Source organism: Cyprinodon tularosa, unplaced genomic scaffold (assembly GCF_016077235.1).
Source record: "Cyprinodon tularosa strain WSP-4 unplaced genomic scaffold, ASM1607723v1 ctg24, whole genome shotgun sequence".
Lineage (NCBI taxonomy): Eukaryota > Metazoa > Chordata > Actinopteri > Cyprinodontiformes > Cyprinodontidae > Cyprinodon > Cyprinodon tularosa.
In genome coordinates this window covers 1,520,901-1,626,181 of record NW_024038896.1, presented here as the reverse complement: position 1 = coordinate 1,626,181, position 105,281 = coordinate 1,520,901, and the positions used below count along the sequence as shown (strand labels likewise).

The following is a 105,281-nucleotide window of genomic DNA, read 5'->3' as shown; positions in this document are numbered from 1 at the left end:
CCTTCCAAACATTTAAGTTTCAGAAACATGGTCCCTACTTAGAAACTCCCTACATTAGGGCTGCAACTAACGATTTGCTAATCGATTAATCTGTTGATTTTTTTTTCTATTAATCAATTTCTAATCAAAAAGTCCCTTAAAAAGATTTTTTTTTTTTTTTAAGAATCTATAAGCGGTTAAACTAAATCGTTTCCACTTATGGAGTTTCATATGGAGCATATTGAAGGATGAAAATGTTTTTTTTATAATTGAACATTTTTTATATATCCAATTCTAAAATTGGGTATAATTACTGCTCTAAATGGGTTGCTCTGTCAACTAAAGGCTATTTTACAGTCTCTACACTCCTGTTAACGATTAATCGATTACTAAATTAGTTGGCTATTTTTCAATAATTGATTAATCATGATTAATCCAAATAATTGTTTCAGTCCTAAAATACATGAAGGTTTATTATTTGCATTTAAAAGGAGGAACATGAGCATAAAATGTTTATGTGCAATAATTGGAATTGCAGACTTTTAAGCATTTCTAACATCTCAGGTAAAAAGCTGTGTGGTGATTCTGCTTTTTGACGTACCTTCTGCCCAATGTGTGTATGTGGTGTGAGGCCAGTGGAGGAGCAAGATTATTTGCAAGGGCTGGTCGGTTGAGGGTGAATATGCACTAAGCACACAGCACCAATAAGAAAATGAATGAGCACAAAATCTGCATTAACCTAAATTACTGCAGAAAAACTTTAATGGTAATGTAAATTTTAATAGTTGTAGTAATGTAAGTCCCTTTATTGTCTCATAATAGGACACTCATTGCATGTAAGCCATCGCCTTGGGAAGCAGGTGGCTGCCATTTTGCAGCGCCTGGGGAGTAGTGTGAGGTTAAGGGTCTTGCTCAGGGTCCCTGAGTGCAGACTGTTGGGATTGAACCAGGTACTTGCAACCTTTTCAGAACACTTGTGCTCTGAAAAGGCCAACACTCCCCACTATGTATAGACCAGGCATCCCCAAAGTTGGTCCTCGATGGCCGCAGTCCTGCAGGTTTTAGAGGTTTCTCTGCTTCAGCACAGCTGATTCTGATGATTGCAGTTCAGTAAAAGCCTGTTAATCAGCTATCAATGTAAATCAGCTGTGCTGGAGCAGAGAAACCTCTAAAACCTGCAGGACTGCGGCCCTAGAGGACCGACATTGGGGATGCCTGGTATAGACATATTGATAAATATTTGCTGTCTAAATAATTAAATCATTGATAATACATATTTTTCACATTAAATGGACTGAATAGTTGTATCTCTGTGTATGTGGTATCTTTTTTTTTACAGCACAAAAAGGAGCCTGATGTAACTGAGACTGACGGCCAACATTGCCCTCTAGTGGACACTTGTAGGACATTCACAAAAGAAAGTTGATCCTGTACAAACTGTTGTTTACGAAAGAGCTGTTTTTTTTTTTTTTTCTTTTACCCATTTTTTTTTTCTTTTGACTATTTCATAAAGAGATGATCTTCTCTGCACATTTTAACATCCGTTTGGCAAAGGGTTTTCTAGAAACTGGGAGAAGAGAGACACAGCTGTGTGATCAGTCAGGAACGGAAAAAGATCCAGAACAAATCCAATCTGAAAGGAAAAGATCTTTGACACAATTATATAGTTTAAAACTAGTGGAGAGTTTAAAGTGTCTCAATAATAGATTTTAAAACAGTTGTTATCAGGGCACGAGGGTCTTAGGAGCCCCCAGATGTCCTGATAAAAGCAGCATTATATTATTTTGTGGTATTTTGAGTCATTGCCTGAATATATCAATGATTTTTGTGTCACTACATGTTCCCTAGGTTTTCTTGTCTTTAATATTATCCAATCATCCATCCTTAGGCGTCTTCTTGGTTGAGACTGGATCACTAGTTTGACCTAAAAGAAAGGTGTAAAGACACTAATCCACTGATATAGAGGAGCAGTGAATCCATTCCTAGCTACTTCTGTATGATTCACACTAAGCACCCCATCCCACTGTAATATCTCCTTACACATCAATGGCTTTTTTTTGGCTTAGCTCTTTCTTTACCATAAAAAATTTGCAGCAGCATCCACATTACCAAAAGAGGCCCCTGATCTATCCATCTACCGCTTCATCTTTACCATCCTAGGCTTTATCAAGAAAGCATCCTTTAAAGATTTTTGAGCTCTTCCTCATTAATGATCATTTTCTCACCGTCTAATTCTTCTGTTTGTTCAGTAAATAGTTTAGCAGTTTGGTCTTGTTCTGATCACCTGTGAGCCAAACCTCTGCATTTAATCCTTTCAACCTATTTACGAAAGCTCCCATGGAGCTTCTTCCAGGAGTGCCCTAAAACCTCCTTAAATAGTTTTCACTTTGTTCTTTTGAAAACAACAGTGGCAATTCAACATCTGTTTTATTACAGCTCTAAAGGTCAGATAACATGCAGAGATCTGAGTGTGTGTATTTTTTTTCCCAGATTCTCCATTAAATTTGTTTGGACTTTGACTAGACCATTGCAAGACGCTAGCTTCCAGGATTGCTCTTTTTTTTTTTTTTTTTTTTTACCTCCATCTATCTTCCTCTCATGTATTACAGCTTCAATGTTCTTGATGAAGAAAAGCATGATTCTACCACTATGGGTTACCATACAGACATACTATTGATGGTGAGTGTTCCTTTTCTGCTGCATTTTTTTTTTAAAGAGGACCAAGAGGTGTAACTTACATCTCTACACTGCACCTCCCACAACATGATTGCTATATCCCCTAACTAGCTTGCAGAAAACGGCAAACAGTATCTCTCATGACTTTGTATCAGTGACGGCCCTCGTCTGACTTTGACAAACTGTAAGGTTTGTGAGCTGATGCATAACTCCAAAAGTGTTGTGCACAACTGCATGTGACTAAACCTCCAAATATCTGACACCAGCCCGCAGCATTGGGCCTCATCAGGTGGGTGCGCCGAATCCAAAACAGTCTTCAGGTATGAGAATGGGAAGAAAAAGCGGAGCTGGGCTCCACATCAAAAGGAGCGTGTGCGAGATGAAGAATAGAGCCAGATGCTGTTAAATGGGAGCTCTGAATGAAGCAGCTTGTAAAGGAAAGAGCTGGCTCATGAATAGGGATACGAAGCATTACTTATGCAGGTGCTGCAGAGCTGGATTAGAAGGACGAGCTGGTTAATTGTCTCAAGGTGTGATATCCAATCGGTTTCTGTCAGGTGGCTCCAGTGGCAACAAGGAGACAATGACATAAGTGTATCTGTTCTTTGTGGCATGTGTAAATAGATTTATTTCCAACAAATGTGAGTACACATTTGTTGGAAAACATTTAACAGATTAACAGTTGAGATTTTCACACTCAAATCTAAAATTCATTTTGGGGCTACTAATAATTTCATTATTTTTTATTTATTAATTCCTATAAAATCAACCAATTCATTGACTCACTCAGGGTACAAAAATACACATATTCAGCTAAATATATACGTGTTCGCAAGAATCCTTTATTGTACCTTATTTAAGAGCTTGGTGATATTTTGTTAGTAATAAAGTCCTGAAAACTACTGTGAAAATAAGTTTTATATTAGCTTACTTTGACATTTGGGCCATTTGGTCAAGATGACAACATATATAATTGGAAGCATCAAGGTTAGGATTCTACACTAAAGAGCACAATGTCAGTTATTAAGAATGGTGGTGGTAGTATTATGCTGTGGGACTGTCTTTTATTTTTAGTCTGGAATCTTGCTGCACATTTTTCTCATATTAACCATAAAGATTTTGATCATCTTCAGTTATTTTTTTATTTTTATTTTTTTTAAATCAATACTCTTCACTAGAACATAGGAGCTCACTTCACTCTTGTTTCCATTGGTTAACACTGCATCGTTTAAAAATTAATTTTCAAAACTTGCTGTTAAACTTTCAGGTCAAATATCTTCCAATATACTTCAAAGGTCCTCTAAATAGAATTGAAAGGGATCGCTCTTTTCAGACTGTTGCATCTCGACTGTGGAGCGAGAGCCTCCTATTTTTATAATGTCTTCAGATATTTGACATTTAAACATCACATAAAGAAATTCGGATCCATGCTTTTCTTTAATATTTGTTTTTATGTTTATTCCCCACCTTTGTGAAGCACTTATTTCTTTTTATCTATTATTCAGTCAGTGACATACAAAGTAGTTCAGAACCTTTAGAAAAGGTAATTAAATAAAAAATTATGAAAACACAGAAGCTCTTTTCACCCTCTTAGAAATTGTTGTCCTGTTTTAGCATGCAAATGTAAATATATTCTGATTAAAGGTATATGAATTGTATTCCTGCCTGTTTCATTAGCGTATCAAACTCTGACACCAGACTAGCCCCACATCATTATACTACCACTAATATCCTTGACATGTACATGGTGGTGGTAGTATCATGCTGTGGGGCTGGTCTACTGGTACCGTCAGAATTCAAATCCAACACTACTTTACCACTCAAACATGTGGTAGCAGAAAACTAGCCCCATAGTATGATACTACCACCACTATGCTTAACAGGTGGTGATGGTAACTGTGTTTATACAACCAGGACAATCTGTCAGGCATGATGGTGGAAGTATTATGCTATGGGTCAAGTCTTCTGCTACCACCATGTTTGTGAGATAAAGTAGTGCTGGATTTAAATGATGAGGGTGTAAATAGACAAGCCCCCACAGCATGAAACTACCATCACAATGGTCAGGTCCAGAATTTTAGTGGTAGTATAATGATGTGGGGATAGTGTGTTTACAAAGGGCTGCAAAAAGACCTTCTTATGTGAATCAGCAGTTTATGAGCGTCGTTTAGTTTTATGTAAGCAGCTAAGCAAGTCAATTTTTATTCAGCAAAAAAAAAGTAGGAACAGAAGTAAATAATGATCAAAATCAAAATACTTATTTTTTTTTTATAACTTGTGAAAACATTTAGCTGAATGCCTTTATTAGCACCTGTATAGATAAATCCACAATAGTTTAAAACGTTCCCACCTAGTTTGCGCTTTTTTGCACCTATGTTGCAGTTTTCAGTATATTTGCACAGAGGTGAGCAGGTAGTTTGCTACTTATTGTTGTTAGCATCATAAATGACATAGTTTCTTGTTTCCCGTTTTATTATAAGGATTGCTTGGTAATAGTGACTACATCCATGAAGATGACCTTATCAGAAATATCCTGATGTCTAATGTTAAATGAGAGGCTTTTTAAAACACAAATAACGAATACTTTTCCTTAAACATTTTGAAATGGTTCTTCAAACAGCAAAATAAGACATAAAAAAACTTTAAATTACAGAAATCACAAACAGTTCTTATAAAACAGAATTGCTATAATTAGTCTATTTAAAAGAGAAGCAAAACAGAATAATTTAGGTAAATTATCTCTCTGATGTGGCCTAATGAAAACAAACACCTTGCTGCCAATTTCTGATGGGCCATCTTTCATCTGAATGGACACAAAGACTTGAAACCCACGTCTTATTGAACTGTCTGATTGTAAATTCACAGATTTGGCCAAATTTCCAAGACAAACACAAAAAACCTGCCAGCAAACCCTTCAGATATCTATGCACCCCCTGGCGCAGGCTGCCAATTAGCATGATCTCTAAAGCGCTAATGGAATCTTGAGCTGTCATAAAAGTAAATAATTAAATTAGAGGGGCTCTCCTGTCATTGTTTGCTGTATTCGGACCCATTAGAACCTCCAGTATTCTCATGGTAATTAAATGTTGCTGAGGTTTATTTGTCTTGTAATGAATTCTGTGTTTTCTCTCCAAACAGAGTTGTTCAGACATTTGTGTAGGTTCTGGCAGAGAAACAAAGACGTACATTAGGAGCTATTGTCACCCCCCCTTCCTGCGATTATAAAAGTAAACATGAAACCCTGAAGAGGCATCATCCACAGCTGCACACACTTGAGCTTGTGTTTGTGAAGTGGGAGAATAGGCCTCAAGACTTCGTCAGAGATGATCCCATTATTCGAAGCATCTCAAGAGTCGAGGGGAGCCTCGCAGGTCGATGGGGCTTTGAAGACCCAATGTTTGGTTCACAGGAGTGGGACAGGTTTGGCACAAGATAAAATGGCTCAGCAAAGATTGACAAGGAGACCTGTGCTTTCATTTTTGCTGACATATTACTTCCAAGTCCTTAAAAAAAACATAAATGTCCAACTATGATTCTTTCTGTTAATAGTAATCATGAGGAATCTAAACTGAAAAGGGAATCTAATCTAATCTAACCTTAAAGTCGTAGGGAAGTCATATTTAAATATTAAATCATTCTGGCTTAAACATGTATATAAATGCACTCTTTATTAGACCATATTGTCCCAAAAGTTATAAAATTTCTATAAAAAAAACCCCTGTCTTAAAATCTGTGGGTTTTTTTTCGTTATTTTATGCAGGCCAGTTAATTGTACATCAGCTTGTACACCTAAATTCGGCCAATCATATATCAACGGTCATCTGTCAATCTAATTTTTTCGGTCATAGCATCTTATGTCGCGGCTAATATACGCAACGGTTGAAAGAAGAAATAGGAATAATTTATTTTACCATTGAGTTCCTTCCCACTGTTCACGGGGATGGATGTCTGTGTCTTCGGCAGCTGTAGAGCTAACAGAACTGGCAGCGTTGCAAGGCAAGGGCTCAAACATGTACGGCTGTAAGCCTTCTACACCAAACCAAGATTCTGCCGCCCTGGCGTCCTCTTCCATAGCAACTTCGTCCCTACTTTCCTCCTCTAAAAAAAAATGTATGACAGAGTAGACTCATCCACGACCTCCGACACAAAACTCTCCTCCTCTTGCATGTTTCCGCTGTCCATAGCTTTCCTTGACAGTGTTGTTTCTAAGTCACTAATTTAGTGCTAATTGGTCCCAATGGAATTTCCCATTGGGAACTGACTAGTGCTAAGTTACTGGTTAGCAAGATGCTTCTGACAAACCGGCCACAACTAAACTTGCTTGCGAACCTTCTGCCATAACAATCCAACCCCCTTGATAAACGACCATTATAATTCACTTGTGTAAAGTCGGGCACCACTCGGGAGAGTTCGGAACTACAACCGTTGGAACAGCCGCTTCCCTACGACTTTAAAACTCTGCACCAATCAGAGCATCAACCATCAGATGCATTGATATGATTAATAATCAAATGTTACAAGATAAATATATAAATTGGATTTGTTTAATAGGAACTCTTGCTAATGACTGAGACACCAAGGATTTGTTTACATCACTTTTTATTATTAATGGTAGTTTTGATCATTTTGCTGTTTTAATTAGGACATTTCGTAAAAAATGTTTCCAGTTAGACTCCAAGTTGCTTCAATAAAAATTCCGTTTAATTAAAAGCCTTTAACATAAGCTCTGGTAGTGGCAGCATCAGATTGGAAGGGTCACTTTATTAGACGTTTTATACAACATTTTAATTGATTTGGGACTTTAAAAAATGAAACATCAAGTATTATAAAGATTACCAAACACTGGAAGGTAATTTATTTGGATCTGTAACAATTAAAGCTTTGGGTTCTTCTAAAAAAAATAAAAAGTATGGTGTTCTCGATTCAGATCTAGATCCATTTGGGGGTTGGGAATGTTTCACCTTCACCTGACTTTACTCATGCAACTTTGGAGGATAATTTGTCTTTCTGCGGCATTCATTTAGTGTAGTCAAACTATTTTGAAGGATTAATGAGATGTGTGGAGCATCACATGTCCAGGAACAGCAGCCGGGGATCTTCTACCACTTCTTTGATCTTACGCAAGAACTTGACCGCTTCCCTGCCGTCGATGAGCCGGTGGTCGTAGGTCAGCGCCACATACATCATGGGTCGGACTTCAACCTGCAAAAACAGACCGTTTTGTTCATTATATCCTCATATAATACAATGTTCTTCTAACAGGTAGATCCTTTTGTTAAGATACAAAGCCAACCTTTCCATCGACGGCCACTGGTCGGTCGAAGATGCCATGCATGCCAAGAATGGCCGACTGCGGGGGGTTAATGATTGGGGTGCCAAACAGGGAGCCGAACACGCCACCATTGCTAATAGTAAATGTTCCTCCATCCATATCTTCAACAGATAGCTCATTTTTACGAGCCTGATGAAAAACAAGAAAAATACTTCTCAGAATTCTGCAGTAAGAAAATAAAAATGTCTGCAGGTGGCGTTTACCTTTTCTCCCAACAAATTTATGGCTTTCTCAATCCCAGCAAAATTCATAGCTTCAACGTTACGTAGCACTGGTACCACAAGACCCTACCAGGTGAAAGGCATGAAGAAGTAAAACTACATCAGATTTGTAGGAAGTCAAAGTCATCAAGACTTTAGCAGCAGTAGTAACAATCATTATACACTTTTAATTAGTGAAAGCCATACCTTTGGAGTTGCCACGGCAATGCTAATGTCAACATAATCTCTATAGATGATCTCTTTGCTTGTATCGTCAATGACTGGAGGAAAAAATATAATAGAGTTTGACTCAAAGATAGATGCTCGATCCAACATAGGTCAGCTTCTATGGAGAATCTGGGCCTGTGATGAAACTAGAATGTTAAAAACAAACCCCATGTTCCACCGTATGCAGAGATACTTGCTGCAATGTGTTGCAAAAGTATTCAGACCCTTTCAACTATTTTATGTTTCATTAGTTAATCCTAAAATGTCAGTTTGGGATTCTTTGTGGTAACTGAAGTGAAAAGAAAACGTTTTTTAGAAAACAAAAAAGGGGGAGAAAAGGAAAAGTCAGCCTCCTTTACTCTGATATCCTTAAATAAAATCCAGGATCCAAAAACAGGATTCTTGAACAAACCACATAAATAGTCTTGTCATAAAAATTTGGAAGTTTATAACAGTTGCTTGGGGAATAAAACAATAATCCAAAGGTCTGGAGTACCATTCAAGCTTTGATTGTAAAAATGGAAAACAGCATTGAACAACAAGACATGTAACCGTGCACAGAAATGTAAAAATCCCATGGAAAAAGGTACTCTGGTTCTATGAGATTAAAATCATACTTTTTTGGCCTATAAGCAATATTTTGCTAAAAAAAATAACCGCAACTGGAGTGAAACATTGTGTTTGTACTGGATTATTTTCTCCACCACAGACAGGAACGCTGGTCAGAGATAACAGGAAAGTGAGGGCCAGCTACACTATATTGCCAAAAGTATTTGCTCACCTGCCTTGACTCACATATGAGCTTAAGTGACATCCCGTTCCTAATCCATAGGGTTCAATATGACGTCGGTCCACCCTTTACAGCTAGAACACCTTCAACTCTTCTGGGAAGGCTGTCCACAAGGTTTAGGAGTGTGTTTATGGGAATTTTTGACCATTCTTCCAGAAGCGCATTTGTGAGGTCGCACACTGATGTTGGACGAGAAGGCCTGGCTCTCAGTCTCCGCTCTAATTCATCCCAAAGGTGTTCTATCGGGTTGAGGTCAGGACTCTGTGCAGGCCAGTCAAGTTCATCCACACCAGACTCTGTCATCCATGTCTTTATGGACCTTGCTTTGTGCACTGGTGCACAGTCATGTTGGAAGAGGAAGGGGCCAGCTCCAAACTGTTCCCACAAAGTTGGGAGCATGGAATTGTCCAAAATGTCTTGGTATGCTGAAGCATTCAGAGTTCCTTTCACTGGAACTAAGGGGCCAAGCCCAGCTCCTGAAAAACAACCCCACACCATAATCCCCCCTCCACCAAACTTTACACTTGGCACAATGCAGTCAGACAAGTACCGTTCTCCTGGCAACCGCCAAACCCAGACCCGTCCATCAGATTGCCAGATGGAGAAGCGCGATTCGTCACTCCAGAGAATGCGTCTCCACTGCTCTAGAGTCCAGTGGCGGCGTGCTTTACACCACCGCATCCGACGCTTTGCATTGCACTTGGTGATGTATGGCTTGGATGCAGCTGCTCGACCATGGAAACCCATTCCATGAAGCTCTCTGCGCACTGTTCTTGAGCTAATCTGAAGGCCACATGAAGTTTGGAGGTCTGTAGTGATTGACTCTGCAGAAAGTTGGCGACCTCTTCGCACTATGCGCGTCAGCATCCGCTGACCCCGCTCCGTCAGTTTACGTGGCCTACCACTTCGTGGCTGAGTTGCTGTCGTTCCCAAACACTTCCATTTTCTTATAATACAGCTGACAGTTGACTGTGGAATATTTAGGAGCGAGGAAATTTCACGACTGGATTTGTTGCACAGGTGGCATCCTATCACAGTTCCACGCTGGAATTCACTGAGCTCCTGAGAGCGACCCATTCTTTCACAAATGTTTGTAAAAACAGTCTGCATGCCTAGGTGCTTGAATTTATACACCTGTGGCCATGGAAGTGATTGGAACACCTGATTCCAATAATTTGGATGGGTGAGCAAATACTTTTGGCAATATAGTGTATATGACACAGTTTGGAGCTCTGCTTGTGTTCACTTACCAGCGTTGACAGCAGGTTGATCCATCAGAGCATGCGAAGCCGCCTTAGCAAAAGCCGACATGAAACCCAGTTTGACGTTGTGCTTCTGTAAGAAAGCCTCCTTATAGAGCTTCCTCATTTCCTTGATATTACTAGAAAACATGGCAGACATGACAGCAGATCAGGGAAGATGGAATCAGAAGTGAAGCTTGCAGTCCAAGATGTTTCCAGTGGTTTTCCTTAACTCACCTCATGTCTACTTCGTTGAAGGTGGTCAGCATGGCGCAGGTGTTCTGAGCTTCCTTGAGCCTTTGAGCAATTCTTAGCCTCATACGGCTCATTCTTTCCTGAACACATGAAACAAACCTGCAGTCTGTATTCCTTTAAATTTGGTGTAAATGCCTAGAAAGAAACAAATGTTCCCTCAGCTTTTCTTTACCCTGCTTTCCCCTCGGATTCCCGCTGCTGGAGGTGCTGGAGCTACATGAACGGGTTCGACAACAGCAGCTACACCAAGAAGTGAGGGGAAATAGTAGAAAACAACAAATTAGACCATAGAAAAAAAAAAAACTTTTCTATTTTATTAATAACTGATGGTGTTGAGATACATACCAGGTGGGGCTGAATCAGGCTGTGGTGGAGGTTGGAAGGAGGCAGCAGAGGTAGAGGGCTGAGATGGAGGTGGGGATGAGGCAGCAGAGGTAGAGGGCTGAGGTGGAGGTGGTGGATGAGCAACATCCTCTGTAGATGGGGAAGGAGCAGCATCGGCAGCTGGAGCAGCTAAGAAGTGAGATGTTAGCTGTATGAATGGTTTAATATTAATACAAACACACCATGCTTTACAATTATTGGCATTCCTGATAAAGATGTGCATAAATGCCTTAAAGCAAACAGTTGATATAAAGATTCCTTTACATTAGTATTTGTTCTCTCACAATAATATTTCCTTCCTCCTTCTTCACTATCCTCCTGACTATTCATAGTGGCAAGATATAAAATAGTTTATAGACAATGCCAAATATAAAGGCATCAGTTGAATTTATTCTGTAAAAATTGATGCAATGTTTTTTTTTAACCAGTAAAAACAAAATAAAATGATTTTTCTCAGTGGAACATTCTGCTGCATCAGTAAAACAGGAAGATTTTTGAAAACATATTATGAATATTTAACACGTTGTGTTAAAGATACTATAAAGACTTACTACATGTATGTCCTGCTATACTTCTTTATTGCCTTTATATTTTAGGCCACATTTTATTCAACTTTCCTACGTAAAAAAATAGTGAATTTAAATCTTTGAAATTGAAAAACAAAACATCAAATCATCTACTTTCAATTTCCTTCAAGATTAAAAAACCCATTAACAAAAAGTCCACCGCATTATGCTGCATAGTGAGTCTTGTATACCTATGGATCAAGTTTGTACCATTTATTGTCTTTTTAAGACAATTAAAGTAAAAATTTTTATAGCAACATTCATACTCTAAGTTAATCATGGGGATTTAGAGGGAAATAAAGGAACAAACGTAAATAGTGCTACTTAGACTAAGCATATAAAAGAGAACAAATACAAATTGATTATTTATTCATAATTCATTTAGGCCCAAGGACATTAAGTGCATTATATACCAGAAATAAGACACTCTTTATAAGAGTGTGCCACTTTCTATTCAGTCAGGGTGCTTTTAGTGATATTTTGCTTGAGCTAAAGCTGCAAGATTAATGTTATTCAGTTTTTGCAACAATCATGGTCATATAGGCAACAAACAAACCTGCTGATAAAAAAAAAAAAAAGGAGACATCAATTTCAACCTGTTCGCACAAAATGTATTTCATTTTGACGGTATTTATAGTAGCAGTATAAAGTCTGTAAAGGGACTTAGGTTTCTGATAAGGTCTGTATCTTATTTAGTCTGGTTGATTCCTAATCACTAACACTGTGGTTTGGGGACCCCAAAAAAAATATCTCTGTATTATCTGCATTTAGACTGAAAAACATGCATAATTTACTTATTTATTTTATAGTCTTTCAGTTGATATTAATGGCTGTTTTTATGTGTTAAAATAAACATTTAAAGTTGAATATAATATGTGTGTAAAGTATATTTAAATGATTATATTCTAAACTAGGAAAAACATATAGGCACTGATAAAAATGGGCAGAAAATTAAGCACTAAGGAACTCCAAATGTTGTATATGTATAGGAAAATCTAAATTTCTAAATATAAAGATTTTATATAAAAAAAAAAAACTAATTAGCATGGTTAATGTTGTAAAACCTTAGACAATACTTTTGTCAAAATGATCAAACCTGTTTTCCGTAGTTTGAACAGCGGAGTTCCGGTTTCCACCCTTCCTCCATCGGGGACCAGCAGCTCCTCGATCACACCGGCTACAGGCGTAGGGACTTGAATTGATGTCTGGAAGAGGAAGGATGTGTTTTCACAGGAAAACCAACAACAAAAACTGAGTTGAATTTTCCATATCAAACCTTGTCAGTCTCGACTTCACACACCACTTCATCCTGTGCTACCAAGTCACCCACAGCTTAAAATAAAAGAAATTAAAAACTGCTTAGTATGCAAAACAGAAAGCTTAACAATATCTCCTTAGAGTTGATAAATACTAACCTTTCTCCCACCTTACATCACCCTCTGTGATTGACTCAGCAAATGGAGGAGTGTTGATTGTCACCAATTCGTCTCCTATAAGAAAAAGTCCAAAAATATATACGAGTTACCATTAGAGACACGAGGAGAGTTCCTTTAAAATGATTATAGAGAATTCTACATACTGTAAGCAGCAGATGTCCTGAAATATCTGCAATGGTATGAACTGGATGGGACCAACAAGAAGGCTCTATGGAAAAAAAAGCATATACAATTGAATAAATTAAAATACTTTTAAACAAGGGCAACTATTTGATCTATCAACTTTCTATTAAATGTCATTAAAGTGATAACATATGTTTAATGTCTGATGTTTTCTTTTATTTTTTGGTAACTCATTAAATGATTAATGTTAAGAAAAATGCTGAAACAAAAAAAAACAAACAAACAAAACAAGTGATCAGAGAACTTACGGCTGGGATTTCCTGTAAACAGTCTGGCTGCAGAGCGATCGACCTTTGAGCAAATAAAGGTTAGATGAGTTAATTTAAAAGCTTGAATCCATGCGAAGAAAAATAATTATTTTTTATCAATAATTTTTGGTCCAGAATGAGACAAATGGTTATGCAGCAGAGGAAGCAACATAAATTGAATACATTAAATCACATAATATAAAAATAAAGTTTATATACACTGCAAAAACAATCTAGAAATAAGTAAAAATGTCTTAAATTAAGTATATTTACCCATAATTTGAGTAGGTAAATGAGATAGTTTGCCAATGGAACGAGTATTTTCACTCTTAAAATAAGATAATTAGATAATATACACTTGCAATAAGACAATCCAATTGTGTTTTCTTATTTTAAGTGTAAATTGTCTTGTTTCATTGGCAAAATGTCTCTTTCACCTCCTCAATTCAAGAACAAATGCACTTATTTTAAGAAAAAATGACTTATCTAGATTTAGATTTTTTTGCAGTGTAGTTGCGGTTTTCAAATCCAGTCAAAGAAAACCTTACCTGATAAATTCGGCAGAATTCTCAAATTATAAACCTTTAAAGCAAAACAAGGGGATTAGATTGATTTACCTCCATAGCTAAAATGTTTCTCTGAATAAAAGGCAGCTTTAAATAAATTTCCTTGCAGGAATGAATTTAGAATAGAATAAAATAGAATAGAAAATCCCTTTAAATTAATTATTTAAAAAAAATGGTAACACAAATATGGACCTTAGGACAGTGTATAAGAATAACATACTAGTGAAGAGTTAAAAGATAAATAATAAAAACTGTACTGTAAAGTCTTTCAATGATATAAATAATGTGCACCTGGAGAATAAATAAACAATATACAGCTATGGACATTTTTACAATAACTGATATTTGAAAATAGCAGCAAAATTTATTGTGTCTCATTAAAATAAAATCCAGAGATTCTCATCCTGTTTAGCAGCCTAAAAAAATAAAAAACTTAGCTATGAATTAAGGGCAGATATTTCTCTAATGATTAGGCCTTTTAAATGAAACTGAAAAAAGTATCTTTTGCAAGCAGATGGATGATAGAAAACAGATGGATGAAAATTTTATCAATAAAGCTAAGACTTTCTAACAGTTATGCTAATCAATACTTGGAAAATGAATTGAATAAAAATGATTTTCCAAACCCTGTTTAATAAATGATTTTTATTGGAGCTTAATTAGAGGGAGCCACATTTTGCTGCTGTTGTTTCAAAAGAAGTTGTAAGATTTTTGTTTACCTTCCATCATTAACATACTGTGAATTACACTACCACTGCTTTAAACTATTTAAATATTAGTTTTAAATGTAGAAAAAGGCAGATTGCTAATGACCTGACTTACATGGCATGTTCTTTTCTTTCCATTTTGAAGTTTGGTTTATCATATTTACACCCCAAGAAAACCAGTGACTGAAATATTATTATAAATTTTGGATTTTAAAGATAAAGGTTTCATTTTTTTAAAACACAGGCCTGTGGATTAATAACTTTTCTTAAACATGCTTTTAAAACTCTTTTTTTCTTTTGAATGAAAATAATACAAATACAAAAAGTCAATTCATTTTGAACCACAGAAATAGTAAGATGGATTTCTATAGAACCTATTTCTAGTTTTTTCTTACATCTTTATGGTTGGGTGCTGATATTTTTGAAAGATATCATGAAAGGTCATTTTCTCAAATTTTTTTAAGCCACTGAAATGTGTTAATTAAAAATGTATGTATTTAACATTTATATAATGTGCAGATAATTTTTGGATTCCCACCTGCCTACTTTTTAAATTGATCTTAAATCCATTATGTGTATATTACAGTGTATTTAACAAGGGGACGTTCCATTAAAATGCCAGTTAAATAACTATTTAACTATGAGTTCCCAGATGGTTCTTGGTATGTTTCAGGAAGCAGCCAATGAATCTATTACCTCGATCTTTGTGAATCAAAACACACATTATTTTTTATGAACGCGATAAAGAATCCTTTTCCTTTCTAGACAGTAAAACACTTAGAGCTTCCACAGCTGGTTAAACCGCTTCATTTTCCGGTGTGGAGGAAACAGACTGCTGTTGGCTTTGAACCATGTATGACTCATATATGTGTGTGTTTTCTGGGCAGGGCCCTCCTCCAAAGCGTTGTTATGTTGTTGTTTTTTTTCCCCTACTAACCTGATGTTTGTCTAGTAAAGCCGCTCATGCTAAAACCTATTGATGTGGGATGTCTGGGGAAGGTGGAGATGGTAAAAGTGCAACCAAACATAGTTCTTTGGTTCATGTGTAGACATGCAGCTATCAGGTTACACCACTTTTAGTGAGTTTTAAAAAGAGCTACGAAGCTATGGAGTTCTTGTTTTAGGGATTTTAGAGCAGGTTTTAATCTTGAATTATTAATGCTTTCCAAATCCAATCATCTGGTTATATTATAAGTATGAGAATACATGACTTTAGGCTGATTTATACTTCGAAACCAGGAACACAACTTATGAAGTTTGACCAGCTAAAAGAGTCAAGTGCGATAGAAGGATGGGACCCTTTTTCCACTTGGATCCACGCTCTTTTTCGCTGTCATGTCCCTCTGTTGTTGGAATAATCAAGAGACCCACAGCGTATAGCGCAGACCAAGCTTCAATATTGAGCATAAATCAAAAATGTCTGCATCAAGCTCACTGCGACACATTGCTGCAGGAGTATAACCAGCCCTTTAGTGTGCAACCATAGTTTGAAGATGTTTTACACCCAAATGAAAACACTAAAATGCCTTTTGGCATGTTGTTCTGTGACCATACAGACTGCAGCCATGAACAACCTTTGAGTATATATTTTTTTATAGATATCAGAGCACTCTTTCCCATTTGCTCCATTTCAAATGGTTGGTTTTCAGACACATGGTCTCTGTAGTTTCAGATATAAGATTCAGGTTCAGGAAATGAAGGTTGTCCCTCCTTCTTTTCCATCCAAGAAGTGCTACTTTTGCCAGTAGTAGTCCCACCATTACTACTGCTGGCAGCAAAGAGCCCCACAGAATGATGGTCCCACCACTATGTCTAGGGCTAAAAGTTGCACCTTGACTTATTTCTGCTTATTTTGGGATGAGTGGGAGATGGACTAAATTATGGTCCATTACTCGTTCTGCTAAAAAGCTTATATTAGATATCAAGCTGCTTTCACTGGCATTTCAAAGTAATTACTGTCTTAAGTCTGATCCATCGGGACGTCCCAGTACAACTTTTTCTAATACTCATACAACGCAGCTTTGAGTATGGCTGATACCAATATCGACCAGAGACAAATATCAGCATGAAACACACATCCTTTTGTTACTTATTTTGAAGTGTGGAATGATAGAAAAGGCCTGATCAGGTTATATTTCTCCAACAGAGAACAACAACCAGCAACATCACGGTATGAAAAAAAGCTGACCTATTATCTATTCACCAAAGAGTTGCATAAACTTTAAACAAAAGCGGATAGAAGCCAAGTGTGTCTGTGAGCTTTCTAATATCAGAGATTTTAAAGGAAATCTGATCAGAGACGTAGTAAGAATTTTTTTTTACAAGGGTGGCCAGGCAATAACCAATGTACACTGAGGGGCAGCTGAAAATTAATCGGCACAACATCCATATTTTCTAAATAAAGAAAAACTATACTTTCCTTCAACCTTTGCTGACAAATAGTGGCATAAATATTGAAAAATCTGTGATTTCTAGATGAAAAGCATAGTGGATACAATTCTTTGAGGTTTGATTTATGGGGCGAACATCTTTTCGATCATTCCATCATTACTTACCTACTTTTATCAATTATAATTCTGCATAAAATTGATATTTACAAGTACTAACATCTACATAAATTATTTAATAAGAGACACATCATTTTCTCTTTACCTCATATAACACAACATCTAGTTCTGAAAAGAGCGTGAATTCTGTACTTATCATTAATGTTAGTATATTAATGTGCATAATTAACCACAGTGTTTTGTTGTCAAGTAATTGTAAATATATGACCAATTAAAAAATATATATATATATATATAAATATTCCACCATCTGTATTAGAGGGAAAAGTGTTTTCATGGGGGCCCAGAAAAGCATGAAAGAGATTCAAATATATTAAGAGAGCTGCATGAAGTGAAATTTCTTTTCAATTCGGTTCAATAAAAATTCTATTTCTTATGAGGTCAATATACATTTATAATTTAGGGATTTTACATATTTTTGACTTAATTTAAGTTAAAACTACAGTTTTCTATAAAATTTTAATTAGAACTCAAGAAAAACTGTTAAATTCATCTGTAAGAATTAGAGCATTTATTAAAAAACAATTAGCAGATGAAAACTGGGATCCTATCTCAGTACCACTGAAGCTATCACCTTATTTGTTTTTGAATGAAAAATGAAAAGGACTTATCAGTAACCATGTCTGTTCCAGCCCAGATCATTATTAGAATTTCTTTTAAGTATTATGTCTTCAGTACAGGGGCCATAACGGGGGCCAGGACATGATCAACAGGGGCACTGGCCCCCGTTGGCCCCTGTCAAGAACCGCCCATGTATCAGATCATATATCAATATCTGATTAGGACAAATCTAATATAATAATATGTATGCATTTTTAATGTTGTTTATTTCTTTATTTTCTATCAGCAATATAACTGCTTTTTTTCCCATTATATATTTTTAGAACATATTATTCCATTAACCTCTTGCTTAAACCTGGTACTGACTGCTTGCATGATTTTATGTTTTCCATCCCAGTTCATTGCTTCGTGCTAATTCTGACTGTATGTGCAGCGCTCCACAATAAAATAAATAAATTTCTTAGTTTTTCTATGATCCAGATTGCTCGGTATGATTTACTGTTAAAGTGAAGAACACTGTTAAGTAAATAACCTTTCTTTCTGTCAAGTTTAAAGTAACTTTAAGCTCTGATTATCTTGTTTCTGCTGATGGCCACTCAGCAGTTTGTTCGGTTCGCTGTCCGTCTCCTCCCTACTTACCTGGTTCGCCGCAGACAGGGACCGACCCAGCGTGCGGTAAACACACGGAGACCGTGACAGCATCTCGATAGCAGGGGAAGATCTTTTTATTATTACCCTGTTTATGGAAGCCGGGTTAAACAGCGATAAGGAAGTGAGCTGGTTCTCCAGAACGGTGGCACTCCCACTGGGAGGAACCAGCGCAACTGGCCGAGGGGCGGGTCTGCTGCACCGAGCGGGCGAAGCAGGAGTTGATATTAATCACACCCCACCACAGCTGGAACCAACTTTTTATTCAGAGATCTTTAGGTGTAGTTGTAGAACTCTTGTGTAGTTGGTAGCAATTATTACTGCATGTAACCATTACAGAAAAATCCTCCAATCCTTGATCTGTCAGAACGTGAATAAAACATCTTGTTGGAATGATACCAAATGGTTTTATTTGTATGTCAGGGGTCTTCAATGCTTATTAGTCCAGGTTTCCCAGACTGAAGGAAATATGAAGCAAAGGCCCCCTTGTCATGTCTGATCTGGGGGGTCAAAGTTTAAATTTCATCTTTGTTCTTAGGAAGATGATAAAACCTGTTAAAGGACTAAACAACTAAATAATTCAAGGATAACTGCAGTTAACAGGTCTTAATGCAAATACTTGGAACATTTGAAAAGATAACTATAACATTTTTTCCTAGTTTAAGCAACATTGTAGATGTTACTTTACATGAATGTATTAACGATCAAACAAGGTAAATCTTAAATTTAGAACCCCCAGTTCACAGACATCTGATGTAGGTCATAAAATTAAATGGGGGTGGAGAATTGACCTCCGCATAATTAGCCCATGCTCTAACTTTTTTTGCAGCTTTTTAATAAAAAACATAATCACATGACATAAAAGATTTTTCCTCTGTGGATCACAACAGCTCCTCAGGGAATCTTCTTCTGCTTGCATGCATGAATATAAATGATTAATTACAGGAAAACCGCATTAATACAGAGATTACTTTTTTTTAATATAAATTATCTCACCTCTGGAGGTTGTTTTTGATAAATCTTTAGGAGTTTCCTTGTGTTTCAAAATTAGTAATTGCTTTGTGCTCAATTACAGACTCCTAAAAAAATGATATATACCGAAGATGCTACTAATCATTTAAACCAAGATGTTTTTCCTTTTTTTTAATATTGGTTTAATGTATGACAGGAAAGGGTGGGAGGGGTTGAGGCATTAAACCACACCTCCTAACCCTGAAGGGCTCTCAGCAGGTTCACTGCAAATAAATAAGCACTCCTTCCTCCTGAAAGCTAGACAACCTTCTGTGGTCTCTAACCGCACTTCTCAGGTAAGATATTATTAATTTGCGCAGATCAAACACTTAAGAATCATCTAATTGTATTTCTCACTTTTTAAGCTTTCAAGCATGAGTCTTTGGAGCAAAGGTATGTATTCCTCCAGAGACATTTGCTTAGATGACTGTGCTGTCGAGCATCTCCACCTCAATTATTCTGAGCCACCATCAACAAATCTAGGTCTTTTTTACAAGGACAGCAAGAGCATTAAAGGGCCGATTCACAGGACTGAAAATGCTCCAGGTTTGCCCTGTTCCAGCCCGCTGGAGTTTGATCTTTCCGGAGGGAGAACAAGATCTCCATCTTCTTACGGTCATCAAGCGAAGCGTGCCAGAGTTGAAAACATCATCAAAGGTATAACCTGCATAGACATGACGCAGAATCTGAATGAGGAGACTGATTGTACGCAGGAGGAGGAAGGGGTTGATGTGTTGGCTTTCCATCAGAAACGCATGGAAACAAGAGGAGGTGAAAGCCTGAGAGAAAGCCATCAGCCCCTCGGAGAGTTCAGGAGGAGTTTCATTCCCATCTGCAGGAATGAGAAGATTCCCAGATGGAGTGTTTCCTCGGAAGCATCCACAGATGAGGGATTTTCTAAATCCTTCAGCGAATCTAAAAGCAGTCAAGATATAAGAGATGAAGAATGGAAGAAGGGGAAGTCTGATGTCAACTCCAAACCGGGTCGGGTGAAGCTGATGGCAGATGTTTTAAAGTACGAGCTGACCCGAGCTGTGAGCAACAGCGTAGACTCCATTTTCAAAAGCATGGCGCTTATACAAAGCCCAACTGAGATGGAGAGTTTAGGCTCTGCTTCCCAGACAGCAGTGTGCATGGAGAGTAAATTACGATGTGGGACTGAAGAGGTTAAGCTCCATGACATGCAAACGGAAGCTCTGTCACTGGTGGTCCAAAAGCCGGAACCAGAACAGCCCAAAAACTTTACACTTCAATCGACATCAGCAGCTCCTCTTATCCCCAAACCTCCCTTCTGTGTCAGCCGGCAGCCTGAGCCATCAGTGCCACACAACAGCACAGATCATCAACGCCATGCTTTTAGATGTTTGCAGGAGGGATGTGCTGAAGGGGAACCAAGATTGGAGACGTACTGGAATTCAGTTAAAGTAAAATCTAAGGTTAACTCCAGATCTGTGAGAAGCCCTCTCGCCATGCCGGTGGATCAAGTGGTTCTGGAAACCCTGCATCTTCCTAATGTGAAGTTAGAACCAGACAGCTTGGAGAAAAATAATCTGTACATGTCTAACGTATCCTTCAGAAGCAATGGAGTCATTCAGATCTTTCACGGTTATCTTGATAGCTTCCATTTATAAATGCTCCGTATGATTTTATAGTCAGCCATAACTTTTTGCTTAATTTGTGGATTTCTTCCTTAACACTGCTGTATTTCAGGAGTGTCTAACAACAAACCACCTGAAAAAAGCAAAGCTGATGTTCTTCTACACTCGCTATCCAAGCTCAGTGGTGCTGAGAATGTGCTTCCATGATGTGCAGGTAAGAAAGGCTTGAGAATCTACCTCAACGATATTTAAAATACTAAAAAAATAGACTGAAAAAAAATCTTCTGTATTTACTAGGTTTGTCTTCAGGGAACCTTTCAAGTCTAACACTGTAATCTTTACTAATATCATTTGCATAAAACTCTGGATAAGAAAACAGACACAACCCATCACAGTTTATACATTTAATCCTTTATTTAACAACTGATATGTACAACAAACATGTTCCAATTTTGTTTTACCAGCTTCCTTACCTAGACTGTGTGTCATCCACAGTTCACGCGCTGCATCACCTCCCAGCTCATTAAGTGGTTCAGCAACTTCCGAGAGTATTACTACATCCAGATGGAGAAGTTTGCCCGGAGCGCTCTCCTCCAGGGGGCGACGGACGTGAGGGATCTGACTGTAGGCAGAGAATCAGAACTTTTCAGAGCTCTCAACATGCATTACAACAAAGCCAACGACTTCCAGGTGAGAAAGATCTATGACCTTCTAAGCTTAGAGGAACTGATAGCTCTCAAAATAAAGACAATTCTAATAGTGTTAATAAAAGGTGAGCTTCTGTTTATACTGACTCAATAATTTTTACTAAATTCATTTTAACTTTCCCCTTAATTTCCTATTAGTTGTATCATGTTATCAGTTACTGCATCTGGACTTTTGTAGTGTTTGGCCTCAATGCTTAAAGATTTAATATTAAGCCTTAAATATCATGCTTGATATCATGTCTTAGGAAACTTGTGAATCCATAGTTTTTAGATTTTTTTCTTCTTTTGGTCTTTTAAAATGTTTTTCTTATATATTTTGCCTTTTATTTTTACATGTTAAAAATAAAAATAATTCAATTAATAAAAAAAAAAAAAAACTGAGGAAAGTAACCTGTTAAACATTTTTAAATGCTGAGTTTATTTTTTGGAGTAAAATATAAAACGTAGAAGCACTGTAACAAAAAAAAAAAAAAAAAAAAAAGCAGAAATCTGTGTATGTATAAACTATATAAGTATATATATAAGTATTTTTATTTTTACAGTTATTGAAAGGATGAACCTATATTATATTGAAACATTCCATTTGATCCGTTAAAATATAACTTGACCAGGATAGCTTGTATTATTAGTATGGGTATTCATTCTTTCTACAGGATCATCACACAGTTCCAACACCTAAGAAAAAAAGTTGATACTATTGAAAATGTCTAGTTATGTTAGTTAATACATTACCATCTCAGAACTAAGATCAGTTAGCAGGATTAGTTTGTTAGACGGAGCTCATAATCTGCATATATTTTTAAGATACTTCCACAATAATAGATTTTTAACAATCATTGCAAATCAGCCTACAATAAAACGTGTAACAGCTGATTATAACCATAAAACATGTGCAGTTTTAATTAAGTTGCCTAAATACCTCCACATTGTTACTTATTTTCAATATCAGCCTAAACTATTAAACTGCTAGATGCCACCTTAAGGTTAATTTTTATTTTTCGTTGATCTGGGTCTAAGTAGAGTAAATCCTTTTCATATTATCCTGTATTTTTTAAGTCATCTATTTTCTTTTAGCCACAGTCGCATTTAAATTTCCCCACTATGGGACAAAAAAAAGCTAAATATAGAAAGCCTTACAAGGCGGGTGCTATATAGGTATAATAAAAAAAGTTTGACATTTTTTTTCCTTTCTGCATTATTTGTATCCCTTTAATAGTAGATTTAACAGGGCAAGTCTGTAAAAATGTGCAGGCAGGGTAGAGAGGGTAACGGGTCGGACGAGCTTCCATTTAAAACAGGAAATACAGAACATTTTTAAATAAGTAAAATGTTTAACTTTATCAAGTCAGATAATTAAATTGTTACTGAAGACCAATATCTGAGCTTATCTCTCCATACAGTCTCTAAAGAAATGTTCTAAAGATTGTAGTTTGTGTACAGTAGGAGTTCTTGTCACTTTATACATGGCATAGCAATAAGCTGGGTGAGCCCCTTCTTCTGCAAACCGCTTTACAGCCTAAGAAAACAAACTAAAAATAGTCAACTGAAATTATTGCTTTATATAAACGAAATGTACACATTTCCATTTGAATTTCTTAAACAAATTATTATAAAATCTGTTTTAAAGACTGTACAGTGAAGAATAGTTTATGCCCGATTAAACATTTTAGATATTTAACTACCGGTATAAGTGATCAAATGCAGTCATTAGAGACAAATCTGGTAATCAGGCTAGAATCTATAGAGGTACGGCCATATTTCCTTATATTGCAAAGCATGAGGGCAATGCCCAGTCTCTACTGGAAGGAAATAAAGGTAAAAATGTGTTTGGGATTACTATTTGGAAAATGTATGGTCTTGTTTTCAGAAGAACAGCAATCAAGTTTTTCCTGATAGGTCAGCTTCTCAGTCTGTATGAAAACCAACCGTGTCAGTCGATATTGTAAATTGTGTTGAACCATGGCTGATCACAGTGGTTTGATTCTGCCTTATTGGCTACAACATTATTCCGGGCCATGATTATTTTATTAACCCACAACTATTCTTTTAAGAGCACTTGTTTTTCCAGTAGTCTCAATAGTATTATTATTTCGATATCCGGTCTTAGAATTTTTCATCAAAGAAGAAATTTAGCCTCTGCTATTTCCACCAAGCAGCTTGGTGAAAATAGTTTCACAGTTGAAGCAATCATTAGAAAATGGAAGACATGACTGTCAATCTCCCTGGGACTGGGGCTCCAATCAAAATCTCATCTCGTGGGGTCTCAATGATCCAAAGAAAGGTGAGAAATCAACACAGAACTACACTGGAGGAGCTGGTCAATGACCTGGAAAGAGCTGGAACCACGGTTTCAAAGGTTATTGTTGCTAATAAACTAAGACATCAAGGTTTCAAATCATGCACGGCACTGAAGGTTCCCCTGCTTAAAGTCGTAGGGAAACAGCTGTTCCAATCGTTGCAGTTCCAAATTCTCACGAGTGGTGCATTACTTTACATAAGAAACAAAGTGAATGTAATTGGTCGTTTATCAAGAGGGCGGAGTTGTTGTGGCGAAAGGTTCACAAGCAAGTTTGATTGTGGCCAGTGGCTCTGAAGCATCTTGCTAACCAGTTAGCAACTTAGTGCTAACAGGTTCCCAATGGGAAATTCCATTTGGACCAAGTAGCACTAAACTGCTGACTTAGAAACGACACTGTCAAGGAACGCTATGAACAGCGGAAACATGCAAGAGCACAACAGTTTTGTGTCAGAAGTCATGGATGAGTCTCCTCCGTCATGCATTCTTTATTTAGAAGAGGAAAGTGGGGACGAAGACGTTTTAGAAGAGGACGCCAGAAGCTTCTTTGGTGTACAAGGCTGACAGCCGTACATGCTTGAGCCCTTGCCTCGCAACGCTGCCAGTTCTGTTAGCTCTACGCCTGCTGAAGACACAGATGTCCATCCCTGTGAACACTGGGACGTAAACTCAATGATAAAGTAAATGATTCTTATTTCTTATTTCACAAGTTGCGTATATTAGCTGCAACATATGAATTAAGATGCTATGAACATTGATATATGATTGGGTGACAAGCTGACATATAACTAACTGGCCTGTATAAGATAACAAAACCCCCCACACACAGATTTTAAGAAAGGATTTTTCTTTTTTTTTTAAATAGAAATTTTCTACATTTTGGGACAATATCGTCAGATAAAGAGTACATTTATATACATGTTTAAGCCAGAATGATTTGACATTTAAATATGATTTCCCTTCGACTTTAAACCAGTACATGTCAAGGCCCGTCTTAAGTTTGCCAGTGACCATTTGGATGATCCAGAGGAGTCACGGGACAAAGTCATGTGGTCAGATCAGACCAAAATTGAATGCTTTGGTCATAATTCCAATAACCTTGTTTTGCAGAATAATGGAGTACCATCCCAACAACACCGTCCCTAACTGTGAAGCATGGGGGTGGTAGCATCATGCTTTGGGGGTGTTTTTTCTGCACTAGGGGTCATGTATTGTGAGATTTTGGGGAACAACCTCCTTCCCTCAGTTAGAGCATTATTGATGGGGCGAGGCTGGGTCATCCAACATGACAATGACCGAAGCACCGCCAGTGTAAGCAAGGAGTGGCTCTGGAAGAAGCGTATCAAGGTTCTCAGACGGCCTAGCCAGTCTCCAGAACTAAAACCAATAGAGAATCTTTGGAGGGAGCTCAAACTCAGTGTTTTTGTCGGCAGCAGCCCTGAAACCTAACTGATCTAGAGAAGATATGTGTGGGGGAGGTGGCCAAAATCCCTTCTGCAGTGTGTGCAAACCAGGTGAAAAACTAAAGAAAAAGGTTGACTTCTGTAATTGCAAACAAAGGCTACTGTACCAATTAAAATTAATTTTCTCAGGTGTTCAAATACTTATTTGCAGCTGTATCATACAATAAAAATAGGTAAAATATCATACATTGTGTTTTCTGGATTTTTTTTTTTTTAAGATTACGTCTCTCACAGTGGACATATACCTACGATAACAATTTTAGACCCCTCCATGATTTCCAAGTACGAGAACTTGCTAAATAGCAGGGTTACTTAAAAAAAAAAAATCTTATTTACTTAATAATAAATTATTACTTATTTTCATCAAAATATATATATTTATATATATAAAAATTACAGATACCCTTACCCAACCCCTATGTCTTTGACAATTTTGCATGAAGCAAATTAGTAGACGCACGTCTCAAATGTTAACAGACACTGAACAAATCCAAAATGAAATTTGTTTATAATCTTTAGAGGGAAAACAGCAATAATTAGGAGTATGGTGGGAATAAACAATTACTTGATACACCACAGATTTGGCAATTTTTCAAGTCTGAAAGAATAGTGAGGTTTTTAAATTTCAGCATGTGCTGAAATGCCCTGGGTTGGCACAGTTCAACTGTGAAAGACATAGAAAATCCAGAAAAAAATTAATAAAATTATTTTTATTGCATTCAATATGTGATCAGCCACCAATCAACAACAATTCTTGGACACAGACATGTTGGGTCTTTAAATGGCTTACTGTTCTCTAATCATGTATGAACTGCACCTTTAGAAGACACTCTCACTCGACTATAACTCCGCCACCCAAACCAAGACGCAAGATCAAAGATATGTCTAAGGTTATGAGGGACAACACTGCAGAACAGTACAAGGCTAAATGGATACCAGAAAAACAACTTAGAGCACATATTAAAAAATGGAAGAAACTCAAGATAAATATCAGTCTCTGTAAGTCTGGGTCTCCATACAAGATCTCACCTATCGGACCATGAATGATTATGAGAAAGGTGACAGATAAGCCATTATTAAATGGGAGGACCTGGTCCATTAAGTCAAAAGCAATTGGAAAAATAGTCTGAAAAGCTACCATTGGTAACAGACCAGCTCAAACCAGCATGTGCAGGCTCCTAAAATGTCCCTATTAGTGTGTTCCATTTATACTCTTCTAGACTTCTTGGTAGGCTGGGGTAAAATATTCAGAATGATTTCAGCATTCAGCATCAATGCAACCCTAATTAACAATAGTTAAACTTAACTGCTCTTAATTATCAGCTTTTGTTTTTTGCAGCATTTAGTTAGTCTCGCATGAACAACCTTTTAGTGTTTATAAGAGGATATTTTAAAGATTGTTTATAGGTCCAAATGGTCATGTTGAGCAATGTTCTTCCCATGGTTATAGCTGTAAAAGTGGCTGTAGGGGCCTTTTATGAAGATTAGTGAATGTAATATAGATATCAGCAATTATGCCAGGACAGGATGAATGCATCTTAACGCGGGATGGATGGAGCAATGAATGACTAGATCTTAGGCAACAATCTCCTTCCCTCAGTAAAAGCACTGACCATAGGCCATGGTTAGGTATTCCAGGATGGCAATGACTTAAAATAGTCAGGTCCAGGAGTGCTCTAGTCAATCTTCAGGTCTGACCCAAATAGTACATTTTTAAGATGACACCTTCAGGAAATCCAACAAAAACATATGAACATACAAGTGAAATATTTTTTTGGAGTCTGTGCAAAACTTGTTTAGAAAAATAAGAGGAAAACAAATTGGTACAGAAAGAAAGGTTTCTGTACCAATTATTAGGTTCTTTTTTTAAGCTTTGTGAATAATTAATTCCATTAAATAAAATTGACAACTTAAATACTGTACAATGTGACTGTCGGTTTATTTTTATTCAATAATTTTTTTATTGAATCTGTCATGACATGGGAAAACGCCAAAAACATAGCAATTGTGCATCAGTATTTACTTTCCTCACTGTACATTGATGTAAAAGGGCTGCATTGCTAAGAAGCCATTTATGATAAAAATAAGAATTAAATTTATAAAAAAGCCACACAAAAAATCTCACAACTGAATGCTCAGCTGTGGGGAATATGCTGAGTTTTTCATGTCTGCATGATCAAAGGACTGCAACGGTTACAAATTTACATGCACGTAATTTGAAACAAACTATCAAACGAAAACTTCACAAAAAAAAAATAAAAAATGCTACCAAAGATTTTAACAACACGACCAGCTCAGCTGTGCCCATTATAACAATAACACTTATTCTTTATAATTTGAGATGTAGTCTATAGGTTTTTCATATAAATGTGCCCTCCATTAAACAGATCAAATCTTCACATGTACAGAAAATGACAACTATTGTTAGGCCTGATGTTTACTGAAATTAACAGGGAATTTACGAGGAGTCAAGAAATTCTACATTTTTTCAATTCAGTGTGGCAATTTTTTAAATCTATAGGCGCATTTTGAAAACAGCATAGCGTAAGCCATTGTGTTCAGATCTTAGATTTTTTTCTATGCATCATTGCTTCACTGTGTCTTGTTACTTACCTTGATGTATACTAGTATAGTGGAATTAAGAGCACTATGGTGATTTTGTCTTTTAAAGTCACCAACTGAGCACGCAAATTGTAACAATTCTCAAATGCATTCTCAGGTTCCCGACAGATTCCTTAAAGTGGCTGAGATTACACTAAGAGAGTTTTATATTGCCATTTCAATGGGCAGAGACCGTGATCCGTCCTGGAAGAAGACTATCTACAAAGTGATCTGCAAACTGGACAGTGAAGTTCCACCTGAATTTAAAAGTCAAAATTTTGGATGAAACCGTGAGAAGACATTTTTTGTTACGACATGGACTGACTGTGATTTATGTCATGATGACCATACAATGTGTGTTAGGCAATTGAAATGTAAGAACACTTATAGTCAGTGGAGTAGTAATGTTTAAGTATGTATCTTTTACTTTTTAATACTCAACAAAAGTAAATTGTTTTAAATATTTAGAGTATTAAAAGGAAATATGTAATCTACTTGAAAGTGTGTGTGAACTTCTAAGTCCTGTTACATGAAAACATACACGCCTGTAAAGCCTATTTTCTAAATGAATACAAAACTGAGTCCACACCAAAGAGCAAAAATATTTAATATTTTACAGAACATTGTAATTACATTTTATTCAGTTGAATAAAAAGGTGTAAAAAAAAAAAAAAGAATCTACTGAACCAGTAGATAAGATGTTAAACAATGTGAGATCCATTAAATTTTCATTCGATACTTACAAATCTGTTCATCGCTTTTGATTTCTTCTGGTAGTCCCAAGGAAAAATGTGTCTTCAAGATGAGGTGTTTTTGCCCATTGGTCATCTTTTGGTCATCTTTGATTTGAATTCAGAGAATCCAGGAAGAACAATAATATTCCAGATAAAAAAATCCAGATTGCAAAAATTAAACCCTGGTTTTCCTTAATTCTTCAAAGAGCTTAAATGCTTAAAAAAAAAAAAAAAAAATCAGCGATTTTAAAGGTTTTTTGCTTGTTCCATCTGGATGTTTGTCATAATTGATCATTTCATATCATAAAAGTCATTTGAATTTTTGTCAAAAATGATGAAAGCAAACACAAAATCCAGTTTTTAAAATTAAGCTTTTAAGCATTTGGGATAACTTAAGTCTTTTACATGGTTGTAGACGGATTTTGTCCAAGTCATATTTGCAGAATTGTATTAGCCACATTAAAGGCTATTCATGCATTCACGCCCTTCTGTGCAGCGTGCATGCAGACAGAATTCCCGCACCGCATATTTAGGAAACCGGCAAAGGTTCGCAAATGTAAACATGAAGTGACGTCCTGTAAATAAGCCAATAAGAACAACCAATATCAACAGATTGTTGAAAAACAGTTGAACTCAAACTTTTTTCTGTCGCTAATGGATGGTATTAAGTTTTAAACAACCGTGTTTTCTGGTTCTTCAAGTAGCGCTGTGTTTCCAGTAGGAGTTGTTGCCCGCTTGCCATGTTTTTCTGAACAGATCTTTTCTTAGGTGCACAAGTATGGAAATTCTGCCTGCACAGAGGTCAAGCTGAAAACGACGCAAGTTGGCTGCACAGATCTTCTTGACTTGTCAAGCACAAACCCAGCTTTAAAGCATTTATTCTCTTATAAGCTTTGGATCTGATGTTCGCACGTTTCATTCCTTGTCACATTAAGGGTGGTAACCTCTGGAAAGTATGAACTGCCTGTGATTGGCTACTTTTCAGGAAATTAGACCTTTTAAGACTGTACTATTTTCTTTATGGTTGTGGCTAGTAATGTTAGCATAGCATCTTCAGGCTAATAGCTTTTCTCCTCAAGAAAAAAAAATGCGTAAGTGGTAAATAAATGACATTCAACACAGTCGAGAATATGTTCTGACAGCAGTACCCCTTAAAATATAGAATCATATATAGGGATGCCGATGCCATTTTTTGGCCCTGATACTGATACCTGGCTGTGCAGCATTGGCCGATACCGATACCATCTGTTTGAAATTGTTGTTGTGTGTATAAAGAACTGCATACTACTAGGATGTAAAATAATTGCCATCATGGCTTTGTCAAGCTGCTGCCTACATTTGTGAAGCAGAAAAAGACTAATGCAAGTGTTAACTTTTATTGAGGAAAGTATGGCTTAAATGATCACAAGTCTATAATTATACATAGACATTTACAATCAGTTTGCATCTAATGTTTAACATTTTTTTCTTTTGAGTCTTTCACAGTGTTTACAAAGTTGACAGTTAATGAAAGAGATGGCTGTTGGATATAAAGTCAGAATTCAACTCTTGAAGAGGTAAGCAGTTAGCCTGAAGATGCTTCTACTATTATGTGACACAACCAGGAAGACAACAGTATTTTTTAAAGAGAGTCTTACTTGAAAAGTAGCACCTGAAAAACTTGTGTTTTACTTTTTTCAGTGGTTACTACCATTTAAGTGATAAAAGGTGACACAATTGTGTAGAAACAGAGCTTCGAGCGAGTGGGAGAGAGGAAAATGCATTTGTGTGATATAATGGGCTCTTTTGGTACTCAATCTAAAAGCATAGAAAATGTGGGTGGGGAGTACTCAACGTCATATGTTAAGAACATATGTGTATACTGGGAAAACAAACCGCTCATATGAGTATTTATTGGCCTTATACACTTTAGTTAGAATTCTGGCTTCATACAGCAGAAGACCTCCAGTGCGCTTCAGCTTGAGGTCCGAATATATGGCTGGTCATTCTTTAGAATTTTTTCTTTACTTTGGATTTATCTTGACCACAATCAAAGTGATTATAGTTTTGCAATAAAGTTGTCTTCACCAGAAAAAAAATATGGGGAAAAAGATTAAACTCTATGGAGGAGGCCAACAACCCTGAGCCATATCGGTTCAGTGATATGGCCACTGGTACTAGAGTTGCCTGAGGCCACCGGTGGAGCCAAGCTTCCCAAGACATGAGGACAGTTTGAGTGTGTGTTAGCACTTTAAATATGTTTCTACAGTTAAATTTACATATAATTTAAGTTTGTATCTTGCTCCCGCTGTGTACTGAGGCACATAGAAGACAAGATGCTTTTACAACCCACAACAGCAGAGCTACTCATGTCCGTTTTTTTGTGGTGACATCAGTAATGTTTCAATCATCACCAACAATAATACAAAAATCAAATGCCATATAGTCAAACTGAAACACAAAAGAAGTGTTACAATGTCCAATAAAGTGTCAAAATAATTACTGGCTAATGTAGACAGCACAAAGATATCCATGTTAACTGGCAAAAAAGATTCTGGTGTGAGCTTTTGGTGAATTCTTCTTGTAAACAGGTGTGGCAGTAATCAGGACGGTGTGGCCAGAGAAAGAGAGGGAAATCTTGGTGTGATCAACTATTTTAATTTGGGCTAGGCTATCACGGGTTTGATTCCACCTCTTTTAATAATAAAACCAATTCAAAACTGCATTTTGTGTTTACTTGTGTCACTTTTGACTAATATTTAGCTCAACGTTCTGATTCTTTGCAAACATGAGAGAAAAAATAAATTCAGCAATTTAGCAAACCCCCTGTACAGGAGTTGTAACCAAATATGGTGAAAGCAAGAGGGGCCTCCTTACACCCCAACAAAGAGGCACCAGGTAACAAAACAAAATTTTACATTTTGTTTGGAAAAGTCAAAAGGTATAACAATTCAATAACCGTTTTTTTTCCCTACACAGTTTATACTATTTCAATAACACAGAGAAAAGTATTCTAACTTACATAATCATGGAGAATGTTTATCAGACAGTTGTCCAACATATAGTCTGACATAAACTGGATTCACACCGACTATGTTCTGTGTCTTCATCATTTGTCACAAATTGTGCCATGCGTCATTCCACACTGGATGAGTGTAAGGTCCATCGATGCATCTGGACAGCCCCCTCTTATTTTGAAATGTACCCTTCCCATATTTGATTTCCTCTCAGGCTCATTTGCTGTTTAGAATTCTATTGATTTTACCCAGTCATTCATCAAAAATGGACTGTATTCTTATTTCTGAATGGGACAGAGAAGGACTCCATCATACACGGCATCCACGGGGCCACTGAGAGTTATTGCATTGCCTAGAACATTTTTAGTTTTATTTAACGCTCTGAACCCTCATATAAACGGGTTTTTGCACCATGTTTTTTTTTCTCCCACACTGTTTACATTTGATCACTTCTTCACTATAAGGAATAGAAATGTTCTGAAAGCTGTACAAAAACGAAATTTAATTTTGTATACACTCTGTGTATACTGTGTACACTCTGTGTATACAAAATGACAATAAAAGTTGTTCAAGTCTTCCATTTGCGAGGACAAAAACACATTTAAACCTAGGACAACTGGTAACGGTTTGTTTCAAGTATTTATCAAAGCATATTAATGAAAAGCAAAGCAGAAGGAAAAACAAACAAAAAAGTAAACTGGCAACAGGGGTAACCACAGTCTTAAGATGATTGTGAAGCAAAATCTCAGGGGAGATTCATAAGTGCTCACTGCGGAGAAGTCGTGAGTCTACATTACATGACCCATTCAAAGAAAGATTTGACCCCTTAAAATTACAAAGGAGAGTCTTGAGAAGTGTAGCTCCCACAGAGAATTGATGTGTGCTGTACATTGACCTAAAAAAGTTTAATATGTCAAAGTAAGCCAGTACTTAGCTCAAAACTTGTGCAGTGTTGCTCCATTTTAACCCAGGTTTATAAGGCAGACAATAAATAAAAGACTGCAATCCCAATCTGTTTAGATCATAGTTTACCACATTATGGCAACAAACGTGAAAAAAATGCTTCATATCAGGTTTCAAACAATACATCTGACATACTGACATTTGAGTTGTGGTGCTTTCACTGATAAAAGTTAACAGAGTTCAGTGCTTAGTTTAAAAGAACTACCCTAGAGCATAACAGCCGGGTATGAACATCATTCTTAAGAGGTAGTGAAAAAATAAAGCCTCTTACAAAACTTTAAAGACCATTATTTTTATGGCAATGTTCTAAATTAAATTAGTTTTATAAGGATTGCAAACTATAAATTCAAATTGAGGCTTTTGTTTTAGCCAGAACATAACAGCCCTGGGCCTTCAATATGCTTCTGAATGTACAGAAGTGACAAACAAATAAATTTAGAACATTATAAAAGCATTAAACCATATCTTTTACTTGCCCTTTTAAAACTTCCCTTAAATAACACAAGAGATGCTAAAGAACACTTTGATTATGGTATAGGGGAAAAATAGAAACTGCCAGCCTAAATAAATAACTTTAAACAAAATTTAAAAATGGCCTTTTCATAGTGTTAAAACCGATTAGAGACCCTTTGGCTTAGGTTCAGGCAGCTCAAGAACACTTCCTGTTTTCACTAAGCTTTTTGTTACCCATTTAACATTTGTCTGATCATCTGAATATATCAAAAATATTAATCTGGGTATTTTTTAACACTTAAAAATAAGTCAGCAACAGGTTATTGAAAGGAACTGGCTCCTCTTTAATGTTTCAAAAACCACCTGGTGACATGCACAGCAATAAGAGGCTCAAAATCTAGAAAAGGGAATTACAGAAAATGGGACTTAAACCATCATCTTTGTTCCTACATCTACTTCACATTGGATTGAATTATATAAAAAATATTTGGTTAGTTTACAAAAATAAGCATTAGCTTAACAGTGAGCTTAGTAGTTTAACAGATGGATACAGCGGATAAGTGTCTGAAAAAAAAAAGTGGTTTCAAAGCTGAAACATGCAAGACATTTAATATGGAATAGCAAACTGAACAGCAGATCATCCGTACATAGAGCAACACACAACCGTCACAATGAAACACCACTGACAAATCATATCAGAAGTTTATAATGTTGTGAACCATTTATTTTACTCTACAACACATAGACTAAAACAGTTCTTTGAGTATACAGAACATGAAGTCAAGAAGTATAAAACAGAAGACTAAAAGATGTCTGAAGCACAGATTATCTACCACAAATCATCCAGCTGGGAAAAAAATATGTTCTTTATATTATTAGTGAATGAAAATCAAATGACAACTGCTGGGAATATCGCACTGATGTAGGTTTCACCAAGAAGCTGGAACGTGTTAACAATCTGGGCACCTGTTGAGAGCAAATAAATCATTTAGTGGCAAATCATTATTTTCAAACAGTAAAAAAATCATATGTTTTACGCTATAACAAAAATAATTCTGTCTGATCATTTTTAAAACATTCACATTATTGCGTTAATCCTTAGCTGCCTAACATTTGCCCCAATCATCCAACAACGACTGGTTGGATGAAATGGCAGCTAAAAGAATGTTGAAGTAAAAATCTGATCAAATCTCTCATCTTTTTTGTCATTAGCAGACAGATCGTTATGACAAAATGTTATATTTAGAATTTATGAAGAGCAGCTGCATCAACTTTTACGAACAAAATTTTATATTTTGACACAAAGCACCAAAAATGGTTTGGTTTTATCTAAAACTGTGGCAGCTTTGAATCCAGATGCAGTATTAAGGTTCCAAGAAAGCTTTTTAAATAATCTAAACTGATAAGTTTCATTAAAAGCTAGTATTCAAGACTATCTTTTAATTGTGGATTTGATGCTGCAAAAAAAGGCTAACTTTGGATAGGTACTGTATTGAAGCAGTATTTAAATTAACAAATCTTGTAAAGATGCATCACAATATTAGCCTTTACTAATTTTTATGACATGTTCATGACATTTTTTTTAGTAAATCTGAAATGGCTTTTAAAAAGCAGAAAGAAAAATCTACATACCTTTCCATAAACCAAAATAAAGAATTCGATCATCTTCTTAGAAATACTTTGTACGGTTCAGAGCTCTTTGTGCAAACTGTCCGCTCTCATCTGTTATTTTTTCCCAGTCCGTTTGACCCACTACAAAACCGATAGCACGCTTTCGATCTGCATCTTTCTGCTCTTCAAGATCAGCCCATCGGACCTTAACATAGGGGGAAAAAAAAAACAAAAAACATTGAGGGTGTCCCATTATAAAAATGAAACAGACATAGAATGATTAAAATAAGATTGTACCAACAGAAAGCTAGAGACATCAGCCATAAAACTTACCCGTTTCTTTCCTGGAGCAGACGTGCGTGTGGCATAGTCATCTGGCAGCTGCAGGAAGTCCTCGATGCCTGACAAATGTTCACTGTCACGCTTCCTCTTCCCACCGCTTCCCAGGCCGTCCAGCTTGTCTTTATTAAAGGAAAATTACTGCTCAGATCATTCTTACCCTCCCAGGAAAACAACAAAAACAAAATAGCCTATTTTTTTTTTTTTTTACCAATGCTCTTTAAACATTGTCATTCATGAATTCTTTACAAAAGTTAAGAGGTTATCTTCTGGCTTTAAAGCTAATTTTATCCCACGGCCATAACAGAAACCCTTAGTAGCTTTTAAAGCCTTCGAGTGAAGACATCTAAAGGCAGTACTCAGCATAAAGATGATCCTTCTTGTTAAAATGCATCATTAAACGATGAAGTCAAAATCACGGATGCAACATACTCTGTTATAATAGTAAATCAGATTGCACTTTGGATAAGTGCAGAGATGGTTGTTGGGTAAAGGAGACAGAGGGGACTTCAATCTTAACCTCCTTTAGCATCAACAGGTGACCATGAACACCTCCTGGGTGATTATCAGTTTCTCCAGTTGTTAAGGAATTTCTGCTCCTTCTTTTAACAACACAGCTTTTTTCATAGTGGCTTATGGTTACTTGTTTATACATAGTAAACTAGGTTTACACTAGAGCATAACTATTAATTAATATAACCTAATATTAGTCCATTTTATGAATACTTGTTTTCCCCTTTCCTGCATTCAATATTCAATAGATGTTCTGCAATTTTTGGGATGTTTGTCAAGAGGCTTCATTTCAAAAGATCTTGCACTGCAATATCTTGCCTCACACGAGTTCATGTTGAGCTGCTATATTGTACTTGCCCCAATCAATACTTTGGTAAAGTCATACTATAGTCGTTCTCAAATTGTATGGACATTAATTTTCAACATTCACTATATGCTTAAATACACGTTACAAGTCAGATGCAGAGCCCACTTTTTTTTTTTTCCTTTCAATTTCTACTAAATAGTATACAGTCAGGCTTCAATTTAATGTAAATTCAATGCATCTAACCTGGCAAGAGGAGAAACGAATGTAAACACTTGCAGAAAAACAAACATAACAAAAAGCCCACTATATTCAGCATAATGGATGTGTTTAGTAATGGCCTTAAAACACTTTCTAAAATGAGCAGCAATTTCTTAAGGAGACCTAAAAATAATGAACTCAATAACAAAATCATTCAACCCATCATCTTATCATGCCAGGCCCAGCTTAAACAACAACAAACAAAAAATTAATGAGATGGAAACGAACTTTACTGCTTAAAAAAAAAAAGAAAAAAAAAAAGATCTATACTACAGAGGAAAATGTTTCAATGGTTTCTAAAAAAAAAAGAAGAAGCAGAAAATGCAATACCTACCAAGTTTGGCCTCTGATGTATCCATCTCCCATTTGCTTTTTGGAATATAGCCCTATATTAAAGACACACTGCAACGGTTAAATGTCTGGGTGATATAAGGGTGGGGGAAGAGTGTAGAAATCAGGGAAGGGGACTGGCTGGAAAAAGAGCAAAGCAGTTTATAAGAGGGCAAACAAGAAAAACAGAATAACAGCAATATTTGATAAAAGCGTGTCTCTACCATTGTTTATAGCAGATCTATTGTAACTTGTGACTAACTGATCCTGCATAGTACTGAATCAGATAGATCTATACAGAAAAAAAAAAATAACAGTTTAGTAAAATTTCATTCTCATTCTAAAGACTGTGCAGCCAACAAACATGATGACGTCTCATCCTGTAGATGTATTCTTTATTCTGTAAAATAAACCTACAGAAATGTATGCTGCCCTATTTTTTTATGTGATAAATGCACATAATAGGCAAACAGAGAGTTTAGATTTTTCAGTGTATTATTTGATTACCTCAAGTTTTTTAAAAGACTGTATAAAAAGGCTCACACACAGAATAACAGGACCAGTTAGTAATGTTAATAAAATATTCAAGTTCGATATTTAAATGTAAAATTAAATATGCTGCATTAAAAAAAGTGCATTTGGGGTCAAAAATTGTTTCAACAAAAGTTTGAACTGACACTTATTTGAACTAACTGGATTTTTTTCCCAACATGTTTGGTTATTGTACAGGTTTAATCTCCATCTATAATCATTTTAAAAATATGAACAAGTTATGTAGGATTCCTTTGCTTACAACAACGAGGGAGACCTCATCAGGCAATCATCAAATTCTACTAAATTGAAAAAAAAAAAAAAAAAAAAAAAAAAACTAAGTTTTTGTGAGGTTTTCCTGCCTTTAAAAAAAGGGGAAAAAAGCCAAATATCTTAAAATATCAAACCAGAAAGTTTATAAGAGAATGTTTGTAGAGGAATTTTCCAACCTTTGGAAATTGACCTTTCATTTCCAAAGACTTGTTGCTTACCTTCACATTAAACTGATTTCACGGATCCTTTTAAAATAAAATCTTCTACAAGTGATTCACCATTTTTTATGGAAACCAGCAGTATTATTGGACTTATGAGATAAAAGGGTTCAAGAAGTTAATTTGTTTTATTTTATTTAAAAGCAGTAAATATATCGGATGCATAACAGTGCATTAGCACAGCCAAGCAGACTACGCGCGTAGGTTACGCTTAACCTAGTTTACATCTAAAAGGTCAAATAATTTAGACCGGATACTTGATGCGCTCATGCAATGCTACTCCTAATTTCAGATGGGTTTCTAATTTTTGACGCATTTACATTCCTGTTTGATAAAAATAAAAATGAAAGCAACATTCAACATCAAAGTCACCTAATCAACCAGCAGAGGTCTTGGTGAACTTTGTAAGAAAAATGTACAAAACCTAAACAAACTACAGTGACTAGAAATTGAGTTTTGTGGGTTAGTTCTGCATTTTTTATTTTATTTTATTTATTTATTTTTTTTATGTCTTTCCTGCTATCTGTCAAACCACAGCATTCACATTTGACTGGATCAATTTTACAGGGACCTTTCCTAAATGATATGTGTGGGTGTCTCACATCATGACTAAGCTGCACAAAATGCTTTAAAAGTTGAACAGTTAAACGTTTTTAATACAACATATGATGAAAGCAATCCTTAAAGAAAATAAAGCCCCAAAGAAGATTGTGGGGCAATTCATTACTGGGTAAAGCCAGTGAACAGTGAACAGCTTTCTGTGAAGTTTACCAAAGTCATTTGATTTTTTAAATGTTATATAGGGGAGCAGGATGTATAGCAACACCATAAGAGTCACAAAAAGAAAGCTGAAAAAGCAAAATCGTTCCCTCATATGTATCATTATTGTCACATATTAGGTTTTTTTCCTGTTTTTTTTTTTTTTTTTTTTTTTTTAGATCTTGTCAGTCAATAACTCACCCATATGAATGATTTTCTACTCTGAAATCCTGTTAAGCGCCTTGTGTAAATTTCCGCGTAAGCTGATTTGTGGTGCTTATGTGCTGTTAATGCATCCAGTTTATTTCCCCTTTAAGAATTCATTTTCTTTAAATAATTGTGACATTCAATAGAGAATGTACAGTAGTTTGGTATATGAATGTGAAATAGATTTTTTTTGTGTAAAGCAGTGTTTAAAATGCCAAGAAAAATTAATTAACAGTGTCAGTTAAAAATATATCTGTTCAGCTCTTAGCGAAGATAAATGAGACACTGAAAATACAGAAAACAGGAGAACATCACCATCTTCTATAGTTCTTCCACAAAATATTTTAAAACCTTTTGAAAGTAACCCGAATCCAGTTTCTGGAGTGGATCCCGTTGCTGTGAATCCTTCCCAGACTCTAAATGATACTCTGGAAAGAGGTAAAACTGCCAATATTGGCACGGTTTATCCAGACACTGGAGTGGTTTGCTTTTGTCAGCGTTCTCACCAGCGCATTTCAGCACAATGGGCCGCCACGCTCCAATTTGTTCACGATCCACTGAAATTCAGGTTGTTATATTGGTTGATACAGGATGATACACTGAAAAACAGGCTGTTATATTCATTTTTATGGCGTTAATCGGCCCTTCCTCAGGGTTTTTCCCTCCGGCAGATTTCAGCACCAGCGCTGGTTACACTGAAAGTCAAAATTACATTGAAATCAGGCCGATAAACTGTCTTTCAATTGGAATAACGGCCAAAGAAATTGAGTTTTAAAATAGATTTTACCCACATAATTGGACATACGTGCGAAAAGCGCAGTGAAAATGTAAAAACCACACCATTTAGACTCATCGACTCACCGTCTTTGCAGGCAGTTAAACACATGCTTCTGAGACCCCTCTGTGCCCCTTTTGCAATAATTACAACTAAAAACGATTTACTAGCAATACGTTTGCCTTTTCATTTCCATTAGTAACCGTTGAATGGATTCATTACTGTTTTAAAGTCGTAGGGAAGCAGCTGTTTCAACGGTTGCAGTTCTGAATTCTCCCGAGTGGTGCCCGACTTTACACGAGTGAAGAAAGAAATGTGATTGGTTGATTATCAAGGGGGCGGGGTTTTGGTGGTGCGGAAGGTTTGCAAGCAAGATTGGTTTTGGCCTGTGTCTCAGAAGCATCTTGCCATCCAGTTAGCAACTTGGTGCTAGTAGGTTCCCAATGGGTAATTACATTGGGACCAAGTAGCACTTAGAAACGAAACTGTCAAAGAACACTATTGACAGCGGAAACATGCAAGAAAAGGAGAGTTTTGTGTCAGAGGTTGTGGTTGAGTCTCCTTCAACATATATTTTTCTTTAGAGGAGGAAAGCGGGGACGAAGTTGTTGTGGAAGAGGACGTCAGAGGACTTTTGATATACGGTTGGCCGAATTTAGGTGTACAAGCTGATGTATAACTAACTGGCCTGGATAAATAATGAAAAAAACCCTACAGATTTTAAGATAGGATAAAGAGTACATTTATATACATGTTTAAGACAGTATGATATTTAGATACGACTTCCCTACAACTTTAAGTACCGCTTGCATCTGTTTCTAACCACTTGGGGTTGCACTAAAGACATCTAAGGACTGTTGGTCGCCAGTTCGTTAGTGGGAGGTGTCACCGGTCACAGCTTATTTTAGAAACTAATATCTCCAACCATTTAATCATTTTATGCTGCACATTTTGTGTAAACACACACTATTACTACTATTGTAGTGGTATCCTTTCATTGAATACTGCATAACTTCTCCAGTACATATTCAGCTTGCTTCATCTAGCTGCTCGCAGCCTTTCTTTGCTCTCCTATTACTTCAAGTCTAACGAACAGCCATCAAATGAGCAGGCTCAAGTTGTGGTGAGTCTGTCAACCACATAACGTTGGACTGCAGGCAGCCTTGCTGACAAAGATCCTGCCCCATTGAGATGCTATGCCATTCTAATGGAAAATGAATCAATCCGAATTGAAGTGAACCGACCTAAATAGATAAGTCGTCAGATGCATTAAAGTGTGAATGTGGCTTGTCTTAAAATAACAAAAGTAAGAGGAGAAAAATTTAACTTAACAGAAGCACATTTAAATAAAAGAACAACTTCAAAAGAACCTGGATCCAATGACAAAATGCTTTGTCTCATGGGGTTAAGCGAAGTAGTCAAGAGCAGCAGGTGCACAACTACATTTAATCACCATAGTAGCAACAGAAATTGCATGAGTCAGATTATTTTTTCTTTTTCAAACAACGTATTACAGGAGCAACATTTCCCCAATACAATCTGTTGCTACTGCAATATGTTGCCTTGCCTAAAATAAAAATATGAAATAAAAATAAGAGGAAACCAGTCTGATTTTCCCGCTTTTAACAATACCTAGACCGATCTATAGCTCAAAGAGATTGTATAAGTAGAACTTTACCTATAGAGATTCAGCTGGCTTCATAAGTAACCAACTTGGCTTTAAAGGACATATATCCCGGTCTTGAGTCTGGTGTCCAGAACCAACTCATTCTCTAATGGTTCTTTCACTGAAACTTTAAACTTTTCCTCTACAGGACATTTTTAAAGGAAAAGTCCGGTCAGCAAGGAATGACCAATGGATCACTACCTATACCTAAAATGAAAACGTTTGCAGGTGATCAGTAAAGAATAAAAAATCATTTTCGATGCGATCACTGAGTCCGGGACTGGCCTTTTTTGCCCCAGTTAGATGTTGCATGAAGAGGGAGGATTTGCCATCAAACTTCTGGCCAGAGAAAAAACACGTAATATGTAGTCGACATTTCGAAGAAGAATGTTTTCAAGACGACTTGGAGAATAGTGTGTTGTGTCAAACATCAGATACGGCACTGGGACTTGCTTAACAGCCGATACCGCACCGTGACTTCACAAACCGGTAGAAGGCAGGAGTGCTATTTGACAAACATGGATGTCTCCAGTAAAGCACATTCACATGAAACTACTCTTAATCAAAACACTTATTTATTGAACAGTATGTAATAATGTCATATTTAAAGTACTTTCAGAAGTTTGAATATGACCGGACTTTTCCTTTAAGACCCCACCCTTAGATTATGAAACTCCCATTTACAGCATCAATATATATAAATTATTTTTCAATATTATATGCCTGAGGAATAGAATTCATGTCAAGTTCTAAATGTCTTAATTTCTTTATTTCATTAATAGCAGGTTATTAGTATAAATTCAGGCTTATGCTTTGTATTTTTTGAGCTACCACAATGTCAGGCATACTTGATTTCATGGATGGTCATGCGTACTCTATGCTGACTCTGTGTAGAATGAAATAGGACTTCTACTAGACACATCCGCATGAAATTCAAGTTTTATGACCGCATACACTGTGTTACAATAAACTGCTTGGTGGGAATATTCCAATCAACAGGAAAATATCTTCACATCAAGCTGTTTATGCAACACTGCACTTTATTTTTTTGACCTAGCTGATGTTAGGAAATATCTGGAAGCGCCAGACTGCTCCATACAATGTTGCAAGGACATGCAGTGTTGCTGCCACTCTGCCATACTGACAGGTGGGTTCTTATCCTTGCTTAGTTTAGTTTAGTTTTTTTCCAAGGCTACAAGGCAATTGAGCTCTTCCTCCTCTTCAGATAGCACCGTAGCAAAAAGTAAATATAATTTGTCATGAGAAACACAGGAACTCAACTATAAGATCTCAAAGACTCCCAGACAATGTAGGCAGAGTCCAAGTGACTTAGTATAAGCACAGGATCCTAGATTCCTTGGGAGTCTTTAAGATCTTTTCACACGAAAGATGCTTGTTCTGGAATCCTGGTTCGTTTTAACCCTTAGTGTGGTTTGTATATCTAGTGATCGAAAGCTAAAAACAAATAATTTCTTTTGGCTAGGAATGTGTTTTTCAATTAAATTAAACTGATGGAGGTTGCATTTTTTCTTTCCACTATGCAACCATCATGTCTACCTAAAAATTATTTCGGTCTACATTTTAGAAAATAAAAACAATATTTTCCTTGTTTTTTGATTAGCCTGAGGTACAGCACTTTCCTGCAGTTATATTTGGTGCCCCGCCTTGAGCAAATCTTACCATGAACAATATTATTTGGTACTTTTCAGTGGGATGGTTAGGTTTGCTTGAAGAAACCGAACCAGGAGAAAAATTAACATATTAATAAAATGACAAAAAGTACGGTTTTAAGCACACTGCTAAAAATAAAAAAACTCTAATTTAGGAGATCTTCTCCTTTCCTTTGAAAGTGCCGTTATCATACAGAGAAAGTCATACATCGTATTAGTCATTGGAATATGGTTCTATACTCAACATCAAACTAAAGGATAAAAAAAAAAAAGGAAAATGTACACATGAAACATTTCCTTATTACAACAAAGCTTAGGACTAAGAGGAGCTGCACAAGATGCCAGAATTGGACCTGTAAAGTGATTCAGATTGTTAGAGTAATGCACTAAGCAACAGTTTAAGGGGTAAAAAGCTTTTCTTTTAACATATAAAATGAAAAGACAAAAAAGTTGTCCCAAACTGAACAGTAAAATTACTGACAGGCAATATTTGTAGGGATCCACCAACAGAAAAAATTATTTCTGAACCAGTTTGTTTACATGCTACAAACTTAACATTGGCAGATTGGCAGATGGATCTACATGGTAAATGTAAAAAAAAAAAAAAAAAAATTAACTTAAGTCTTATATATGAGCTACACATCTTATGTAGCTTTTTTTTCTGTGTATATTTGGTGTAAAGCACAGTGGCTCTGTTCACCAGTTGAAGATTCCTGACATAAGACATATTTTGCTATTCAAATAGCCAATATGTGTGACATACTAATAGAAATGTAATAAAATTTTTTTTTTACATCTGATTTAAATTGTTCCCGTTTCAATGGGGGTGCCAGTAGACATTGACAATTTCTACAGTTGGATTCAAGATGATCTCTTTTCACAGACATGCAAATACTATGTCATAATAGTGATCAACCTTCCTGCTGTTAAATATCACTAGAGAATAAATTAGCCTAAATGCTTATAGCGGTTATTTGGTATTTTTATATTAAATATTACAGTAAAATAAAAACATTTTTCCTAAAGAAAATGGACAGCAATTGCATTGTCATTAATTGTCTACATATACATTTTGTAAGTGTCAAAAAAACTTTAATAACTATAAGTAAATAGAGTTGGAAAAAAGATTTTGTTGCTACACTGTCTTCCTCCTTTCTGGAACAATGTCTGCTAAAGCTAGGGAAGCACTACATCATTGTTTTGCCTGATCTTTCCCCCTGATTATTCAGCAGGGAAAGTTGATACAAAAAATGGTTAGTGAAACATGGGATAACTACTGGAGTCTACCATCACGTATTTAATTACAATCAACCAATGAAAAATAGGCAACAAAAGAGACGCACCAAGAGCCTTCATTCAACTAATTGAAACTTCGTAAACTTTACTATAAAGCTTTTTACATTATAAACTCTAAATGTATTTATTGCAGTATTAGCTTTAACTTTGTCTATTAGAATAGATATAATACTTTAAGATCACAACCAACATTATGAGTCATTTTAAAAAACAAAGTCGCAAACATTTAAAAATATCGAAATCATCAATCGTATTTAGACTAGATCCTCTTAGCAGTTTTTTTAACTTCAAACTGTTGCACTCATTGATTTTCACCAGAGTTTGATGCCCTAAGTTGGCTTTAGCTGGACAGATAAATCCTAAAGTCTGTCCTCCATTAGAAGGTGTAGTTAACTTTGTGATCCTCAAAATTTGAGTTTGTGAACCCAACAGTCCCTTCACAATCTAATCTTTCATGATCAGATCAGGTACCAAGTGTTCAATTTTCAGAAAGGGTTAAGGCTGTAGGAGTAAAAAGTTACTTTATAATAAAAAATCATGCAGTGCTAGCTTTGCAGTTTACACGGCACACATTTTAAGTTAAAAATAAATAAATAAAAATCTAAATTAAATCAGCTCCTAATTGGTTCACGTGCGGAAACCAAATAGTTGTTGCTTTTCAATTTGTATCCACAATCATATTTTCCATTAATGCAAGCAGTAAGAACTGTTTAGTTCTTTTAAATTTTAAGCATTTTTTAACAGTTTGTGCCAAAGATTTTGTAATCCAACAGGTTAAGTTTTAATGACTTAAAGGAAGTAGAAAAATCCACAGATTTCATATTGCACAAAGCCTTACTTCGATACTAAGTCCAAATTAGTGAACTTCATTTTCAAAAGAAGGGAGTTTTTATGAAGAACGAAAGTTTTAAAAACTAACCGTAAAAAAGGGGTTTCAAACAACAGTTCCACTATTAAAAGAAAAGATTTACATGATGCAAAAATCAACATACTTCTATCACCATTTTAAAAATCTGAAGATGTACAAAAATATTTGAATAAGGAACAGTATGAAAAAAGGAAATAGCCTATATATATCTTAAAATGTAGAAATGCAATTGCTTCATATTGGCATGAAAATCTGAGTCTCGAATCAGTAAAGTCAGCATATAAACAATGAACAGATGTAGAAACACACTGTGTAGAGTTAGAATGAACTAAACTAAGGATAAGGACAGTTTTATTAAATGAACAACTTATTTTGTTGTTTTCGTGAATCAGACCAATTAAGCTCCTAATCCTGACAACTGTGGTCAAAAATCCACAAAAGTTGAAAATGGCACTGATGAGCCATTCATGTTCTGAAGGCTTGATAAAAAGTTTATGGGACTTTTTTCTAAATACAAACTCCAAATTAGAGATTTAAAAAAATGACTGTTTATTTTACCCCCACAACTTGGTTATTATCTTTTTTTTTATCTGCAGTGATAAGTGCAAATATTAAAAATGTTATTTAATCCCCCACATTACGAAACTGTGTAAATAAAAAGAAAGGTAACACAAGCATACAAATGCTATTTCTTTTATGTCAAATTTGCAATTGTTGTGAAATATTTGTATTCAGGCTCTAAGGGGAAGGCATAGTCTCCTGTGGACAATTCAAATGATAATGTCTATGACTTGTAGCTTAAGAGCCACAAAAAGCTCTTTGGATCCCATAGAATAGATCTATAAAGTTCAGGCTAAAGTATTAAAACAGATGCAGGTTTAGGCTGTTTTTCTGTTTATAATGGAACAACTGCATTGACGTTATGTCTATTCTTCCTTTTAGCAGCTGGAAATTATTTACTTTTCTCTTTACATAATTTTTCCAGGAATAACATTCTATAGAAGAAAATTTAGCCATCAAATTTTAGATGACGTAAGTTTTGCACCTGAAGGTTTTTCTTTAGCTGGACTGATGGAAAAATAGGTCTTTAGACTGTGAAGGCTTTAGATCGCAGTTTTACAGGCATTACAAATTAAATGTGTTTTAGTATTTCAGTGGCAAACAAAAAAAAAAAAAAACTTTTAAACATATCAGAGATGTCTGTAGGGAAATCATGAGACAACACAAAGCTTTTGCCCATAAAAATCAACTATTTATACATGATTGGAATTTGAAGAACACCTGTAAGCATATTCTTTCGGATTGTACCTTATATGACCTGCAAAACTTTTTTTTTAAATGTTTAACCAGAGCAAATTCAATATTTTAGCACTGGTAAGTCAAATATTTGTTTCAGAGGCAGTGTTGGGATATCAGAAATTTTAACATTGTAAGAAATAGTAGTAAGATTAAGCATGTATTTTAATTCGGTATTATTTTTACCATGTCTCAGTTTGGTAACATTTTTTATTGGTTTAGTTTTTGTTCTACTGTGATTCACTGAAATCTTAAACTGAGGGGAAAATATCATCTTTATTACTAGAGACCATTTATATAAATTAAAAAAATGAGCTGTTTGTTTTAATAAAACACTATTGTATCCATTTTTACACAAACAACTCAACCTAGTGTTTTTCTTAGTACTAGACTTTTTTCAATTCTCATGTGGTCGTAAAATTTTACCCAATGATTATCAGTGGATATTTTTATCATTTACTATGTATGTAGAAAAAAATGTATCCTAGATAAACCTTGTTTGATAGAAACAAACATGAAAATGTCTGACAAAGTGGTCAAGCTTTTTTTCCTACCAGATCACTCTCTTCTTCCTCCTCCCTCTTGGTTTCTTGGGGTGCTTCTTCTGGGTTAAAGTCCTCCATTTCAACCTAAAAGAAAAACAAAGTTTAGCTCCAACAGTTAATGATGAATCAAGAGTTTAAACTCAGTATTACAGATCCATAAAAAACAAAGTTGTTACCTCCTCAATCGCAGCATCTTGAAGCAGGGACCGCACATCTAGGCGCATCATGTGACGAGGAGAGGATTCCCAGTTTTTGGACATCTGTGTACGAAATAATCCATTAAAAAATATGTTTTAGTAAATGGGAGAACTAAATTATCATTGTATTTTATATTAGATAAGGGATCGCATAAACCTTTGTTATATCCTTAAGTGTGCGGCCATGGACATTCCTCTTTGCGCAGGTTTGAGTGTCAGCTGTGATTTCAGCTACATACACCTAGAAATAAGGATTTTATTTAAAAGTCGACAAATTGAAACCTTTGTTTTAGATAAGTTACTCGTAGAAACGACTCACCTCAAAGCCTTTAGTTTTGGCTGCACTCCAAAACTGCTCAAAATGTTTAACTCTGTCATTAATGGTGTCCAAAATGATGAAGGGGAAGAAACCGTCATCCAGAGTTTTCTTAAATGTTTTCAGCATGCTGCTCCTGTAGGTATCCTCCATCTCCGGCTCATACTCATACTCAAGAACCTAAAAGACATATCTTTAAGTCACTGCTCATACTATCGGAGGAAAAAAAAAAATCTCATCACAATCCATCAGATTAAGTGATATTTGTTATAGTGTGCATCAGACCAACCTTGGTTTTTACTCTCCTTCCTGTGTCTGGGTCTTTCTCAACTTTCTCCACCTCGGTCATGAAGTAGTCATCCAGAACAAGAACCCTTGGAGGTGCACCACCACATTCAACCTCCTTGTCCTGAACACATTTATAAACAGTTCTTATGGGTTTCTTTGTCATTTCTTTGTATATTAACTTCACTTTTCTTTATCATTGTTTATAAGTATGCATTAAAATAAACAAAATATTGAAAAACATGGCAAAAAAGGCAATCATTAAAGGTTCTCAGTGCACACCTGAATCAAATGAATAGCTCGCTACCTAATACTAAAGAAACACTCCAAGACTGTTTTGAATGCTCTGACTGGAACATCTTCAAGGCTGCAGCAAAATATGACAACTTATTAATAATGAGTATTGCCATGACTGTGTCAGCCTTTATCAACAAATGCATTAAGGACGTCAGCATCAAAAAGAAGATCACCACCTGGGCCAACCAACCACCCTGGATAAATGGAGAGGTTCTGAAATCGCTAAAAGCACCGAATTCAGGTTTCAAATCGGGTGATAAAGAGGCACTAAGAACAGCGCATGCCAACCTAAACCGTGCCATCAGATCAGCGAAGCAGTACCACAGACAGAAGATCCAGGATCTTTTCCACAATGACAGCAACACGGGAGGATGTGGAAAGGCATACAGATGATAACAGACTACAACACACCCTCCCCCCGGTAGATGCAGCAAACACTGACTTCCTAAATGAACTGAACAACTTCTTTGGAAGGTTTGAGAAACTAAACAGCACTCCAGCAGTGAAAGCTGTTCCACACCAGGGGGAGGATGCACTAAACCTGGACGTAGCTGAAGTGAGGAAAACTCTGAGGAGAGTCAACCCAAGGAAGGCCCCAGGGCCTGATAACATGCCTGGGTGGGTGTACAAAGAGTGTGCAGATCAGCTGGCTGGTGTCCTCACAGACATTTTTAACACCTTGCTCGATCAATCCATAGTGCCAACATGCTTCAAGTCTTCCACCATCACATGGTGAAGTTTGCAGACGACACCACGATCGTGGGCCTCATCAGAGACGACAACGACCTGGACTGCAGAGAGGAGGTGGAGCAGCTGGTGGACTGGTGCAAAGATAACAGCCTGATCTTATGCTGCGTTCACACCGGACGCAGCAGGAGCAGCAAAATCGCGTCTGCTTGCTGCTTCATTTTTACTGCTTGTACCAGTTAGTTCTGACGCGCGGCTGAAGCAGCTTTGCTGCTCTGGCTGCGCCGTGCAAAAGTGTGCATTGGGCGGAGCTAATCTGTCCTTTCTGTGCCTTGCAGCTGTATTTGTGGTGATCAGTGGGAATATACCGTATTTTCACGACCATAAGGCGCACCGTACTAAAAGGCGCACTCTCAGTTATGTGTGCCATTTCTGTATTTAACACACACATAAGGCGCACCGGACTATAGGGCGCGTTTTTTATATACAGGTACATGTCCTCTACTACCTTTAAATACCTCTACTGCGTATTTAAAAATACAGCAGGGGCAAAACTGAGTATGATTGTGCTTTATTCATGTATTTATTACAAAGTATTAATCAAACCTGGGTGCTGGCCGTGAGACAGACACATCGCAGATGACACAGCGCTGTGATCGCTCCTAAATTAACTTAAAATCCTGAAACCTGCCGACGGAATTTGTTCGCTTTTATTACCGGTATCCTGGTGCCTGCAGTTTAAATTATTTAGATGAAAAACACCTGCCAGCAGCCGCGGTGAACCTGGAGGCTGCCCAGCCTAGAGGCCGCTGATGAAGGGATTTCTAATGTTGGTGTACCGCTGGTATGTGGGGGTCTGAGCGCCTCCGACAGAAATAGATAGTCTGGATGAACTGACTGCAATTATGAAGTTTTCAGGTGGACTTTCTCACTTAAAAACATATTAAAACTACTTTATTCCCACTGATCACAGCAAATATAGCTGCAAGATTTAGATTATTTAGATGAAAAAACACCTGCCAGCCACCGCGGTGAAGAGGAGAAGACCCGCCCAGAGGCTGCTGTTGAATTAAGTTTTCAGGTAGAAAAATAGAGCGGGAGCCAAACTGAGTATGATTGTGCTTTATTCATGTATTTATTACAAAGTATTAATCAAACCCATCAAAGTCATCATCCTCTGTTTCTGAATTAAACAGCTGCGCTAAATCAGACATGCCAGTTTCCCCTTCTTCGCTGTCAGAGTCACTTTCCGTGCAGCGCGGCTCCTCAGAAATAATGCCGGCTTTTGCGAAAGCTTGAACAACAGAGCCAGCAGACACATTAGTCCAAGCATCAACAATCCATCCGCAAATGGTGGCGTAACTTGCCCGGCGCTGCCTTCCACTTATCGTGAAACTGTGGTCTCTGTCGGCCATCCATCGCTCCCACGCCGCTCGCAGCCTTACTTTGAACGGCCGCTTCACACCGATGTCGAGCGGTTGAAGTTCCTTTGTCAGACCCCCGGGATAACGGCGAGCACAGCGTCCATTTGATTCACCTTTTTTTTCACATCGGCTGTGAGATGGGCACGCAGCGATGGTGATGCATGGAAAAAAACACCTGTTCTCCTCACATAGCCTACACCTGCCTCAGCCACGCTTTCATCATCTCCTCATCCATCCAGCCCTTTTCATTTGCGTTAATATCATATGTCATCAGAGTGCTGTGTCTGTCTCGCTGTCAGCTCCCAGATCTGCTTCTCTGATTGGTTGATGCGGCGCGTCCAGCAGCAAAACTTAAAATTTTCCATGTCGAGCAGCAGCAGCGCGTTGGCAGATGCTTAAACGCTCCTGCTGCTCAAAACGCGCTGCGGGACCTTTTGCTGCACCTATACGCGCGTCAACCATTGACTTTGCATGTAAACTCGCTGCTTCTGCTGGACCTGCTGCGTCCGGTTCACACCGATGTCGAGCGGTTGAACAGCGAGCACAGCGTTAATTTGTTTCCCCATGTTTTTGACATCAGCTGTGAGATGGGCACGCATGGAGTTACATATTAACAGCGATGGTGATGAGTGGAAAAAAAACAGCTGGTCTCCTTACATTCAGCCACTCTTTCATCATCTCCTCAATGAGGTGGTCTCAAAAGTAGCAGTTACAACACACATAGGGCGCACCGCACCATAGGGCGCACCGCACATTTTGAGGAAAAAAAAAAGACGTTTAAGTGCGCCTTATAGTCGTGAAAATGCGGTAGTTTTTTTTTTTTTTATATATGTTTTTAAGTGAGAAAATACACCTGAAAACTTAATCAGTGCAGTCAGTTCATCCAGATTACCATCCTGCATTCCAATATTATTTCTGTCGGAGCCGCTTAGACCCGCACATACCAGCGGTGCGCTGTCAGTAGGAATCCCATTCAACAGCAGCCTCTGGCCGGGTCGCCTCCTCGTGGTTCACCACGGCAGCTGGTAGGTGTTTTTCATCTAAGTAATCTAAACTGCAGGCACCAGAATAATAAAAGTGAACATATTCTGTCGGCAGGTTTCAGCATTTTAAGTTAATTTAGGCATTAATAAACTGTTTCAGAGGAGCGATCACAGCGCTCTGTGTCATCAGCGATGTGTCTCTCTCCCTGCCAGCTCCCAGATCAGCTTCTCTGATTGGTTGATGTGGCGCGTCGAGCAGCAAAGGTTAAATTTTTCCATCTCGAGCAGCAGCGCGTTTGCGGCGCGTCAGATGCTTAAACGCTCCCGACGCGCTGCTTCAGCTGCTCAGACGCGCTATGCCTGCTGCTCAAAACGCGACCTTTAGCTGCGCTTTGACGCGTGTCAACCATTGACTTTGCATGTAGACTCGCTGCTTCTGCTGCGCCTGCTGCGTCCGGTGTAAATAGCATTAAACGTGGTCGCGTTCGGACCAGGTTTGGGTCAGTTAACCGTGCCAAGCTTAGTTCTTATGACCATTTAGACATCATGCTAGTATGGACCCTCGCGTATCAGCGGTCCACGATACAACAGCACTCCAGGTGGGAATTACTCAAACAAATATGGCAGCATCCATAACATTCAGGTACTTATGTGCCTGAATAGCGTCCTCCGCCCAAATTTCAAGGAGAGCCTCGGTCTCGGCATCATCCCACATTGCATCACGCTCTTTTGATCCCGTTTATTATTAACAGGCTGAGAGGAAGATCGTGTTGTGAACAGGTGAGGAGAACTGTTAATTACAAAGCAAAAAACTGAAAAATGAGTACGGTGAGTGTAAATAGGAGATGACGCGGTCTGCTCATGCGCTGTTTGTTTTCAGAGAACTGAGCCACAACTGAACCGTGCAAAGCCCTACTGTTGAACATGTAGTAGATCAGGCGCGGTTGCCGTTGCTTTTTCCCCATTTAGACTCAGTTATCTCGGTTACAGTGAATGGTACCGTACTCAAACCATTCACGGTTTCAAAAAGGGTAGTGTAAATGGGGTTCATTTTTCCTTCCACTAAACCTACCATTAACATGCAAGCAAACATGAACAAGTCACCAGTTCTCTCCATGTGGGCCTTAACATAACACTTCTATATTAAATCTACTTCAGCTGCTGTGTATTCTTTTTATATTAACTGACTTTCACTTTAAACTGATTCACTGAAATCTATTAATTTCATCTGATATCTCTTACTGAAATGTACCTGTACAGTACTTTAAGAAAAATAGCCAGAATCACTTACCCGTATAAGCTTTGCAACATGGCTTTTCCCACTTCCTGGAAGGCCCCTCATTATAATCACAATCTGTTGAAACAGTTTTTTTTTTTTCAGTCCTCAGTATCAGCTGCCTATATGTCAGTGTTACAGGAATGAACATAGTAGGAAGTGATATATACCCTTTCAGGCCGTGATAATCTACCAGGTGTCTTGAGGATGTCATCAATATTTTTTATTTCAGGCTTCTTCTCGACCCGTGAAGGTGGTGGAGGGACTGGTGCAGGAGGGTGTGACCCTCGCTCCTCTGGGTAACTTCTTCTTTCCACTGCATGACAATGTGTGCATTTGATTAATGTGTGGTCAGCTTACTTGGCTGTATTAGACCTACAAGGTATCTTTTGTAAATAAAAATAAAAAAATTTTAAGGAAACTGTAGTTGTCTACACAATAATATCTCTGTGCCTGTTTGAAAACTTGCAAAAATTTCCCATTCCGATTTTTGTAGTAGAAAAACACCATAAAAACAGTTTTGCCAAAATATGAAAAAAAAGGTAAGATCAAGTACTAAAATATTCTTTTTTTTTTATATTCAAAGGGATGAAGAAAACATTCCCACATTTGGTTATTCTTTTTCAAGTATTTCAACCATTTTGTTGATGTGTAATTTAACAAACATTTTCTAAGACTGCAAGTTAACCCTGGATAAGGAACTTTGAAAAAAGGTGTGGTGCCCACGTACAGAACGGTGAGCTGTAACGCTCGGCCCCGAGGCGTTCTGGTCCGGACCGATCATGTGGAGGTCTGTCATAGCTATGTCTTCCGTAATAATCGTCTTGATCCCGACTGCCACTCCGCTCCTTATCTCTTTCCCTGTATGATGATCGAGGAGCCAGTGGAGACCTGCAAGCAGAATTTGTAATTATAATTTCCTTGTATCTTTTTTTCCAAAACCATCAGAGTCAATAAAAATAATGACGTCTGACACAAAGGGGGAATAGTACCTTTCTTCAACCAAGGTATGTGTGCTTGAATCAGAGAAAAAATATGAAAAAATACCTTTTAAGCAGAGGTGGGAACTTGTTTTCTTTTTTTTCTTAAATTTTATGGGCTTTTTTTTTAATAGGAAACTTGGAATATTCCCATTTAAAAGCAAAGACAGTACCTGTCATCTCTTTCTCGTGAATGGTAACGCTCCCTCTCATATCTGTCTCTTTCATACTCCGGGGGAGTTTCTCGGAACAGCTCCCTCTCTCTGCTATACTCCCGGCGATCCAAATAGGGGTCCGATCGACGGTCATGATACAGGTCTCTAGCATAGGGATCTCTTAGGCCAAGCAGTTCTAAGATTATATTTGCAAAAAAAACAAATTTTAGAAATGGGGGAAAAAAAAAATAAAAAAACAGGCAAAAATGATGAAAACTTTTGAGGTCAAATTTTACCTTTTTCATAGAGGCGATCTGATGGCAAAGGGTCAGGTCTCAATACTATCCTCTCACCATATGAGATCCGCTCTACAGTTGCCCCGAGCTCTGAAAAATGCCGACCAGAACTTTTAATCACAGGTTCACCATTTTAACACCTAACCTTCATATTCTCTAGATAGTGTTAAACATTATATTAAGTTTTGTTGGACATACCGTGGCCATGTCCGTAATCAACAGTTTTAGGAGTGGGTTTGGCTGAAGCCAACTGTGGTGATTGGTAATCTCCTGCAGCAGCAGCATGTTTGCTTTGCCAGGCCACAGACTCTGTGCCAGGAGTCTGGGCAGCAGCACTTATACCCTGGTGAGAAAAGGTAACATTTCATACATGGCTCCTATACCACAATGTTAAGTATAAAAATCTAGATTGAACTTTAAAGATATAGAGCCCAATTTACACCACCCTCTGACAACAGATTCGTGCCGAGCTTGGATCAGTTAATCCTGCCGAGCTAGGTTCCTCTCCTCCTACTGCTGTCTAGAAATAAACAAACCAACATGGCGGCGCCCGTAACATTCCGGAGAGTCAGGCAAAGAAGGAAGCCTTAGGTGAATTTACATGCCAGAGTCGGCTTTTGGGAAGTGGATACGACAAACAAGTCTAATCAGGGCTTACAGAGGAAGGAAACGACAGAAGTTGAGGCTCATCACACTGCTAAGCAGAATCATGAGTGGAAATCATGTGGCAAGGTAGGGAAGCTTGTATTTTTATGAATGTCTGTAATTTCATGAGGTTGACTTTAAGGAGATGCCGCGGTCTGCTCATGTGCTCCTTGTTCTCTTTGATAAGAGAACTGAGCCAGAACTGAGCCGCGCTGAGCCCTACCGTTGAACTAGTACCATGTTAGCGCGTTTCGGTTGTTAGTGGCGCGGTCCAGTTCAGATGTGCGTGCCATTTACACTCAACAATTACCGTGGCCGGACCTCTCTCAGCACACTTTCAAAAGGGTAGTGTAAATTGGGCTTAGGTTTCACCCTTCTTTCTTTCCTTCATTGAAGTTCTCAATCCCAAACACACTGCATATACTACAAATTTTATGAATGCAGATTTCATTTACCTTTAACACATTCCTAACATCAGGTGGGATCTCCAAGCCCAGAAGGCCTGCAGGAAGCTCTGGCAGTGTGTCACTGGATCCAGGCTGATTTTCAGTACTGGGGGTCTTTCCCTCTTGTAGTTCCCTTTTAAAACAAAGCAAGCCAAATAAAATTTATGGACAGTTTAGTGTGTTTATGTAGCGTACTTACACTTGTTTTTTTGTTTGTTTTTTTTTCTCCAGATAATTGATCATATAAATTAAGATTACAATAATGAACAGATTAATGATCACAAAAAACAAAACAAAAAGAAAAACAGATCCAAACCACAGAGAAACTCTCAATGTTTTGTCTCTTACATTCACAAAGAGTAAGACATCAATCGCATAATTTCAGACATGGCGGTTATATGCTTAAAGGGGGTTTGCACCAACCAAAAACAAGCACCTTTTCCACACAATGAACTCAACAAAAGTCTTCCAGGTAGTGGTGCAAGTTATTAATCTAAAGTTGATAGCTCTTAATATACCAATGAGTAAATATTAAGCAACAATTTTCTTAAAAAGAAAGTTTTCTCTTCTATTAAGAGGATCTTTCCAAAACATATCATGCCACTTTGGTTGGCTGCCCACATCGCCCATATTACAAAGAGCTACTGTAATCACAGGGTTTTAATATATAAGGTGTTCTGAATCCCTCCTACCAGGTTAAATAGGTAATTTATAAGCCTAGGGTACATAGTCACACTTGCCCAGAAGTTGAATACATCAGTTACTTACTTTCCTTGTATGTCCTCTGTAAATATTTAGTAAAACTAGAGGTTGTTTTGCTAAACTGTCCCTGAGATGGACAAATTTACACATTTCCCACTGTTCTTTTCCCTTTATCTCAAACTATTTATGCTCTGAAAAGCCAGTATAATAATTTTCAAAATAGAGGATATGTATAGCAGTGTATGCTCAGTGAAAGAAAGGCTGCAGGTAAATGTTTGCTTTTTGCAAAGAACCAAATGCTGTGGTTTGTGAATATTCTCACAGTAAGACTTGACATATCTTAATTGGCAAGAACACCATATTTTGTCAAGAAATGGCAGAATCCAGAGGTGCGATAATGATCACTGATGTTTTTAAATCATATGCACTGCAATTTGCATCTGCAGTTAAAGATTAAAGGGAGTTACTTCTGTATCATGAGAATAATTTTGTTTTTACAAAACGGAAAAGTCTTAAACCGAGCATAATCCAATTTGTTAAGGCCCTACAAAACAAGACCAAGGCATAAAGATCAGACATCAAGCACAAGAGGAGTCCATCGGGCTTCATTCCTTGCTAATTTATAAGAACTAAATAGGAACCTACTAGGGTACTGAATAGAACAAACATATATGCAAAACACTTACAGGGGTTGACGTTAATGATTTTCACATTTCATTTGCCCAGAAACAATTTTTACTTGCCCAGTATAATGTTTGATAAATATAGTTCCTAATATTCATTTTTGTATATATATATCAATGAAATATATATTTTTTTAAATGTTTTTTGTAATCGAGTATTTTTTAAGTTTACAGGTTCCTGGTGTGCATATGCATGCGTCAGATAATGAACTTAAGCCTACATTACCGTGTTAACATGCTTTTCAATCCTTCCTGCACATTATTTTCAAACTAAACTTTGCTTTAAACTGTTGTGTGCTTGGAAAAATATAAATTGTAATGCTAAAAATGTAAAAAAAACTTTACAGGTTAAAAAATTACACTACTACTACTCAATGAACATTTTTTACCGTATAACCACTGTACAGAAGACTGCCATATGATAGAAATATTTACACTGTGCGCATGCAATTATTATTATTATTTTCCTTATCCCTGACTGATCATTTTTAATCTAGCGTGTATTATAGTATAGATTCAATTCATCATCCATCATCTGCTCCATCTAGCGGAAAATCCCGCGGCTTTTTCAAATCATGGAACCGGCAACGTTTTTGGGTCGTTTTCAGAGAATGTCGGTGATTTTAAAGTAATTTTGAGTGATAAATAAAAATTTTTTGCGATCATTGCTATTATCATCGGACTGAAATTTGTACTCTCCCGACAATAAAAACTACTTGCCCCGGGAGATCGGGCAATGGTTAACATCGAGCCCTGACTTATGATCTCCACTGTACTGAGATATAACTCTATTTTTAAAAGACAGGGTATGTCACTCTGACATACTATTACTTTGTTTCAATGAAGTGGATGCCAACTGGTGATACAGCGTTCTCTCCTTAGCACAATCAGTGCTGGGAACGACTTTGTGTTGCAGAGTGTGAGTTCACAGCTCACCATGTATGTTCTCACACCGTGTAACCCGACACTAGAGCGATCTACCTGTTCACACTGTACGTCTAAAAACCACGTCGGACTCAGCTCCGCAGTGAGATGGCGCTACTCGGACTTGTCTATATGGAAGCATAAAGGGGGAGGAGAGGAATATGAAGCTCACGAGAGAGAAACGAGCTGCCTTGGTGATTTGTACAACTTTGTGTGCTGAAAGCCCTAAAAAGGAAAAGGCAATGACATATTTGGACCAAGACATGGCTGAGAAAATGTCGCTACAATAGTCTGTCAATTTTATAGAAAGAACTCCATTTCACCCCCACCCCTGCCATGCTTCTGTGTTTTCATCTGAGAGGAAGAAGAACAATCCTTGTTTGCGCATGCCCACTGAGCGATTTGGCCACAATCGAATTATGTGAATTATGTTTGATTTTCTCCCGACCTCATGAGTCCTGATCCAGAGGTGGTCGTGAGAGGCTGATCATCCCTTGTTACCCCCTGTATATTACACGATGCATGAGACTTCAAAAGATGTCTCTTCATTAAATGAATCTAGGGCTGCAACTAACGATTATTTAAAAAAATCGATTAATCGGCCGATTATTTTTTCAATTAATCGATGAATCGGACAAAAAATATTTTTTATATTAACCTCTTTATTCCAAAATAAACATTTTAGACAGAACAAACAAGCACACAAGTACAGGTTGCTCATTAACTGGTGCAATACGAAAAATAAATGTTTTGTGTTAAAACTACGCAAACCTACATGAGAAATGTAGCTGTACATCCACAAAATATAGGGTACTTTTTCATAAAGCGCAAAAAAAAGACATGTTTGTTTTTAAAAGCCCCTAAGGCGCTCAAACAATGGGTCCCCCCATTTCATCAAATTAGGTTTTTTTTAGACTAGAAGAATTCTGCCTTTTAAGACAGGAAAGTATAGCAGTTTAAGTTGCTACTTGAGAAAATACTGAACCATAGAGATAAAAATAGCCCTTTGATTCAAATGATAAATTGTATTTGGAATAAAAATGAGAGAACTAGGGGTGCTAAAAAACACATCCTCCAAAGACAGATATTTACATGGGAATGTGGCATATAATTAATTGACATATTACTGATCTTGCTGGATTTTATTCTGATTTACTTCCATAAATTGCAGCATCTTCTTTACTTTATCTTTGCCAGAAGATTTAAACTTCAAAAGCCTTGCCCTCATAATTTGCAAGTTAATTTATTTATAAAGGCTATTTTAATTATTGTGATCAATTTGCGCCGTCAATCCCGGCGCATGCAGCCTTCATTTGCAGTCTGGACGCTGAGGGTAAACATCATGCGGCTCTGACTGCAGCGCTGAGAGGGACTCCTGCGGGAGAACGGCGTTGTGATGGGGGAGGCGCCTCACGGCAGCAGCTGCCGCTGGAGGACAGGAGTGGGAACGATACATGCTTTCACGTAGGTCTCCAAAAGCCGCCAGTGACACCGTAAAAAGTCGCCAGATTTGTCGCTAGTCGCTTTTTTTTTTAAATAGTCGCTGGAGGGGTCTGAAAAGTCGCTAAATATAGCGACAAAGTCGCTGAGTTGGCAACACTGCGCACCTGCAGCGCTGGCTCGCTCTGCCATAATTTTTTTTCTTTGCCCGTTTCAGTCAAGCGGCAGTGATGACAGCGGCGGCGGATGACGCATTAATCGCGCGACACAACTAATCGATGATGAAATTCGTTGCCAATGCTTTTAAAAGTCGATTTTTATTGATTTTATCGATTCGTTGTTGCAGCCCTAAATGAATCCCTCAATATCTTAAAAAACCAACTAGTCAACTTATCCACACTATATCAGTGTAGCATAGTTAGCGCTTTTGTTGCTAAATTTAGACCCTTCTGGCACCTTTATTTTAAAAAAGTGACTAGCACCAAATCTATGATCTTCTTTATGTGATAATGGAGACTTTGGCGAGACAACAGCACTGAACGCCGTCTTTCCCAGAGCAAGTCGATCTTAACCCTGCCTCCCGCTCTCTCTATCACTGTCTGCTGTCATCCTGCAGAGCAGGCTGCCTGTATTCTGCAGCAGAGAGTAAACGTTTCCACCTTAAATCCAGATTGATGAAATGCGCATGTGGAAAGCTGCAGCTAATTCGGTCAAAAAATTAAATAGAAATCATGAAAATATTAACAGATCATCAGTTGTCTCACTTAGATAAAACAACTGCCTCATTCTCTCCCTTTCTTCTCCTTACACTTAAGACTTAGAAAAACGGTAATTTTATACCCACACGGTGTATTCAAAACGAATTATATATTATATAGCATTATATATGACTCCACAAATTCCCAAAGTAGGAATTAAAAAAATGTACTCTCTAAAAGAGCAAATAAATGTGCAAAAATGTCCAAAAAGCTCTTCTATGAACAGTGATTTGAAAGGGGAGCTGTACTTATCATTGCATGCACCATTCTTAGGTAAGAGCAACCAAAAATAAGAAAAGTTACCTTATTTGCTTAAGTTCTTGAGCAGCTTTCAAGATTATTTCGTGCTGCCGTTGAGAAAGGGCCAGCACATTTGCAGAGTTTGTTCCTTGGGCAGCCGTTTCAGCTAAGCTTGAAGGCAAGTCTGTTGTAGATGCTGCAGATGGTGGCTCCTCCTTCCGTTCATCAAACTGAGGTCTAGGATCATCATAGTCTGGGTACCCCCTCACTGGTAAGGGAGAACGTCTAGAAGGCCTATCCCAGTCTGAAGCCCGCAGGTGAGGGGGTTCATCCAGCCTGTATGGGGGCTCACCTCTATATTCAAGAATTCTGAGCTCCCCCCTTGCCCTGTCATTTTCATCATATGGATATGAGTGACGTCTCTCCATTTCCTGTTTCCAGTGCTCCTCCCTAAGGTGCTGCTCTCTGAGGTGCTCTTCTCTGAGGTGCTCCTCTCTGAGGTGCTCCTCCCTGAGGTGTGCTGGGGGCGGCATGCGGGGAGGGTACTCTCTTTCAGACAGTGCATCTCTGTCCCACTCTGACCTCAAGTATTTGGCTTCATGATGATATTCATCTGATGGAAAGTCCTGGACTGGACGCCGGGGATACCCATCCTCACCATGATTGTAATCCACAGCATACTCCTTACTATACTCTTCATACCTCTCGGGTTCCTGACCTGGACGCCACATTCCCCTTGCCATTCCCCGACCCATAGGTCGTCTTCTTATTCCTCCCCTATCAATTATTTCATGTGGAGGCATCGGAGGGTCTCTTTCATGTGGAGGATACCACTCAGAGCTTTCCTCCCCTCCATCATACAAAGGCTCCTCCAAACGATCCAACAGTTCATGAGGAGGTGGGGGTATACGTCCACCTCTTCCTACATGAGGATGGCTGTATCGGTCATGCTCATCGTACATAGGGTACATTGTTAGTTCTTCACCGGCATCATCTAAGCCCATTTCACGACCCACAGACTCATGAGCCATCTCACCGTGAACAGAGTGAATTGGACCGCCTCGACCTCGTGGCATAAAAGCAGGGTGTCCACGTGGGGGTCGACCCCGACCAGGCGGAAATGGGGGTCTCATGCCTCGCATTTGAGGCTGCCATTCTTCCCAGTAAGGGTTCCCTTCTTCAGAATACTCAGCTGACTCAGCCTCTGTCCAATCTATATCATTTGAGTCACCTCTGCCCATGGGTGGTCCACCTCTACCCATGGGAGGCCCACCACGACCCATGGGAGGCCCACCTCTAATGCCCATGGGTGGCCTTCCTCTAATGCCCATGGGTGGCCTTCCTCTAATGCCCATGGGTGGTCTTCCTCTAATGCCCATGGGTGGTCTTCCCCTAATGCCCATGGGTGGTCCTCCCCTAATGCCCATGGGTGGTCCTCCCCTAATGCCCATTGAAGGAAATCCTCGACCCATGGGTGGACCTCCTCTTCCTATAGGTGGGCCCATTCCAAGCAGGGGAGCCCTCCTTCCCATTGGTGGACCTCCTCTTCCTCCAATAGGCCCTCCTCTCATAGGTGGTCTGCCTCTTCCCATATGTGGTGCCATAGGCTCCTCATAATACTCTTCCTCTTCAAAATAATGTTCCTCTGGCATCCATGTTTCCTCAGAGGCCATCTCAGATTCATCTCCCCCAAACCCTGAATTTGAGGGATCTTGCCAGTAGTCTTGTTTGTCTTCAGGTATTTCTGCATCTTCTTCCGGTGGCATATAATCATAGGCCATTTCTGCCATCTCCTCTCCAGTTTGTGGAGTATTATGTTCCCTAAACTGGCTAGGGCCCAACTGTCCTTTCCCTAGACCACGCAATGGAGGCTGACCCCGTCCCCTTCCAGAAGGAGGATTGGGAAGCTTTGGTTTTGGTGGCAACTCAATAGGACTCTGTAGTTCTGTTTGGATTTCTGGAGTCTTTTTAATTAAAGGTGTTTTGTTGTTTGTCAGTTGTCCATCGTCTTTTTTTGTGTTTTGTGGTAGTGGTTTTGATAATGACATTGAAGTTTTAGTTTCAGTACCAGGTTTGTCTTTATTGCCACCATCAGTGGCACTTTTGTCATTTGCTTTCGTAGGCTCTGTGTCATGTAATGTCTGGGGAATAGGGGCATCTGGAATAAAAAAGCCTTCTCCTCCAAGCAAGCTATCATCTGTCAAGTCTTCAGCCCCACCTTTATTTGGAACATCTTTCTCTTTGTTAGGAGACTTTGGTTGAGCAAGTGGTTTAGATGGAGTTGTTGAAACTGTACTGGCAGAACCCTGAATTTCCTTCTCCAAATTTTGTTCAGGATCTTTCTGTGTTTTTTGCAGAGATGGGGAAGGAGATTCAAAACGCGATGGTGGGCCAATGGGTCTTGTGGGTTCCAATCTAGATTGTTGTCCAAACTGAGGGTGGTCATGTCTAGGGGGATTATCAAAGGGCTGTCGCGGTTGGTCAAATCTTGGGGGACCTTCAAACCGCTGCTGTGGTTGGTCAAACCTTGAGGGACCATCAAAACGTTGCCGTGGTTGGTCAAACCTTGGGGGACCTTCAAAACGTTGCCGTGGTTGGTCAAACCTTGGGGGACCTTCAAAACGCTGCCGTGGTTGGTCAAATCTTGGGGGACCATCAAAACGCTGCTGTGGTTGGTCAAATCTTGGGGGACCATCAAAACGCTGCCGTGGTTGGTCAAATCTTGGGGGACCATCAAAACGCTGCCGTGGTTGATCAAACCTTGGTGGACCATCGAAACGCTGATGTGACTGGTCGGACATAGGGGGCTCATTAAAGCATGGTGGTGGCTGGTCAAATCTGCTGCGCCTGGAATGATGTTGAAAATGAAATGGGACAAATTGAGTTTAACAAGAAATACTGATTTCAAAAAGACCAAATGGTTGGTCAAACCTTGGGGGTCCATCGAAACGCTGATGTGACTGGTTGGACATAGGGGGCTCATTAAAGCCTGGTGGTGGCTGGTCAAATCTGCTGTTCCTGGAATTATGTTGAAAATGAAAAGGGACAATTGAGTTGAACAAGAAATACTGATTTCAAAAAGACCAAATGAAATTAAGTAACCTTTTTTTTGTTGCATTTTTTCAAACATCCACCACACATTAAATATTAGTAGAACATAGGGAATAACAAAAGAAACAACTAACCGTTGACTCGTTCCACTGTTGAAACTTGAAGACTGTGTTGTCAAGGGACCAGGGGGCATGTCTCCTGCCCCAGCAGATAGAGTTCCTTGCATAGGAGGTCCATCAGATGATTCTGAATGTGTCATAAAAGGAGGAGGTTGTTGTCCTAGAGATAAAGCCCCAGCAGCACTTTGAGCCATGGAGCTAGCAACAACTGTAGCTGTGGTTCCAACAGCACCTGGTGCGGTGGCACCAACAGCAACTGTAGGAGGTGGGATACTGGGGTTTGGGATGTGCATCTCCTGGCCAGGGTAAAGGCCAAATTGTCCCATCATAGCACCAAATGGGACCATGGCAGAAAAAGCCACCACCCTTTCTTGAAGATGGACATAGGTAACATTCATCTGCTCTTGCCACTGCTTCCACTGGAGCTCATATTCCTGCAATTGATCTTTGTGAGGATAAGACTGGAACTGTTCGTGCCACAAAGCAAAGGAAGTAGTCCAGTTTTGAAATAAAGACATGAACTGCTGCTTTTGCATTTCATAATGCCTCAGCTGCATTTCAGCAGTCATTGTCTGTAAAGGAAAAAGACAATGCTAGTGACATTATGTAGTGTATAGTAATAAAAGAGCAAAAGCTCTAAACCTTATCTTTGAATTTGTTATGTCTTTACCTACCTGGAGGTTTGGGGGCTGTTGAATGAGCCGTTGATATTGTTCAAGAACCTGCTGAAGTTTTTCATGCTGCTGCATGAGAGCCTGGTACTGTAAACTAACTCTCTGATGTTGTACTTGCTGCCATTGTGCTGCTGCAGCCTGTAATTCCTGGAGACGAGCAGATTCTTCTGGGTCTTTTGGGGCATCAGGCTTCAAATAGAAACAAGCCAAAAAGATTAGGGACAAATGACTATTTTTGTATCCTCTATAGTTATGATGTGGTTGTAGAGTTCAGACTGCAATTTTTAAATATTTCAATATTAAATCAAAGCATCATGGAGATTCTACATAAAAAAAATAAATAGCTTAAACACTGCTAGATCTTTTTAATGACAGTACTGGAAAACTTTACTTTGATGGGTGCAGTCCGGCAATATCACAATGTAAAAGAGGGAAAATTAAAAAGGGCTGGATTGATTTATGAAGTAGGGTTGGGTATTTTTAAGGAGTAGTTGGTCACATAACCTAAATATGAGCAACGTAATGCATTTAGGTATCTTAAACATGTGTTGCCCCTCAGGCTACGTTCACACTACAGGACTGCCCAACTCTGATTTTTTGCAGGATTTCAAGTTATTTTCTTGCATGGCCTTTCATACTACTAATTAAATACTACCACCATCAGAAGTCTATCTGAACAGTTCAGGACACCCAGGTGACCTTCGCGACGAAAAATGCAGACATCATAAAGCAGCGCAGCTTAGGGAAGTAATAATAAAGGTGACTTGAGGCCCCCACATACTCACACAGACATGTGAGGGGACTGATTCTGATGAGTATGACTTATAATACACTGTTTTGAGAGAAGGTACTTCTCAACAGAGACGAGTGTTGATACCGAACTGTTTAAAATTCAACACTGAACTGACAAGGCTCCTCGGGCGATAGCTGGAAGCAACACACTGCTCAGAGCAGTCAGTCATAAGGACCCGCAACATAACTGCTCTGGTGAAGAAAATATGGCACAATTTGGCCAACTAGACTTTTTTTCTATAACTTTTGAAAAGGTAGAAGGCATACTTGTCTGATGACTCCATAGCAGTTTATGAAATCAAGTATGTGCAGGCCTTTAAGCTGGTTCTATGCTTGATGAAATGAATGCTGCAAGAGGATGGGTGTGCCAACAGTGATGGCCCCTACCACTGTGCTAGGGCCCCCATGCACTGACAACATATGGTTATGCATATGAAGACTTTTCAAAATACACAATAAATCGATTATTGGGATGATAAAGATTGTTTTCCTCATATTTCCGACTTTTTCTACTATAGGTTAAGGTTAATTTAGGTACATCAGTCTGAGCCCACAAAACCCTTTATAGTTTCATTAGCGTAGCATGGGAGGTTTCTGACTGAGGCGTAGCAAGCCAGAGTAATCCTAGTTGAGATTTGGAACAACAACAAATGGAGTTTGTTTCAAAGCCAAACAAGACAGGTGCAGTGTGGGGGCATTTTTGGATTCAAATCGAATGAAAATATCAGTTGTCGGGATAATTTCTGTTATCATAGAGCAACGTCCAACCTCCAAAGCTTTGTAACTAGGATTGTATGCTATCTGCAATTTTCAGAATGAACAAGATGCAAACTTTCCACACACAAGTTGTCACTTCAAGAACAGCAGGAAGAGAGTAACAGCAAAGGGGAAAAAAATAAATAAAAAACAAAGAGCAAAACAATGGCAAGAGAAGTATATATGCGAGCTGAAAAAAATATATGGAAGTCAAAGCCAGAAATTCTTTACAAAAGAGGTCAAAAGGTGAGTTTCTCTTCATGGTTTTACCCTTTAAGGCTGAAAATTTAGGAGAAACAAGCCAATTAAGTTGATAAAAAACAAAGTATTCAATTGGGAACAGATATTTTTCATGTATGTGAAGTGCTTCTTCTTTCCAATACATTTCAATACAGATGCTTTGAGAACTATTGGATACATATCGAAATGTAGAACCATTAAAGTGGCTCCAGTTTCTTTTTTTAGGAGGAGAAAAAGTTGGAATTGGGCCATTCAGAGGTGAAACAAAGTCAAATATGAGTCTGATATTGGCAAAAAGATAGGATTAGTTTTTTTCCTGCTGTGTGAACGTAGCCAAAGTGAAAACATCATATGGGCATTTCATGTTTTGGACAAGGGCTTTTTTAAACTTGCAGAGTTTGCTAAAAATCCCAGGCAAAACAATGCTTTCCAACTTTAAAAACTAGGTTGAAGAAGCACTGATCAGCAGTTATCACAGCAGAGGATGGTTCATCCTCTCTGAAAATATAAAAACACAAAGTTTTTCAACTAGGCACATCTTCCCTGATGTGCCTAGTTGAACAAAGTTACACCAATGTGATCTAATGTGTGATGGGAAACTTAATAAATGAGGCCCTGTCATGCTGGCTTAATTGTTTGAAACATCTGTGTTACTACTGATAAAATACGATGCTTTTTAAAAAATCAGAAATTTGAGATACGTTCGGTACTTTGCAGATGCCCGAGGACTTGCAAATGTATATCATTTAATTGGTAAAAGCATTGTTTTCCAGATAGTTTCCAGGTCATTTAAGCCATTACAAAAAGCCTTATAGGTCATAAAAACAAAACAAAAAAACATGCAAGACATTATTTTTTAACAGAATTAATTATCACCATCTACTGATTACAAAAAATTTCCTAGAGAATATCACAATAGTTTGCATAGCTGTGGTCTAAGTACCAATGCGTATCATATATATATATATATATATATATATATATATATATATATATATATATACATATGTATATATATATATATATATATATATATATATATATATATACATATGTATATATATATATATATATATATATATATATATATACATATGTATATATATATATATATATATATATATATACATATGTATATATATATATATATATATATATACATATATATATATATATATACATAAATATATATATATATATACATAAATATATATATATATATACATAAATATATATATATATATATACATAAATATATATATATATATACATAAATATATATATATATATATACATAAATATATATATATATATACATAAATATATATATATATATACATAAATATATATATATATATATACATAAATATATATATATATATACATAAATATATATACATAAATATATATATATATATACATAAATATATATACATAAATATATATATATATACATACATAAATATATATATATATATATATATATATACATAAATATATATACATAAATATATATATATATACATAAATATATATATATATATATATATATATATATATATATATACATAAATATATATACATAAATATATATATATATACATAAATATATATATATATATATATATATATATATATATATACATAAATATATATACATAAATATATATATATATATATATATATAATATATATAATATACATACTTATATATATATATAATATATTAGGGCTGGGCGTAATTCACAATACGATATATACTCGTATAGCACTGATGGCAATAATAAAAAAGAGGGGATATTCAATATACGATATATCACATACATAACATGGGCGCAATAGAAAAAAAAGGATCGATAAAAGTTCATAAAAAAGAAAACGCAGTTTTCCTATCCTCTCATTGTAAGCCTAGCATGTAGTTTATTGTAGATCACTGCTTCCTCCCAACCAATCAAACACGGACCCAGGCATGCCGTCACCAAGCGCCGCCTCTCTACAAAAACCACAACACAGAGCACATGAAGACAGCAAGGAGAGGCGAGAAATTGTTCCAAAGAAAGGTTTTTATTCGCCATGTCTGGCAGTATTTCGGTCAGGCAAGTCAGGACCAAAACAAACACATCATCTGAACATGTGTCGGAAACCAGTGAAAGAAACAAAACAAAAAACATCAAGACATTATTTTTTAACAGAATTAATTACACCATCTACTGATTACAAAAATTTCCAGGAATTTTCAACAATAGATATTCATAGTGTTCTAAGTCCAATGCGTATCAATATATATATAAATATATATATAACTAAAAATATATAATATATACAGTAATAATACATATATAATATAATAGTATATATATATACTATACATATTACAATATAAATCATATATTACATATATCATCACACAGATCAAAATAGAATACAAATATATATATTATATTATTTATGTACAACTATATATACATATCATATAATATATACATCATAATAATAACAAACTACTATATCTTAACAACAATTATAATTATACAAAAATATAAATAATAATAACAAATATATATAATTAGTATATATATAAAATAAATACATTACACATAACATAAATAATATCATACAACATGACACAATATAAACATTACTAAATCTATTCAAATACTATACATAAAATACGATCGATAGACATGTGGCGCAATAGAAAAAAAGAGGGGCGATAATTCAATAACGATATATATCGATCGATAGACATGTGGCGCAATAGAAAAAAAGAGGGTCGATAAAAGTTCGATAAAAAAGAAACGCAGTTTTCCTTCCTTCTCATTGTAGCCTAGCATGTAGGTTTATGCTAGTCACTGCTTCCTCCCAACCAATCACAATCACGGACCCAGGCATGCCGTCACCAAGCGCCGCCCTCTCAAACCACAACACAGAGCACATGAAGATGCAGCAAGGAGAGGCGGAGGAAATTGTTCCAAAGAAGGGTTTTTGTAGTTCGCCAGTCTGGCAGTATTTCGGTCATGGCAAGTCGGACCAAAAACAAACCACAGTCATCTGGAAAATGTGTCGGGAACCAGTGAAAACGAAGTCTGATAACACAACCAACTTTTTTATTTTATTTTTATGATCTCAGCCGCTCACACCCACAGGAGTACGAGCTGTGTAGGCCTCGGCGCGGCTCTCCTCCGAGGAATCTTCGGAAAATATATATATATTTTCAGTTCTGGGCAGTTTCCCACGTAGTTCTAACAATTGAGATAAAAATGCTGAGGGGCCAGCAACTTCAAAGTAATAACTCAGGTTAAAGCAGGAAACGGGGGCGGCGGTGGGGGGGGTATTTATCCGTCCATCCATTATCTTACGCGCTTGTCCCAATTGGGGTCGCGAGGGGTGCTGGTGCCTATCTCCAGCAGTCAATGGGAGAGAGGCGGGGTGGGTATTTATTTATTTGTTATATTTATTTTGGTCACTTTTCTGGTCACTTTAGTTTATTCTTTGTCAGTATTTAATAACATAACTCAGATCTCTTTTTTTCTTTAAAACAATTCTGTTATGGTTAAAAAAGTTGGTTAAATAAAGATTTAATTCGAAGTCTGTGTTTGTGTTTTTTATTAAAATTAAATCATTTAGCAATATTATAAAAAGTCCAGGCAGAGCTGCACATAAAACATGGTTTCAAATCTTTTCAATAATTATCGATATCGATAAATATGCATTTTTTTTTATCGATAAGCTTTTTTTCTATATCGCCCAGCCCTAATATATATATATATATATATATATATATATATATATATATATATATATATATATATATTTATATTTTGAAAAACCCAACCCTACACAGGACATGGCAGGGATCACAAGAACTGAGGTAATATATGAAGCATGGGCATAAAAATGACAGAAAATTGGTGATAAGACTTACTGTGTCTGTTAGTTTAGATGAGTTTCCTACATTTGCATTCTGTAAAATTATGCAAACAATATATAACATTTAAACTGTATGACATTTACAATCTTCTGAAAAACAACCTGGAATGTTTGAATGCAGTTGAGTAAAATACATCTCAAACACCTTTGTTTTATCTTTTTTTAAATCAGTAAACAAGAAAAATCTGGATTTAATGAGGATCAAAGACACCCGGAAAATTACCAAAAGATAAAATTTTCAAAATATGGCATCACTGGATGAAGACACTTGTGCAAATTCTAGTGCATTTACATCACATTTTATTGAATTGCATTAACAGAGATAAAGAGAAACAATATAACAAACAACACCAACAGGGCCTTATGTAACACCTAACAGGCAGCTAATCAAAGGGGGGCTCACAAATGGAAATAAACAAAGACCAATATAATTTTAGGAAAACTTACCGTTACTTCTGTCGGAGGTAAAGGAGGCACAGGAGGTTCCTCTTTTGGAGGTGGTGGTGGAGGTGTGCCTTTGGGGGGTTCTAATGGAGGAGGAGGAGGAGCTGCCTGACTTGAAGGTGGCGGCGGTGGTAGAAAGGCATTGTCCTCTTTCTGATTTAGTTTGGCTTTTTCTTGCCTCAGTTTCTGTAAATTCTGAAGATGCTGTTGGTACCACACATTTTGTTGCTCCTGATAGAAACAAGAGCATCATAAATTAAACGTTTGTGAGGATTTTCATTTTTATGACAGTAAAAGAATGAATTTGACAAATTGCTTTTAGAATATTTAAACACATTAGACTAATAAATCAATTATGTTAAGATCCTTTTTTTATTTTAACTCTTAAATATCGTTTTAATCTGACCAAAAGTCATTTTACTCCCGAGTAGACTAAGAACATGCACTAGGCAGCATGAGAAAATCAACTTTGGCAACCATTACTGAGATTTCTATTATCAATATATATGCAATTTTTTAAACAAGTAAAAGCAAATAGAAAAAAGAAAACAACTAATTATAGCCTATAAAGGATCCAGATTTGTTTAAAATATTTCTCATATATCCATAACTTCTGTTAGGTGAAAAACTAGCCTTGACATGTATGCATAAGCGGATTACTTACATGTAAAAATGCTTGTGTAAAATGTTTGCTGTAATAAGAAAAAAAATCTTACTCACTTTACCAGTCATGTGAAGTAAAGTTGTGGTTTAAAAGAATAAAGTTTTGGTTGTTGTTAGAGCAGGACAAAAATGCATATTTGAGGATATTACTGTCTGAACATGTGCATGGGTAAAACCAGTGTTTGGACGAAAATACATCAAAACTGTCCTTCATTTTGGATTTTTTTATTGCTGCCAATAACTTTTCCAGTGTTGAAATTTTACATTTCATAACCTTTTTTATTTGAAAATAAGTGGAACCAAAATGGAAAGTAACGCCTTATTTGGGATTTTCTACTTTCTCTTTCCTAATTCAAACATAATTCGTATCTTTCTATTTTGAGCAAGAAAAAATAAAGTTACTTTAGGTCATTACCTGTAAAGGTAGGGAGTTGTTATTAGTGCTGGACTGGCTTGTGGTCCCCACCTCTGGAGCTTGGGGAGCACCGATGTTCTCTTGGGGCTTCAGCGATTCTGGAGGAGGTGGGGCTGGTTTGGACTCGGCCTGCTGCGGTAGCATCGGAGGGGGCTGATGCTGAGCCTGTTGCGCTTCTACGTGGCCCGGTCCTTCGGATTGCCATTGCGGGCCCGAGTTAAAACCACCCGGAATTCCACCCCCAAATCCCGGCGCGCTGTTACCGTGGTGTAAAACGGATTGCAGCTGTTTCTGGTGCAGCATCTGGAGCTGCTGCATCTGTTGGCGATGCTGCTCCTCCAGGCTGGAGAACACCGAGCCGCCTGACGAGGCCTCGAAGCCGCCGAACCCACCGGGAGCTTGACCTGTTCCTACTAGAGGTTTACGAGGACCAGGTCCTCCGTAGCTTTGCGGCGGAGGGGCCCCGTAATTACCCCAAGAGGGATACATTTTATAAAATAAAAGCACAGGGGGCCACCGTAATTACATATAGAAGGGCCCAGAGCAGCTAACAAAGCTACCAGCTAACGTCTACCTCCGCTCTTAAAAGGAAAACAGCTTACATTATCAGTTCATATTCCAAACAGTTCAGTTATAAATCCCAAAAATGTTATCGCTTGCAGTACTTGTTTAACTTTGACCAAAGAGTGTCACAGAAAAGCCAATTTGTGTCCTATTCTTATTCTTTTGAGCGATATTTTACGGCGCTGAATGGCCGACAACTTGAGAGCACGCAGCTGAAAACGGAAGTACGTCATACATTAAATGAACGTTTCCTGCATAGGCAGCAAGGCCGACGTGCTTAGAGGGCGGCCATCTTGGATCGGACCACAGTTCAGACAGCTGCTGTCAAAATGAATAGGAAGCGTCTCATTTTAATCACATGAAAGACTAGTCAGTTAGATTACACATATTTATTTAGATTAAAATCTATTTAAACTTAACTCAAACTGGAAGAGATATTTGTAAAGTTATCAATTAAATATTAATATGATAAATACAAAGTTTATATTAATATATTGCAAGATTATATTTTACAAATATTATATAATTATATAGTTTATTATCATTATGGACTATTTTTTACAGGATTGCTCTTTGATAATGAGTATAATGATCTATAGAGTAAAATCTCTGGTAATGTGATTTACAAAAGAGAGCAAAGTTATTATTTTGTTTTTTTTAAAGTGATTTTATGTGATTTTTTATTTATTTTTTGTCATTGTCAAGACTTTTTTCTCAAATCGTAGTGAATGATAAATTTATGTTGAGTCTAACTAAGGCTTTTTGCCTTCATTAACTGATTAAAAAATAAATGTTCACATATGCATAAATAATGATACAAATGTCTGCCCTCTAGGACAGGTCCAATGTGGCGTCTGCGTGTCTCTCCTCTGTCTATCTCTGTTCTGCATGGTTCCTGAATCCAGGACGTCTTCACCACTTTACTGTGATCAACGTTGGTGTCCGGCTCAGGGCCCAAATGACTGTTTCCTCCATCAAGACACCATAATGACTTTATTTGTTGCTCAGAAACGCCTTTAAAACAGTAATTATGTTATTTGAAGCTTTTGCTGTAATAATCCCGAAACAACTGTTAATTTCTTTTAAAACCGTCCAGTTATCCAGTCAGTTGGCATGACGCAAAAAAACAAACAAAAAAAATGACAAAGAATTTTTTTTTTTTTTTGGAAAATACACTGTTTGACGTTAAGGGAAACTGTAAAATTATCTCAAAGAAATCACAATAGATATAGCTATTTATTTGACCTAATTATTATTGTGGCAAAGTTTGTTATATATAAATGCAAGTTAAGAGGTACTAAATCGGGTATTACTAGTTTTAAAAATCAAACTGAACAATACATCAATTCCATACCATTTTTGGAAAACAAAGAAACAATTAAAACCCAAGAAATAATGTAATGTACTTATAATAATAATTTAATAATTGAACTATATTCATCTTACATTGGAAAAATTCACTATCTGCATTTAACCCATTCCCTTGGGGAGCAGTGGGCTGCCAGTGTGGGGTTAAGGGTCTTGCTCAGGGACCCAGAGTGCAGGCTGTGGGGATTGAACTGGGTACTTGCAACCTTCTCAGAGCACAAGTGCACTGCTCTAACCACTAGGCCAACACTCCCACACTTTAGATAGCAACCCCCATTGTCTGAATGTATGACTTTACTTGACTTTTATATTTATTTTGTGTTTCTTTAGTTTATACAGAATGAAAAAATCCCAGCATGTAGGCTACCATCTAATATATATTCTTCTTTATTGCCTCTTTTCATGTGACGCTTTTGGAGAAGCAAACACAATATATTTTAAAAGACCTTTAAATGAACAAACTCTCTTAACTAATATATGTTACATATTTTACGTTAGACCAATATCACTACTGTACACAGATAACTCTAACCTTTAGGTTAGCTGTAGGTGTCTTCAATGGTGCATTTATAGTTTAACTTCTTTAAATCTACAGAGCATGCATTCTAAAACTCTATCACTAGATGGAGGCATTTGCATAGATATCTTAAATGTGATATGGTTATATCTAAAATCAAAACCACCGAAGTTGAGTTATAATAAGTATATCAACAGAAACCAAACATTAGAACATTGCATCATATTTACATTTTCAATGTAATTGAAATCCAAGCATTTGGTCAGAACATTACTGATGGACTTTGCGATGATCTTTAGTGATCACAAGAATTTCAATTCCTGCTGAAAGTATGCTACTCTCACAACAGGCTTGGGAAATGCATAGAGGGGAACCTGCCTATTGTTTCTGTTGCTATTATACATTTATTTCCCTGGCTAATTATCATTGTTTGATCCATCCAGCCTGTACAGTAAAAATTTTCTGTACTGTTATTTTATGTATATATCTTTGGGACCAGACTGATCTTAAACATCAAACTGCAGTATTGTTCAACGGATTTTAAATTACGCAATACCATAAAATACACAACTCTGAATTGCGATTCAAATTTGCACAGGTTGTAAATGCTGTAATGTATTTTTTAAACTACAAATAAACTCAATGAAATTGTAAGTAGCAAATACAAGTCTCAAATTGTCTTGGATAAAGTTTAAGTCTACAAAAACATTTGTTTATCAAAGAGTCAGAATAGTGGGGGTAAAAGACCACTGACTTTAGGTTGCCCTTGAGGCCTGATACACATTAAATAATTTCCCTTAACATCACCAGTAAATCCGTTTTAATTTTGACCAGAACCACTTTAAAAGAACCGTTAAAGCGGATTAATCAAGCCGGTCCTGTTTAATGTCTCCCGTTAATTAGTTTGTCAGCAGTGTTTTAATATCTTCTAATGACTTCATATTTCACCAGTGACATTCAAGGGGTGTTAACAGAAGAGAAATAGTCCATTCAGGCCTCAGTTCTTTCACTTAAAGCGCCCTCGGTGAATAAGACAAGGTCAGGGAGGCCTAGCCTTTAGGGAGAGATAGATTATCATGGGAAGGGGGAGGGCGAAATCCCATAGAGGAAGCTTTCACCTCTCTAAAACAGCATGACAGGCACAATGTGATACAGTTAGAACAATACACTGCACAGGATCCATGATACAGCTTAAGTCAGCCTCACTGTATGGGATGCAGGATAACTTCACAGTATAGAATAATACTGAGACTTGGGATTGATGCTTTCTTAATTAAATCATTGAAGACTGGTTATTTTTACTGCTTTAGTATCTGTTGCAGCAACAGTAACATGCCTTGGATGTTGGGGGCTTTTGATCACAATCAGCATTTTCTAAAAGCCATCTGGGCAAGAGTAAAGAAATCAGGAATCGTAAAGTTGTGGCTCACAATATTGAGGACGCTGCGTTTCCTCTGTGATGAAAATCCTATGTTAAACAAAATGCTCAATGGAGGCTAATAGATCCCAAACAAGTCTATGCACTGCTTCTAAAATGCTTTGTTTGGCAAATCAATTTTCCCATAACCCAGTGAGAAGAAAAGTGACGCGGATTGATCGACCCTCCCCCCCACTTTGTTTCCAGAATATTGTTTGATGGCTGGATAGATTAATTGGTATGACATTTCAAAGCCTTCTCTTGGCTGTCAGCATCTAAGCCTCAGCATGGCAATCGAACATCAGTCTAATTGTCTCCTATGTAATACCTCAACTCTCAAATTAGAGATGGTACCTCTATGAACTATTCCTTAAATAAAAGCTCAGAAAATCACTCTGCTTAATCAGAAGTGGGTTTGCCGAGGGGTGATGAAGAGCTGATAGGCAGGGTGCATTAAAGGACATCTCCAAAACTGCTTTGCCAGCACATTTACCACTCTTCACCCTAGATCTGAAATATACAAATCAGATCAAGGTTGTTCTCTATAGGGTGTTGTAGTTCTAATGTGAATCTGTGTTAGAAATAATTTACATCACTAAAGCCCCAGTGAGCATGTAAAGGAAAATACAGCACTAAAATCAGTACTCAATAACTGTTTTTTGTTCTGCTGGAGTGTGTTATGAACATGCCAGCTTAATTTTCTCTACTGTGGCATTAACTCAAAATGATTGTTAAGCTTTAAAAATGAATGGAATTACTGTAACACATTATGCATTGTTTTTTTTAAGATATCCAGAACGATAACTCAACAAGTAAAGGGCAATAGAGAGTTATAAGGTTAAAAATTAAGTTTTCCCTTCTTAGCTATCCAGAAATAAATTAGACAATTTAAACCGTTTGGTTTCTTTATATTGCTGTGATGGGTAGGAAAAGTTCTGTAAATAAAATGTGTTTTTTTTTTTTTTTTTTTTTCGAACAGAGGAAAATGAAACAAAAAATTGTTTGTGTGATGGTGGTATTTTAATTTTTTTTTAAACTAAGATTCTCTTTGCATCTAGAAATGTGAATTTAGAGACCATTGACGTTTACCATTAAAAACTCTGGCGAAAAATCTTTTCTGTTTTTTATACAATGTTCTATGTAGATTAAAAATGCTCCATTCCTCATTTGCATATGCTGGTGTTAACCTCTTAGGTGTATGATAATCAGATACCAAAATGCTTAAGAAAAATTTATCATAAAATTTATTGAAATTTTATACTTTTGGTAGACTTTATGATACGTTTAAATCTGGGCTCAGTCTCCACATTGCTGGGGGCAGCTTATGTAATGGAAAATGAGTCACTTGGTAGACTGCGCCTCACTGAAGCAGCAAAAAGTTTGTTTCCATTTATTCATTTTCACAGGGACAATGTTTGAACTCATTGATCTTTATAAAAGAAAAATGCTTTACACCAGATTTAGCTGTGGCCAGGTCACAAGAATACAATACCTATATAATTCATCATCACACAACTATTTGATCTATGTAAAGCCATTTATACAACATAATTCAAAATAATTGCAAATATAAATATTACAAATGATCATAGTTATTGTTTCCCAGCAGTTATTTTCTACTGTTCTACCAGGTTATTTTATAATACTTATTGTTCAATTCTTTGTTGGATCTAAAGGAAAATATTCTACAGTCATTATGTGCTTGGAGCTTGATGTTCTAATGGTCTGCAAGAGCAAAGCTGAAAAAAATCTATTGCATTTGTGTTTTTTTTATTTATTTTGAGCAAATAGCTGTCCATCTAAATATATAAATTAATTATAAAATAATTGTCTACACTATATTTACTAAGGATCTGGTTTCTTATTAATAAACCTGTGAACACTGCCAAGGGTTGTGATCTACAAAAGACAAAATTGGTGTGAAATTCTGTCGCCCCTCATGCCAACCCTGACACGTCCTCATGGAGGGGAAAGGGAAAGGAAAATGGCAACGCAGCTGGTGACTGAGGTGGGGAACGGAAGAAAGTTTGCATCACAAATCCTCTCAGACATTTAATTTCACAACACATGAACATTTAACTGTAGATCAATTTAATCAAAACCATAATAAATCAATCCAAAAAAAAAAAAGATTCATAAAGAGATTAAATTCAGAATATAAGAAATTTCTTCATAACCAAATTCTTATCCGTGATCAATGGGGTGAAAAACACAGATCAATACATTAACAATGCTGTAAACCTTTAAATACAGCTGAACTACCTGTGTATAAATGTGTGTGATGGATGCTGGCTCTATGGTGGACTCAGGAGGATTAGCTATGTTTCCTAAACCAGCATGATGACTGGTTTATCAGCATTGCTGTTGGAACTATGGGATTAGAATTACAGAGACCAACCTGTAGGATCCATGCCATCTGTGTTCATCAAGTGTTAAAAAGGATGTAGGATGAAAAATGGAAGCTGATTAGGCTTGATAGAGTATTTAGCTGCCTCATCAGGTCAATTGCAACAGACTGAGAACAGAGGTAAAACTACAATTTAGTTAAATGTCCACTTTGCAATTGCTCTGGTTTAATTTCAGCTGAGAGCCCTTATCTATTTATATAAGCTTTTTTCAGGTTAAAAATATTTTTTGACTTCTAAAGTTCAGGATGTAAGGAACAGAGGGATTTTGTTGACCATAATATTTTATAGCGATGTTTTTTTAGGTACTCTCTTTTATAAATTTAAATGATAGTGAAGGTTCATCCCCACATTTCATCATTATTTGTTTACCATTGAAAATGAATAATTGCCCTCCCTTGATTTCAATGTTGTGGGCTGGACTCCTCACAGAGAAAGCTGTTTAAGAGCCGTCCTCCCTTCATTTGCGGCACCTCCCTATCACCCCAACACACCCATTTGCCTTTGAAAAACTGTAATTGAATGAGTTTATGTCGTCAAATTGATTAATCATATTAATTTGGACTTGTTAGTGGGATGGTTAAGAGCGATGACAATTAGATTAATGAAATTAGTTAATTCTTCTTCCCACATCCTTCTCACATTTAAAAAAAATGAATAAAAACTGGAGTCTGTTATGACAAAATTAGCAATCAAGATTTGGCTGCTAATTGAATGTCTTCCTTTATTAATGATGGGTTTATAGAAAGGCTGCATGGGAGGAATATTAATTGATTAACCAAAGTGTTTGAAATCATGCAGAGTATAGAAATTAGAAGTCATAAAATTTGATCATAAGGAAAAATAGAATTATACCTTTATGAAATAAACTTTGCATGTGCTTTTTTAGTCCTGCTTGACCAGCACAGTCCTGCAAAATTAGAACTATAATATCAAGTACAATGTTTATTTATAATAATTTTTACATTTGATTGTGTTTATTATTTTTTTGGTATGCAATAATTTTACATTTTGCATATTCAAATGCATAAAAAAGCCACAACTGTAGTAGTGGTGTAAATTGTTGAACACTCTACAGGCTCCAGAATAAAAGGACTATGCTTTGAGAGCATCAGGTTCACCAAAATTTCCAGTACAATGAGAGTAAGTTTTCCTGATTACAGATCAGTTCTCTGGGGAGCAGCGTTTTCCAGCTGAACCACAAGCACACATTTATCATACCTGTTACTGCAGTGAAACAGTGAAAAAATCCACATAAATGTATGTAAATTTAAGTAAACAAAATGTGAAATCCTTCAAAACGATAGAGTGCTTTGAATTTCATTATGCAACAAGCTGTCTAGTTTTTATTAACGATTCCCATGAAAAAGAAGGGATTGTTTGATATGATAAAGATAAATGTAATAGTATATGCCACCATGAATCTGATTGGAAAGTCTTCACTATTAGAAGGGCCGATAAGAGCATTTATGAGTATATGCTTTATGTCGTAAAAGGAAGTGGGCTGTATGATTAATCTGAGCAGCTGCCCGGCTCCAGGTTCAGCAGACTGGGTTGTTCCATATAACAGACGTGGTAATAGGTTGGTTTGTGCTCTAAAATGTGGTCTGTCACACAAGTATGATAAGCAGAATTATGACTAGCATATTCTGTATTCACAAACCGTTACATTCTATATGCATGCTGTGTAAATGTTGGTGAAAAATGCTTTTGTTTTCTCTATAAATTTAACCGGATGACAAGATGCTATCTGGTAATGCGGCCTATGGAAAAGGAATGAATTACAACAAAACATTATCTTTTCAGTCGATGTATTGGGTCAGTACTTCTAAGTAGCAAGTTGGGTTTATTCCTTCTCTATTCAGCCATTGCAAAGGAAAGACCAGACTTTTTTTACAAAGAGAAAAAAAATGACAAAAATTATGTATTTTTAGAAAATGCAATTTTATATGATGTTTCACTTTACACAAAAACATAGGATAATGGTCAGATAATGACTGGTTCCTCAGAAAGAACTTGGTGTGATGTTTCACTTTACTTTAGGGTACATAAAAACATTAGGTAATGGTCAGCTACTGGGTAGGTAATTACTAGTTCCTAGGAACTACTTAATATGATGCCTGACTCAAAAATTCAATAAAATAATAGTCAGGCAATAATTTTGCGGTAATTAACTAGTAGTCCTCTCATAAGCACTGATTAAATACGCCTTTGTCCCTGACTATTTCCTCTTTGTTTTCTTGTTAACTACACATTAGTTCCTAATAAGTTATTTTGTGTTTCCTTGGTAACTACGCATAACCCCCTAGTTAGTTACTCTTTTATTCCTTGGTAACTACACATTAGTTCCTGATTAGTGACTCTGTGTTTCCTTGGTAACTACACATTAGTTCCTGATTTTTCGACTCTGTGTTTCCTTGGTAACTACACATTAGTTCCTGATTAGTGACTCTGTGTTTCCTTGGTAACTACACATTAGTTCCTGATTAGTGACTCTGTGTTTCCTTGGTAACTACAAATTAGTTTCTGATTAGTGACTCTGTGTTTTCTTGTTAACTACACATTAGTTCCTAATAAGTTATTTTGTGTTTTCTTGGTAACTACGCATAACCCCCTAGTTAGTTACTCTTTTATTCCTTGTTAACTACACATTAGTTCCTGATTAGTGACTCTGTGTTTCCTTGGTAACTACACATTAGTTCCTGATTAGTGACTCTGTGTTTCCTTGGTAACTACAAATTAGTTTCTGATTAGTGACTCTGTGTTTCCTTGGTAACTACAAATTAGTTCCTGATTAGTGACTCTGTGTTTTCCTTGGTAACTACACATTAGTTCCTGATTAGTGACTGTGTTTCCTTCGTAACTACACATTAGTTCCTGATTAGTTACTCTGTGTTTCCTAGGTAACTACACATTAGCTCCTCATTAGATACTCTTTGTTTCCTTGTTAACTACACATTAATTTCTGATTAGTTACAGTACTCTGTGTTTCCTTGGTAACTACACATTAGTTCCTGCTTAGTGACTCTGTGTTTCCTTGGTAACTACACATTAGCTCCTCATTAGTTACTTTTTGTTTCCTTGTTAACTACACATCAGTTCCTGTTTAGTTACTCTGTTTTTCCCTGGTATTTAAGCAAACCTCTGTGTGTGTCTCAGTAAGTAGCAGTTAACAAACCATCAGTTTCTTATTAGTTCTCTAGCTAATCTCTGGTAGTTATTTAAATTTTGTAAAATGTTACCAATTTTCTTCAGGTACAGTAACTTTCAAGCTGCACAATATGGGATTTTCATGCTTTTAATATCCTTTAATATCTGACTTTAACGAAGATATAATTTTATACATGCAGCTGGACTGCTTCTTACATAGGCTACACCAGTTAAGAACACAACAGTTTAGTTCAAGAGCTCACATGTTACATGGAACTAACATGAAACCAACACATGTAATTGATGGGGGAGGTGGTGGCCAAGTGGTTAGTGCATAGTGCAATCCTTATGCTCTGAGTTCGAGCCCCACAGATTGCTATTCATGATACTTAACCCCATGCTGCTTCACGGGTGCCACGCAGTGGATGGCAGCCCCTAACAAAACAAACTATAAAAAAAGAAAAAAAAAGAAAACATTTCTTGCTTGCAAGTTTTGGGGGAGTGTTGGCCTAGTGGTTAGAGCAGTGCGCTTGTGTTCTGAGAAGATTGCAAGTACCTGGTTCGATCCCCACAGCCTGCACTTTGTTGCTGCTACCTACTTTTGTGAGCAGGAAAAAGAGTAATACAAAGTGAATCCAGTAGAACTCTTTATTGCCTACCTGGAATGGCTGACAAAAGTTGAATAAACTTTTGGCTCTCAAAATGGTATCGGTGCCCTATTTGTTGGTACTCGCCGATACCGAACCACCATTTTAGTGCTGGATCGGGCTAGTTATTGTACATCCATCCTCAGGGCTTTCAAGTTCTGATCAGAGCTTGGTGAGATATTTTAAGGGCTGAGAGCAAAATCGTTATTTTAAATCATAAATAAACAGTTTAAGTTAATATATTTTCTTGTTCCCTTAATTAAATAGTTTGACATGAAAATGAATAGATTCTGTCCCTGAAATCAGTGATCCTCAACACCCAGTTCCTGGCCCAGTACTGGACTGAGTGTCATTTGGTACAGGGCTGCTCTGAGCTTGAGCTGTTTTACAAGGAAGAATGGGCAAAAATTTCAGTCTCTCACACTGTAGAAAATGGAAATGTAAATGAGTAATTTTTTCTTAAATGAAGTGCATTTTTTCTTGAATTTAGGAGGTAATTGAGATACTTTGCCAATGGAACAAAACAGTTCATTTTATCTAATTATCTTGTTTTAGGAGTAAAAATACTAATTCAATTGGCAAATCATCTTATTTATCTACTTAAATTAAGGGCAAATACACTCAATTCAAGAATTTCTTTACTTAATTCAAGATGGTTTTTGCAGTGCAATGTCCAAAACTGATAGAAACATATCCAAGCAACCTGAAATTTTAATCTCAGCCAAAGGAGGTGCTACAAAGTAATTCAAGGGGCATGATGAATAATTTTGCACACCCAATATTTAATTTGTTAAAAGAGTTTAAAACATCCAATAAATTTAGTTTCACTTCATAATTGTGCAAAAGGTTGTAAAGTTCAAGGGAGACGAATACTTTCGCAGGGCACTGTAACAGACTGCATGTAACACCCATTACCTTGAGCAGCAAACTTCTCCTAGACCATCTTTCTCTCCTTTGCAGCTGTAGCTCTGTTGCTCTATCTTTTAAAAATATTCTCAAATTGTCTTTCTCTGCATTAAATCTCTAGTTCAAGTGCTGTGAACTTCCCATTTCATGTTGTGATAGTGACTCGTCAAATCGTGGCTGTGCTGATAATGTCTTTCAAAGTTCTTAGGCACGTGCTCTGCTCAAAGTGGACCTACTTACAGTTGAATTAGCTAACTCACAGCAGCTGTTGTGAAACTGAAATCTCAGTTTCCAACCTTGGGCTAGATCAATTCAGACTTGAGGATTTCCCTCTAAGTTTGTTAAAACCGGCCTCTGATGTATTGGTTAAATGTTTAAAAACTATAACTGCTCATTGTCCTGCATGTTTTGGTGTTTTCCTGCCTCCACAAAACTAAAGTAATAAATTAATAATTAACAGGCCCCTGCACTTTGCTGGAGGAGAAATATATAGAAAAAGTGAGTACAATATTTATTCTTTCCATGTTTTGTCCAATGTTAATACAGTGTGGGTCTAACTGAAAATTCCTTTGATGTTGGGATCCTCAGGCTTGCCCACCAGAGGGCGCCGAGGATCCTCTTCTGCTCTCTTTGTTTTTCCCTTAGGTTTGGAGTTACTGTGGGGATCTGGAGATTACCCTCTGTCTCCAGCAGGATGGGCTGTGGGTCTTCTGGAGCTGGAACCTTCCTGCACACCTGTTCCTAATCCTCTTATCAGAAGACCTCAGTATTTAAGCTGCCTTCAGACCTTGATTCCACGCCGCATTGTTGATCTTAGTTGGTTAGCTTCCTGAACCTCTGTTACAGATGAATCTTTGTTATCTCTAGTGTGAGATCAGATTCTAATTCTTCCTTGTCTCTGCCTCACAGGAATCCTGTCTCTTCGAGAAAGCTCTGGATGAGCTTAACCTCCTGTCTCTTCGTGAAAGCTCTGGATGAGCTTAACCCCCTGTTTCCCTGTGAAGCTCTGGGAGAGTTGCATCATAGGAAGCCAGTCCCAAGCCTGACGCTCTAGGAAAGCTAACCTGCTAATCTGCCCTGGTGAGCCAACCCAAGAAGTCTACGTGGATGCTACCTGTCGACTCCCCTGTGGAGTTTCCCTAAGAGGTTCCCATGAGGATTTCCCCTGTTGTTTCCCTGCAGTGAGCTGGAAGCTCAAATCCAGCCATCTCCCTTTCCCCGCACAGACCCCAGCGAATCAGTCCCCTGCCTGAACTGTGATTCATGTGCTTGAGCCTTTAATAAACTCTTTGGACTTTTACCAGTGCCTCCGTGTGTGTTCTGCATCTTGGGCTTACTCTCTGTGACACCCATCATGACAGAACACTGCGGCCAGACCCAAAGCCCAGCAGATCACCTCCGTCGTTGGACTGAGAAAAGGGACGCTCAGATTCATGAACATGCACAAACCCTCCGTGAGTTACAGTTAAAATTCGCTAACCACTTCTACAATGCTAACACCACGTCAGCGGCTCGTCCTGCCCCGAATCCACTTCCGTTTCCTAGGTCACCGGCCGTGACGTCACTTACAAGTCAAGATAATAACCCTCCTTTCTGGTCAGAACACAGCCCGTCGTTTTCTTCACCCGGTCCATCTCTGCCTGAGAGGTTTTCCGGTAATCCAAGTAAGCTTAAGTCTTTTCTACTTCAGTGTCGGTTATTTTTTCAATTTTATGAGTCTGATTTCCTGTATGATAGGGATAGGATAGCGTTTGTTGTGTCTTTTCTGTCCGGTGAAGCCCTTGAATGGGCTGAGACCAGATTCCTATCAAAATTTAACTGTTATTATGAAACGTTCATCCGAGAATTAGAAAGAACTTTTAGTCAGTTTTCTAAGTGCTCCTTCTCCGGCAATCTTCTGAAAATAAAACAGGGTAATAGGTCCGTTGCTGGCGGCCTCTTCAGAGCCTCCTCCGGAGTCGCAATGGGCGGGCTCCCCTGTTCCTGATCGGGAGCCGCAATCGGCGGGCTCCCCTGTTCCTGATCGGGAGCTGCAATCGGCGGGCTCCCCTGTTCCTGATCGGAAGCCGCAATCGGCGGGCTTCCCTGTTCCTGATCGGGAGCCGCAATCGGCGGGCTCCCCTGCTCCAGAGCCGCAATCGGCAGGCTCCCCTGCTCCAGAGCCGCAGTCGGCGGCCTCTTCAGAGCCTCCTCTGGAGCCGCAGTCGGCGGCCTCTTCAGAGCCTCCTCCGGAGCCGCAGTCGGCGGCCTCTTCAGAGCCTCCTCCGGAGCTGCAGTCGGCGGCCTCTTCAGAGCCTCCTTCAGAGCCGCATTCGATGGTCTCCCCAGAGCCTCCTCCAGAGCCGCACTCGATGGTCTTCCCAGAGCTTCCTCCAGAGCCGCACTCGATGGTCTCCCCAGAGCCTCCTCCAGAGCCGCACTCGACGGTCTCCCCAGAGCCTCCTCCAGAGCCGCAGTCGGCGGTCTCCTCTGAGCCTCCTCCAGAGCCGCAGTCGGCGGTCTCCTCTGAGCCTCCTCCAGAGCCGCAGTCGGCGGCTGTTTCTGAGACTGTTCCTGAGCTGCCGAGGAGGGGACGGGGTACCCCGTGGGGGTACCTGCTGAAGCTTGGGTGTCATCCTCCTGATAAGCTGCTTCGCCTCCGGCCCCGCGGCAGACCTCCAGGGCGTCAGCTTCGCCTCCGGCCCCGCGGCAGACCTCCACAGCGTCAGCTTCGCCTTCGGCCTCGCGGCAGACCCCCGGAGCATCATCTTCACTGTCGACCCCGTGGCAGACCCCCAGAGTGTCAGCGTCGCCTTCGACCCCGCTGCCGGCCACCTAAGACTCTGCTCCGTTGCCGGATTGTAGGCCGGTTTCCTGAACCTCAACCTTGTCTCCGGCCCGGCGGTGGTCCCCCTAAGACCCTGCTCCACCTTCATCACAACGGTCGACCTCCTGAGCAGCAACTACGCCTCCGCCGTCGGCCCCACGGCAGGCCACCTGAGACTGTGCACTGCAGCCGGCCCCACGGCAGGCCAACTGAGACTGTGTCCTGCAGCCGGCCCCACGGCAGGCCACCTGAGACTGTGTCCTGCTGCCGGCCCCACGGCAGCCCACCTGGGACTGTGTCCTGCTGCCGGTCACTCGGCCGGCCACCTGAGAATGTGTCCCGCTGCCGGTCCCTTGGCCGGTCACCTGAGAATCTGTCCCGCCGCCGGTCCCAGTTTTTGGGTTTTCTTTTGTTTTCGTCCACCATAAGTGGATCGTTTTTTGTTCTGGACTCTGGTTTTGTTTTCTGCCCTCCTGGCCTGTTTCCACCTTCGCCCACCCTGGGTGGGTTGTTTTTTGTTTGTTGGACCTCTTTTTCTGTTGGTTCTGGCCCTCCTTGCCCTAGTGCCCCCTCCGCCCACCCTGGGTTGGTTGTTTTTGTTTTCTGGACTTTTTTTTCAGGGGGCGTCTGGAATCCGCCCTTGAGGGGGGGGCTCTGTTGGGATCCTCAGGCTTGCCCACCAGAGGGCACCGAGGATCCTCTTCTGCTCTCTTTGTTTTTCCCTTAGGTTTGGAGTTACTGTGGGGATCTGGAGATTACCCTCTGTCTCCAGCAGTATGCGCTGTGGGTCTTCTGGAGCTGGAACCTTCCAGCACACCTGTTCCTAATCCTCTCATTAGAAGACCTCTCCTTTATAAGCTCCTGCCTGAACTTGATCCCACGCCGCAGTGTTGATCTTAGTTGGTTAGCTTCCTGAACCTCTGTTACAGATGAATCTTTGTTATCTCTAGTGTGAGATCAGATTCTAATTCTTCCTTGTCTCTGCCTCACAGGAATCCTGTCTCTTCGAGAAAGCTCTGGATGAGCTTAACCTCCTGTCTCTTCGTGAAAGCTCTGGATGAGCTTAACCCCCTGTCTCCTCGTGAAAGCTCTGGATGAGCTTAACCACCTGTCTCCTCGTGAAAGCTCTGGATGAGCTTAACCCCCTGTTTCCCTGTGAAGCTCTGGAAGAACTGTCTCTCTGGCAACCTGTCTCTGGCCTGCAGCTCTGGGAGAGTTGCATCATAGGAAGCCAGTCCCAAGCCTGACGCTCTAGGAGAGGTAACCTGCTAATCTGCCCTGGTGAGCCAACCCAAGAAGTCTACGTGGATGCTACCTGTCGACTCCCCTGTGGAGTTTCCCTAAGAGGTTCCCATGAGGATTTCCCCTGTTGTTTCCCTGCAGTGAGCTGGAAGCTCAAATCCAGCCATCTCCCTTTCCCCGCACAGACCCCAGCGAATCAGTCCCCTGCCTGAACTGTGATTCATGTGCTTGAGCCTTTAATAAACTCTTTGGACTTTTACCAGTGCCTCCGTGTGTGTTCTGCATCTTGGGCTTACTCTCTGTGACACCCATCATGATATTTGAAATAATTTGTTTAATGAATAAATGACAAAATTATTAAACTAAATTGTCTATAGCCATGTTTTAAATATTAATTGAACGGTTATAGCTACATGGATTGTAAATAGCATATCATATATTTCATAAACTTTTATTTTTAACCATCTATTTTTTTTTTATTAACAATTGGCTGTTTCATTACAACTGTTCTGTATGATCAATATGATAACATCTTAATGATTTATCTTTTAGGAAATCTTAATTTTTAGCATCTCTGCCTGTGTAAAAAGCTGAAGTGATGCCTGCTTGTTTTTTGTGCTCTGTCAACTGAGAGACCTTGTAAATACAGGTGTGTGTAGTGTTGTTGTGTCTTGTGTTGTTTCATTAGGGCACAATGAAAAAACACATCCTCATCCTCTGTGCCCAGAGGATGAGGATGGCTACAGCTGGTCGGCTGCCAGCAGTATGCGGCAGGCGCTGCCTAGAGAGTTACAGATGCTGAAGTCCCAGAGGTCAAAGAACAGGCAGGAGATCAGAACAGAGCAGACGGAGGAAGGCAGGATGATCCACTGGGCGAAGCCAAAGCCAGTGTCGAAGACATGCTTGGCAGTCAGAGCCAGGAGATCAGAGTTCCGGAGAGGTGCCAAAAAGAAATCCAGTAAGGAGTCGGGGAACAGTGTCGGGTTCAGTAAACAGGCAAGCAAAAATCCAGCATGAGACTGGAGACAGGTCAGGCAAACAGATCAGAACGGGGACAGGCAGGCTCAGAAGTCAAGAGGCAGAACGGGTCAGGATAAGGCAATCAGAACATACAGGGGCGCGAGAGAACTCTCAGCAAAGGTTCCAATAATCTTGCACTGATGACTGGTTTGAAGGCTGGTTAAATAGAGACTGAAACAGATGGATCAGATGAGCGATAATAAGAACTGGGTGGAGATAGGCAGGTGAATGAAATGAGTAGTCATACCAGTCATCAGAACCAAGATCATGACAGTTTTTTCATTTTCTATTTTAAAGCTATGCAGTGTGCAATAATTGCACACCGTATTTTTTTTCTTTTCTTTTCTTGTCTTTTTTCTTTTCTTTTTTATTGGTTTGTTGGTCAGCCGGCCTGAGTTCCATATCACAAGGGACGGGTTCTAATGAAAAATAACATTTTAATATAATCAGAATCCTTATCTTCATCTGGTGCTTCCTCCGATTCAAAATCTGCATCTAAATCTGTTGTTTCCTCAGATTCAGAACCTGTTTTAGGCATGACAGTAAATACTATTTTAATCATCAGAATATTCATCTTAATCTGTTACATCCTCTGATTCAGAATATGTATCTTCCTCTTTTTCATCCTCTGATTCAGAATCTGTAATTTCCTCTTTTTCATCCTCTGATTGGATTTGTTGGTGTGTTTCACTCATTGTTGACACACCTGGTTCCCTACACTCTTTAAACTATAACTTATAACCTGACTCTAAAATTTCTTCTTTTGTCTTGCTTTATTGGTCAGCAGGCAGGAGTTCCCTTTGACCAGAGACAGGTTAAAAAAAAAAAAAGATAATTTCTATGCCATCAGAATATTTAATTTAATCTTTTGATTCAGAATCTGTATCTGCTGCGTCCCCTGAATAACTATCTATATCTGTTGCATTCTCTGAGTCAAAATCTGTATCTGTTGCATTCTCTGATTCAGTATCTGTATCTTTTGTATCGTCTGATTCAGTATCTGTTGCATTCTCTGAGTCAAAATCTGTATCTGTTGCATTCTCTGATTCAGTATCTGTATCTTTTGTATCGTCTGATTCAATATCTGTTGCATCCTCTGAATCAAAATCAGTATTTGTTGCATATTCTGATTCAGTATCTGTTGCATCCTCTGAATCAAAATCAGTATCTGTCGCATCCTCTGATTTTGTATCTGTTGCATCCTCTGAATCAAAATCAACATCTGTTGCATCCTCTGATTCAGTATCTGTTGCATCCCCTGAATCAAAATCAGTATCTGTTGCATCCTCTGATTCAGTATCTGTTGCATCCCCTGAATCAAAATCAGTATCTGTTGCATCCTCTGAATCAAAATCTGTATATGTTGCATTCCCTGATTCAAAATTTGCATCTGCTGCATCCTTTGATTCAGTATCTGTTGTATTCTCTAATTCAGTATCTGTTGTAATCTCTAATTTAGTATCTGTTGTATTCTCTAATTTAGTATTTGTATCTCCAGCTGTTGCATCCTTTGTTATGATGTTTTTGTGTGTCACTCACCACTGACACACCTGATTCCCTACACTCTTTGTCATACATCTTATAACTTGACTCTAAATGTTCTTTTTTCTGGCTTTGCTAGTTCCCTATGACCAGATTTGACGCAATTTTATCACAATTTACAATCCTGTCTTGTTTCTGTTTGTTTAAAAGAGCAAACCTTATATAGGTCAATGGTTCAAGATTTGGTTTTAAATCGTGAATCTTTTGTTTTATAGATATTTCAACATTTTCCAACTCTTTAATTGAGTCCTATGCCTCTTTGTATCATTTAACCATTTTAGTTTGATATTAAAGTTATTTTGTCGACTTCCTAACCTCTTTTTCCATATTCTTATTATGTTTCCTAAATCTTTTCAAATGCCTTTTTAGAAGCTTCCACTAACATTTCTGTATAATTGGATCTGAAAAAGTATCTGCCTTACTTACCCACTAGTTGTGAAGTTCAGTAATTCCTTTGGGATAAAGCTTTTATGTCCTGAATCTTTTGTTTTAAAACCTTTTCCGTATTCATCAGTTCTGAAATAGTTTCTTATGCCTCTTAAAATCTTTTTCTAAATTCTTGTTATTTTTCCTGAACATTTTCTGTTGCTTTTATGTAAGCTTGTACTTACAATTGAATATCATTGGATCTATTAATTTTTCTGTCATACGTACCCACTAGTGTTGTAGGTAATCATTCCTAGATAAATTGTTTTGGTGAATTATTTAACAGTATTGCTGTCGATGTTTATAACATGTTTATAAATCCTCCTAGGTTGCATTAATGTTAGATTTGATCACACTCTGCAGCTGCAGCGAAAGTGTGGCTGTGGTCAAGCTTTCCTCATCTGCAGGATACATCGTCACTATTTACACAGTCGACCCTTTTTAAACTCTGTTATTGATCTTGACCTAGGTCATGCAGATTTGGCATCAATGTGGGGAACAGTGGCTGAGGTTTAGCAAAAAGGAGAGAAAGAAAGGAAAAAATAGTGTCTTCAGGAGGGCAGGTTTGTTTCATAGCTTTCACTCAAATTCAGCAGGTTTATTTTAGCCTTCAAGTTAATGTTTAAGATTATATTAAAAGAGGCCTTCTGGTTTTAGTTAGTTTGATGATTCTGTTTTTTAGAATTACTAGTTTTCTATGTCACACTTTGAGATATGTATGGGATAATGCCCGACGAGAATAAGAAGCCCATTAAATAATTATAAGAATAATGCTCAATATGTAAGTCTTCTGTTACAGTTAAAACCATATGCTCTTAATAAGACGCGGACTACTTCTGTGGATCCAAAGGTATTCAGCATCTACTGTTTTGCTCTAACCAGCTGGATAGCCTGTCATTGCAATTGGGCTATTTAACAGACATCGTGCAGACAATCAGAATCAAGCATTTGTTGTGACAATTAGCCAGTTTTAACTATATATATCCATCCATCCATCCATTTTCTAACACGCATATCCCAATTGGGGTCGCAAGGGGTGCTGGTGACTATCTCTAGCTGTCTATGGGCAAGAGGTGGGGTATACCCTGGAAAGGTCACCAGTCCATCGCAACACAGAGACAAACAGGACAAACAACCATTCACACACACACTCACACCTAAAGGGATTTTAGAGAAGCCAATTAACCTAACAGTCATGTTTTTGGACTGTGGGAGGAAAACGGAGTACCCGGAGAGAACCCATGCATGATCAGGGAGAACATGCAAACTCCATGCAGAAAGACTCTGGGCCGGGAATCGAACCCAGAATCTTCTTGCTGAGCAGCCCCCTAACTATATATATATATATATATATATATATGGCTAATTCTCACATCAAATATACAAGATCATCCAACAAATAAGGTACACAAATTACATTTAAATATATAGCATAGATTAAAAAACAGGAAATTATTCTGAGTAAACTTGAACTAAAATGAAGGCAACTTTTTCTTAGACTTGGAAAACATTTAGCCCATCTCTAAAAATAGTAAAATTTACTCTTTTGATATAGCTGTCCAAGTACCATTTCCTGATTTCAGAGTTAGAATGATGTATTAAAAGTCTCTTACTTGTACATCCGGTTCTTTTGTTTTGCAGTAGTAGTCTTTAATTGATAGTAGGCTGACAGCAAATGGGGTAGAGAGAGAGAGAAGGAGGAAGACATTTTTTTGAAAGATCCACAAGCTTGGACTAGATGCCATCACACTCACCTTCTCGCTCACCCTATGATGGGGATGAAATCTGGAGGAGTTCTGACGGTTTCCTCTCGGGAACCCCCTTTAATACCAAAACGCTGCCAATACGCCATTATACAGTAACTGTATGTTAGTAACACGTTCAGCAGTCGTCTGGAACACGTCAAATACGTTGATATGCGTTGGAGACAAGTTCTTGATGAGTTACGCATAAGTAACACGCAAGTTACTCATAGGTTTTGGATAAGCTGGACACCACGACTTGTGAGTAACTTACACTTAACATATGTCAATGATCAGATAACTTACCGTACTTACTGTATGTCGACGTGTGCCAGCGTGTATCAACACGTTTCAGGCATACGCTGGTCTAAACCGTCAAAAAGTCAACTTTTGTATCTCATAATAACCCCAGATTCTTCTGCTGTGAAGTACTTGATAATATGTTAGTAAAAAATGTGATTGTGAAAGTTATAAACTAAGCTTTGATATAAGATCGGATCAATATCTTGTGTTTTTTTCATTTACATGACCACCAACGTATTCTTTCATGAATCCTAACCCAGCTTTCCTTTTATGTCGATCAACAGAAACACAAAGGTGCATTTCTTCTATATTCTAACAAGGTGTATACCATTGAGCTGGCTCTGCATAAGTCTTCCTGTCGCTCTGTGTTAAACACATCTCTGTCATGACCTCGCCTTTATTCTCTTGTCTTTGAGCTGAAATTCAAACTTCCCACAGAGGCAGTAGTAGCCTCTCCAGAGCTTTTCGAAAACAAAACATGTCCTTTCTGGTTTGAATGAGATTGAAAAGGCTTTAAGATTAATATTAATTGTTGTCTTTTCCACTGTTTAATTATAAAAACACTAAAGCGCCTCCATTGTGGCTTTCTAATTCCTCTGTGTTACACTAATTATATACAGCTAATAGAAGTTTTTCTGTTGCAGCGTCACACTCATTAACTTAGCGGTGACACTGCCCTTTACTGGAAAAGAGGCCAATAAATCAAACTTCTCAGATTAAAATTTTCGCTTGTTTGCTTAAGAATTGAGTGGAAAAATATATTTCAGATGTTTCGAATATTTAAATACTTTCTTCCATAATCTATATTATGTGTTTGTTTGATTAACTGAATAGCTATTATTGTAATCCTTTTTCTAATATAGCCCTTTTTCTTAACAAGAATTTTCACTGATAACCTCAAAAAGCTTTTGTACCCAGGACCTATCTGTGTGAGGCTCTCAAAAGGAGTCAACAGCCAGTTTGTGTCTTGGGAACTTATCCTACTGAATTGAGCAGCGTGCTCTTATGTTCTTATGTGATTCCCATTTTAAAGAGTGGCAAAAGGAAATGGGCCTTTGACTTATTCCAGATTTCTACCTAACAAGAAAAAAGAAAAGTTCCTCATGCATTTAAAAAAAAAGAACTCAATTGCAAAAGGCTTTAATTATGACAATCTAATAAAAATTGTTTGATGTACAGTCATTATAGCCAGATGGATTTCATAAACCTGATTCTTTAGTATTTGATTATGTTAAATTATACATTATATTGCCTCATAAAAGGAATTTTTCTTAGTCCTTTTACACATTTTGCAAGAGTTTGCGCTAGTACTTATGAGGGAAAACAAAAAAGGCAAAATAATACATGGTGCTTGAGATTTTAGTGTCATTCTGGGCTGAAGATGTCCTCACACCTTAAAAAGGTAATTTAATGTTTTATTGTACCTATTCCCCTAAACCAATCTTAGAAGGAAGGTAAGATTAGAACGTGGACAACAAAGTCCTTCGTGGTTAACTCAGAAGAGATCTAAAAATACAAACAGATTTATTGACAACAATTCAATACACTGATTGGATTGGAACATAAGGTTGCAGCCTTTCAAAGAGGTGTATCATTTAAATTTGTTTAAAATTAGTAAACTGTTAGTTAGGCAGCTTTCCTCTTGGAAAAATCTAATAATTTTAAGGAAAATCAGAGGTTGAAGAATCCAAAATCATTGTTTTTGACCAAAAAAACAAACAAAACAAAGCAAAATTAAACAATTTATAAAAACAGTACTGCTTATTAGCTGAGAACTATCTTCAAATTGAATTTTGTGGAATCACCTAAAAACCTCTGCCTCTTCCTTCACTGTGTCTGATCTTTACTTTACTTTAAGTTTTCAATAGGAAAGTGTTACATTCTTATTTGTTTACACATATCAGTGAGTCAAACAACTAACAATAAATACATTTCTTAAAAAAAAAATCTTAATTATTTACCTCGTCAAATTTTGTCACTTTACAACAACAATCTTAAAGTTATTCTATTAGGGCTTTTTTGGTGTCAAACCAACACAAGGTGGTGCTTAAATGTAAAGGAAAATCATTAAAAAATATATTTAGTTTACAAATAAAATTCTGACAAGTTATTTTATTTTTAAATAGATTTAACAAACACATATCCCTTCCATTTCCTTCATACTGAATACTTTCTGTCAATCTATCACAGAGTGCTAATTAGATACATCAATTCAGAATAACTTTCATATTTTGGTAAAGCAAGCAACCAGATTTCGGGTTTAACAACATTACCATCAAATCAACCTCCACCCAACATAAGTAAAGAGAGAAAACAGACCACCCCTAATGTTGAATCTCTGGTATTCCCATTCCCATATACCAACACATGCCCCCAATTACCCTATGAGCACCGCATGTGCAACATCATTAATAAGATCCACTAATAATGGTGGTGAGCTCCATTGCCCGTGAGTGAGATTTGACTAATTACTGTAATTGTATTGGAGTCATGCTCATTAAATATGAAAATTGTCTTCTATGAAATGAAAGGGGCTTCATGATCACTCTTGTAATGCGAGAAATAAATTAGGGAACAGTTTTTCGCGGTGCAATTAACAACAGCTACCTGCCACGCCTGCCGATCTGCTCACACAGTGTGTGTTTGTTAGGGTGTGTGTTGTATGGGGGTATATTTCATGTGAATATTGGTCCTTACTTGTTGAATTTCTTCTGTTTACCATGTATGCCTAACCTGCTCACCCATAAAATGTGAAAATGATATTTGTTGTGGAGCACATAATTGCTGTTGAACTAATTTCCTCCAGCTTACTTCTAATTCACAACCAGCAACGCAAGTTATATACAATATAATTATTTGTGCTTCACATATTGAAAACATTGAAGTGCTTTCATTGCAGTTTGCTCAAGTATGCAATAACTAAACAACAGCACATCCAGACTCCACAATGTGTTTCTTTCACACAAGAAAAAATTTATTTTTTTATTTATTTTTTTATCGTCTGCAGGGATATTTTATCAAATGGCTAAAGGGACTCCAGAGTGCAGCTGACAGCATCCAGGAGGATTTTGTCCCCTTAGTAACTGAGAATGGCCTGGCTTGCTTCTGCATGCTAAAGTAAAAAAAAAAAAGAAAAATCTTGCAATGCAAATGTGGTTTTTAGCTGTCTCGCCCAATAACAAAACTGTGTCACAGTCGAGATGCTTCCGTGAAAAAAGCCCTGATTTTGTCTAAGGAGACATAGAGGTGAGTAGAGGCAGGTAAACAAAGCATAATGTAGAGGTCAAATGCTAATGAGCGCTCCATTTGCGTCGTCTCCTCACTCCAAAGGCAGAGTAAGACTAGTGGAAGTTCCCAGATGCAATAAATCATACAAATAAATTATATATTTTAAGTTTTAGAGAACACTTTCTTGTGTTTATTAGCCCTCTGGAATGCATTTGTCACCACGTGCTGATTTGTGGCCTAACCAGACTGTCACATTTTAAACTAATTTAGACACTTTGCATGTAAAAGCTCAGCATGATTTTAATACCAGACAATCCTGCAGCAGCTATGCTCTAAATATAGAGTAAGGTAAAAAACTAAACCAGACAGAAGGAAGGAAGGAAGGAAGGAAGGAAGGAAGGAAGGAAGGAAGGAAGGAAGGAAGGAAGGAAGGAAGGAAGGAAGGAAGGAAGGAAGGAAGGAAAATAGTAAAAAATTAAGGAATGAAAACAATAAATAATATAGAAAAAAAGGATTGGATCAGAGGAAATATAGACCCAAAAGTATAACCAGAAAGGAGAAAAAAATAGGAAGGACATAAGAAAGGAAATAATGAATGGCAGAAGAAAAGAAGCAAAAAAAATTAAGAAAACAGAAGTGCAGGCAAAAGGAAGAGTTGACAGAAGGAGTTAAGTAGGCCATAACAAAGGAAGAAAGGCCACAATGAAGTAAAGGAGGTAAGACACAGGGAAGAAGAGCAAGAAAGCAAGGACAGCAGGCGGAAAATAAGGAATTAAGGGAGAAAAGACAGCATTAGAATTATAGAATAACATCTTTAAAGTGCTATCATTTTCCTAATTCTTATTTAACTTTTCTGTACTCATTGAACTATGGAAAATATTAAATTCAAATTCCATAGAGTTGCATATTTTTTTCCAGATTCCATAAAAGCCCCGTAAATAGCATAATTGAAAGGCACATTTTTTTCAGCCCTATAACATCACACCATAACTTGCCATCTGCTTAACGGTCAATAGACCATTCAGAATCCTGCTAAGTACTGTAACTTGCTGTAGCAGAGATACAAGCTGTGTGATTGGAACAAATGGGATGCCTTTGGGGGGTTTGCAGCTGTTCTAGGGTCTTAGTTACACACAGCTGCCCCCACTATGCTTGAGACTCCAGTAAAAGAAGAAAATGACTGATGAGGTGAGGAGAAAAGAAAAGAAAAAAGGCTTAACAAAGGGTTATCTGATCGTCTGTTTGCTTCCCCTCAGTTATCATGTCTGCCCATAGATGGTGCTCAACTCCTTTAATAAAAACAGCAGCTGTTCTTAAAGAGGTTCATGGACAAGAGCCACAGGCTGCGCAGTAGTGGTTTTAGGATGAGCTGTGGAAAAAGGAACCCTTACCTGTCCTTGAGCCAGATTAGGGCAGGAAAAATAAGAGTAGATTCAGCATGTATGTACTCTACAGCCAGAAGTCATAAATCATGACCTTCTTCAATTTACACAGTGAGCATATTGATGGTTTCCCATCTCCCTCACTCACTTTAACCCAGTTACATGGCCTAAGACAACACCACTCCGAATAACCATGACTGACACTTTAAAGTCTGTTCTCAGGGGACTCGCACCTCGGCCAATGAATAATCTTGATACGAGTTAAAGGATGAAATGTGGGTATACAGACATAGTTGTTGTAGCCGGGTGGCCCGGTGCAAGGTTGCATTTAGGAGTGTGATAATATCTTTACTGTGTGCTCACCAACAAACCTGACAGTAAGTTGCAATTTAAAGACAATGAAAAAGGCATTAAACGGTGGAAAGTCACCAGGACAGCGGGCAATGCCCTATTTAACTTCTGCATGATTAAAAAGAAAATAAATAGAGTGGATTTTTTATTTATTTTTTTGGGGATAGAAAGTCCTTCAAATATAATAAAAGTTTGTATGAGGTGCAAGGGATTTTTTCCCCTTTACAATTTCATTTATTGCAGTTTTGGTTCATAACTGACAGCTTGGGCCCAAAATGTTTGAATCTGCTGCAGAGCCTTCTTTGAATAAGCAATGTTTAAGATCCTGCTGTTAGGACTAGCGGTCCCTCTAAAGAGTGAAATCTACAGATTTAATAATATTTTCTAATTTGTTCCATTCAACAAAAAAAACTCTAATTTATATATAAATTTTTAGGCATGAAACATCCATTCTACATCTCAGTCTATGCGTACAATGCTTTTTAATCTGAAACAGCAACCAGGAACATATACAAATGTTAATTGACATCATTAATATGGAGTCCTGTTCTGTCACAGTTATCTCTAAAATATGAAACACTGACAAGTCTATTTATTTGCGTAATTCAATCTTAGAGGGAGTGTTTTTTTTTTTTTTTTTTTTCCCAGCTTGGACATCGTGGCTGATTTTGTTTAGGGGAATGCTTTGTGGCAGGCTGATTAAACACAGACTCACTCACTCCACCCCCCCTTATATTGGCTGGAGTTGAAAGGCCAGTAAATGAAATGACTTCCACAGGATTGCACCACAAAGAAAAGGAGTGTGTCAGATGTGCATTCAGCCAGCGTCGCAGCCAACGGAAGGTCAACCGGGACACGGGGGTAGACAGCTACCCAACCGTCGGCCTGGGGCAGGAGGATGCCGTTACACCCCGAGGCACTGTCTTGCCAATTGTGCAAGTGAACACAGATGCATGTTCATATGTGTGAACATCATTGGTCACCTATTAGACTGCTTGAAAGGAGGAGGAGGCAGTAATATTAACAAATCTCACATGTGTGGATGCTTTCTATAAAACCAGTAATTTTTTTCCCATCATCTTAATGCTGCATCTGTGGTGATGTGTGCAGGCTTATTTACTATGTGACAACTGCTAAGCTTAATCTTCAATTTTTCTTTTTAATTTGTTGAATCGAATCCAATCAAATGTTTTTGTGTTTTCTTTTTCCTAAAAAGTCTTACTTGAATAAAGGCTTGGGGACAAGACAAAAACCAGTATATCATCAAGCAGGTGTGGGCTGATCGCCATTATCACGTTACAGCTTTGGAATTGGGTCTTGAACAATTTTCAACATTTTTTTTATGCATTTCTGACTGGCGTATTAAAATAAAATTCTGACCAGATGTCTGCAATAAATCCATAAATAAAAAGATAACCCAAATAAGTTTTGTTAAGTGAAGTGGACTGATGGACTGAATATGTCAACTGAATTACTCAGCGTTTTCCTGCAAAGCCTGTGTTGCAACTTCAAGCTGTCTCCTGTTTGAAAAAGGTATGTTGAAAAAAACTGTTTGAATAAACTATGAGCATGCCCAGATTTTTCAATCTGGGCATGCTCATAATTCATGCTCAAGGGTTGCTTGGGCCATTTTAGTAATTTTTATTTTTACACAAAAATCCTCAATATTTAAAAACTGAGTGAGCAATTCCCTTACTTTATTTTCCGTCTTCTTTAAGTTCTCATGTTACTTATTTTCTTGTTCTTCCTGTAGTTACATGAAGTCCGTCATTACCACATATTGAAAAATAACCCCATATCATTATTCTCCTACCACCAAAGTTCCTAAGCAAGGATTTTTGGGGTGACCTGCAGCACCATTGTCTATAAAATGTGATGAGACATCAAAAGAGATTCATTTGGTTCTCTGTTCTGACCTAAAACAACGTCAAACATGCTGTTTCTGCAACAGTGGATTTATACTTATGAAAAACTCCACCTGGGTGTATGTGTGGTTTATGGTTCTAGCATTGCTAAATGAAATATATGGAGGTTTTACAAGCTTGGTCATGTGTTCCAAGATGTCAACGTGGTGCTTTAAATCACAAGTTGCTCAGTCTGGCTTTTGTTACCTGTTCCTTATCTCTGGAGTTCAGTTCCGTTCACTTCAGCTTAATTCAATTAATAAAATTCTAATCCTTTTTTGTATATCTGTTTGTCTGTGGACTGAATTTGAGAAATATGATAATGTGAACTGAATTAAAACCATATAAACAGCATTTCCACTTCATATGTGAACCTCAGAATTTTAGTTTATGTGTGTTTATGACTTTTTATGACTGTTAAATTATAATGGAAACCATAGTAAGACCTGAGACCATCAATATACAAACTGTAGCTGCTTATAGGTTTGGTGAAGAGTTTAAAGAGGTCTTGAATATGCTTGAATTCGCCCTGAAGATGTTAGGCAACAAGTGAAGGACTCTGGAAACAATTTCTAACATGCTCAGATCTGAGTATCCATGCACGTTCAAAGAGAGAGCGGAACTTGATAATAAAAAAAAATAAATAAAAATCAAATAAAACAAAACAAAAACCCTAATATATCACCAGATCGTTTACTGAAAGGCAAGATGAGTACAACTTCTCTTCAGTGGAAGGTGTCAAAGATGCTCTACAAGAAAAATATTGAAGTATACTGAGAGTTAGTGGAGAAAACACTGACAAAGACCATGACCTTCTGAGTATTATTCTTTGAAGAGATGATCTCATTATCTGGACCAAAGAACAGAAAACATGCTTGGCATAAACTTAGCCTAGCTGTGCAGCATGTACAACATTCCAGGATGAGAACCTCATAGCAGGTGTGGAGCACAGAGCTGGAAATGTTGGAGTTAGGGGATGTTTGGATGCAGCAGGACCAGGTCAGCCTGCCATCATATATTTATCATGTATTACTTAGAAAAAACATGATGCTGTTGTAAATAAATAAAGTCAAAGTAGAAATACTTTATGAAAATTACTTACAACAAACCAGTACAAGAAAACAAAGTTGTGAGTTAAATGAAGGCTCAGATTTGACTTTGCTGAGATGCTATGTGGTTGTTTAGAATCAGGCTGTTTATGGAAGAAACCTCTTAAACATCTCATATCTGAAATTGCTGGCATTGAGGGGTAAGGGAAACTTGCCTTAAGACCTAACAGATGATACCATACATTCAGCTGCTTAAAAGACATACTAGTAATTGTATTCTTTGCTTAAGTAGAATAGACACATTTTCTTTTGATTAAAAAATGTGAACAATGTTTGTTCATTTGTAAAGAAATTACAGAGGATGGACACCAATACATCAGTATATATTTCTTGAATATTTAATCGGTTGTTCTATGGTTTTTCACAGCTATGCCTTTGCAACTAATCGCATCTGTATTTTTCCTTGTAAAAAGGTTGCAAGGATCTTTTAAGAGCTACTGTACTTGCTTTTATCTGTCAAAAGTAATACGAATAGGTGCAGACTATTACTAACAAGAAACAAGCAGGTATTAGTATGCAATTATAGAAGAGTATGTTTCTTTTTTATATGTTCATTATTTTATTCCTGTGGAATGCTGCTTTTCTACACAAAACGGCAAATTTCTGTTGATTTCTGTTTGCATGCATTACTCTGTTGTCACAGACATGTTGTGAATTTTAGTGCAGTAAAACCAATAGAAAATTATATATATTTGCTGAATATTCCTATTTTCTACAAAATGTGTGCATGCGGTTATAGCTGTGCCTTTCATTTCACTCTTTTAAATAACAAGATCCTTTTCTGTGATTTCATAAATTGCATTTTTTTATTGTCACTGTACATCCAGTGCATTGTTAGATCAGACTGCCTTACTCCCCACAAAAGCATTTATATACACATGGATACAGTAGGCATAAATACAACAAATAAAACAGGAAAATGCCACAAAGTCATTCCCAGTGAATCTCAGACTTCTTTCCATCATTTTCTAATATTTTTCCCCTCCACAGAACAGTGTACATACTTAGCTTGCCACCCCCCCAAAGATGAAGAAAGTTTGTAATTACAATGAACCAAAGCTCCCTTTTAACTTGATTCATCTATCACAAATGCAAACATATTGCTTTTGAAGAGAAGGAGAAACCTCTTGGTAGTCTGACACCTAGCAGGTTCCTCTTTACACTGTGGAACAGATCGGCCAGGGAGGTTCCTCCATGTTTTATGTAAATCTCGTCATCTCAGAGTGCATGGAGATGAGGTAAGTCCACAAATGGAGCAGCGAATAAGTAGCTTTCCTCCGAGGAATGTGCGCCTCCTCCCCCACCACCAATTGCGGTAACTTCATCTACATTTTTTTTAATACCCAGCCGGTGATGTCACTTTATTTCTGTGCCACTGACTCCCAGGAGAATCCCATGGCCCGCTTCCAAGCCCAGTGTAATTTTCAAAATATGAATTGAGGTATAGGGTCTAGACGACTTTAGTCGCTGTACATCCTGCTTTGCTGATAACCAAAAACAGAAACACACAGAACCTGAGAGACAAAAATAAAGGAAAACAATCTCATCTTAAAAGCAAACACAATGGACTTGTTCATTTTTCACTTGGAAAAGAGACTTGTATAATACAATGGGCTGTAAATATATATGCTTCTAATCCCGGATGAGAATACATTAGGATGGCAAACTGAACACATAATCATAGTCACATCAATGCTCAGTAGATACAGTATAATACAGTGAATTACATGATGCATTTATACAGTATTTTCAAATTGTAAACAAAGCACAACTAGTCAGTTTGATGTTCCAAACACAAGGAACACAGGTGGCCATATTCGCCTTGCATAGCCCAGTGATCGCTGCTCTGTTAGGAAACTATTACAAATACCCATGAAATCGCCTTTATGGAGATTTAGACAAAAAAAAAAAACTCCCTACTGTCAGCTGAAATAAAACGTCTCTTGTCCCCAAGGTAGCGCTAAAGCAGAAATTTAATTGCTCCATTTCTTCTGAGAATTTCAGCTTAGGACACAATTAGAATTAATTGGATATTGTAGAACCGCTTTAGAAGTCTGAACATAAATTAGGCAATTTTCTATTTTATTTTATCACCTCAATTTTATGTGGGGAAAAGCTAAACGGTTTTCTTTTCCTGTGTTATTTAAGTCAAAACAAGTTTAAAGGCTCTTCTCACAACAAAAATTTGGGGGGTCAAATCTATCTCTGCAAACATAAAAAGAGAAATTATGTTCATTCTTCTGTTAATTACACATCCGTTTATCCTGTATATCCTTTACAAAGGTATTCATTATCATCCCTATCATAAAAACTTAGACTGGATGGACTCAACAGCATTAAAATAAAAGCATAACTCTTATTGCAAATAAAAAAAATTGCAAAAACACAGCTGTATTAGTGTTTTTGCTTTGGTTTGATACTGATTAGAGGTAAGACATCACTTATTTTAAACGTGGGTAGATTAGATGGTTAAAAATTGAGGAGGTGCATTATAGAAAGGCGTCAGGTTGCACTGATTTGGCGTTAAATTATAGTTAATTGATAGCATCTCTCTAAGAGGCCCTCGGAGTCTCTGTTTGCTTATGTTTCTATTAGATTTTGGCCAAAAATTAATGGCACTTTACACAACAAGTTTTTAACTAAAATCCTAAAAGCTGCTGACTGACCTGTTATCTTAGAATTGACTGTCATCAGCGACATGCCTAACCCTACCCGCTTAAATTACTGAACCTGGTCTAATACATGCTATCAAGTTTTTCTATATCATGATATGCTAGGTGCTATCCTGAAATAAGTTCAGCTTCGTGTCATTTCGCTCTCTTCACCAGTTCCAAACCTCATTTTATACCAAGGTATTACCATTTCATTACCACTCCATTACTTACCTTATTGAAATGTCCTACCTATAATGTAAACCGATATAGCCAATGCCTTTCAGTTTATTTCTCTTTTAAATAAAGCTAGAATTGGGAATTTAAATTTCACGAATCACAATCAAATGAGTTTAATTCAACATGCATTAAATAGAATTCACTTATTTATATAATCCAAATGAGTTTCCTTTTATTAAATGATTCAAGCCATGATTTTGAACTTTTAGGGGATATTAAAAATTATAAGTACTTATCAAACGTAGATAGCTATATGATTAACAGATTAGTTAAGTCAAAAACACAATATCTTTTGTTTTACCATAAAAAAAACCCTATAGTCACATACAAATCAGTCCACCACTGGAACAGTATTTTTTTTTTTTCATGTCCAAAAGAGTCTGATACAAAAATACCAAAATGTAATGGTAAAAACCAGTGAAGAAGCGGAATGACCCTCAGCTTTTAAACTTTGGCAACCAGTTTGCAGCTGCTAGAGTTTGCACTCTAAAAGCTTATGATTACTTTTTGGATTATACTCATGTATAAGCTAAATTGTTTGCTCAGAATGTTTAGCACCAGTATTTAAAAAAACATCTACAAAATGAGGTTGTAATAATGTACACTGTTAGTATTGCCTTAGTTCTGATTGAGACTTTAGTTACTGCAAAATAATGGAAAACATTCAAACTTGAAAGTTTTCATGAAAATAACAAAAGAATGTAGGTAATGTCAAACTGAGCATCATTATTACCCTGTGATCCATATTTTGAGGGGAAAATTGAGGCATAACTTTGTTATAGAAAAAAAATAAAAATCCACAAGTTGAATTTAGTTTTAAGTATTTGTGCTGCTGATAATCTAATCACATTTTTATATGAATATACAGTGAGGGAAAGTAACAAGCAGCCTGGGTTCTTTTGGGCTTCAAGAAAAAAATAATAGGCTAAATTATAATGTCAAAACCACTGGTTTTTATTGAAATAATAAAAATAATATAGAAAGAAACGGTTAAAGAAAGAAGCCTAGTCTCTGAATTTTTCCTTGGATACTGCATTTATGTCTTACTCAACAAAAAACATGTCTTTTTATGCTAACAAACTACTTGTATTATTAGGAGTTGGGGCATAATTCAGTTTAATTTAATGTGATCTGAAATGTCAAATAAAAAAAACAGCAATGAGCAAAGAAGTGCGACTGTTTTCTCAGCCAAAACTTAAATAAATAAGTTTGCCATTCTAGTGTTTTCTAGCTTCTCTGCTAACTCCCTACAAAACACTAGCCTAAGTTAATGGCTAAAGAGTTTCAAGCCTGTCAATATAAGCAAGCTCTCATGTTGAGTTAAACCAGTACAGGTGTATATGAGGAAATGCAACATATCTATAATAAAATGGACTCCATAACATTGCCGTCTAAAATTAAAAGCCTTACAAACTAGTGTAGCATCAAATGAACACCTACAATCACGTTAGTGGCTATTGTATGATTTCTGGCTGCATCAGTATACCAGATAGTTGATAATTATATGATTTTTAATAAAGAAAAACAAAAAAAACTCATCAGAACAAGAGATAGCTTATCATTATTGAGTTGGTTTCACAGCATTTTAGTACCCAGTATCAGCACAATGTAAATTAGGAAGAGGTGCAGCTTCTTAAAAGGTGACTCAAACATAGCTTTTTTTGTTAAGTGCGATTTTTGTTGTCAATTATAAATGCAAACCTTTAGCTGTACATAAAATGTTCACTCGTTCTTTCACTGATTTTGTAGGGCTAACAAGTATTGTTTGTTTCAACAGCCTAAAACATCAGGTGTGTTAAGCATTATGTACAAAGAAAACAGAACACTGATAATAGTTTTTAATTACAACTATCAATATATCGTACAGGTCCCTCTTGCCAATAGGACTGCACTTCTACAACATTTGATGTAAAAAAAAAAAAGTAGATATTTTTGTTCCATGTCTGATCTCTATAAATTATCCAGCATCCTGATTCCCATCTAACTGTGATGAAAACATTAAAAGTCTTTAATTTTTTCTTTATTTATGAGAATCAACAAACTTGCATTACATCATCTCTTTTTATTTCCTGTTTTGGAATTCAGGTAAGATAAACCTAAAAGGTAAAGTACAAAAGAAAAATTTTGTCATTTTCTGTCATAAACAAGTGATGGCATGATTCGCAAAAAAACTGTTTTGACTATTTTTTGATATTTTCTCAACCATAAACTATAGCTGCAGAAGTAAAGTTTCACCCTTTATTACACAAAATAATATCATCCATAAAAAAATCTATTGTATGGATTTTACACAGGCTTTGTATAACTATGTCCCTAAGTTATGTTGTTTACACTTTCTCCTTCTTTCAGAGTTGCAGCGTAAGTATAGATTTCAAAATTCATACTGTAAGGTTGGTTGTGATGCAGTTTGTATTTTTACGGAGTAAAGTAAAATGTAAATCTCATTTTTTACTGTTTAAACTATCTGAGAAATGTTTGAACAGCAAAAAGACACATTTTTTTTATATGGGTTAATGTGTTTTCCCCTCTCCAACAAAAAAAAAAAAAAAAACACAAGCTAAAATCCCTAGCCCAATGTGGATTTAAAAATACTAAGCGCAGGAAGTAAAAAAAAACTTTAAGCACAAACATCTTATAACAGGAAGCTGGGAGTGAAAATACTACTGCTATTATTTTAACTGGCATAATGACCTTGGTATGTTTAGGTTGAACTGTTTTAAAAAATGCAGCATATGATCTCCGGGAATATTTACTATGCCAACAATAACTTTTTATCAGACTTCACAGCAGATCAAAACACAATACAGATTAGAGGCCTCGAGGCGCATACAGTTTTTTATTTATTTATTTTTCTTTTTAGAAGGGGAAAGGTTTTAAAATAGAGCTTAAATGAGATGTGTTACTGGGCTTGTAGGCAGGCCTCTACATTTAAAGTCAATTTAAAGGTGCAGTTTTGACATAGCTTGATGCTCTTTCCCTTTATCAAGATCAACTTTTTATTTAGAAATGCTTCAATAAGACAAAGTAAATGGTAGAGTTGGTCTTGCATTGTAATGTGCTCAATATGCTTAAGCCCTGAACAAATAATAACAAATAAATGTATTGCTCTTGGTAGCAGTTAAGTTTTACAAAATGGTCAAGCGCAGAACACGTTAAAAGCCCATAAAATGCCCACTCAGAGATACTGTAGTAGCCACTGCACAATGATCACACATGGTTTGTGCCATATTGAGCCACAGTCAGCTCCTAGACCTAAATTTGAAAAAGGTCATTTTAAACTCAGGTTAATGGCCATTTAGAATTTATTTTTTTGGAATACAAAATTATTTAAAAATGTTCCAAACATTAGAAATTTTAAATTCAGAATAATTAGCTGTGGGTATTAGCATGACGGCTAACACATTTCTGCTTGACTACAAAGGAGATGAAATGTCAATTGAAAGCTGTTATTAAATTTCTGACTTTATTTTGAACGAGTGAACAATTAAGACAGATCTTTAGTGACCAATGAGAGCTGATCAAATACCAAGCTGATTACAATAGCCGATGAATTAACTATGAGGTAATTACACAAAGATTATCATTTAATGATAAGTTTAGGAAGCATTTAATATTTCTCCCCTTCCCTTAGTGAAATTTCACAAAACTTACAGTACATTTTTTAACTAGACCAGTTACAGTCTATTGCTGGA

General features: G+C 37.4%; 3 protein-coding genes across 6 annotated transcripts; 1 reads left to right on the top strand and 2 right to left on the bottom strand.

Annotated features, from left to right (window-relative positions):
* Window positions 1-7,319: 7,319 nt before the first annotated feature.
* On the bottom strand, window positions 7,320-18,751 carry LOC119785071 (dihydrolipoyllysine-residue succinyltransferase component of 2-oxoglutarate dehydrogenase complex, mitochondrial-like). Of its 2 annotated transcripts, XM_038287470.1 has the most exons (16): window positions 18,559-18,751; window positions 14,067-14,100; window positions 13,519-13,561; window positions 13,231-13,295; window positions 13,067-13,141; window positions 12,928-12,983; window positions 12,748-12,856; window positions 11,149-11,214; window positions 11,047-11,109; window positions 10,874-10,941; window positions 10,684-10,781; window positions 10,456-10,586; window positions 8,395-8,468; window positions 8,191-8,274; window positions 7,949-8,116; window positions 7,320-7,857 (listed from the first exon to the last, which is right to left on the bottom strand). In XM_038287470.1, exons 1-16 carry the CDS (start codon window positions 18,619-18,621, stop codon window positions 7,723-7,725), a joined length of 1,332 nt encoding a protein of 443 aa, XP_038143398.1. In that variant the 5' UTR covers window positions 18,622-18,751; the 3' UTR covers window positions 7,320-7,722. The 2 variants fall into 2 exon arrangements, with proteins under 2 accessions (XP_038143398.1, XP_038143397.1); XM_038287469.1 differs by having other exon boundaries at window positions 7,321-7,857; window positions 11,047-11,214; window positions 18,559-18,750.
* Window positions 18,752-19,803: 1,052 nt separating this feature from the next.
* Window positions 19,804-29,061, top strand: LOC119785098 (prospero homeobox protein 1-like). The gene is made up of 7 exons (XM_038287511.1): window positions 19,804-19,874; window positions 19,944-19,971; window positions 20,081-20,235; window positions 20,328-21,143; window positions 21,289-21,390; window positions 21,672-21,866; window positions 28,362-29,061. Exons 2-7 carry the CDS (start codon window positions 19,953-19,955, stop codon window positions 28,527-28,529), a joined length of 1,455 nt encoding a protein of 484 aa, XP_038143439.1. The 5' UTR covers window positions 19,804-19,874; window positions 19,944-19,952; the 3' UTR covers window positions 28,530-29,061.
* A 4,648-nt stretch (window positions 29,062-33,709) lies between these two features.
* Window positions 33,710-71,456, bottom strand: ylpm1 (YLP motif containing 1). Of its 3 annotated transcripts, XM_038287508.1 has the most exons (24): window positions 70,670-71,456; window positions 69,595-69,822; window positions 69,143-69,181; window positions 63,430-63,618; window positions 62,771-63,327; window positions 62,517-62,603; window positions 59,649-62,432; window positions 54,848-54,971; window positions 53,946-54,090; window positions 53,748-53,837; window positions 53,470-53,647; window positions 53,309-53,332; window positions 53,047-53,207; window positions 52,487-52,632; window positions 52,332-52,394; window positions 47,654-47,773; window positions 47,368-47,544; window positions 47,206-47,289; window positions 47,028-47,111; window positions 46,861-46,935; window positions 36,752-36,803; window positions 35,334-35,461; window positions 35,022-35,205; window positions 33,710-34,355 (listed from the first exon to the last, which is right to left on the bottom strand). In XM_038287508.1, exons 1-23 carry the CDS (start codon window positions 71,156-71,158, stop codon window positions 35,059-35,061), a joined length of 6,171 nt encoding a protein of 2,056 aa, XP_038143436.1. In that variant the 5' UTR covers window positions 71,159-71,456; the 3' UTR covers window positions 33,710-34,355; window positions 35,022-35,058. The 3 variants fall into 3 exon arrangements, with proteins under 3 accessions (XP_038143436.1, XP_038143437.1, XP_038143438.1); XM_038287509.1 differs by lacking the exon at window positions 53,309-53,332; XM_038287510.1 differs by lacking the exon at window positions 69,143-69,181.
* Window positions 71,457-105,281: the final 33,825 nt, after the last annotated feature.

Coding starts and splice junctions, on each gene's coding strand:
- ylpm1 (XM_038287508.1), bottom strand. CDS start 71,158: ATGTATCCCTCTTGGGGTAATTACGGGGCCCCTCCGCCGCAAAGCTAC. Junction 69,823..70,669: donor ACAACTCCCTACCTTTACAG/GTAATGACCTAA, acceptor TGTTTCTATCAG/GAGCAACAAAATGTGTGGTA. Junction 35,462..36,751: donor TACATCAGAGGCCAAACTTG/GTAGGTATTGCA, acceptor CCTTTAATAAAG/ACAAGCTGGACGGCCTGGGA.
- LOC119785098 (XM_038287511.1), top strand. Junction 21,391..21,671: donor TGTGCTTCCATGATGTGCAG/GTAAGAAAGGCT, acceptor TGTCATCCACAG/TTCACGCGCTGCATCACCTC. Junction 21,867..28,361: donor ACAAAGCCAACGACTTCCAG/GTGAGAAAGATC, acceptor ATGCATTCTCAG/GTTCCCGACAGATTCCTTAA.
- LOC119785071 (XM_038287469.1), bottom strand. CDS start 18,621: ATGCTGTCACGGTCTCCGTGTGTTTACCGCACGCTGGGTCGGTCCCTG. Junction 12,984..13,066: donor TGATGTAAGGTGGGAGAAAG/GTTAGTATTTAT, acceptor TTTTATTTTAAG/CTGTGGGTGACTTGGTAGCA. Junction 8,117..8,190: donor TAAATTTGTTGGGAGAAAAG/GTAAACGCCACC, acceptor GTTTTTCATCAG/GCTCGTAAAAATGAGCTATC.